This window comes from Mixophyes fleayi, chromosome 1 (assembly GCF_038048845.1).
Source record: "Mixophyes fleayi isolate aMixFle1 chromosome 1, aMixFle1.hap1, whole genome shotgun sequence".
Classification (NCBI taxonomy): Eukaryota; Metazoa; Chordata; class Amphibia; order Anura; family Limnodynastidae; genus Mixophyes; species Mixophyes fleayi.
This window is the reverse complement of record NC_134402.1, coordinates 432,117,295-432,261,473: the sequence shown is the minus strand read 5'-3', so window position 1 is coordinate 432,261,473 and position 144,179 is coordinate 432,117,295. Positions and strand designations below refer to the sequence as shown.

The 144,179-nt window shown below is 41.4% G+C and overlaps 1 protein-coding gene across 4 annotated transcripts; it reads left to right on the top strand.

Annotated features, from left to right (window-relative positions):
- Positions 1–26,785: 26,785 nt before the first annotated feature.
- On the top strand, positions 26,786–142,693 carry NIPBL (NIPBL cohesin loading factor). 4 transcript variants are annotated; one of them, XM_075184242.1, is made up of 48 exons: positions 26,786–26,909; positions 62,574–62,717; positions 66,919–67,084; positions 68,572–68,702; positions 69,643–69,742; positions 70,124–70,275; positions 70,411–70,571; positions 71,326–71,419; positions 71,608–72,225; positions 75,629–77,611; positions 92,583–92,765; positions 92,943–93,125; positions 94,580–94,651; positions 95,161–95,250; positions 95,542–95,645; positions 95,736–95,822; positions 96,778–97,009; positions 97,852–98,003; positions 100,887–100,967; positions 101,329–101,429; positions 102,208–102,340; positions 102,424–102,506; positions 102,585–102,717; positions 102,844–102,987; positions 104,099–104,188; positions 104,317–104,528; positions 104,613–104,715; positions 105,497–105,595; positions 105,684–105,830; positions 110,533–110,667; positions 111,755–111,853; positions 111,961–112,014; positions 112,112–112,220; positions 112,328–112,464; positions 122,059–122,199; positions 122,456–122,549; positions 125,255–125,421; positions 127,064–127,154; positions 129,192–129,365; positions 129,530–129,720; positions 137,108–137,215; positions 137,308–137,508; positions 138,147–138,293; positions 138,537–138,817; positions 139,068–139,242; positions 139,668–139,853; positions 141,249–141,309; positions 141,618–141,742. In XM_075184242.1, the coding sequence occupies exons 2-47, from the start codon at positions 62,654–62,656 to the stop codon at positions 141,288–141,290; spliced, it is 8,430 nt and encodes a 2,809-aa protein (XP_075040343.1). In that variant the 5' UTR covers positions 26,786–26,909; positions 62,574–62,653; the 3' UTR covers positions 141,291–141,309; positions 141,618–141,742. The 4 variants fall into 4 exon arrangements, with proteins under 4 accessions (XP_075040343.1, XP_075040342.1, XP_075040341.1 ...); XM_075184241.1 differs by lacking the exon at positions 141,249–141,309 and having other exon boundaries at positions 125,255–125,409; positions 141,618–142,693; XM_075184240.1 differs by lacking the exon at positions 141,249–141,309 and having other exon boundaries at positions 141,618–142,693.
- Positions 142,694–144,179: the final 1,486 nt, after the last annotated feature.

The following is a 144,179-nucleotide window of genomic DNA, read 5'->3' as shown; positions in this document are numbered from 1 at the left end:
TGACATTAACGAAAATGTAAATTTACGTTATGATTAGTGTGGGTGAATTACCCAATTACCTTCAAACGGTGTTTTCAAAAGCCAAGGTAGGTGATAGAAGTTTCTTTGGTGGTGATCGTCGTGTCTGTAAATTTCAATTTGCTGATGATCCAGTGGTCAAGGATTCCGTCACTTATTTCTCAATCTTCTTATGTCTCATGTGCGTACAGTTAACCATTTGGGAACCCACAGATGAGGGTATATAGTGATGTATATGCCCTCGCCAACTCCACTGCGCCCTACATCTCCACCCTCCTCTCTATTCATGCTCCATCCTGCCCTCTCCGTTCTGCCTCTGACCGTCGCCCCTCTTTTCTCCCCTTATAATCTCCTCCCATGCGCGTATCCAAGACTTCGCCCGCGCTGCCCCCTCCACTGGAACAAGCTCCCTCCCTCCATCAGAACTTCCCCATATCTGTCCAGTTTCAAACGGGCCCTAAAAACCTAACTTTTTCTTAAAGCATTTCTGTCTCCCACTTAACTTCCTACCTTATCTTCTGCCTCCGTCCCCCTACTCTCCCTCTCTCCCCTGCGTCTCTCTGTCTGTCCAACCCTCCCCTCCCCCCTTTAGATTGTACGCTCCTCTGAGCAGGGCTATCTCTCCTCCTGTTTCCACCACTTCTAACTCTGCTCTCCAGCTACTTAGCCCTCCTCCTTGAGGGTCCTCCACCCCACGTCCACTCTCGCTCCCTCCTCTCCCCTGGGGGTCTCCCTGTCTTCCGCGCTCTCCTTCTTGGGCCCCGTCGTTTGCGGATCCTCCCTCCCCCTTCCCCGCCCTCTCTAGCTGTGCATTGAGCTTACTGAGTTGCTGTGCTAACTGTTTACTGTACTGTGCTGTCTCCCATTGTATTGTAATTTGTTTGTCTCTGTACGGCGCTGCGGACGCCTTGTGGCGCCTTATAAATAAAAATTTATAATAATAATAATAATAAATGTATGTATAGATAACACACTTTCTTTCACATTTCAAGACTTCACTTACATGGTACCGGAAAATAACAGGTATGTCATAAGTATTGGTAAACTTTTATGTTCCAGTTCGTGTCTAGTGGTACAAAAGGGGATATTCGCCGTTTGGTTTTTCAGCAGTTGTTCTCATCCAACGTGTTTCGTCTTTCTTCCAGACTTTCTCAAGGATTATTGAGTGCTTTAAATGGGGGGAGATTTATACTAGTGCACTGATAATACTGAGTATTTGAAATGAGGGTAACCAAGTCCATCATTGCTTGCCACCTGCCCTAACCACGGCCGTGACGTTTTGGACCTTGTCACACCTCACTTGAGCGTGTAACTACGATATCTGGTAATTTAGAGAACACTAGTTTTTACAGTGACATACTTAACTACTAAGGAAAAATATGCTTGCATCCCATTTAGTAGAACAAAATAGTTTTAACAGGTGACATTGACTTATAAGACCACAAGGTGGCACACACTAGCAATAAGGGTCGTCAGAAGAAGCAGTAAAAATAGAAATGTTGTTTCTAAATTAAAAATGTTTAACCATGCAAAGTTTTTAATGAGATAAAAACAAAATAAAAAAAGTACAACAGAGCACAGAGCACGGATCATTTATTTCTCTACATCTATACTTTCAATATCCATTCAGGTCTTCAAATTATACATGTTTGTTTGCACATGATTTCCCCTTTTCTATCAACTTTACCCAGATTCAAAAGTCACTCTAAATCTACAAACAAAAATGTCCCCATCATTGGGTTTGTGTAGAGGAAAAGCTAAGAAAAGCCACTTACTATTTGGAACACAGGCATTCTGTGTTTTAAAATATCAAATATCTAAAAGGTGAATCACTGACTTTAAAATGTATATCCAACTTAAGCTAGGTACACACTACAGAGAAAATTACTGCAGATGTGATTTCTGCAATGATTTTTAAGTCCAGATCAGCATGCCGATTTATGTGGACACACCTACACAATTTACCTTTACATCTGAGATCTTCATCTCTCATAACCATCCTCTGAAATGATCTTGACTCTCTATAGAGATCTGCCTACACTGATGGTGGTTAGTGCGTACACACTTCCACATTTGCCCGACATCTTTCCATCTTTCTATCGTGATTTTTAGCCAGTTTATAAAATCAAATGAAATGATACAATGTGCTTTGGAACGATAAAACATGATCGTGAGAGCGTACACACTAATGCGATATCGGACCTAGCAGTCGTTCATCCTGTGATTGACACGAATATTGGTTAAAAAAACGTTTAGTGTGTACCCAGTTTTAGAATGCCGAGGTCCCTCGCCTTTTAGCCAAACGGATATCTGTGAACTGTGGAAAGAAACTGGAGCACCCGGAGAGAACAGGAAGCATGGGGAGATCATACTAAAATAGGCGTGGATGCTGTGTTGGAAATAAAAGATTACCTTTTGTACATCTGTATTTTGAGTTATACATATGAGCAACGTTAAATATCTGCACTGTGCAAAGGTGTAAGGCGCATACTTTGCACCAGTCTTGTGTAGGCGCGTAGTTTACTCTCTGTAAGTACAGTTTTTAGAGATACATGGAAACCAATATACAGACACATATCAAAGGGCATTGCTAAAGTACGTTTCCACACCCATATTCTACGCCATCTGCATGTGAACGTGCCTGATCCACCTCTCAAAGCACAAGTGGCCGCAAGTGTCAGATACCTGTAAGTAAAAATACTCACAAGTTTTGTGCATCCCCTGTCAGACAAATTTTGTGTAACATGCATAATTATGACATGCAGATGCACTTGCCTCAAACTCTAAATCAGCTTAATGCAGATAGCGGCATGGTCTGATTCAAAGCCAACCAATAAGTTATCACCATCCTGCTTTTGATGGATGGATGGACGATAGGGCCCATCATTCTGATTAGCCAGGGGCATACAGGGGGTCTTGTTTGGGAAATAAAAACACGAGGACATTCCTACTTATGTGCCCTTTCAGACACATATTCAGTGTTTGCCACTAGAGGGCAACAGTTGCAAAAAAAAAAATTGTGTCATCACATGATTTTGTTTGAAATAACAATTATTGCACTGGTGCAGCATGTGGTAGTGCACAAATATACACTCAGAAAAAAGTTTGGATAGTTAATTTTAATTTACAGAAACAAAGTCCCTCCTATACATCTCTTCTAATTGATGATATACTAGAACTGTGTTTTGCAGGGTTGATCAAACTAATCATTACTTGCCCACTCTCCCAAAATGTCTGTGAGACTCCCGAATTTTGAATAGAACTCCCAAGAGAGCAGGCGATTCTCCCACATCCTGAATACTTCCTGGTGTAGTGAGCAGAATTGGAGCCTCCATGAAGCGATTTGCGATGAAACGCGTCAATTTGGCCCGCAACAGTGTGTGTCTTACTCTAACAAGAAGCATAAATCTGCCAAAATGTGTGTTTGGCCTGAGATTGGATTTGACCTGTTTGTGAGCGCTACCATTGCTCAGTTGATGCTACCAAGGTGTAATGATTGTGCTCTGCCTGCCTGTGTATCAACCTTACCAAAGTACTGCCTTTTAAATACTGGTTTCACCCTAACTTTTTTTAACACCTATTTGAAATTAGAAGACAAAGAAGCTTTCTAATTCATGCCATATGAGTTTCAATTTTACAATTCTTACTACACCAAGCACTGAACATTGTGTCTGAGCCCCGAGGACACCAAGCTACACATTGCAAAAAATTAAACCACTTCCAATGATGGTAGTACCCAGACTGATTGCTGTATGAAAAAGCTTCTGAAACCTCCACAAATGAAGGACATAGAGGGCACAAGGATTGCCCAGTTGATTCTTGTTTTGCTCATTTAAATATCAGTCCCCGCCTGAGTAATGGAAAACTTTGCCTCCTCCAATCCTGTCAGTCACCTCTCCCACTATGATACAACGGTCAGGGAACATTGGCAGTGGACACTCGGAAGAGGGAGGAGGCCTTAGACAAAGTCGGCATGCAAGGGCTGCCAGTGGCACATCTTAGTCCTATGTAGTTAAAATGAATGATACATTATTAGATAAATTAGCTGATCTTGTAGTAGACAGTGACCTATTGTGTTATTATCTTAGCAAGGGCAGGACTACATGCTACAGGGGCAATGCCATGATGTGAGGAGGGGAATAAGTCAGGAAAAAGTCCTCAATCACAAAGACCTTACCATCTGCACCATTATTTTCTGCAAAGGCATCAGCAGTTTTTCACTGAAACACACTCACCCATTTCCTGTCCATGGTACTGAACAAGGCACAAACATACTGTAGCATTATTTCATCAGATGGAATAACTCATAACTCAACCAAGCAGCTTCTTCATCACCTATTTATGAACTATTCAAGGACTGCTGAACACATGGCATAAACTAACATACCGGGGACTGAATGCCACCTGCTTCAGCCTTTAATCTGTTAAGACATCCTACATTTACATACATGCCAACATTTGCAAAAAAAAAAACAATTCCAAGGACTGCTGGGTCGATCCACACAGTACATAAACTACGGGGTATTATAACAGTAAAATACTAAATACAGTTGATAAGTGGTTCTTTGGGGATGATATTAGTGGGACAAATTAAAAAAAACAAGGGTCTATCCCTGTACATTCATCATCATCATCATCATCATCAGTTATTTATATAGCACCACTAATTCCGCAGTGCTGTACAGAGAACTCACTCACATCAGTCCCTGCCCCATAGGAGCTTACAATCTAAATTCCCTAACATACACACACACACACACACACAGAGATTAGGGACAATTTGATAGCAGCCAATTAACCTACTAGTATGTTTTTGGAATGTGGGAGGAAACCGGGGCACCCGGAGGAAACCCACGCAAACACGGGGAGAACATACAAACTCCACACAGATATGGTCGGGAATCGAACTCATGACCCCAGTGCTGTAAGGCAGAAGTGCTAACCACTAAGCCACTGCGCTAGATGGTAACCATGAGAATGAGATACAGATATTACAGACAGTGTATTTATTTAAATGTCCCTAAACACAATTCCAAGTAGTCTATTTTCCCAATACGAGAGGGGTTTGTGTGTCTTGCTGTATACTTTGCTGGAAACTTGCTAATGTGCAGGTTATTTTGATCAATTAAAAAACAAGTTTATATTATCACAGTGATTCCCAACCAATGCTGGATTAGAAAACAGAATTTGGGGGGTTCAAGGGAAAAACTGTTAAAGTAAGTAAGGTTTTTGATAAAGTATGATATACCTTATGAACTGTGTATGCATTAAACCAGAAGTGCTCAAAGCCAGTTCTCATGAGCTACCAACAGGTCATGCTTTCAGGATTAACCTGTGCACGGTTAAAGAAATCTGGAAAACATGAACTGTTGGTAGCTCTTGAGGACTGAGTTTGGGCACCTCTGCATTAAACCACGCTATTCTTCTTCACCCATTAGAAAACATAAATATATGTGCCCACTATATGCAGCTACCTTATTATGGGTTTAATGTCGAAGTCTATATCACAGCTACCCTGCCTTACAAGCGCAGAGGAAACGTAGGAGGAAGCGATGCTCATGACTCAAGCATTGAAACCAACATGCCATGGCACACGTATGTGCTGGTATGTTATGCGCTATTCCAAGCGCAAGGAGGGGGGGCTCTTTTTCTAACACATACATACTACTTTCACATATTTGAGTATGTGCAATGAAGATTATGGGGTTTATTTATCAAGGCAGGGTGCAGATATCCTATAGTTACTTAACGCCTTACTTAAAAAATTAAAAAAACCACAGGGTAAAAATTGCTTTATTTAAATAGTAAAGCATCTTAGCCTGTGGGGGGTTTCTGCTATTAACATCCTGAGATGTTTTGCTGCTGCTCGAATGCTTACTCACATGACTGACTGCAATCCACAAATCTGCATGGGTGCACTTCAAAAAACAGCATGGGACGTGTACGTATATGCGTGATGGAAACATCAGTACATTTGCCCAAATTGGATAGCGTTCTCATTTTTCCTGGTTCATAAATTACTCTAATTGAGGACAACAGTGAGACCTCTTGATAAGCTGATCTAAACAATTTGAGTAAAACAGGTACAGACATATCCCAATACGCATACGGTTCTAGAACAAATATAGGGAAAACAGAATAAAACATATTAGGTATTAAATTAAGCATTCAGATTGTGACAGATGACAAACAATGACTCACCATGATCGCTTGGTGCCCTGGTTCCAGACATCATTTAAGATGTTCCTCGATTTCTGACTCAGGAAATGTTCAACTCAGAATATTTACTTAGAATTTAGAATTCTGTTGAACCTCAGGACTTATGAAAAAAAGATTCATAGAACTTTTCTTCCAGATTTGGCAACTAAAAAGAAGTAATAGAAATCAATTATTGACTGCTAAATATGTATGCAACACATGTCCTGATTTTCTCTTTTAAAAAAATGGAATTCCTAAAACTGAGCATCAAAACATCTAAAAATGTTGATTGAGTCTTAAATCTAGAATCACGCACCACAAAACAACAAAACATGGCAGAAAATTGTATTATAGCACAGTTTTATTCAAGAAATTTTGTAACAATAAGAATAGTAACTATTACTATTATTATTACAACATAAAATAAACAAACCATAAAGAAAGGAAGGTTTAGGCATGTGCAAACAACAATTTCCAAAAACAAATGGGAAAATAAAATCATTGACATTAATATTCACTAATTGTTAACATTCCGCCATGGAACACTTAGAATAGGTCACGTGACAAGTTGGCAGGCTTAAGGACAAATAGACATGATCTTGAGTGAGCATAAAAGCTTAACACCTAAAAATTCATTATAAAAAAATTTGATGGTAAAAAAAAATGTGCAAAGCCCTGTTAGCAATAGACACAAATCTGTACTTTAGTCATCTCCATACCAGTATTTCATATGTGACTACAATGCCTATACAACTTTATTCTTCATAATTTGTATTATGTCACAACACAGTTCTTAATGACTGCACAGTATATTATGTCTAGTCTCCGTGTGAAGCGCAAGTAATGTTTACAACATTACTGTAGCCTTGCTAATCATGATTGTGGTTATTACAGCAAGGACATTAATTGGTATACAAAGTACTTCAAGTTGAAGTCTTTACAATGTTGGAGTTCTAAGCCATTTAAAAATAAATGACACTGTTAACAAACGCAATTTACATGACAAATAAAAGTATATCTACAGTGGAGAAGAATCTTAGCCCACAATAAATGATCGGATCATTAATTTATAATGTGTGGTGTGCTCCCTTACATACATGTAACATTCACAAAAGATAAAAAGTGTATTCCTATTCCTTTATGTCGTACACAAGCATTCTACTTCTATTCTGAGTCCCCATTAAATAGACCAGTGAAATATTAGAAAACAAATTGTTTGCAATCTGTTAAATATGCCATTTCGCTATTATATTTAATGGTGGCTCATAAGATTGATTGTGTATGACCAATTTACTGAAAAATAATAATACTGTGACTGGATCAGTTATAAATAACTTATGGTATAAATTTATTGAAAGGAAATAGCGCAGGGCGCTTATTTATATAATTGCCAATGCATGTATTTTTGATATTGTGTATATTTTGATATAGGAAATCTTCAATTTCTGAGACCAGGGGGGGAGATTCGTTTTTTTCTGTTTTAACCTTTCTAGAGAAAATGCCTTATTTCTGATGTATATATCTGATACAATAAGCCTTTGTTTTGAAAGTCTTTTGTATATCTTGGTGTAAGGAAATGTCGTTTGGGGTTTACAACTTTTTCTGGGGATTTTATTTCTTTGGAGAAAATGTGTATTCTGCAGCTGTTGGAAGAAAGTACTCATGCTAATCTCATGCTAATTAGACCTTTTGATGTGTGAGGGTCATAGGAAGATGTAATTAGACTTGCTATTCACTGTAAGATGCAGGATATCACAGATAAGCGTAAATATTGTTAGCTTTGCAATGCATGTAAATCCATGTTTGTGTAAACACATTTGCATCCTGATTCTAAATATAGCCTGTGTCCAAATCAGTATAAAAAGCACTGTCTTGTAAAATGAAATGTATCATTCTGATGTTATATCTTACCTGACCACTGATACCATTAATCAGTGGAACTGTCCTTGTCAGGGCACCTGAGCAAAAAAAAATCACTCTTTGCTTCAAGACCCTGCTTGACAACTTCTTCAATATTGCTGTAGCCCTGTGACCTGCAGATTAGACCCTAAATCTAATCCGTTCTCCGGCTGTTTCTGAGGTTGGACCCAGCTCTCCAGTACCACCACTCTGCCGCTACCCAGCAGCTGGCCAGTGTGATAGGCCAGGGGGATCCATCCACAGCACCCTGATCTATAGTAAGCGGTCAGGGGTACCAGCCCAAGTGTACCAGCACGGGAGTACACTAGCAGTGACAATTACCCAGAAGGAACGTGGTTCTGAGCGCCATAAAGGAGCTCAGTGGTGGCAGCAGGCTCTTCCTACTGCGGCAGGATGGGCGTATTCGGAATAACGAAAAGAGACGGTGGCAAAGTAAGCCCAGCCGGTTCCCAGCAACAACAGACAGAGTGGCATAGGCGGTCCATCCTTTCACAAATACATATAGCATTTTTGTGATAGGTGGATAGGTGTGGAGTCTCAGTGCCTCCAATAATAATATCCTTTCTCCTGCTTTTGTGAATAAAGTTTGCTGTTTCATAAAAAACAGCGAAAAAAATGTTTTTTATTTACTCAGGATTATGAACAAAATCAGGATCAGTAACTATTTTTGTTTGTCTATTAACTTTGCTGCCTGTGTATATCTATCACTAAGTAATTGTGTGTATCATTGAATAGTTTAATGAAGCCAATAGGCTAATGCGGTGGGTTTTGTGCATTTTATAATAGATATATTTGGTCATCTTGAAAATAGAAGATAATGGTTCTGAATGTAGAACATACCCATTCAAAAACAGACCGATTACATTGAGTTAAAATGGACCTGTTATTAAACTTTCTTATTAAAGGATATGATAGTAGATTAAATATATTGACATGCAGAAAAGTTGAATTCAGTGGCGTGAATAAGCACCGTTACAAGGATACGAAACAAAACATACAGTGCACGTCAAATTTATATCCTAGGCTTCCAAAATCAATTAGTCACCATGCGATGTGAAGCTCGTCCCTCATCTGGAATAAGATATAAAATCATAACAAGAGGGAGGGGCCTGATATCCAAATCATTGTTGAAGTCCTAGAGGGAGATTCAATACAGTGCGATGTGTCTCTAGAACTTCCATGGAGACACATTGCGCCAAAGTTATGACAGGAATCGCCGCTCATTTATCCTCGCACCCCATAGAGGTGCGCAGAAAAATGAGCGGATATTCCTACTATAAGGGCTAGCAATGTGCGTAGCCAGATATGGCGCGGAGGTTCGTGTGGCACATCACCGTCAATTGAATCTTCCCCGAAAACTGGAGAACTGGGGCTCTATATACATATGTTCAACCGCCCCATCCCACCGGATATTATAGAAAGTAAAACAAAGGAAGTAACTTATATTTACCTGTTATATACTTATGGAACTGTCATGAGAGTTGACGCAACTAAAATTTGTCTGATCTGTTTTCTGTAATTAGCAAAAAATGGGAGATGTTATTGCCTGTAAAGCATATTTTAGCCAATGGTCATAGTTAGTATTTATTCCAGTTATTTGACCCAACCAAACCTGTGGCCAAATTGGAAACACACATGAAATACCTGCTTGTATAGCTCTGGTTCTTTGAGGATCATGCTACATACCATGAAATTGTGCTATTATATGTTCATTTTATAGCTATTTTAATAAAGGGCACAATATAGTTTCTAGAGCAATTACGAAAGACAAAAGACAAAAGTATTACTTTTATTGGCTAGCCAAAAAAAATTGATTATATTTGCTAGCTTTCAGAGCACAGAGGCCCCTTCATCAGGCAGTGTTTACAAATTAATGACTGAGGAAAAGGCACAACATTTAATAGCTGTTACATCAAGAAATTTGTACAGGGGGGAGACATCATTAAGATAAGCTAATGTAATAAAAGGAAGGTTTTCGTTACGGATGGAAGAGTAAAAGTCCTAAGAGTTCAGAGATCTGGAGTTGCTCTGCTGTGGGGTGTGAAGTGTGTCCATGTAGTGGGTCATAAATCCAGGTGTTAGATTGAACCCTTGAGATAATGACTGGAATGTTCTTATCAGTTTGAATTCGCACAGTTTGAAGCCACAAGAATCCCAAGGAGTAGCCTCCTGGATTACAAACAGAAGGAGGTTAACAGCAGGGTGCCCCTAGTGGTCTCATACAATCCCCACATGAACATATTGGGGGAAAATTGCTGCTGACCTTCAACTCATATTTCAGAAAGAAAATAGACTGAAGGAAATATTCACGGATTTAACTCTCCTTTCATACAAACAGCCTCCAAATTTAAGAAATCTCCTCGTTAGAAGTGCCCTCTCATCACCAAGACTGGCACCTTCCCTTGCAAAAACAAAAAATGCAAAACATGCACCCATGTCCTACCAACAAACACAGTCCACATACCCAACACACAATGGGACTATAAAATAACGAACACATTCTCATGGACATCCTCCAATGCAGTGTACATGATACAGTGTACAAGGTTCCCTGAGGGAATATACATTGGAGAGACCAAGCAGAAACTTAAATCCAGGATGAATCTACACAGACACACAATAAGGAAGTCTCTAGACACCCCTGTGGGTAAACACTTCTCTGGACCAGGACACAGTATGACAGATTTAAAAGTCTTAATACTAAAAGGTCTTTTTAAAAATGACAGGGAGAGAAAAATATGGGAATTCAAACTGATAAGAACATTCCAGTCATTAACTCAAGGGCTCAATCTAACACCCAGATTTATGACCCACTACATGGACACACTTCACACCCCACAGCAGAGCAACTCCAGGGGGTATATTTACTAAACTGGGGGTTTGAAAAAGTGAAGATGTTGCCTGTGGCAACCAGATTCTAGCTGTCATTTTGTAGAATGCACTAAATAAATGACAGCTAGAATCTGATTGGTTGCTATAGGCAACATCTCCACTTTTTCAAACCCGCAGTTTAGTAAATATACCACATTGTCTTGTCTTATTAAAAGCAATGGGCATCTTCTTTCCTTTATTGGTCCAATTGGAAATGACAAATAATTGGAATAGACGGACCTAACATGTCCTAATCTAGTCGCAATGCATGAATTGATCAGCTGAAGATGTCAATGCTCAAACAGCCAATCAGAAAGGGCTAAATAGTTCTGCAGGTGACATCATCATCATCATGTATCTTTACACTCGGACTCCAGCACCCTCCAAAGGTAAACCTCCTAAGAAGATTATCTGAGGATGTGTCCATGTCTAAATATCTCCAGGATAACTTTACTCAACTTACACACGTCCGCCGCCATTCTGCCTCTTCAGGCGTAAGGGGCGGAAATCAGATTCTAGCTATCATTTTGTAGAATGTACTAAATAAATGATAACTAGAATATGATTGGTTACTATAGGCAACATCTCTACTTTTTCAGACTCGCAGCTTAGTAAATATACCCCAACAAAAAAAATCACTAAAAAAATTGGCTGTTGTCGGCTTATTATGATAAGTTTTTTGTTCCTGGATCTCTCCCCTCTAGAAATCCTGTGTTTGCCCCTGGGCAGCAGTGGAGTCTGGACTGGTGGAGAAGATATTTCTTATTTTACAAATGTCAAGTGTGTGAGGGTCTGGGAAATGGTTATTTCTATTTCATAATCTGCATAATCAGTTATATCGAACTATGATGAAAGAAGATTACAGGTTGATGCGTTCAGTACCTCTGTGATAAAAAAAACAATACTTGTACCCATACTTACTTGGCCAGATACTTCAACCTGCATATGATATGTCATGCTGATGTTTTCATTTCAAATATAAGTACATTGTACCTAGTGAGACCTGCTCTTAAATCCACCAATATCCTCCATAGGAATGAATGTTACACAAAGATGAATATTATTTTCTGTCTTGAGGCATTTCAATAATTGTGAAGTGTCTGGTGACATACGAGTCTTTATATAAACTATATCACTGCATGGCACATTTAGATTAAGGTGTTTCGTGTTTAAGGGTTTTATTATTAGAGATAGCACTATACTCCAAATGTGTAACAATATTAGTTATGAAGGACTGGGTAATAGCTCAAGAGCATTCTGACAGTTATATGTTTATGTACACCTAGAAATGTAGAATTCATTCATTTTAACGGCACTTACTGGACTGTTTATTACACCCACAATGCAGGTTAGGGGAATAGACTCTGGCACACGTTTTCCCTGAAGCAGCGTATTGTGTATGCATTTGATGGCAGAAGGAGAATCAGAAGATGAAGTGGGAAACAGAAAAGAGGAAGCAATTACAAAATAAACGCATGCAACCTGTGCAAAAAATTGCTGAGGGGTCTTCAAAGCCATCCGTCCCCCACCTCAAGATAGAGTAGGTGGTCAATGACCCCCAGCGGCAAATGACTAAAATATAAAAATACATATATATAATTAGTAACAGGGTTTTTGTATACATTATTGTGCTACTAACACATTACATGCACATACTTAACCCCTTAGTTCTCACCATCTATGAGGCATCTTATCTGATCCGATACGGTTATACATACTTGCATATCCTACCGGAATGTCCGAGAGATTCATGAATTTCAGATAGGTCTCCTGGACCTCCGGGAGAGCGGGTCTTTCTCCCAAATTGCACCCACTTCCTACTAAAGGAAGGGCAGGATGCGGTCCTCAATATGCCCCCCCCCCCCCCAGCGCAGGGATATGCCATTTTTGAATTGCAGGGCTATGGCCAAATGAGGGTATTTGGTGCCTCACGCCCCCCCTTCCCCCCTCTTGCCACTTGACCTCTCCTCTGGGATCTCCTATACCAGAGTGATAATCAATCCTGTTCTGAAAATTACAACCAGATGACCACCCACATGCTGAACAACACTAATTCTGCAAAATTGCAATAAGCCATGCATGGTGACAGATCTGTCTATCTACTTATCTGTAGCCTAGAATCCACAGAAACAACAACTACAATAAACACAAACAAAAACACAGAAAAGTGCAGACTAGTTGGAGCTACAGGGTCTTTTCTGCTATAATTCTATTGTAAATATCTTAAAATACACTGTACTTAGAAGTATATTATATTGACAAAAATCTGTTTACTAGCATAACTAGAATAGTTGTTCTGTAAAATGGTGAAGAGCGATATTTGAGTAAAATGTGTAAGTGTAAAAACCAGTTCAATAACAATACCAGTGAGGCCTAAAATAGCACGTCTGGCAAGCTGTGGGGTTACCCAGACCCTCGTATTAACTGTGAACGGCAGTGTGATTTGTAGACTTTTCCAAGATGGGATTTAAATATAAATCAAACATTTTTTAAACAGTTAGCACCTTCTTAAAGGAGAAGGGATTCATATGTGTACAGCTAGTGTATTGTAACCAGCATTAGCCCACAGATCCAGAGGATGAAAAAATGAATCATATTTTACGTAAAATCTCCCTGTGCATGCTCAGATCCGGACCATATGCCAGTGATCGCAGCAACATTAAATTCATCTTCATCTTCTTCACAGGACCCTTAATAAGCCAACGATTTTGTGGGCGGAACGGGGAGGAAATTGGGCGTATGCACATATTCAATGTGCAGTAAGGGCGTGCCAAGCTCGAGTGCACCATGCTTGGCATGTTCAATTCAAGTTTTCGGGTGTCTCAAAGGTACATGTTTTTCTGTCGTATCACTTGCACCAGCTATAGCTACGATTACTGGTGATGCCGACTGTGTATGCATGCTACAACATGTGTTTGCAATCAGGAGAAACTGTACCTTCCAACTTTCTTGACTCGCGGGTTGTAAGGGGGCAGGGTCTAACACAAGCATGGGTGGGACTCTATACATTTGTGAGTATTTGTGGGTGTGGTTTGGTTAAAAAGGGGTGGGGCTTCTTTTGTCCCAATTTCATCATTCTAAATGTTGGGAGATCTATCTGTTTAGTTTTATGGCAGATTTTCCTCAGTAATAGCATGTGTGATAATAGGTATACACTGCATTTTTACTGTTACTCAGGCTGCAGTAATAATGTTAGATTTAACAGGGCTTTTAATATTACATCACCTGTAGTAGAGGGCCCTTTCACCATAACATATACCAGGGTAATTTACATGTCTGATAAATTCTTAAGAGCCACCACTTGAATTATTTTGTATGTTAAACACAAATTCAAACTTTTATACAACCTCATTGCTACTAATTATGTTCATCTAGGTGCATTAGAAATCAGAATTCTAAAAATAATAATATTGCAATTGCAAAACAAAGACCTGACTCCCCTATGAAAACTGGGCTATTTATCCCTATATCATTTTTAATTGTTATTTGCATTTCACGCGATTGGTAAATCATGTGGTTGAGCAATGCAACAGAGAGGTGCAGAATATTGCAATTGACGGGACCAAGACATTAGAAAGGAGAAAACACAGAGAAAAAAATGTATAGCAAATACTCTACAAAGTTGAACAAGTACAAAAAAGTGCGGACCCTGCCAGTGGCTGACTGCATTGTCATACATTGCTAGCTGGGGCTTTGATTGTTTTATAGTCTCATATAAATTATAATTGGGACTTTGACAATCGGGAAGGGTAAAAAAGTATTATGCAAAGCGAATTGTTGTATGGTGTTGAAAGAATTAGAAATCCATGAAATGACATCTTTAGATCTTCCCATGTTTATCAGAATGCAAGTTGTTACAGTATTTATATCCTAATCATACCATAAAACAATTCTAACTATATTAAGATTAGCCAATATTTTCCAGAGCATCCGAAAATATACGTAACAAGATGGGGTCATTCTCACATACCCTTTGAACAGGTGTTCCTTATTTTGCTATCCACATGGTCTGAACACATGAAATACAGAATAATTGTCCCATTGGAACAAATGATTGATACTAAGGGCTAGATTTACTAAACTGCTGGTTTGGAAAAGTGGAGATGTTGTCTATAGCAACCAATCAGATTCTAGCTTTCATTTATTTAGTACATTCCATAAAATGACAGCTAGAATCTGATTTGTTGCTATAGGCAACGTCTCCACTTTTACAAACCAGCAGTTTAGTAAATATACCCTAAATGTTCAATCTCTGGCAAAGGTCTTGTATTTGTCATTAAAGACCCTAGTACCCAAAGGTTCCTCCAATTACCTGGGGAAATGACCTATTAGAATTAAAATCGAGCAAACTTGGTTGTCTTTGTCTGAAAAGATGCGTATGGCACGCTACGGCGTGGAAGGGCATACGCAGCCGCAACACGTGGCAACAACAGTATTTACGCTTTTCCATACATTCGCACCAACACACACATTTGTAAAATAGTACACATTAATGGTAGTTGCAACACATAGTTATTTATGTCGAAATATAGTAGTGTTTATGTGTAATATTATAAGTTACATGCATATCAGTAAAACATATGGTACAGGTTGAATGAATCATGTCGCAGAGTGCATACGCAAGTTATTAATGTTAGGGAATTATGGACTAGTAAGACTATGAATCTTGGTGGGAAGATCGGAGCATATCCCCTGGAGAGATGACCCCCACCTTTGGATTCTTTAGGTTGAACTAGCCAATGATCGACAACCACCTGGGCCTTCCTGAAACCTGGACCAATAGAAGCAAGCTATACCATCTGCATTGTTTACTGTATCTCTGTGTGCATATAAGCAGCAGCTCCTCATCTAGTGTTCAGTCACCTTGACCACAGACCTGAATGACTGCACACTGGATCCAGAGCGCCTGCCATAAGTAACGGCTGTACTTATTATTATTTCGCTTGAATATGTTCTGCTACTTTTTGAGAATAAATCTTTGTGCGTTGGAAACACAAATTGAGATTCGACAATCGTTATTGGTTGGCGACAAAACGCTCATAACAGTCTCTATGTAAAATAACTCTGGACTGGGCTGCAGACCTCCCAACAATCACAAGGAAGAACATTTTACTAAAATGATCTTTATGAAATACAAGAGGCCTGATTCATGTTCGGACGCAGCCTGCACGCGAGCTGTGTTTTAAAAAAAAGATCACGGAACTTGAGCATAGTTCCGACCATATTCAAATCCAAGCTGATCTAAAGATACGTTTCAATTTCATTCTGGATGTAAGTACACTCGGCTTAAACATTACTTGCCGTGCATTAACAGACAGAACACAGTGCAGGATACCTACATGCATGTGTGCAATATAATGTTCACATGGGAAAAAAAATATCTACAAATTAAATGACCAAGTCATACTATAATCACGAATAAAAATGTTTTATTTTATTTTTTTACATTAAACACATAAATCAGGATGTTCTTAATGTGTACTGTACATACAATGTGTTTTTATATTCTGTTACTTGCATACAAATGTTCTTTGCTATCTAGTGGCGAGCATACATGTAGGCTTTAATATAAAGACGATGACATGACAGTTATCACTGTCAGTCGGCACTTACACCTGCCCTATAGCTGGTGCAAATGATTGGGCTAAAAATCAATTATTTTAAAGAAACCCAGGACTTGAATGGGTTGTATCTGTGTTGGAACGCCCCAGGCACGGACACTCTACATAGCCTACAGTCGTCTGCACCTTCCCAACCCTGCCTTTATTGGCATAAGGTCTGTTTCTGAGCATGAGCAGAGCTAATTAACACAAGATACGGCACGCCATCGGACTTCAATCTGAGCATGGATCTGGCCTAATATCCTTACAAATATTTATATGTGTGCTCAAAATGTGAACAATGAAAAGTGAAGTCTACAGAAGAATAAGTGTAAACTTTGGCATTAACATCATGGCGAAAGTGTACCAATCTGTGGATGGGCTTCTTCAGATAAATAATGCACAATGTTGTATTCTACACTGCTAGGATATTCTTAGAATGGTTGCAAGATCGCCATAGTGAATTCAGTTTAAAACAGTGGCCTCTCCAGCAGGCAGCAGATCTAGACTTATCCTTAGGGGGGGGTGTGCTCCCCCTTCACAGCTAGTAGGGACCGGCTACCTGCGGCTGCCCACTCTGTGCATGTCTATGATGGTCGAGAGGTAGACAGAGAATGCTGCCTGGCTGCTCCGATTGTATTTAAAACAGGATTCTCTGCCTGCCTCTCAGCCGTCAGACACGATGTTCATAGTGAGTCCACCTCTGCTATGGGAGGGAAGGAAGGGCCTTGAAAATAGTGGGGGCTGTAATCGGGGACTCAAACACTACTTTTATTGCATTACACATTACTGCTACCTCACAAGTGGCTGTAAACATCAGGTGCATCATCATCATCACCACCATTTATATAGCGCCACTGATTCCGCAGCACTGTACAGAGAACAGTGCCCAAATCTGAAATGTTACTGTGACAAGCCTGCATAGTGTGCGTAGCATAGCTTGCGTGAAATCAATCTCTGCATGAGCCAGAAAATGGACGCACACTTATGTGTCTATGCAGACTTGCGCGACTCTGGAACTTAACTCCGCCTACACCTGGAGAGACAGTGGAGGGGAGGGACGTTTTAAGGTTGGTCGAGAAGAGTGAAGGCATGTCTACAGAAATGCGGCTCACGCGGAACTCCTGAAACATACATATGACCATTATGCACTTGCTAGAGGGCAGGTTCTAATGCCAACTTATGATGATGACTTATTGTAAACCAGGCGCATGTGCTGCTGGTGCATTTTGAGATGTGTGCAGCTCTGCATATGGGAGGAATAACTCGTTTTTCGTGCTTTTTTTTTTTTTAAGAGTAATTTACTCCCATTTGCAGCCAACTCTGCATTAGGGCCACAGACAAGACAAGGAAGCAGAGAAAACAGTTAATACATTTGCACTAACTAAACAGGTAAGAAGACCTTTAGTCCTATTTTAGCTAATTGTACATTAAGTGTAGACATCCCCTACAAAACACGTCTTGCTTTTTTAATATCACTTGTATGAATTGTGACTCAAATACGTTTTTCTCTGCCATGTAATAATTTCTCTATTAGTGCTGATACACATAAAACGATGTGAGAGGTTGATGCCACAGAGTAAGTTGAGTGCAAATAGGATTTTCTCTAGATCTAGGATATTCCCTCTAGCAGCATAAGGAAACATGATATATAATTGAGCTTAGATGGATTAACACTGTGTGAATTAGAGAAGATTGAGCATTGTATTAGTGCTCTGTCTGCAGACTGTCCCACAGAAATATCTAATAAACTCAAATAAATGCAGCGTGGTTTAATTTCATCCACTTCTAATGAATACATACATTAAAGAAAATAGGAGACATCAAGGATGAGAGCTGTAGGGTTCCTCATAATTAAAACTGTTTTTGCTACTGTAATAATGCTACAAACTGGAACTGGCTTATTGGTCTTTTAGAAAGTTATGATTGTACTATTATATTAGAAAAAAATAAAGCAATCAGAATTTATTTAGTTTTTATGTTGTTTCTACTTAAAGCAGTGGTGTGCAAAAGGCGGTCTATCAGTGGCCTGCTGAGTCGTTCCTTGCTGCCCCCCAGCCTAATGCTCCTGATATCACTTATTCTCTGCAAGCATCATCATCAGTTATTTATATAGCGCCACTAATTATTAATTCCGCAGCGCTGTACAGAGAACTCACATCAGTCCCTGCCCCATTGGAGCTTACAGTCTAAATTCCCTAACATACACACACAGAAAAGCATAAGACTGAATGGGAGCAGACGGCTTCCTCGTCATGTGCCCTCCTCTGCACACTGCAGGAAGGCCACGCAGCCAATCAGAGGAGGAGTTAGTGCAGTGCATTCTGGACTACATCCTCTCTCGCCTTCCTCTGCGGGGCTCCAGTGGTGCAGGTAATTGTGGGGGGTGTGAGGGGAGGTCAGCAGGGAGACGTGCAGACGTCCGAGTGGCACGTGGGGACTATTTTAGAATACATGTGGGGGCATTTTGTGACAAGTGGGGGTCTCAGGGCATGTGGCGATAATTTTGGAGCAAGTGGCAGATCTGAGTGACATGAGAATTTTGAAGCATGTGGGGTAACATATCTCCCAACATTCAGAAACCCGAAATCTGGACAAAATAAGCCACTCACTTGTTACACCCAAACTCCGCCTACAAATGACAAAGCCTCAAATACTAACTTTTTACATCTCCCGGAGGGGAGGTGAAGTGTGAGGACGGGGCACGGCGAATCCGGTCACTTGGCCCGGCGCCGCAAAATTTTGTAGTAGGGGCGGAGCCAAAATGACGAGATTCACCGCAAATTGCGTCATGGAGGCTCCTAGTAATGTGAGCAGGATGACGGGGAATGGCCTGTTCTACTGGGTGTCTGGGAGACTTACCCGGAATTCAAGAGTCTCCCGGACATTCCGAGAGATTAGGCAAGAAATATATCAGGTTACCCCTCACTGACTTAAAGCATGCTTACTGCATTGTACCTGATGTTTTTTTTAAACTGAGATGGTGATAAACAATTTATATTTCCATTAAATGAATACCGTGATGTAGTTACTTACAGAAATGACACATACACAATAAATACATGTCACTTACATTTTAGTGTTTTACAAAGGCAGTAAAATACATTTCTTAAATGCATGTGCTCAGTACCTATTCACTTGTGTAACCTACTTCATTTTCAAAATGAGTTCAGTGCTAGAATGTACAGCTGTATAAGTGAGGGGGAAACACACCTAGCTGCTGCAAGTTAATCCCTTCCAACCTGCTCATTGATCTGAACGTAAACAAATGACCTTAGATATCGGTGAACTTGTAAGGAGTGGGCCAAAATTCCTCAGAACTCATGTAAGAGACTGACACAAACTTTTAAAGTTTAAAGCTGCTATAGCAAGTGCTAAAAGCTACTGAGTTATGTGGGGTACCTACTTTTTTCACACATGACTCATTCGTGTTGGCTTATTTTTGTTATAAAAACTAAAATCTGTTATCAAATGTTATATCTTGGTGTGGACTAGATGGCTACTAGTTATGTCCCCATATGTAAAAAAAAAAAATAGATTTGAAAGAGGGTGCACTTTACCTCTCATGAATATATATATACAGACACTGATGGCTACTTTGTCATGTTCCCTAACAGTCCCAATTTTTGCAGGACAGTAACGATTTGTGGTAGACAAACTGGAGTGGTGTATTGATTTGGTGGGGTTAACATGGACATGTACCAGCTAATTAGTAGCGTGGTTGATTTCTCCATGACCAATTTTGTCCCGATTTTTCCCTCTGGCATATATTAACATGTTATCAAAAGAAAACAGTCTCTCCTTAAAAAACATATTTCTCCATCATCCATTCTGGGGGACACTGCTACCTTGGGGTTGTCTGAGGGCTTGCTGCTGACTCCTCCCCTCTGCAACCCCGTCCACCTCAGTTATGTGTAAGTGCCCAAGGAGTTGGGCTGCGTTTGGTACTGCTTAGCAGTACCTGCTGGTTTAGTGTTAGATTTTAATATTTTTTTATTAATTTTCAAATGAGTGTAGGTGAGGTTTTAATGTTATTAACATTTTTTTCCTCACAGATATTTATAATGGAACAAAGTTCCGTTCCATTAAGAAGAAAGGTTTTTTTTTTAAAAAAAACCCAAAAAACTACACGATTTGTGTGGTATTTAGTGAGCGGTGACAGCACTAAGCGCCTGTCATCACTCTGTCCCCGCGGGTACGACACTGCCATAAGGCAGAGAGTGTTGCGCTCCGTCTGAGGACCGGACAGGTTGGGAGATACCAAGTCCCCCGCTGAGGCGGAGGGGGGGGGGGGGGGGCTTGGATCTCTATAGCCGCAGGAGGTGTAGTGGATGCGGAAGGAGTCCCGAGTGAGCGATAGGAGAGGCACAATATATGCTCACAGGACTGAACTGTCAGAGGTTTTATTTATGACAAAGACAACAGCCGGAGGTAGTTTAAGACTGCCGGCTGCTCAGTGGAAGATCCCGAGGAGGGAGATTTTCCCGCCCTTTTCTACCTGACAGGACTGGGCAGCGACTCGATCTCCCCTCAGGATCCTCTTCAGATTCCTCTGTTGTTAAAAACGCTAAGTACCTCATAGGGGATATATATATATATATTTATAAATATTTTTATATATAAAAGTTAACCCGTGCATGATACTCATGCATTCTAGTCAAATCAAGCTACTTAAGGTGTTAAAAAGGTTCTTGTCATGCATTTGGGCCATAGCTCAGGCCTCAACCACCAACCACTCCCCACTGTCACCCCCGGCAACCACCAACCACTCCCCACTGTCACCCCCGGCAACCACCAACCACTCCCAACTGTCACCCCCGGCAACCACCAACCACTCCCAACTGTCACTTCTCCTTCAAGAAATATATATATATTTTTTAAATCTTTATAAACACTTTTAACAATTAACAAATTAAATTAACAAATTAAAGACATCTTAGTATACCAAATTTCAGCCCTTTCTGAATTTTTTTTTCCACACTAAGAATTTAGTAGGTCAGTGTATAACTCCGCCCAGCAGGTGGCGCTGCAGCTTGGTTTTATTTTTTCCACACACACACAGACAGACTAACACACGTTACTAGACATTTATATATTAGATATATATATATATATATATATATATATATATATATATATATATATATATATATATATATATGTAGGTATAGTCTACATACATATATATGTATGTTTTCTGAGTTTACAACCTGTTCCCCTATTCCCCCCCTTACCCTATTGAAATAAGGGCTGGTAACCTATGTTTTTAGCGTGCACAAGTTAAATATATTTGCTAAAAGCTAATTTTTTTTCTAAAAAAAAAAAGAGCACGGGAAATTTATATTTAATTTGTGAGAGGAATTATATATATATAAAATGTCTGACAAAGGAAAGAGTGTCAGCGTTAAATATTTTTCTTGTTCTAAATGTTCTGCTAAACTACCAGTAGGACAAGTGGATAAAGGGGCTGTGTGTGCAAGGTGTGATTCTGGAGCACAGGGCAGGCAGACCCGGGGTGGCCCTTCCGCCGAGGTAGAGAAACCGGTATGGGTTTCCTCTTTGGTGAATTCTGTTTATATGCTCACCATCTTATCAATAGACAGGCAGAGACAAATTCCACTGTAATTGGAGTGGATTCTGGCTCTGCTTCTGCAAATTCTAGCGAAATAATTAAGACTGGGACCTCAGGCGGTTTGGTGCATGACTTGTCTCAGGTACAGCCCTCTACATCTCAATCTGAACCCGCATGGTCATCCGCCTTGGGGAAGCGTTTGGACCGATTGAATAGTTTCTTAGACTCTTCTACACGTTTAGCTCCTAGAGCAAAGCCCTCGCCATTCTCATCCTTTGTTACTTTCTGATTCTGACGGTTCATCTTGAGAGGAAGGCGAGGTAGGAGATTCTGTACAATTAGGTGACTGGGATGATAATTCCAGAAACCAGGGGATTCAGGATTTAGTGTTAGCGGCGCATCAGACCCTTAATCGCATGGAAGATGATTTAGTTCTTCCCGTTAAGGGTTTATTTAAGAGCAGTAAAAACTATTTGCTTTCCTACTTCCCCTGAACTTACTGAAATTGCTGAATCTGCCTGAAAACATCCAGATAAGAAGTGTTACCAGGAGAATCCAGGTAAAAAAGACATTAGAAAGTCCGGTTTGGAAGATGTACAGGGAGTAGACAAACTAACTCCTAGAGTGGCCTCCATATTACCGACTAGGAAGGCCCGTTTCCCATTCTCTTTGATCATATAGGCAAGAGATGACTGGAAGTCCAGTAATATAAACAAAGGGTCTGCTTGAAACTCCTCTCAAGTTCCTTGTGAGAAAGATGAAGACGGGCTCGCCCAATCTGCATTGGTTCATCTGGCGGTGGCACAGGGTTCTGCAGGAAAATTTTCAGCCACCACAGTAAAATGTCATCCATATACATAAGGTTGCAGCTTCTTTACTGCCGAAACAATTGGCAAACATTCTTTCTCAATTGTGGCCTATCCCACCACCCGGGTTTGCAGTTTCCTGCAGAAATAGGCCACAGGGTGCTCCTGCACATCTGGCCCCACCTGGCTATGTACTGCTCCCAATCCGTACTGCTACGCATCAGTCTGTTGTGGGACAATCCACCTGCAAGTGGCCGATTTTCCCACAGCCATAACACTTTCTCTCCAGCCAGGGCTCCAGTGGTTTCTGATAAGTTCCAGGGTGGAGCGAGGACTTGCTAGAAGCACCTGACTTTGTGTGTACTTGCTTGGGGGGTGATGAACAGAAGAGGGGGCGTTGCCCTGTTCGTACAGTCTTTTGGGGCTGGTTGCTAGACTGGCGCTTCTGCCAGTGTGGCCAAACCGCCAAATACTGATCCGCGAACTGGGCCGCTTTTTTCATAGTTGCTGGGCTACGGTCCAATACCCACTCCTTCACCTCCGGTAAGCACCGGCAGGGAAAATGCTCACTACAAATTTAGTCCACTAATTCTTCCCAGGACTTGGCGTCAGATCCATTAATCCATCTTATTGCCAACTGCCGTAACTGGTTGGCAAATTCCTCATGACTGCTGTGAGGGCTTTTAGTCAAGTCCCGAAACTTCTGCCAGTAGGTTTCCGGGGTAATAACACAGCGCTTAAGGAGGGCCCTTTTTACCACATCATGGTCTGCACAGTCCTCTGGAGCTGTGATAAGGAAGCAAAAGGCTTTCACTGCACGGTCTTCTAGCGTGGGAACCAAATACTTTACCCACTCCTTTTTTTGGCAAATCATGGAGCATATAGGACATTTCGAACACCTGCAAATGTCTATAAATATCTCCAACATTGTCATCAAATTTTTTAAAGTGGAGAGATCCTAATCTGGGAGTAGCAGATGACTGTTCACGGGACGCTATGGGAGGTGGTGCCCACCGATTGCCCCACAACTTGATAACAAGCAACCACTCCACCTCAGTTGTTCTATCTCGCAGGAACCCCAGCTGCTGCATTAGTACAGAAAAGTTACTCTCATCAGGATGTTGAACTTGCGCCACTGGATCACTCTGTGGGAGGGGACTGTCACTGGGAACAGGTGCTGTATTCTGGGACATTACTGTAGATACGTCTAGGTTTAATGTTGGCGTTCCTCCTGGTCACTGTCGCAGTCGGCTTCCTCATCCGCTAACCTGTGCTGCTCACTCCAGGCAGTCAGCGCCCTTTTCATTTCACTCCCTGATGCTGTATAAGGAATTTCTATGCTCTTTGCTAGGCACAGGATCTCAAGATCTGCCTTGGACATTGCACTGCATTTAGACATCATGTGTGTTCCCCTGTGCTGCAGGTGCTCCACTTGAGTAACTCGGTTTTCCGAAACTGGTCTCCAAACAACCACCTGAGATGATCCCGCTGCTTGCCACCAGTTATAAAATGTGACCGGATGGGCTTACTTCACACCTTGGTCTGTAGGGGGAAAGGAGGAACGGAGGGATGTTCTTTCTGTAGGGTTTATCTTGGTTTCCTTCTGACTGTCAGTAACCAATAACTGACAGAAGTGTTGGATGGTGATGACAGGACAAACATTTAGGCCAATGTTTCTCTGTGTATTTAGGCCAATGTTTCCAGCAGATCAATCTGTTTAAAAAGAAGGAAAATGCATATAAACTACTTTTCTGCTGGTACTTTGTTCCCACCAGGGTTGCATAAAATATACCCCACAGCCTCAGACAGATGTCTTTTCTGTATATTTAGTGAGAATGTCTTAAATGTGGAACAACATCAAATGACTTATTTTCATTATCTCCAAGGTAAACGTCCCAAAATCATTGGCGTTATTTTGACTGCCTCTGATTATAAATTCACTGCCTCTACCATTCACCAAACTGTTCTAATAAGTTTTCGTGAATTTACCAAATGGAGTAGTTCACCTGTTTTCTGAAAAATATAATCCATTCCTTTTTGAAAAAATAGAGGGAACCATGGGCTGAGTGCTTCAATTTTACACTGCCCTTGTACATGCAACAACTATTTTTTGTCTAACATGATCTGGTATACTAGGTGTCCTCCTGGATCTTTCACTTTTTTCATCCCCTCATTTCTCAACTTAAAACGAGTCCTACACCTCTTCACCCACTTTTAACTATAAAGTTGGTTAAGAGCAACCATACTGTTATGACTTAAACTCAGCATTGTGCTGGAAAAAACACCAAGTTGAATGATTGCCATTCTTCTATACTTTGCATGTACTTTTTCCGCTTTGTAACACTCTCAATAAACACAATTTAAACGAAAAAGATGTAAAATGTCATGAAGATACTTTAATTTATCAATTGTGCACCTTCTGTAACATCAGTGTTCAAGCAAATGGGAATAATATGAACATGCAAATACAACTTTCCTTCTCCGCTCAACGGGGGCAGATTCACTTAGCTGCCGGACATCACCTCGATGTCCAGCTGAATACCTTTCCAGCTAATATGGAACAGGAATCTCTGCTCAATCTCCCTCGCATCCCTCAATGGGATGAGAGGGAAAATAAGGTGAGATTTCTGTAAACACTCCGACGCAATGGGGGAGATTCAATTGTTGATGTTCCGAATGGACATCACCGCGATATCCGGCTGCGCACATTGCCAGCCACTAAGGGGCATATTCAATTGGTGCGTAGCTGTCAAAAGTAACTCAGCTTGCGCACTATTACCATTAAAGTGCACGTAATTACCGTTATTACAATACATATAACGCCGGCTTTCTGGTCGCAGCTGAAATCCAGGTTAGAATTACCGTAATAAGGGTAATACTTTTAACACTGCGTTACTTTTACAAGTAACGTGGCTAATTGAATATGCCCCTAAGAGTAGGAATCCCCAATCATTTTTCTGCACACTCCTACAGGGTGCAAGGAAAACTAAGTGGATATTCCTGCCATAACATTGTGTGAAGTGTCTCCGCAGACATCTCGCACCAAAATAAATCCCCACCCATGTGTCTCTGCTGACTGTTCCTGAGACATATTGCATCCCCGCGCGCCAAATTGAATCTGACTCTAAATGTACCTTTGTTCCCTAAAGCAGAGCAGGGAGCCATCACTTTCCTGTAATTTCTAGTTTTCTTTTGGCTAGTACCAATATAAGTGGTTCTAAAAATGCATTTCTTGTAGTTAAAAAAAATATAAACATGAAGTATTATAGCAAAACTGAAGTATTATAGCAAAGCTCTGTGTCCTCTTTTGCACCTATAAAGGAATATATAAAGGAGTTAGCTGTGAATCTGTTGTGCACCTGTATAGTTCTGTGGATTCTTATAAGGTACATTCATGTCTTCACAACCAAATATCTCATCCTACCTAATCTATTCATCCCTAAGACCTCAGAAGCTGCCTGTGGCTCTGTGTGCATGTGGTTACCTTATATGGCCTATGCCTGTGTGGTAATAACACCACACACTGGCTGGTGTGATACACACCGGAAGTCCTCCAGTGTACACACAGACATGACATCTCCCTGTGTGTCACACTCGCCGGAAGTGCCCTGGATCTAGCTGCTCGGCGGTTTGGCGCCGGTGGAGGGAGTCCTTCGTGCGGCTGCACTTCCGGTCTGTTATGTGAGGGAGAAGCGGATCCTGATCCCCGGAGCGCCGCGCACGACCGGACTCCTCCCCTCCCCCCCGGTCTTCTCTTCCTCCGGACCCAGCCTGCGCTCAGCCCGTGATCCCGGGGCGGGGGAAGCCGAAGGGATCGGCTCCTTCCCCGCTCCCCCCTCTCTCTACATGTACGGATTATCCTCTCCAGGCCGGAGTGAGTGAGGATCGGTTCCCGGATTGGGCGCCGCGGTCACCGCCTCTCAGGTAAGCACCAGCCGGGGCTGTGGGGGGGACGTAGCGCGGCCTCGTTGCTGGAGGTCGGCTGCGGGGGGAGGAGTAGGAGGAAGGTGGGGGGAGGTTGGTGATCTGTAACCCGGGCTGGCTGCGGTGCCGTACTGGCTGTATCACAGGCCGCGCTAGGCCGCTGCTCCGGCACGGAGTGCGGGGGCGGCCTCTGACAGGCCGCGGCCCTGGGGCTTCACACCCGGCGGTGTCGGTGCTAGCCCGGGGTAGAGGTCACCTCCAGCGCACCCCTGAGTGATTCTAGGGTCTAACTGGGGGAAGTTGTTGTGTAGTCAGTTCAGTCACTGTGTGCCCGTCTCTGTAAGTCACTATTATAAGTGACTATTATCCCGGGACGTGCAGGGTCCTGGTAATATAGTGTCTGCATCATCCCCTCTGTCCTAACCAGATGTGTGTAGTCAGTTCAGTCACAATGTGCCCGCCTCTAAGTCACTATTATCCCGGGACGTGCAGGGTCCTGGTCACATAGTGACTGCATCATCCCCTCTGTCCTAAACCACATGTGTGTCCAGGGATCTGCTTTATCCCTGTGTTCTAAACCAGATGTGTGTAGTCACTTCAGTCAGTGTGCCCGCCTTTAAGTCACTATTATCCCGGGACGTGCAGGGTCCTGGTCACATAGTGTCTGCATCATCCTCTGTCCTAAACCACATGTGTGTGTCCGGCGATCAGCTTTATCCCTGTGTCCTAAACCAGTTGTGTGTAGTCACTCCAGTCACAGTGTGCCCGCCTCTGTAAGTCACTATTATCCCGGGAAGTGCAGGGTCCTGGTCACATAGCAGTGTCTACATCAACCTCTGTCCTAAACCAGATGTGTGTCTCCAGGGATCTGATTTATCCCTGTGTCCTAAACCACATGTATGTGTGTGTCCAGGGATCTGATTTATCCCTGTGTCCTAAACCACATGTATGTGTGTGTCCAGGGATCTGCTTTATCCCTGTGTCCTAAACCACATGTATGTGTGTGTCCAGGGATCTGCTTTATCCCTGTGTCCTAAACCACATGTATGTGTGTGTCCAGGGATCTGCTTTATCCCTGTGTCCTAAACCACATGTATGTGTGTGTCCAGGGATCTGCTTTATCCCTGTGTCCTAAACCACATGTATGTGTGTGTCCAGGGATCTGCTTTATCCCTGTGTCCTAAACCACATGTATGTGTGTGTCCAGGGATCTGCTTTATCCCTGTGTCCTAAACCACATGTATGTGTGTGTCCAGGGATCTGCTTTATCCCTGTGTCCTAAACCACATGTATGTGTGTGTCCAGGGATCTGCTTTATCCCTGTGTCCTAAACCACATGTATGTGTGTGTCCAGGGATCTGCTTTATCCCTGTGTCCCAAACCACATGTGTGTGTCCAGAGAACAGCTTTAATCCATTGCCCTAAACCACATGTGTGTGTCCAGGGATCAGCTTTATTCCATTGCCCTAAACCAGATTTCTGATCCAGGGATCGGAGTTATTCTAGTTACTGTGATGTTGACACCAACTTTTCCGGGGTAATAGTGATGGGCAGTGTACCCTGGTTACATCCATGTACTATGCCCATTCATAGTATGGGGCTGCTGCTCATTTTCTTGTTTACAGTGCGCATTGTTAGGTTAGAAGATTATTTAATGTGTTGAAATTGAGCTAAAACAGAGGGTTTTAAATTCTCTATTTCCCAGTGCCCCCCATGGCACTATATAATACTGGTTCTACCTTGTACATGTTTCATACCGGTCAGGACGTTTATATTGTTAGAACAGGCTGTCGGGGGTACGTGTGCCACAAACTGAGGATTGAGATATGGGATGTGCTTTGTGTCAGTATCAATAGAAGATTGGCAGGGCATGCTGGGACTAGTAGTTCCACAAACAGCTAGTAGACTAAAGGTTGCTAATCCTGATTTTGTTGGTTGTAATCGTCAATTAAGTTTGTTACTACTTCTTGTGCCAATTATTGGGCTGTTTGAGGTTTGTTTTAGGATATGGTTCTATTGTCTCTCTGTATACCTTTTATGTACACACAATAAACAAAGCCCTTTGTGTTATATTTGTGTCGGAAAAGTTATTGTCAGTGACTGTCACTTGGTTGCAGTGTGATGTGTGTGACGCATCTGGACGCGGATGATACACCGCGTTCTATGTTCTGTCCATGGAACGCTCTGGGTGACGGGACGCTGCACTGTGGCGTTCAATAAACCCGCGTAATGTAGACAGGAGGCGTCACAGCATTGTTTCTGCAGGATTATGTGGGATCCATCGGGAGGCCAGGGGTTAATGCCATGCTCTGATCCCCACCGGCACGTTTGTCACAGTATATGGTGATTATAATAAGTCTTAGGAGTCTCCCTCCAGTATGTGTGTATATTAGTGTGTGCAGCGCACCTACTGCCATGAATCACCTTTATGTCCCTGCCTGGGGAGGTGGCCCCTGTGTTAGGGACACAATGTCTCTGGCAGGGAGGCCATGGAGAGTACTAGTGGGATAAATCATAGTAAGCGCACGGGACAGGGCTTGTCTGCCATCAGATGGGGCTTCTGCTCAGTGACTTGGAAGTAATCTCCGCCCACACAGTTTGTTTTCCTGGTAATGTCCTCAGCGCTATACAAAGCTCCACACACGTTCCAGCTAGTTTCTCTAGGTTTTGAAATGGTCACAGCCTAACCCCCCTCTCCGCCCCTGTAACCCGGCCTCCCTGTCTGGGTCTCCTCCTCTCTTCCCACTAATCTGCTCGTCTTTTGTGCTGCCTGTCCCAGCTGGGCTGGCAGAGGCCTGGGGCCTAAGTATGCACCTAACTACAACCAGAGAGAAGCAGCAGCTGCAGCTCGGCCCCTTTAACCCGTCCGCTGCCGGGAGGAGGAGAGAGCAGCAGCACGACCTGTCCTCCTGCTGGTAACTAAGGGGTTATAGCTCTCCACACCCATGTCCTTAGATCCTCCACTCCCACCCTCTCGTGCATTCCCAGATCAGGTCCTGGCCGGGCTCCAAGTTGACGAAAACAGAATTAAAAAAAAAAAAAAGGAAGCCCTGGGAACTAGTCCTCCCCTCCACTGGTGTCATCAGGCAGCGCCACTGGGCTGTGATGGGAGCTTCCCTGTGCCCCTTGTTGTTTGTCATCACGTGACCCTCGCATATGTGACTACACCCCCCCTCCTCCCCTTTGACGTATTTGTGCCCATTACACGGACGCAGAGTCTCTGTGCAGTTATGTCTGTGCTCCAACTTTTCTCCTGTGCTCACTTCCTCCGCTGTAACACTAGGTACTGTAGCACGCTTCCCTTCCCTTCATAGTGGTGCCCACTAGCAGGGCACTGGGGCACCTGGGCATGTTTAGGAGTTCTCATTTTCCAGACGATGCACTTTTTTAGTTATCTGCCAATTTCTGGTCCTGCTCAAAATGAAAATGTACTGATGTGGAAATCTGGTTTGTAGGCTTTAGATCTGTGTCATTTTGGAACGTGCAGAAGAGGTTGGGGGGAAAAATAGGTTGGTCAGAAATTGTCATCAAAGGACAACACCATCATCTTTATAACTACATACTAGTTACGGTCAAATATAACTAAGAGTTATAGTTATCAAATAGATAACTATAACTAAAGAGTGTATAGTTATCTATTTGAGAGAGAGCAATCTGCCGAAAAGTTTTTATTGTTGGAATAAATGTTCTTACAAACTAGAGCTGTTTTCCAGTTTGTCACTTTTCACTGTGTTTCAAGCAATATTTGGCTGTTATAACATAATTCCTTTCTGTGTTGCCTGTAGCTTGAGGTAGACTAATTGAGTGAATAGAGCATGATAAATCACTGAGGGAGACTGAGCTACTGTGCAAGGTTCTTGCAGAGAGACACAGGGTACTAGTTTGCCAGTGTTAAATTATATATATATATATATATATATATATATATATATATATATATTATTTATATGTTGTATGGGTTCTTAAAAACGAAATGCATAAAACACAAGTGGTACTTTGTATATTTTACCCTAATGGTTATTTTTGCTGATTTAAATGTCCTGCCTAGTTCATTTAATGGGACCTATAAACTCTTATGGCTGCCTTCTCATATACCCAATATAACTGGATTATATATATCCCAAGCTCGAAAATCTTTCTGAGGTGGGAATTGAAAATGGGGATGTTGCAGTGACAGTGGGTCAGCAATCAGTTTGCAATGCATTTGTTTGAAATGAGAAATGTATAAATATTGAGTAGAATATAGATGATGGAAATTAACCTGTAAAGCATTTAATTAGCAAGAAATGGTCATTAAGTGTCAAGTATGAAACTGAAACTCAATTCTGTATAGTATGTAGCCAAGCTAGATTTTAACGGTCTTTGACCTGTGGTATGTGTTTGCATTCACTATGCAGTGACTACAACTAGATTATAAAGATAACTGATCCCTATTGGCATAACATAATCTGTACACATTGACTTTTTTTTTTTTTCCGTGAGCCGACTGTACATCAATACGACTTCAGCGCTTGGGTGAAATGTCCGATATTAGCATTTTTACTGGTTAAGAGCCGCAGTCAAATTTATAATGTTGTTTACCCCAAGCCCATGTCAAGTAAAGTATGTTATAATGCCCATTCCTGGCATATATTATTGCAGCTTTAGTTATGAGCTGTGATATTTCTATACTCTCGTATAAAGCTGACTATATCGTTGAAAAATTCAGTTATGGTCTTTGCATTTTTAAAGGGGAAGTAACGCCATAGTACTATATATCTCAGGATTACTATATATCTCAGGATGTGTACTGCTGAATAAGAAGATATTGACCAATTATGTACATTATGCTCTTTCACTACTCTGCAGCTGGTTGGTTTGTCAAGAGTTAATTGCTTCTATATCTAAACAAGCAGGGACTGGCAGCCTTGTTTTGGTTGTGGCCAGTGATGTCACAGCAACTGTTTCAGCTTTTTGACCTGTATCAGATCCCAGTAAGACACTGTCCTAAAGATGCGGCTAATGCATTCCGTGTAATGTGAGGTTAACAAGGAACAATATATTTTAGCTTCTTATCTCAAAATTTCAGTTGAGGGATTTAATGGTCCTTTAAGCTGTTTTATGTGACCAGAGTTTTATTGTAACACTATTAAAAGCCCAGTATTTTATTTTGGGACTTTTTTTTTTTTTTCAATTTACGCCTTTTCAGGTTTTTTTCACATTTTCTTTTGGAGGACTTTTTCCATCCAATTCTTTCCACGCCTTCCTTGCCATTGAGGTGTGTGCATTTCAGTTATCTTTTTCATATTTATTGTAAAACATTAGTGTTTTTGTTGTTACGCCACTCAGTTAAGGTTAGGATAGTGTGCTTGGTCTTTCCAATGCAGGAAACCTTAATAATACGTAGCAACTTTCTTGCTATAAAATTGTTTATTTTCCGATGAAACCATTATCTGCCAATTTATCCTGAAATTTTTATTTGGCTGTCGCTGTGACCAAGTTTAATTGAATGTTTTGCAATTGATTTATTTAAATACATATAACGTCTTTGTAACAGTTGTCTTGGATTTATGGTTTTGTTTTATTATTAATTTCTTAAAATTGGGAGAACTTTGTCTTCATGCAGGATAATTAATCTAAAAAAGCTAAAAATATATTTGTTTTTCTGGCCAGGGGGACAAGATTGTATAAACTTGATCATCTGTTCTCTAATAAGATATCTCTGTAACAAATAAAAGTAAAAGTATGTTGCTGAAAATGAATTTGTCTTACAACTGTACTTTGAAAATCCGTTTTTCAGTTATTTACTTTCTTTGGAAACTGCAAACAGGTGTAGAACTGACTACAGCAATTTACAAGCACATTGTACGTTTTGTGAAATGATTAGCATCAAACTTAATTTTAACCAGATTGGGCTTCTGCTAGTTTAGCAGGTTTGTTTTCTGTATCTGTCTATACGGTTTTCTCTGTGGGTTTCCTTTCTTGTGTTTGCCAATGCATGACATGGAAGTAGGGACATGACATGGAAGTTGGTACTTGCTGCACCCACTCTGCAACTTTTAATTGTACATTTCAAATGAGTATAAACACAGTTCCCATAAAAATACAGCCTGCTCTGCAAGGAAACTCACCTCGCTCGGCTACTTGAGTGTTTTTGAATTGTCAGTTTTACTGATTAAAGGGATTCTTCAACTACTTTTTTTTAATTTCACTGTCTAAATTCTCTACCCAATAATCTAGGGTTCGCTGTCCTTGGGGTCAATCTACTAGTGTATATTTGTGTGTGTATAGATATATACATTTTTTTTTATTTTCTTTTTAGAAGTATGAGAGGGAACCAACATGAACATTTAACTCCACACAAGTACCCTGGTTGGAATAAAACTCATGGCCCCAGCACTTTGAGACAGCAATGCTAACCACTGAGCTGCTGGTGAGGTAGAGGACAAGTGTCTTCACCTTGGGAAAACGTTGAGAAGTTACTAAGGGCAGTAATGGCTACTATTACCAATCCAAGATCAGGGGGTAAATGTATGAATCTCCAGATTCTTCATCTCCGGCGTGTTCAGCCTCTTCAGCGCTTAAATTTAAAGCGGCGCTGCATTGTAAAGGGAAACTTCCCTTTACAATGCAGCGCCACTTTAAATTTAAGCGCTGAAGAGGCTGAACACGCCGGAGATGAAGAATCCGGAGATTCATACATTTACCCCCAGATGTTCAGTGACCAGGGAAAGGAGGCTATATCTGGTGTAAAGAAACAGCCACAATCTAGTTAATAATGTAGTAAAAAAAAAAATTCAAAAAGGAGAGACCCAGTGTTCCAGTGTTTTTGGTTTTTTTTTGTTTTCAGATCATGTGAAAATTTCAAGTCTCAAATTTATAACAGAGGTATCATTTATGTGATGTTAATGGTGGTGATGATGAATCATTTCAGTCCTCAAGAATGTTTCTTTGATCTTGGAGGGGGGGGGGGGGGGCAGCTTTATCCCTCTATTGGAAGATTTCCACACTTGTTTTTATTCTAGTGCCACAGAATACAAAAATAAAAAACATGTGCAATATTGTTCCAATTAAAAGGTGATCACTTTTGTTAAGTGCATCTAATCAAATAATAATCTCCTGCTATCTTCCATTAATATGTATAACTGTATTTAGTCCACTGTAGAAAGTGTACTCTTGTCAGCAATAAAACTTTCAAAAAGGGGAAATGATTAATTTATTGGCTCACGCTTTGATATGTCCTTTGAGGGTGAATACTTTTTTTCAGCGCAGTTACATGGTATACTGGAAGAGGTGACCAGAAAAGGCAGCTTCCCTACTGAGAAGTAACACTTCGAAGCAAAAATTAGAAATAATTGTTGTGTGACTTTTCCTGGACTCACTAGAACAGATGTCATTCCCTCATAGAACAGATTTCTTTGTTTCACTAGCAAGAAAACACTTCCATCAGGAAAGCAACAATAGTCCTGGAAATAATGATATGAATATTCAAGGGTGCTTCAGGAAGCAATCCTGGAAGTTTAATACAAGCAGAGTGACTCATAGGACTAGTTCGTGATTTTGTCTGGGTGGGTGAAAAGTTCACTACACTACAGGTCGGTAGTTAGAATTCCATAAATCGTTATAAGCCCAGTGTTCACTATAGATACCAGCAGCCAAGGGGGGGGGGGGGCGCGAGTGCACATCTGTAAAGAGTGATGTTTCAAGGAAAATGGGAGGAGAGCCAGAAGGATATCTTCAAACCGGGAGCTGTTATGCTGTATGAAAGACCTAAATGGTTTCAGGGGGATTGATCTGGTCCAAGAGCGTTGTCTTTCAGACAATTTGACAACAGCCCATGGGGACCGATGCGGGTACCGGAAACCCTCAGATAATGAGTCACTTCAAACAGAACATAATTTATGACCGTTGTGGATTTCCCGAGCAGACCCAGGAGAATGATGCCTGAACCGATGTGTTTGGGAAGTTGACGGATACTTTGGATGTACCAGACACAAACCCATTTTGCAATGAAGGGAAACCCAGAAAGTGGAGAGATTGTATTCACTGAATAACAAGGATGCCTAAGAAGCAGTAGACGCCCTGGCACAAATAACAGTCATGGAAGAAGTTTAATATGTCTGTCCTGGCTAACACCCTGAGAGGAAGGTAATGGAAGACAAAGCAAATGTTATCCTAATTACTTTCTATTGACCGAAGAGCACATATTGTGCTCTCATGTGGCATCTAGCAGAGTAGGGACATTAGATTCTCCCAGTCAATAAGAATGTTTTGTCGCATTGATCAGCAATGCATTCAGAGGTTGAAAGATTTCACCTAACAGAATGGATGTTGGATGGAGCTTTCTGGTTAGATAATTGATACATTTGTCAAGAGTAGGAAAGATTCAAGATTAACTTGAAAGTTTGGAGAACCGTTATGAAGGACCTCCTGGATAGTCTGTAATATTTACCTTATTGCAAGCACAAGGGACTGAAGCCTGCCACCTTGAAAGTACAAATACTAGCCCTTGTTCAGAGACTACCATCTGCTCGAGCTATGTGGCAGTATATGAAATAACTCCTTACAGATCTAAAGGTGTGTTCTACCAGAGCCGTATCAACGTCATGCTGGTCCATTGAAACAATTTGGTAGGGCAGTGACTTTTTATGGGGATTGCTTATCGGTGGTGCTGTCGTGATGACTAATTAGAAACACAATTACATTTTTTAATCTCTTCCATTTTCATAAAGGCAAACAGTGGTTTGTTTCTGCCATTAAAACAAACATGACTTCATGTAGAGAAGCTGCAATGGTTTCTGAATTAAACCAGCTTGGTAATTGGTCAGATCATTAATGATCTTAGCCAATGAAACTAGGAATTGTTGTGATATGAATGTGAAACAAAGCAACTATACTTTAGCAATATTTAAGCGTACTTGCTGCCTGCATTGTGTTGTGGGGTTGCTAGTGTGACAAATACATAGGACATGAATTCATAAAAAAATGGGATAATATGAGAGCTGTAATGTATTTAGTGCAATCTTCCCAACATGCCATCTGTCTGTGTGTAAAACCTCTCTATCATGCATTATTCTAGAAGAGAGGGGGGTTGTAGGGCTGTGTAGAAGCTTTAGGTCAGGATGACAGGCTTGTTTTATCCTTGGCAGCAGAATGCTCTGTACCATATATCTTTATTTTGATTGGACACAGAGACGTGGCCAGTGATGTCATAGCAAATTTGATACTGAATAAATGGCACTCACGTACTGCTTGGACCACATCAGGGACCTTTTGGCTATTCACTGTAAACTTACATTTAGCTGTTTGTAATGGAACAGAGAGGAAATACTCGATTTAAGTTTTCCAGGAAATGACAGAACCAATGTGTGTTTACTTCCCATCATTTTACGTCCATCAAAAAGATTCTGGACCAAGTATTTCAGGAGAGAATTAAGACCCCTTTTTGTGTGTTCAGCAAGTCTCAGTAATTCAGTGTGTAAGAGCAGTGTGGTGCGGTAACACAGTAATTGTGTTAGGCTCTGGGAATATTGGTCGTAATGTTTAACTGGACTCATTCTTTTCGTACATTTCCAGAGATATTGTGAAGATAGAGCGAGGGTCATCATGGTTTGAACTGTATTAGCAGGCTTCTGGTGAGTGTCTATGGAGATAGTAGGGGCTATATAGATTGTTTAAATTAAAAAAAGTAGCAATTTTAGGTTTTGGCATATTATGCCACTTATTATCTGAGGGGTCTTCAGTGCGACTTTAATCACAATTGGTTGTTATGGGTTTCCTTTTCCACATTCGGCTGTTTATTAATGTAGTGTCTTGTATGAGTAATTATGTTATGAGTGGTGACTACGGAAGTAGTGGTGTTATTTGGGATTCCGTTGTCATAATTATGCAGAAGCAAATTAAACCTGCAGTTTGTCCGCTGTTTTTTAGGATCCTTTTAGACTTTCTGTCCCCTTGGAGAAAATTTCCAGAGCCTTAGAAAAGGCTTTGTAACCCTTCCCAGACTGATGGATAACATTTTTTTTTCTTCAAGAATTACCTTTGATCATGGTGTAATAATAAAAACTGGCTCCCATGTTTTGTTATTGGGAGTGGGCACTATGATGGACGGCTACAGAATACTGCGGGCGGCCACGTGAGGTTTGACCACGTCTACAAGGACCCTCTCCATTGCCTCCCTTTTGTTTCGGTCTGCAGCAGTATTGTGCAGAGCTGCAAATATATTGATATCTGACTTTTTCGTAAACTCTGTACCTAAATAACCCTTTTAACTATTCATTTTTAGGTCACGAAGTTATTTTAATATGAGAGAAAAATTTCTGTCCTATTTAATTCTTTAATGTGAAGAACATTGACAATGGTTGAAATGAGAACCTAGTGAATCATGTTGTAGGTGTGGCAGGTTTCTTTGTTCTTTTGTTTCAATATCTGACATGTGATATCACTAATATGCAGCTATTCTACTTTATAGGCCTGAGTTCCTCAGTGCTTCTGTTCACATTGTTACAGGTTGCATGTATTGTGGCTGTTGTCGCTGCAGCACAGTTCTCCGTCTGACTGTACTCTGAATCATTGCAAAACCTATGGAGGGACATTTATGTACGCTGCTGTAAAGCATAGCAGCCAATCACACATTTCCTTTTATTAATTTCACAGTTTTAGCTCATGCACAGAGTTCGCTGCCAATATTTGGTCATAAGGGGTTAAGTATTTAGGTATGAAAAACTAAAGTTGATGAAAGGGCCAAGTAGTTAACAGGGTTGATAAACACAACTGTTGAGCAGAGTTTTGCATCATGTTGATCTGAACAGGAGACTGTAGTACAGATTTAGACAACCTGTGGGTCCCAGCTGTTGTGGAGCTATGTGTCCTAGTCTGCCCCTTTAGGTGGCAAAGACTTGTAGTTTAATAACAGTTGTAGAAACACAGGTTGTCTACTGCTGCTAAGATGACTGGCTGGCAAATTTAGTGGCTAGGGCACAGTTAGGATTTTGCACTCCCAAGATTATTGTCCAAACCTAATTTATTGTAAATATACAACACCCACCCCCCTAAAATCTGGATTTTCTCTAATACTAGAAAGAAATTTGAGTGACAAACATGTATTACTTTTTTTCCCCTACTTCTTTATTTCATGAATAAAGTTATCTATCACAAACTGGCACTGTGTAAAATACTAATTGCCCCCATAAGAGACTGCATCCAAATGCTTCCTATAATTCAATATCCATCTTTCACATCATTGTGGAGAAATTGTATCCCACTTTTCTTTGTAAAGCTGCTTTTCCAGCTTGAACTGCTTGTTTGAGGTCCTGTAACAGCACCTCTGTTGGGTTTAGGTTTGGACTTTGATTATTCCATCCCAGAAGTTTAATTATTGCTGCTTTTCAGCCGTTCTTATGTGGACTTGATTTTTTGTATTTGGGTCACTGTCTTGCTAAATGATGCAATAACTCTTCAACTCACGGACGGACGATAGGACAATTCTCACTTAGCATTATCTAATAGGATAATTCATGGTTACTTCCATTATGGCAAGTCATACAGAGCCTGAGAAAGCAACGTTCTGTCACACTGCCATCGCCATGTTTGACTGCTGGTATGACGTTCTTACTGTGGAATCCTGTGTTTGTTTTATGCCAAGAAGTTCCACTTCATCTATCCATGGTACATTCATCCAAAGATTATGGAGCATCCACATAATGCTTGGCTAATGAGAGCTGAGCATTTGTTCTTCTCAGTTACAGTGGCTTCCACCTTCTACCCTCTCGTGAAGCACACATGTGCCCAGTCTGTGTAGTCACTGTCCTTTCCACACTGATGGATAAAAACAACTTTTTTTTTTTCTTCAGGAATTTTTTTTCATCGTGGCATTGATAACGCACTCAAAAGCAGCATGTGTTGAAATGCAAAGTTCTTTTATTCTTCCATAATGCAATGCATTGAGTCTTGGTTCAATGATAGAGCAAGACTGAAGACTCTATTCAAAACATATAGATTATATACATAAAAGCCCACCCCTCTTAAAAGTTAAATTTGTACCATAATTTATTCTATGACAGGCATAATGTAAAATATTTTTTAACTGGCAACTTGACTGACAGTGAGCAGGGCTGGCTGTAATCAACAATGACTGTTGTCAGCTGACTCGAATTATCTCTTTAATTGGGCTGGTTTAACTAGGTGGCCATTGCTTTTTTTCACAGTGCCAGTTGATGTTGGGTAACTGTGTATTAAATAAATGACCCACTGATAGTGTGGTTGAACAGTTCTATAAACCCCTCTGTAAATCATTGGATAAGCTTAAGCTTACTATGCAATTATTTAAGTTGCAAAAGGGTGGCAAAAACCAAACATCGTACTCAACCGAATTCAGTGTGTGTGTGTATATGTATGTATGTGTAATATATATCTCTATCTACCTGTTGATGGAGCTTAACACTTTAAAACCTACTCCTCTGCAATAACTCCTCTATGCCAGGAACTCTTAATTTTTTATCTCCTAGGGTACTCTCCCCCCTACTCATAATTTTTCCCTTAGATTTGTCACTCTCCCTGCCTTGTCCCCCACCCCCACCCCCACCACATGTCCACTGTCAAATTTTCTAAGGATGCATAGGATGTTTTTACAAGGATATATTTTTTTTTAAAAACAATTTTATCTCCTGTCACAAATAGAATTTAAATAACAAATAACAATTTTTTTATTTCTTTATTTGACTCATTTTATTAAATATTGTCGAAAGTTCTGAAAACAAATCTGTTACAAATAGATAATATAGTAAATCAGGTAGGTGACGCAAATATGTTTTATTAATTAAATACGATACATTCAAAGAATAATTCAACTCAAAACTGATATTTCAGTGTTTTGATATAAACCCAGTCCCAAAAGATGACTTCACGAAGACCAGGCGTTCATGTGGTCCGGAGGGACATGTTGCACGCGCCTGCTGCTGACTTTTTGGGTGCACTTACCCTCCTGTAATTAATAGTTCATTTGTTCATAACAGTTCTGCTGGATTTGAGTCTAAAAATCAATACATGATTAGTTAAAATACTTATAAGGAGACCGTGAAGTATTAAAATAACTTATTGTGCTTTGTGTTAATGTGCTTATACAAAATCATAGCTTAAAACTAGCTAATACCACTTTAATTTTATAATACTTCTTGTCCAAATTTATTTGTGAGGTACTTAGAATGTGCCTGTCCTTTGTTGCCTTTAATAATTCATAATGTCCCCTTATTGATGGGGAGATTTGAATGCGTTTCAGTAGTTAATGTTAAATTCTTATTGTTTTTATTATTTGACACAAATGAATATTTGTATAATATTTGATTTACTCTTGAGGAACAATCTGAAGTTCTCTGGCTTTATGTTTGCAGTGATATAATTGGCTTGTTCACCTTGTTGTATTGGAAATAGTTATGATCACAAAGCTACTATGTTTCTTTCTTGGTAAATTGAATTGGAGAGTGGACAACTCAAATTATATTTTCTAATGGGGTAGTTTCTCTCTCTTATTGAGTTGTGGGATTCTCCTCACCCCTGCTGGTCTGTTTTAATAATAAAAATAATTAATGGAAAACACATTACTTAACATTTTGGGGAACAGACTCTGTTGCTTAAACACTGCGGTCCAGTTTTTAATCTTTATATTCCACCTGAAGCGGTACTTTGTTGTACTTGGAATTATTTTATTTTTTTTAAGGGCTCAGGTACAATGTGCACTTCAGTGAATTCAGTGGGGTTTTCATTGTCTCATTAGTATTTGGTCTTGTGTGTTTAAACTCTGCTCTATGTCTCTTCCTGCTTTCAGTAGAGTTGGCATTTTGTAATCGTGGCTGTAGTGTAGCATGAACTGGGAAACTATACTGAAATAAAAGAATATGTTTGTGCATGTATCTTAATCATACACTTGACAGATATTACCGTTTGGAGAATGCTCTTTTTCCATTTTAATCTTTTAACCCCTACAAAAGGTTCTTAAATTGCGCCTTTATATGATAAAATTGGTACCATGAGTCCTGGTTCCTCATTCCTCCTCAGATGGACTACTGTATTCAGAGGCCTGTATTAAATGTAACCTGCAGTTTACAGTAATAAGCAGTGTGACTTGTACAGTTTTATTTATAGATATGTATGATGGAGAAATATTCTTTGTAAGCTACGCGTATAATTAAAGGGAGACCTCATTTACATTTGTTTTAACAAACTTTTAGAAGTGTGTAGTTAATAGCTAGTTTGTGTGAGTAATAATGTGTACCAAAATATAAATATACAGCTTTTATTTATTTATTTCTGCTTCCGTCCGTCTCGCTAGGCTTTTACTTTTCACTATATTGCAAAAGATAGATGATTTATTCTTATTTAAAGCGGCTGTATCCTGAAATGTTCTTTGATTAATTCAGGCCAGTAGAGGGGAATGCATATATTAGTTAAATATAATTTTATTTTATTTTCTGTGAAGGCTATGAGCAAATTATGGGTTTTACTCTGGTACCTTTTTAATACCCTTCGGTTCTTGATCATTGAGGTAACATCTCCAAGTGTATCAAACCCTACTCTTAATAGGGTCACATACCCCTTTCTACACCCCCAAACTATTGTTTTGTGATGGGATTATAATTTAGATTAGAACTCAATAAAAATATTAAAAGAGGGATTGAGGCTGTAAAGGGTTTATGGGGTAGAAAGGCAAACAATAGAGATGGATTAGATGGAGATCTTTGGAAGCCGATCTGTTTGCAACGTTGTCAAACCGATGTTTTATAGCAAGACTTTGGGGGGGGCGAGTCAATCCTATAGAGATGCAGCGCACCAATATTTTGTCTGGAATCTCCGCTCCTTTGAAGTGCAAAGAAAAGTAGGCGGAGGTTCTTTACCGTAATGGCCGGAATTTAATTCCCCCCCCCCCCCCCCCCTATATATTCTATTTATACTGGATAAATGTGAACAGAAAATCTATCCATCTAAGTTTTGTGTCCCTTTAACTGATAGTTGTCTATAGGCCCAGCTACAAGACCTAGCTACTCTTGTCAAAACACAATTGCACTGGTGTGATGAGTTAATTAATGTAGGAGACGTAATGAATTATCAATAAAAACAATGTGTGGCATCAGAAATATGAGGTAGGCCAATTAGAGGGTCAGACTTTTGCAATTGTGTCCTACTGGCTAAATAGTGACTAATGCATTTTTATACTTTCATATCAAAAGGTGAATAATACAATCCTGTATGTACAGTACTCTGTGTCTGTGTTCAGGTCAACGGCTCCACTTTATTACTTAGAGAACAAACGTTCTTTCCATTTCCTAAGTGACAACTGTTTTCATTTTGAACCTGGACGGGACTAATTGTACACAAGCCCTGCGATCATTGTGATGGGAGAGGTGACCATGCAGTGATAGTGCCTGTTTATCTACCAGCGTCACCTGCCTGCTTATGTTGATAACCAGACAGATGCGCTAATGGTTCGCTTGCTCTCTGTAATTGTGTACTTTGCTCTACATTTGTAAAATCTCTTTGCTGGGAGGAATTCCTCCTGTAAAGATGCCAAGTATTGTGAAGAAATTACTTTCTCAAGGTCTGGTATATATCTTTTTCTTTTTTTTTTTTCTTTTTCCTTTCTGAGTATGACAAGTCGCATTAGGGCCAGACAAAGGCCACTTGCCATGGCAATTAATGTGAAGTTGTGACTAAATCTTACCCCCCCCCCCTCCACACCCATCTTTGAACCCCACTTTTTAAAATTTGTTTTTACTTTAGTGACAACCTTATAAACACATGGCCCAAAGCATTACATTTGCCAAGAACTGCTGTGTCTGGGTTACAGCTTGCTAGTACAATATCATGTTGAAGCATTACAGACAGAGCCACAAATCTATGGGCAGTACAGTGGCTCAATGGTTAGCACTTCTGCCTCCGTGCACTGGGGTCATGAGTTTGATTCCCGACCATGGCCTTATCTGTGTGGAGTTTGTATGTTCTCCCTCTGTTTGCCTTTTGTTTCCTCCGGGTGCTCCGGTTTCCTCCCACACTCCAAAAACATACTGGTAGGTTAATTGGCTGCTATCAAAAAAATTGACCTTAGTCTTTGTTTGTCTGTCTGTCTGTGTATATTAGGGAATTTAGACTGTAAGCTCCAATGGAGCAGGGACTGATGTGAATGAGTTTCCTGTACAGCGCTGTGGAATTAGCGGTGCTGATGATGATGATGATTCTCTATTTGCTGAGAAACCTGTGTGTGAAAGAGACTCTGCTGTAATTGCAGAGTGTTATAGTCTGTGCAGTTCTACTTGCTGGGAGCCCAATGTAATGGATTTGCAAACTCGGGAGGAGCTGGAGATTTGTGCAGGGCGCTGTGCATGGGGCAATAGGCTGGTGCAGGATGCTGTTATGTCTGTTTCTACACACCTAAAATAAAACAATTGGTAAATAAAAAAAATTACGTACTGGTTCCTGACCAAAGAACAGCTTTTTAGTATTTAATAAAATAACCTGCAAATACTGTTAACTTTTATCTGATAATATTGCCATGTAGTTGTTGTTTTGCATATGGTTTGTAAATAGTTAAAGCTTTGGCAGGTGAGGGTCAAAAACTTGTTCTCCACACAACACTGGACGCTTTAAAATTGTAACATTACACATAAGTTGACCGAAAACCCAGATTGACTGACCAGACGATGCATAGGCAGATTTTGGGTTTATTATTTATTTACATATGTCCTATGTTGTAGAACAACCTCTACTCCTAAAGTTGTTATGTTAAAGAGCTGCAAATATCAGAATAGAGAGTCTCTGGAACTGTTTCATTATTGGTGGTTTTAGTAATACATTCATCAGACTGGCTGCTAGTGACATTATTTAAATAAGTGATGCAGTTAATGTTTGGTTTTTTTTTTCCTACAGCAATACAACAGATTGTCTGGAGAATAGGAAAATAAAATTACTATTATAAGAAGCAGATTGAGCCAAGTTTGAAGTTGGGAAGACGACCATATTTTGGGGTTGTCAGAATGTCCGACCTGAATATGTATAAAGAAATCTTTTAGTGATTTACTATTTATCCTTTACTGATTTTTATAGTAACATATTAATTCTTTACTCTCTAGAATGTTGTAGCATCTGATCATGCCCACAAGAGTATTTAGTCTTTTATATGCAAAGGTAGATGTCGGAACATGTGGTAGAAACTAATGGGTTACTAAAGGTCCTTGTAACTTGTCCCCTTCCAAATTTTGTATAAGCTCCCTCCATGGTTCTGTGACCATATTAACAATATTTCAGGCAAAATACTTTAATGGACCCTCTAGATGACTACTCTTGTTATGTTGTCATCTAGCGAGCAGTTCCTGTTATCAATGCATGTTTGTGTTCTCTCTTCTGTACAATGTTCAGTATGAATTGAATGGTTTTTTTTTAACACAATCTTTGTAACCTGTAAAGAGCACATTGTATTAACTGTGATAAAATAAGAAATACCTAGTTACTTGATATAATGTAAATGTTTGGTAGGTGACACTTAAGGCTCCCAGCATGAAGTTTGAATGTAACCAGCAGTAGATATCTGTGACTGTGGAAGCACCTAGGTTAAGCAGCATCGACAATTTCTATCTGCAGCAGTTAATGTTCAGTCTCTGGTCTGTGAGACCTGAAGTATTATGGGACAGCATAGACAAGTTTCTCATGGACCCAGATATGGGACTCTGCGGATTTACTAATCCTGAGGTTCCTTATAAACATAATAGAAATGTATTTTTTTTTTTTTTTTTAACTCAAAATTTTATTGCATAAAAATAAAAAACATGAGTGACATAAATAAAAACAAAAAGTAACTTGAGTGAAGCAATCAAAATACAAGTATCCAGCAATGTCACTCTCGCAACAGAACTACTTATTACAGTATAACAAATTAGTGATGAGGGAGGGGATGGTGATAGACATGAAAGGGGTGTAGGGGAGGGGGAAAAGGATATGGTCGTCGAGTGAACTAAACTAAGAGAAGCGTGCTCTCATTCAAGAGGGGGCACTATCAGGTCTGTATGGTGGTGTTTTAGAGAAGCAATAGGCTCAATGTTATATGGGAGACCCTAGGCATAGAGCCAGGGAGCCCATACCTGATAGAATTTGTCTTCTTTGTCTCGTAGTAACGAGGTGATCTTTTCCATGTTAGCGATGTACCATATGTATGATCTTAGAGAAGAGATGCGAGGGGGCTCCGCCCGCTTCCATAATTCAGCTATCGGGCATCTGGCGGCCGCCAGCACGTGTGAAGCTAGTTTCGCGGAGTGGGTATCTAGGTCCTGTATAGGATAACAAAGCAGGAAGGACCACGGGTTCTTCCTAATAGGGCATTTGAGAAGGGAGGAAAGGAGTCCCGCAACCCTATCCCAGAAGGAGGAAATGACAGGGCACGACCACCAAATATGTACGAGGGTGCCTCGGTGACCACAATTTCTCCAACAATCGGGAGAAGCCGACTGATGCATCATAGCGAGCCTATCGGGTGTGAGATACCATCTATAATAAACTTTATACGCATTTTCCTTGATTAATGTGGAGATGGAGCTAGAGGCCACATTCAGTCTAATGGTCTCCCAGCAGTCGTCCTCCGGGGGTGGGCCCAGGTCCCTCTCCCACTCCCTCTCATGTGTATTCTTGGTCTTCACCAGCTTTTCCAGTAGGAGACTATACAGGGAGGAGATCATACCTCTCGCAGGGGGGAGGAGAGACAGAGGGATTCAAATTGGGATGGAGGGTGGAGCGAACTGTCCGACAGGAGTGATAGGAGGAAATGCCGAACCTGCAGATATTGGTAGAAAGGCGGATGAAAGTTAGGAACTCTAGAGCAGAGAACGTCATAGGGTATAGGCCTTCCTCGCTCAAGGAGGCTTCCTGCGAATCGGAATCCCGCCTTGGTCCACAACCGAGAAAAAGATCAGGACATAGAAATGTATTTTGATTATTAAACACTGTAAAATTAGCATAGGTGTGTGCTGAGACTGATGGCAAGTAGAAATGACTGGTTATCATTCCTGGTGCAAGTTAGATGAATAATCTCATTGATCTCTCTAGGTTACAAAGCATAATTATTATGCTTGCTGTTAACCCTTTGTAAGTCTGCTTAATTCCGAGACGTGGAATAAATGGATTGGTTCATTATTGTAACCGCATTTGCAGGCAGCGTCTTTACAAGTCCTCAGAATGCTTTATCCACAGGGAGGATAGATAAGTCAATTCATTTCTCAAGCAGCCCTAGGGTACTATATTGTGTATTCTTACTCTTCCCTTGATAATATATCAGTAACTGTTATGCTTGTGTACAATATTTTCATTGTAACGGCAAAGCTGCAGTTTGGGCCATTTCCTGTGTTTTAAGTACTTGTATTGGCTATTTTTAGCAATATTTGCAACTGTCTAAGGAAAACAGAAACTGTTATTGGGGTGGGAGGCAGGGGAGCACTTTCAGATTTATTTAGAAAATGTTAAAACTTTAATTTTAGGTTTAATAGTCTATAAATTTTAAACTTGCCTGGGCAGTCGTAAACTTCATAGAAACATGACAAAAGTGAAATGAAATTTCTCTTCAGATATCTGTTTAATGTGTGGGTGTGTGTTATGTGATAGGTACAGTTTCATACAAAACTACGCCTTCTACTTCTTACTGTAACATGGAGAGTGCCCAAACACACATCCCAAAATGAAATCTTAATTCAGTTCATCTGGTTTGAGGCTACACATACCAAGGAGAAGCTGTTTTGTTTTTTTGTTTTTTTCTGTTTTTGTTTTTTTTGAGACTTGTGTTCTGTAATTATTTTTTTTATTTATGAGATTGACAACAAAAAATAAGCACATTGGTTACAATGAGCACAATAAACATACAAAGTGTTTACATACATAAGAAAAAAAAATATGATAGTATGTATTGACCGATAACCCCTATGTTCCAAAGACTAGGGTTTTTGACTTGTTCTGTAATTCGTTTTTAATAGCTTTGTATGTATGTATGTATGTATGTATGTATGCGTGTATGTGTGTGTGTGTATATATGTGTGTGTGTGTGTGTGTGTGTGTGTGTGTGTGTGTGTGTGTGTGTGTATATATATATATATATATATTTATTTATAATCTAAAAATTGTATTTATTTTTTCAGGAATTGAAACAATCCATTTGAACATTTCAATAAATAACAATTTACTATGCTTTTCATGATTTTATCAGTTACTCTCTCAATCGGTGCTTATTGGCAGTCATTAAAATAATTATATACAGTAATTGGATGCAAGATGAACGGCTTTCAAACTGTATGGCATGAGTAGTGGAGACAGCAGATATATAGTTCAGTCCTGCCTTTTCAAACCCTGCTTCACTTGAAATGTATTGTTAGTAGTAATGTTTTGGTGTGAGTACTCCTGTTTTACGCAGTTACCTAACTTTTCATAACCAAAATCAGAATGTGGAAAAATGTTTTGCTTCCTCTAAGTTTTGATTGTCTGGCAATGATTATTTATGCTTGTGTGTAGTTATAGGCTATGTAATCTGTACAGAGAGAGCTGTGTGATATAGAAGGCGTAGAGCGAGCTTATTGCTCTTACAGTCCGACCCACCTTCAGAATGCACTATGTTCGCTCCCGGCTCTCTCCCTCAATATTCCTCCCACTATGTAGGCTGGAGGAAGCGGCCTGGGAGAAGAGCATCAATCGCGAAGCAGAATGTTCTCCCTGGCAAAGGCACTTCGTAATAAAGCAATAAAATATCATAAGACCTGAGGACAGGGTCCTTTTAGGAAGGGTGTATTTGTCAACCATTCTATTTGATAAGTCTGAAGCTGTTACAGTTTTGCCACTTGCACTTATGACTGTTACTTTCTCAATGTCTTATACTGTGCACTGGGTTATATTACCCAGAGCTGACACTGCTGCCTATATCGTACGTAACATGTCATTTCAATTCTCCAATTTGTGCAACTCAGGGTGTTCATAGATGCAAAAAGCTTTATGCACAATCCATATAATTGCACAGTTATTACGCGCACTCGTCTCACAAAATATTTTAAATAATAAGGTCTAATAGAAAAGATCTTTCAGAACTATGATTTGTCTGTGTTTGGTTACTTTAGACTGTGCTCTGAAACAGTTGAATCTCTTATGGGGAGATTCAGTTAGTAGTATGGAAAAAAATTTATACACTGTACAATGTTTGCCTGTACCTCTATGGGGTGCGAGCAAAAATCGGAAGATATTTAACTAAAAAAAAAAATCAAAGTTGGGGTCTCTGTTGCCGCTCCAAAGACACTTTGTGTGTATTTTTTTGCAATTTGAATCTCCCCCTCAATGTGGACTTATTGAACTGTCCTCATTAAGCAACCTCTTTTTTTAAAGACTTATCATGTTTATCATATTTATTTGCATACAAATCATTAAATGAAAATATTATTTTGGGATAAAAACTTTAATTAAAATACATGAAACTGTTGTATGTATGAGTGAGTGCCTTTTAGCTTTCCTCCAGACTGGTCAAATTGCACAGATCTGATTGTTCAAGTGATCACAATGGAAACCTGTATTTCCATATCTGTTCTGGTTGCCAGCAGGGGAGATTGGTGGATTTGGTTTAACCCTCCTACCAGCTCAAATCTAATCAGACTTCAATTTTCGTAAACAAATCTGCATGTGTTTTGCCAGCATAGTGAGCGCTAACCTTGAGCAGGTCTGATCATTTGGCTCCATCGCAATCAGATCTGTGGTCAGTTTGAAGATACATATGGACACCCTTGAAAGGTGAACAGCGATTTTGATAAACATGATTGGCCACAGATGAGATTGGCCACAGATGATTTGCATCTGTCTAAAGTTGTTTGTGATATAGAGTGAAGGCAGCCAGACCGTGACCATTCAGACTTGGTCACACGTGTATAGCCTCATCTGATGGAGATCACTCTGCTTTGTGTCACATGGAACGGTGTGTGTATGTATGTGTATATATATATATATATATATATATATATATATATATATATATATATATATATATATATATATATGTGTTGTATTTTTATTTACAAAGATTTAGTTTATTTTCTGGAAGCTGCAGTGTGAACTCTTGTAAGAGACATTAAGTGTTAACCGGCATCAGGATTTGTGCAAGGAATAAGACCACAGAAGAAATATCCACAGGCTTTTTTCAGAAATTAAATTTTGCACAATAGATTTGGCTTGTCTGAGTAAGAATAAAATATTCTAGCTCCTGCTACTTCGCAGAGCAAATCGCCCCCCCAAAAACACCTGTAATTCATTTTTAAAATGAGCTGTTTATGAAAAATGTTATTATAGTGAGCGGAGTTTTGTAGTTGTATCAATAAGAACTTATTAATGAAATCACATAAGCGGAGTGCTACTAGCTGGAAGGTGCACCACCCACACCTTAATGTCCTGTATTCTTGGGACTGCTCGCTGTTATGCTTAGTGAAACCTGTTTTTTTTTTTGTGAGACGTTTTCCAAAGCTATGAGAAAGATGTTTCAGTCTGTAGGATGTAGAACTCTGAGTCCAGCATCATCTGGAAGAGAGATGACCAAAATGTTCAAGACGGTGAAATATTTGCCAGCATTGTCCAGATGTGGTTTGGGTAAGACTTAAAGGCTAAATTCTGCCAGCAAAACATACATCAGGTGGCAAAATCAATTTCTCTCCAGGTTTATTCATAGTACGTAATGACAACATCAGAATTTCCTATCTCTGTAAACGTTTTCTGCCACAAAACTCTATGTGAAACATTTGCCTCAATCTTGCTTAGACCCGGGTCTTTTACAGGGTTATTCCCAGGTCCGACCCAGGTAGCCGCCAGTGTGAACGGCGAGACCTGATTTGAAAAACTCAGATCTCACCGAACACCATTGTAAAGTAAAAAAAAAAAAAAAAAAAGCATCACAAGAGGGGCCAATCAGAGCTTCTCTTGTGATGTTGCCATGGAGACCCTGGCAGACCCATGTTCAGTGTAAACATGGTCTACACGGGTATATGCCTGGGGGGTGTCCTGCACTGTCCCCCGGCAATATCCCGGGCTCACATACCTGGGATATTGCCGGGTGGCAATCTGAAAGTGGCATTAAGTGGCTCTTTATGATGCATTTAAAATCCATCTTCAGAAATAGAAACGTTTCTTGTATTCCCGCCACATTGCCTCCGACATGACACTTGTAGATGTACCTCTCCAGCAGGAAGGGCTCTCCTTGTATCTGATTGGTTTCTGGTCACCATGTGATACACCTGCATTGATGGCTGTTTTCAGAATAGAGGCCTTGGCCTGGTCAGATTAAGTTGTGTGATTTACACTCAGTCTTTGCAGTGTGAAAATTGGGATTAAAGTTGGCTTTTTAAACATTTTTTTTTGTCAGCAAAAATGCAAATTGTAACAAACATTGTGTTTCTATGAAAATGTAATATATTTTAATGTAGTCAATTTCTGGATTTGCTAAAAAATACAATAAAGCCAGTAGTTCAGGACCATGACTGGTATGTGCTATTTGTGGCTTAGACAGTGCTAGCTACTTGTCTAGCCTAAAGCAGCTACTAATGGGTCCTAAAATGTACTGCTGGTGCCTTATATTTGTCTGTGCATCCTAGAAGTATTTAAGGGTGCACATATATCCCCTGGTTTCTTAAAACATTCAGCTGGTCCAGAATTCAGTGTTACTTTGTCCCCTTCTATTGGTTTCTGATAATGTGCTGTAACTTGTAATAAATAATTCAGATCTATTGTCTGGATATGTTTTCAAACCAAACTGTAACTAGTTAATATTTGCACTATTTTGGCAGATTTTGGGGAGCAATGGTGTAAAACCTTTCACAGACATCCTCATATACCTATCCTTTGCAGTGCTAAATGTGCTTTAGAGACAGACGTTTAGTTTCTCCTGTTTTATGATTCATTTAAATGTCGGCTTTTAAATACTTGTACATAATTTAGACATATACTCCAATTTGGGTGCATGCCAGCAAGCACAAGTTTGATTTTGTTTAAGCTTGCTATTTAAAATGCATGATGTAGATTACAACTAAGCAGAGTAGAGAGATTGTGGTTAATTCATAAAGTGTTTGTGTGCACAAATGTGCTGTAACACATGACAACTAGTCACACTTTCATTAACTGCGCTGCAAAAATAACAGCTACAATTTAAGTTTTACGTGTTACAGCTCTTAAGCAACGTTGTATTTAAATAGGCTTCATTGAGTGTGTTTTTCCAGTCTTGCAGGCTGTGTGTATGTAGCAGAAGCTGCATTCCATATTTGAAAGCTGCATTACCCCTTAAGTGGCAGTGGGGGGGTGTGAGCGGGAGGACTAATCAGAAGCTGCCAGTGGTTATGTCTTCTGATTGTCCTTCTGATTTTGATACTTATGTAGTGGAGGGGAACATCTTGTATCAGACAAGTTTGGAGTGGCCAGAACTAACATTACTATGGCTTCAGGCAATATGTCATGATTTAAAGGCTTGGGTAATGCAGAATGTTAAACGGAGAGTACAATGTATATTTTTCTCTTTCGTATTCTAGGGCTACTCAAAGAGCTTTGCTTATCCATCAGTTTCCAACCACTTTTGCTCGTCCGTTTTATAACTAGCGATTTTAGCGGTTATATTACTGCACTGTTATGTAGCACAACATGTTTTTTGTATCCTTTGCTTAAACCTGCCTTAAGGTATTTGAATATTTTTTTTTTAATAGATTTGTGGAAGAATTAGTAAAATTATAGCATAACATGTTTAACAGGAAGCCTTTCAGCAATTAATAACTAAATCGAAGCTTGCTTATGTTTGTTTGCATACCTAATTAACAGATGGGTGACTTAGAACAAATGTTTGCTGTTTTTATTAACTGAGATTTGCACTTTTAGTATTGGTTATTACTCAAAGGAGTGATGAACTTGGTAACTTTCTGCGCCATAAACTGCTACATTGCTTCACTGGGTGCGTTGGCAATAATGATTAAGCGATCATATAATCTTCATTGCTTTGCATTACAATATTTTTGATATTGGTAAAGTGACTGTAAAGTTTGTTGGGGGAGGAGATGTTTTTGTACATTGCAAAGTGCTCAGAAATCTGAGCAGTGTGTGTGTAAAACTGAGCAGTACATGAGGTTTTCCTGCCTTCCTTGTTTAAAGCCTGTGGACTGTGAAGGTGCATAAAACAAATAATGCAAATCTAATTTCTCATGCTCCTCCTGGTCGCAGCTGAAACGCATTATAATGTACAAAGCCTTAAAAATGCAAATATAAAATCCTTTTATTAAAACTGGACTATCATCTACTGTAATATTAAGGGGTGGATTAAATTGTCCACCCCCTTAATATTTACATTGAACAACACTTCTTTTTTTTTTTTTACCGTTGGTACGGTAAAAAGTAACCACTTTTTGCTCGAACCTCTATAGGGCGCAAACAAAAACCAGCGTTGCTCTAATGTATATAAAAAAAAAAATTTGCCCGCGATGTCTCGCGGCTGTTACGTTGGCACCTTGCGCGGATATTTTGACATTTGAATTCCCACCTATGAGCTAAATATAAGATTGTTTTTCTTATAGGACTAGGTTTCTATGATTGTGGCAGAAAGTCTGCTTGCAAGGCTCACCATTTAATAGCAATGGTGTTTTGTCTTCTCTTCCCCATAATTAGGGGCAGGTCAGCCTTACTGAGCTAAAATCACCCACAATACAATCCGTTTGGGGAGCATTGCCTACTTGAAAAGGATAATGCAGGAGGAACTGAAAATATGAGAGAGAAGGCAAAGACAATACTCCTTGTGTTTGCTCATAGCCTGAATAGAGGTATTGCATGGAACAGTTTGGTTAATAATGCTTATCATAGGGTAATGTATGTGCACAAAGAACATTATCGAGGTAGCTGTCCCTTTAAGCATAAATCTGCTTCTGGTTACCATGTGGTATTCTACTTAGTTTATATATTTTGCAGATAAAGTATCCAGTTTGATGGAATATTGTGTTTCCAAATAAGATTTGATCAAGTTGTCTCTTGGTTTGATGAACTGAAAAATTGTATTCTGTGTGTTTTTGGATTTTGTCCTTGGTAGAAATGTAAAATGACATTTGAGTAAAAAGGCTGTACAAATAACCTGGCTGGTAAGACCTGGTGAAGAACTGTGAGTCTTCATATCAAATAGATCTGTCAGATCTACCACTAAAGCACACAAGTTATTAACCTGAAATGTATGTAGTGTGGTTTCTGAGTAGGTGGAATGTGTACCCCTGGGGGGAGATAAGTCTACCAGCTAATGTTTTCAGTTTAATTTAAATAATGAATACAATACAATTTGTAAACCAGATAGATGTTGTTTTATTTTTAAACATTTAAAGACAGATAGGGTTACTTAGGAAATATTATACACATGTTGGGGTACTTTACATAACTCTAGTACGATACATTGAAACACACTAGAGGGAATTTGGTAGACTTCTGTCATCATAAGTGGGTACATTATACAAGAAGAGTGAGATAAAAAGTATTTTCTGTAGAACAGGCTTCAGTATCGGCACCATGAGGGAGAGATTACTGCTCCAATGCAATAATATAGAATAATGGAGACTATAGTAGTCTTCAGCAGGTAACACAGTAAGCTGCAATAGACACTCAAGGCCTGACTCACCAAGGCACATATACTGATCATAACATGTGTTTGTTTTAAAACACACATAAATCAGCTCTGCACACTCCTGAAGATAACAAGGAACTGATGAATTCGGGTGTAGATATGCTGTTCTCTACTACACAAGACACTGCAGGATACATCCAATACCTTTGTGAAATATGCATTTTGTGAAAATGAACAGAAAAATAAATATTGAATTAATGTCACCTGTTAATAGTATAAGCATTAATGATGAAACGGTTAAAAAAAAAGTGTTAAATGAATTTCATCGGAATTTTTTTTTTTATTATTATGTAATTAATGTCTGACCATGAAATAAATTTTTATAGTTGCTCCTGATTGCAAACTCATGTTACAGCATGCATACGTGACTGTCATCACTAGTTCTCAGGACTTAGACTAGCCCTGTAGCTGGAGCAAGAGATACAACAGAAATACAAGTACCTTTGCCGTACCTAGAGCTTGATTCAGCCGTGACTGCGTGCACTTGTGCTTGGCACGCCCTTACTGTACATTGACTACAGACAAACGCCCCTTCCCTCCCAGAAATCGTAGGTTGTAGTGAGCGTTGTTTACGTACAAAGCCAGGGCTGCTTTTACTGGCGTATATTCCGATTCTGGGAATGCGCAGTGTGATAGTGCCTTGATGAATGAGGCCCCAGCAGTGACCACGTGTGTGGCCAGTAATAGAACGTTGGGTTACATCCAGGATTCTATTCTGAACATCTGCCGGATGGAATGTTCAGACCCGATCTAACACGTGACTTCTGCTATGCGAGGGTCGAATTTCTCCCCCTGTCACATAGAAGTGTGTGAAGCGTTAAAAGTATTTTCTATAGTAACTGTTGATGCGTGAACAGGATTGAAGCATCTCTGTTCTTGGCTCCGGTGTCCTCACACGACTTCAGACAAGTAGATACAATGCCGTCTAATTCCATGCTCTGTGAAATCACGTTTGTATTAGGTGTATTCCAATGCGGAACCCAGGCTGGTGTCTTGCAGTCCCAGAGTAGTGGGTCATTGTGATATCCAGCTTGTCCTCCCTGCAGATCGGGAATCTCGGTGACAGCAGGACGGTGTGTTCCTCCCCCTCCCGAGTTCAGTGTAAACTGGAAATCAAAGGCTTATTGTAGATGCTTTGTTCTCATTGGCCCTGCTGTATGTAATATGATCCTGCAGCTTGTATTACACCAGTGTCTTCCCTAACCTCATCCGCGTACAACATCAGCAGTACAAATATTCATGTCTAAGTGCAATCGTCTTATTTATGTGGATACCACAATGGTCACAAGGGGGAGGATCACGAGAGTCAAATAAAACTCTGGAATTATACTTCATAGGCTGAAGCTGCTTAAAATACCCCTACATGTAAACACACTGTCTTATAAAAGCTGCTAATAAAACATGTTGAGGTATAAAAAGAAAAGGTTCACAGCAGCACTTGAAAATTCAGCATTGTACTTACATTTGTCAGGCAGCTTAGTGCAAAGGTATTGTTCTTCAGCTATTTAAGACAAAGGCTGACTGTTAATGTTTGAGTTTAATTTAAATAATGAAGAAAATAAATTTTGTAAACCAAATAGATGTTGGATGTTTACCAATATGCGTTGTGTGTAGGAGCCTGTAACCTGCCTGGTCCAGCCTGATATTTGGCCACAGTTTCCTTTTAAATTGTATTAGTACTTTAATTTATCAGGGATTAAAAGCTCCTTTGTTCACAACTTTCAGATGCTCAAGTGAGGCGCAAGTGAACCTCTGTCTGCAATAGGAAAATCATTTTGTAAAATTATCAAACGTCTATGTAAAAGTTTATCTGCTATTTGTATGGTTTTTGTTCATTGTAGCTTAATGCATCCTGGTAGTGTTTGGCTGTCTTCAGTGCTCCTCACTGAACTTATAACAAGAGTTTTCACATTTAAACAGAGAACAGTCTTCATTTTTTCAATGTTATTTCTACCTATAAATAATAATAATAATAATATTATGTAAACAAATTGTGAGTACAAACCTATGCAATCTTCAGCTGTTATGATTTCACCAACGATTGATAGTCCAGGTGAGCATGCCAATAAATGAATTGGGGTGGATCAGTACACAGCTACACAATTTAACTTCAGAACCAGGATCTTCATCTCTCATAAACATCTGCTGAAAAGATTGTGACACTCTATGCACTCTACACATATCTGCCTACACTGCTGGTCGTGACTGCGTGCACACTTCCACATTAGCCCAACATCGTTCCATTGTTTATTGTGTTTTGTTTTGTTTGGAAGTTTATAAAGGCAAATCGACAGATGCGATGTGTTTTGATAAGATAAAACATGATCCTGGGAGCGTACACCCCCTTGCAATATCTGACCAAACGGTAGTGAATCGTGTGACCTGCACGATAATTGCATAGGTGTATATCTAGCTTAACTCTGTGGTTAAGGACGCAGATGATAAAACTAAACTGAGACACTTGACCTCAGTCTGAGTCCCAGTGTTGGCACTTTGTGAAGACTTTGCCTGAGTACAGTGCTGAGTGTAACTGTATGTGCTGATAGAATGCAGCCCTTATAGTCTTCTGGTTGTAAAGAGCTGAAGGTTTGTTTACCTGTAAAGAAGCCTTGGCAGATGGAACATGATTAATAGATCTGTGCTCAAGTATTGTATTTCTGTGAGCGCTGCCTCTGTATATACTAAACATATAAAGTTATGTCTACTCAACTGCTGTTCTCTTGTCAACACCATATTTTTTTATATTCCAATCTCACTAGAGACAGATATTTCTTTATTGGAGATGTGTTTAAAAGAAACTGTTAGCACATTGACTATTTGTTTTCCCATGGTTTCCCCTCTAGATTCACTTTATGCCTTTTTGCATTAGATGTATAGAAAATAAGTTTGGGGTTTTTCTACACTCCCATTGCCTGGGAGAGGGGACATAAACCAGAGCCTGCTGTTCCAATGCCCGGACTCTGCTTGAGAATCTGGCAGCATAAACTGTTCTGTTCGCTCCGGGGTTGCTTCCTTCACAAGCACTCACAAGGGAAGGGACTGTGATATAGGGGGGGGATTCAATTAACCACAAAGTGCCGCTAGAGCCTGGCATGATGTGCTGTAGTGTGGAAGTAGCCCAGGAGCGAGCATGAGGCTGTGTGCTGTTATGTAGTGTACATGGGACAATGGGCACAGAGCTGGAGACTGGATTCAGGTAAGCGACAGGCCTTTTTTTTTTTCTAAGCTGTTGTGTAAATGCTGTGCTGGACATAAATGAAGTGTCCCACAGGTACCTGTGTAGAAAAACATAGCGGCGGTAAACCCCATAGGTGGCTGCAGTTTATGTGCATACTTCTAAACATTTCTGAATAATGAAAGTAAAAAGTGAGTGACGTGCTTGGAACTATGTCATAGAAAATGTATTTATACAGAGGAAGCAAGAGAACAATGCATACAGTGCAGGAGTATGTAAATGCAGGGAGCTCGAATAACAGCAGCGGGTCCAGGGGCTCGATTTATATCATTTAGTTTTTGTTTGTTTTTTTCTTTCTTTTTACTACTGGTTCTGTACTGAATAGTATAGATAGATGTGATACTATATTACTACTTAAGCATATTATTTTACACACATTCTTTTGGAGTTTATGTTGTGGTGTCTCTGGGATACTTTTGGTCTTTAATTTTATTGCAGTCGTTAAACTTGCATAGAATTTATTCTGTTTGTGCAGCAACATAAATTTACCCAAAAATATCTAACCTATAATATGGAATAGAACCCACATAATCGTCCAGAATGCTGCTGTCAGCCAGTATAAAACACTAAATAAAACTGTTCTTCCTTGAACCACTTTTGGTAGGTACTAACCACTGTTTACGGGGAACACCCCACAAGACCTGCCGTTTTGGAGATGCTCTGACCCAGTCGTCTAGCCATCACAGTTTGGCCATTGTCAGAGTCGCTCAGATCCTTACACTTGTCCGTTTTTTTCCCTGCTTCCAGCACATCAACTTCAAGCACTGACTGTTCACTTGCTGCCTAGTATATCCCCCCAACCCTATACAGGTGCTATTGTAACAAGATAATCAATGTTATGCACTTAACTCGCCAGTGGTTTTAATGTTGTGATATGTATATGTTGTGGAGATAGATATATATATATATATATATATATATATATATATATATATATATTAGTGTGTGTTTTTCAGCTTAGGCTGTTGTATAATTATTTGTGGTGACAGAAGAGAATGATGAATAAATATCTGTGGGTTATATAGATTTATGTTGCACAGAGGCTGTGTATAACCGGCAATTTGTTTGGGCTGTATAAGAACAATGACCATAAATTGATTGTTGGAACACTAGGTATGATGCTGTCACATTCCAATGTGTATAACCCCCTCCTGAATTGTGTTTGTGTTCAGTGTATGCCGCAAATTAAAGGCTAATTCAACCCTAAACAAACATTATCGCCATTTGATTTTCATCACTTGATCTGAAATAAAATATTGCCAGTACAGCCGATCCCACAACGTTTGTAATGGTCCAAGCAGGATATCGCCCCTCTTTGTTCGGCGTTGCTGAAGTCCCTTTCCCAAAAATATGTTATTTTATTAATGAAAGCCTATCTGAGCAGCAGAGGTCTTCTCCTGCCTGATTGGGTGACCCACCAAAAACATTTTTAGTCCTATGTGATCTGGTCAGCCTCACGCACTGTGGAACTTGCATATATAATATTTACAAAAAGCTACTACTGTTATTGGGGGGGGGGAGCAATTTAAATATTAAAACAGTCGTACTGCTCGTAAACTCATTCTGTCATGCTGCGTACAATAATTCAGTCTTTGCTATTATTCTATGTCTTTCATTAGTCATATTTGTGGGACATATGCATTTGTCAGATTTGGTTTGACAAAGATGTGGATGGTCCTGGATAAAAACGGTTCATGAAGATGCCCTGTTCATAATGGGTGTATTTGTTAGGTGTGTTTTTACATCCTCCAGACCTTCCTCCCTACCCTGTTTCATATCGCTACCCGTGGTGAGCTAGGGTTATAGGTTTCATTATTTGTCTGAATTAGGTTCTGGCTTATCTGTGTGGAAAGGCAGTTAAAGATTTCATTTATTTTGGTTTTTTTTGGGAGGGATTAACCCCATCTAAAGTAGCAGAACATCATGGTTCAGTCTTTGGCAATAGTCTGTCCATCAACACCCTGTTGATGTTTTACTGAATACAGTACTTGGTGCATTGTTTTCATAAATAGAAGGTTAATTGGCTGCTATTAAATTGACCTTAGTCTCTCGGTCTCTGTGTGTATGTTCGGGAACTTAGACTCTAATACCATGAGGTACTCTTGAATGTGCGGTGCCAGTTTAAATGGTTTGATCAGCACGGGGGCGTAGTGGTTAACACTTATGCCTCACAGCATTGGGGTCATGAGTTCAATTCCAGATCAGGGCCTTAACTGTGAGGAGTTTGAATGTTTACGTGGGTTTTCTCAGGGTGCTCCGGTTTCCTCCCACATTTCAAAAACATACTAATTGGTTAATTGGCTGCTGATGAAATGAGCACTAGTCTGTGTGTGTGTGTTAGGGAATTTAGAATGTAAGTGCCAATGGGTCAGGGGCTGATGTGAGTGAGTTCTCTGTACAGCGCTGTAGAATTGGTGGTGCTATATAAATACATGGTAATAATGAAAATATGAACAAATGCCTTATGTTTTTGTTATTTCGCTAGATGCACACCACAGAACTGTGTCTTTGTTTCGTATGCAAAAAACCTGACTTAGCATAACATAATGCTGTATGCAGCCCAACTCTCAGGTACATGTCACAGCTCCCCTGCATTGCAAGGGCTAGATGATGGATCTGTGCAATAGAAGCTGCCCAGGAACATGTACAGCACTCTATGCTGTCACCTATGAACAGGGCCGGACTGGGACTAAAAATCAGCCCTGGCATTTCAAGCATACAGGCCCATCTCTGTTGATGAGCATGAAAAAAACTGGGTGCCGCTAAGGGCGTAGCCACATTATGTTGGGGGCGTGGTCAAGATGGGGCATTGATACATACATTATAATAAAACATTACATTTATCAGGCCCTCCCTATCATGCCACCCCTCCACCCCAGAAGCACATTACAACACCCCCAGTCCACTGTACTTATCTATGCTTCTGATGCTGCTGACATCCATCAGGATGGGAACTTCCTGTAGAGTGAGCAGGGAAACTCTTAGTCTCACAAGATTAATAAATCTCATGAGACTTAGAGCTCCTCGGCTTGCTCTGCAGGCTGTGTCCTATCCAGGGACTGGGAGTAGCTATCCGCTCCCTCCTGCTAACCAGAGCTGGACTTAGTCTCAGGGGGCCCTAAGGCACTTAAGACAGGGGACTCCTATGATGTAATATGGTTATTAGACACATTTTCAACAAATACATAGGCAATACTGTGAACACTACTATTAGGTGCACATAGTTCTGCCTTCACAAGCAGTACAATGTGAAGTAGGACATACCTCCCAACTGTCCTTGCAGTCAGACCAAATCCTGACTAAGCGGGACAGTCACCCACCAAATTCAGGACAGTTGGCAGACTGTCCTGGTCTCTCTTACCTCTCTTGTCATTGTCACCACTTGTGGCTGCTGGTGTCTTTAGATCAGTTGCTGCTTGTCTGGATCCTGGAATGTTGGGGGCCCTATTTGAAAAAAAAAAAAAAAAAAAAAATGGGTACATGAAAGTTAGAAAACTCCAAACAGCACCGATGTTAACTCAATATAGCACCCACGTTATAAAATTAGGCCTCACTCCAGTCCCAACATTAAAATAGTATTCCCATTTAATAAATAAATCTATTTCCCTCCCTCCAAACAACCTCAGCAAGAAATTAAATAGCATTTATGTTTAATAAAAATAACCCATTTCCCACAAACATCCCAGGCATTAAATAATTCATAATCAGATTTCATAATTAGACCTCATTTTCCCCAAACAGCCCCACATTCACTTAATAGCACACATTATAGTCATAAACGGTCCCCCACACACATTATAGTCCCCCCATGAGACATTTATTGTCCCCCTCCCCCCTGCACACATTTATTGCCCCACTCCCCCCCCTGCACACATTTATTGCCCCACTCCCCCCCCTGCACACATATTCCGTTTCTCTCCCCTCCCCCCTCCCTGCACACATATTCCGTTTGTCTCCCCCCCCCTCCCTGCACACATATTCCGTTTGTCCCCCCCCCTCCCTGCACACACATTCCGTTTCACTCCCCCCCCCTCCCTGCACACATATTCCTTTTCTCTCCCCCCCCTCCCTGCACACATATTCCGTTTCTCTCCCCCCCCTCCCTGCACACATATTCCGTTTCTCTCCCCCCCCCCCCTCCCTGCACACATATTCTGTTTGTCTCCCCCCTCCCTGCACACATATTCCGTTTCTCTTCCCCCCCCCTGCACACATATTCCGTTTCTCTTCCCCCCCCCCCTCCCTGCACACATATTCCGTTTGTCTCTCCCCCCCCCCCCCCGCACACACATTCCGTTTGTCTCCCCCCCCCCCCCCTGCACACACATTCCGTTTGTCTCCCCCCCTCCCTGCACACATATTCTCTACACTTACCTCAACACTGACAGCTGCCTCCACTGCAGCTCATCCTACGCGGGAGCTGGGCCGGCGCACAGTGACGTCATGACGGCTACACACACAAAAAAAAAATTAATCGGGGTATCACAGGGTGCCGGACCGGCCCATACTGCCATCGGTCCTTCTGGCATTTGCCAGAAGTGCCAGATGGCCAGTCCGGCCCTGCCTATCAAGCAAAATCAGGGCATTTGTACACAGCTTACTGACTTTCTGTGCTCACTCCCAGACAGATCCAACATAGAAAACTCAATCTTTCTATTTGTACATATCGCATTCTCCTTTTGTTTAGTAGACTGCATATAGGCATCAGTGATTTTATTTCAGCCCACAATTTTACTTATGGTCTTACTTAGATTACAAGCCCAAATAGATTCTAGCGTGAGCTCCCGCATTGTAAGTGCACACTAGCTTATGATCTACTTGTTCTGTGGTCTGAGGCCCATGCACACCAAGGTAAATTACAGCATGTGCATCATCCCTACATCTCTCCTCCGTCCCTCCCTGATTAGTGGATGACAAATGGAGCATTGGAAGGATTCAAGCTGCCCATTTGCACTAGCACTTAGCCAGCCCAGTACATTGCCTCTGACTAAACACAGGATGTGGATGTATAAGCCAGGCGGGCTTCCCACTGGCATTGGGACAATGCCAGTGACCCCACATGGCAAACGTGGCATGGGGCGGCAAACAGCACTTACTGTCAGTGTGGTGTCTTTTGTATTGATGGATTACGTTCCCATATCCGTTTATATGATGTTACTAGTGTTAGACTATGAAAGTATAACTTGTTAGCCGTGTTTGATAGGGTAAACATTCTCTGGAATATCACACAGGTAATTGTGTGTGACCAGGTTATATAGGGAGTTATACATATCATTTTATGCTGCTGGAAGTGGATCATAACGTGGATTTAACCTGGTTCTACACAGAGAAGGGGTATTAATATGCCAGAGCTCATACTGGGTCCATGATTGGGCTCTGATGGTTGCAAACTCGTCATTCACCTGTTGTTTCTTTACATATCTGCTCTGCATATTAAAGCCACCAATTGTTTTAGAGTAAACATCATTCTCTTGTGCATACATTCACACCCCTACACAAATTAGCACGTGTCCCATGTAAATCTTTCACTTCTGCTTTGAGATGGAGGGGGGCTGATGCTGGACCTAGGTGGTGACATTAGCAGGCACAAGACTTAGATGATCAGTACATTGATGTGCTCCTTAGCAGCAGGTGGATGGAAAGTTCAAGAGTATTTAGTCATTTTTATTAAAACTGTTGATGGGGCCTCTTCATTGTCATTACATTGCTGAAGATGTTTGTCAAATATTTGTGTTTACGATCGTTGTCTTACGGTTTTGTTTTTCTTTTCCCCTCCCAGTGTGTAGGAGATGGGAAGTAATGACAGCTGGCACCTCCATTAAAATACCTGCATAGATTGCACCATCCTCCAGCTTCAGGATGAATGGGGATATGCCTCATGTTCCCATTACGACTCTAGCGGGAATTGCTAGTCTCACAGACTGTAAGTATTTGTGCGATTTACCACTTTTCCAATGCTATCCGGGAATGTAAATGCTTTATATCTGATATTGAGGGGAACGTGTCCAGCTCTGATCTAGATAGATATTAAAGTGACACTATCAACAATATATTAATATCTATATATAATATAGTGTTTACATGTAATATAAATAATTTTCTTGACCATAAATGTTTAGCCCATATGCCTAATGTTATCTCCTGCTTCTTCAGTTCTCTCTCTGTTGGGAAACGCAGCTTTCATTAAATATCCCAGCTCTAATGTTGTAGATCCAATTCCTTTATTTTGCTTCCGTTCATTGGTTTCTCCAGAACACTCACATTTAAGTGTTTATACTGGATGGGAGGAGACTGTTTTATACATTTGAATAATATATTCGCGGTTCTGAGACACGTGTGTGTGTGTTTGTGTTAAATGTACTGATTCCTTTTCCACAAATTAGTTGCTTGGCAACCTCTGTGTACAATGTGACTTAAGCAGTTTGATAAAATACTACACACCTAAACAAATTGCTAAATTTGCCTCAACTGGTACATAATGGTGGTCACTTTGACATCCCTTCGGTGTTCCGCTGCTGCTGTTCTCCGGGTCTCTTACATTTAAACGTTCAAAGGACTTAATGTCTCACCAAATGTATTGTGAACCCAAAATAGTGATTTCCTGTACAAGTGTGTAATGTTTATATTTTTCCCTGAGTACAGTATTGTTTTGTGAGTGATGCTTTCTTTTCTTCATCCCTGTACATGCTAGTGCGCTCTTCTTGTGCTTCCTGTTTGCTCCAGGGATGCACTGGGCTTACATTATTATTATCTATAAAGCACACCTAGAATCTGCAGCACAGTACAGCAGGATAGGAGAATTAACTGGGGGGAGGTGAATATTAATTTTCACTTAGGGAGGATTATAGTTTGGTTTCCCAAAGCAAACTCTATATTTTACACTAACATAACTGAGAGGCCACTCAGGACAAATGGAAACATTACTTGATTTTAAACAGAGTATAAAGGGGGAGAGCACGTACTCGTGTCTGAGCAGAGGGTAAATACAAGCATGTGTTTTCTGCCCACTTACGTTATATCATGTGGTCTGAGGACATTGATCTGTACATGGTCAATTGTTTCATCTCTGCAAAGCAAGCAATATTGCAAAACCTACTTATTAATGGCACTCCCACTCTATTTTTGTAGTATTTTCTTATCTGTGTAATTGGAATATTAAGAGTAATTAAGGTCCAGTAGTTTTCTGCCATCTATAGAGGTGTTATGTTCGCTTGCCTTATGTGTATTTTACATTATTGCCTTTTCCCTTAGTCATGTGACGTAATTTCTCACAATTAACGACTGGGATCTGAAAGTGACAGAGCAGGTAACAGGTTAGACAATGGACTAGTATGTGCGTTCCTAGTAAGCATATCTTGTTTGAGGTTAGTGTCTCATTTAAATATGAGGTAGAATGTCGTCCTCTATTCAGGGAACTGAATGCTTTTATAATAAAGTGAAATTACAATTTATTTATTTTTTCTTTCCTGTTTTTGCCATTTTGTAGCGCTTAATGGTTTCTGTGTAAGACGGATGAGGAAACCTTTTAATGAGTTTCCAGGAGCGCTGTGTTTCAGTGCTTAGAGATTGGTGATGTGAAACATGCAGTTTTCCCATAGGAAAAGAGGTCCTATTTGGCTATTTTACGATTGCTTGCTAGTGCTCACTGTAAGTTCCTGAAGACCATGATCACAGTACAGCTATGGAGCTTTGTCATTTATACGGCCTCGTGATGAGTATTCTCAAAATAAAAAATCACTTAATTAATGAGTTAGTTTGCAAGGCAGAAATGTTTTATCATCAATTTCTCTATATTTCAGGACTTTAAGAACAGGCCAGAAGTAATTTGTGATATAATTTTTTTCTCGTGTTCAGATGTTTTAAATATTTTTATTTTTTAAATTGACCCCCGGGACATTTTTGTGACAATAAGAAGGTTCAGAAGTGTTTAGTTCTTTAGTTTTATTTCTGACATCCATGGTAGAAAAGGACATATATAAATATATATCCAATAAAGTGTGATGGTTCTCTGTGTCTTTACACCATTTTGCTTTCTATTTCATGTTCTCCAATGTATTGCAACTCGTTTGAAAAAAAAATAAATAATGTTATAGAGTTGTTTTTGGTTAATTTTACAGTAAATACATTAAATGTAGGAAGGATACATGTATAAATGGAGACTTGCTCTGCTGTAAGGCAGACACACATGTAACGCTTCAGAGTTCACGGATTGCACATGGGACAAAGAAGGGTCTAATCGTCAATCTCTAATGCTCTTTTGTCTTCAGAGGCAATGTAGGAAGCTGTGGTACCTCTACCCTAGCAGCCTCCCTAAATTTACATGACCTCTCACAGTTGAGAGAGTTTGTGGTAAACTTCTATTTGTTTTGTACGCAAGATATTCAGTGTTTGCATTGGGGCAATGCTCCAAATGTATTACTGATACATGATCTTATCATTCAGCAGAGTGTTAGGTTTCCCCCTATGATACGACCAACTGTTTGAAGCTACAGTACCAGCTGGTAAAGATTTTACAGAGCTGCTGCCGCCTTCATTCAGGGTCCTGGAGACTGCACCAGTTTACTGTGACCAATATCACAATTGAGAGAGTTGTGAGAATTCTGAAGAAACGTCTCTTTGGTGTAAACCAGTCATTGGACAGTACCGTGAGATGTATCCACAGATGGTGGGTTATGTTTACCGCTAAGGTATAGACCGCTGTTTGTAGCCGCACTACCACAGAGTGAAAGATTTTATCAAGGTGCCATCACTCTGACAGCCGCAGCTGAAAACTGCAAATTAAGAGACACGTGGAAACGGGAATTAACTTCTTTTCCTCTCAACTGATTTCACTCCTTGTGTCCTAACCATATAAATTTCAAGGAGGCAGCACTTCACGCCTAACATGCGGTACATGGCCTGTGGATCTGTCTGTGCATGACTCTCGGACACTGTCCTGTATGAGGGCCATAAGAAGGCATTCCGTGCTCTCATGCTGGATCGGGCTGCTATAATCATCATCATCTATTTATATAGTGACACTAATTCCGCAGCGCTGTACAGAGAACTCGCTCGCATCAGCCCTGCCCCATTGGAGCTTACAGTCTAAATTATCTAATACAGACAGAGAGAGACTAGGGTCAATTTGATAGCAGCCAATTCACCTACTAGTATGTTTTTTAGATTGTGGGAGGAAACCGGAGCACCCAGAGGAAACCCACGCAAACACGGGGAGAACATACAAACTCCCCACAGATAAGGCCATGGTCGGGAATCGAACTCATGACCCCAGTGCTGTAAGGCAGAAGTGCTAACTACTAAGCCACCATGCCTATAGTGTGGTGAGGGTACCGGTTCTTTTGGGCTGGCAGCACACTTGACCCTACCGGTTGGTCTTTCTTGGGTGGTACGTAAAGAGGGATCCCCAACCCAGGTTCGTTGAGCGCCTCCCGGTTGTCCACGCATACCTTTTGGTAGTGAAGGTCCTAACTCTCCTGAGGATGGTTTTGGGACATCTCACCGTCTGTGTCTCCATATTAATGGAGGGAATTTTGTACTTACTGTTAGATCTCCTCCTTCTCTGAGGATGTAGGGGGGATACCGCCGACCCATCAGGAATGCGCGTCTCCTTTTTACTCTTGTTTGCTTGTATCTCTGCTGAGCAATTTGTAGGGAGGAGGAGCAGGAGCCTTGTTATTCCTGGAACCCTGCCCCTTATTGGTAAACCTAAAGGATACTGTAGTGGGGCACAGATTGGTGCAGGAAGGGACGTAACAGTATGTACAAGAATCCTACTTTTAGTTTTGGGAAGTAGGGCAGCGCCATCCAATCAGTAATATGTCTTATAGACAAAATCTTGTGTTTCAATAACTTTTTGCATATCTCAGGTAAGGTCCCTAATCTGGATTGCTGTGTTGGACCAATTTTGTTAATTGTGTAGACATTATGTCCATTTGTAGAGATGACACAAGGAACCTATTGTAATATGGACTATAAACCTAGCCGTGTGTGTGTGTGTGTGTGTGTGTGTGTACCGGACGCTTTTTGTATATTACAGAACACGTCGATTTTTTTCCCATAGTAGCTATAGCCTGTGTTTCTTATGCTGGCTGACGTTTAACCATTTATTAATTTATTTTGCACAGTATTGAACCAGCTGCCTCTTCCATCCCCTTTACCTGCTACAACTACAAAGAGCCTCCTCTTTAATGGACGGATAGCAGAAGAGGTGAACTGCCTTCTGGCATGCAGGGATGAACCTCTGGTGTCACAGCTTGTCCATAGCCTCAATCAAGTGTCAACAGATCACATGTATGTATATGAATGCCATAACTATTCCGCTCCTTAAGCAACGCTGAAATGTCTGTTTTTTTGGGATTTGTAGTCCCTTTTGGTAAAAGTTATTTGAATAAATATCCTGCTATGTTGGACTGCATAAGGTGCAAGCACTAATAACCCTGGAGCCTGCCTGTGGGGGGTGGGGGGGTGTTAACATTTTCTGAGTAGTTTCTTACTGTTCTCTCCACCTTTTCATTATTGAAGGTGTTCTCAAGCTTACACTATGAAGGTGTATTGGTTATCTTTGTTCCACCGTTGTGCACACAATTGATTTTACAAGTAGCCACTCGGTCAAGAAGCCACAAAAAAATGTGTATTTTGCTGGACTGAAGCGCTTGATGCTAGTGCCTCTTTCTAATGAGGATATGAGCACATAGTGAAGCTACATTAACTTTCCTGCTTTAGGACTAGTTGTGTAGATATCACTACTGGCTGCTACTTGATATAGATATATGGCCAAGACTTAGAACACTGTAACAATTTATCTTTATTACAAAACTGTAAGGATTGTCAACATAAACGTTTATGTTGTGCTCCTAACACGCATCGCCACTCATCTTGCGAGGCCTCTTCCTTACAGCAGACAGTCAAGTGGGACTGAGATGGCAAAGTTAATTTAAAGCACTGTCATTAAATGTTCTAATCATATCTTCACTAAAAGGAATACACACAAAAAAACCCAAACTAAAAACATTTGTTTTATAAATAAACCTTATTCTTTCTGCTATGTCAGAAATATGCCTCTGAAAGGGACATTTCTTACATGTAAAAAGACATATTACACAGTAATAAGATCTCCATTCATACACGTTTCTGTGATGTGCATTTTCTACCGATTATTCATTTTACTTCTGCTGGCTGCAAGTTGCCACAATTGTATATTAGCCAGCACTGTGCTGGATATATGAAGATGAAAGTGTTTACCTGCCGTGCATATGAAGTGTAAGCCCGTAATGCAAGTTAAAATAGACTGTTTACGGCACTCGTTGGCAGTAAGGCAGTTTATTGGCCAGTCTGTGACTAATGCCTGCGTGACATGGTTGTTGCTAACCTAGACTAATTAGGAGTTACATTCACAGACCTCACTCTGGTGGTGTGTAGTATCTAGCAATCATGGTCTCTGATGCTGAGCCTATTATCCCTGAAAGTCCCTTTTGGTGGGGGCCCTCAGTCTGGGCAGAGAGTGCAGAATTATAACAGATACCCACCATCCTGTTGAACTCGCACACAGAACATGTGAGTAGATATGTATTTAATTGCTTTGGAGACAGTTTTTTGATTGTAGGTTTTCGTTTTTTTTTTTTCTTTTATACAACTTGGTTCTTTGTTGAACTAGTCTGAACAATTGAATCAACTTTGGAGCTATGTATTCAGCAAGCACTGTACAGATATATTTCTATTTATTTTGATGACGTAAAGTGTTTTGTAAATGACTGTTATATTCCCTTACCCACTACCAGAGAACTGAAGGATAACCTGGGAAGCGATGATCCTGAAGGAGACATACCAGTCCTGCTGCAGGCCACACTGGCCAGGAATCCCAACGTTTTCAGGGAAAAGAGTATGCAGAACAGATACGCGGTGCAGAGTGGTAAGAAGCGCAGGGATTTGGATGAGTCTTATCTGATTTGTATCCAGGACTTGCTGGGATCATTATCAGATTAAGCTTTCTGGTATTTTAAGATCTGTACTTCTGCTAACCTGATGAATTGTACATATGTGGTTACCTTTTATTTTGGGTATTTAAACTTTCACTCGGGATAGTTTCTGCCCATTCAGTGACTTGTAAATTGTTTGCTCCCATGTATAACTGGCCTTTATCCTCATCTGTATTTCTATAGTATTGTATCTGATTGAGAAAAGAAGATATTTGAATTTGACTATTAAAACTAATTTTTTAAGAATGGACATTCTTATTGTGTCCAACCATCACATTCAGGTGGACTTACAAGTACAAATTGTCATCTAAGTCAATAACAAAGAGGAGAAAGCAGATATGTTAGTTGTGCTGGAACCGTGAATCTATCCGCAACCTGCAGGCCTTACCTGCAAGTCTATGTAAACTGATTCTTCTGGCTGCTAAATGATTATTTCATCACAGATTGCACCTTCACTTGCACAGGAAGTTTAAAATAACAATAATAATAAAAAAAAAAGTGCCATCATTTATTATAAGGTGTCCCTAAGATAACTAAATATAACCTGGGTGGGTGATACTTGGTCTTATCAAGATGCACAACAGAGAAGAAGATAAAATCTATTTAAATAGGTTGGGGGGGGGTTGTGTATGTGTGTATGTGTGTGTGTGTGTGTGTGTGTGTGTGTGTGTGTGTGTATATGTAATATATATATATATATATATATATATATATATAATGAGACACACACAATATTTTCTTTTGCAGCTTAACTAATGTTCCATTTCTTTATCATTCCTATGTGCTTGGATCAGTTATTTTTAGATGCCGGTTTTCAACCTTATAGGATTACATTTGAACTCCTTGTAATCTTCTGTTATGTTTTCTCCTCAGGGATGATGATGCCTCAGTATAAGCTTCCCCAGAATTCCATGCATGGCAGCCCAGCATCTTCCAATTACCAACCAACCACTATCTCTCATAGCCCTTCCAGGTAACGCACGGCTGGGTACTTCTATTTATGGCTTCATAAGATGGTGCCGCTCGGATGACCGGTAGAGAAGCGGTGCTGGCTTTATAGTAAGATTAGAGAGCCCGTCATAGTGTTCTATAGTTATTTCCAGAATAGAGTTGAACTTAGTGAAATGAAGCAGTTATGGTTGAGATAAACATTAAATCCTAGAAGTGTCTAGAGGAACACATGGTCCAGTGATCTTTCTATGGGGTCCACTGAAGAGGGACAAAGGAGTCTCCGTTTGGGGGGGTGTTGGGTTAAGGGAGAGCGAGTTTTCCATGAAATAATAAATGTGCTTTGAATACATACAATGATGATGGGGTTTGAGCCCATGTTTAACCATCTTTATTTTTCTTTCAGTCGATTTGTGCCACCTCAGACCAGTTCAACAAATCGGTTTATTGGCCAGCAAAACAGTCCCGTTCCCAGTCCCTATGCTCCTCAAAGCCCTGTAGGATATATGCCATACCCCCACCCCGGAAGCTACTCGCAACGTCAACCATTGCAACAAAGTAATTGAGAGAATAGCATGGAGTGATTCTGCCTGTGATCAGAGATTTTGATTGATTTGTATTTGACAAACGTTGTACCTATAAGCTAGGTTTAGGTATCAGTCTTTGTACCTGATCTATTATGTCCTTTTACAGCTTCTGTTTCCAGTCCGATTTTGGCAGGTGGTCTGAGGAACCTGCATGAAAACAAAGTCTCCAGTCAGCTGTCGGGCAACTCTGCCAATCATCACACAGACAATTCCAGACACAGCACCAGTGAGGACTATCTGCAGATGGTACATAGGCTGGGCAGTGAGGTATGACCACGACTAACTAATGTGGGAAGATCTGCTTTATATGGTATACTACCACTGCTCAATTACCCCAAATATAATCTTTAGTATCCTCCGATATTATGTTGGGTAGCTAAGTAAAAGCCATAAGCACTCTAAGGGGTAAATGTATCAAGCTTAGAGTTTCTGGCGAGTCTGAAAAGTGGAGATGTTGCCTATAGCAACCAATCAGATTCTAATTATCATTTTATAGAATGTACTAAATAAATAACTAGAATCTGGTTGTTATAGGGAACATCTTCACTTTTCAAACTTGATGGAAACTGTTCACTGCTGCTAATGGTAAACTGTCTATTATACCAAACATTGGTCTGTCTGCAAATATTTTGTATCATGTTAATTTAAAGGGACCGGTCACACTTTTTTTCCCCCTTAAATTCTATAAATATTCCTGCTCCTGCCAACCTAGACTACTCCCACTGGGCCCCAACTTTCAAATTCTATCTAGTGCTAGTTTAAACCTCTTCACCTAAACACGAGTGACGAGTTTCCTACAGCACCCATCTTGTTGGTTAGAGCAGTCTTAATTAAACAGTTTCCTATTGCACGGGAAAGGTAGAGATCACATTAGGGCACCAAAGGTCTGCTGGTTGTAAGGTGCTGTGTAAATATGGAAGGAAATTGTTTCACTGTGCAGCATATTTTTGGCTTTTACATTTGTGGTTTTCAGAGATTATTATTTATTTTTAAAGAGAATTGTTTTTTGGTTTGTTTATAGGACAGCGATTCTTCAATAAGGAATGCCGCCTCTTTCTCCCTACAATCCCCTCAGTCAGTGTGTTCTCCTGCGGGAAGCGACGGGACCCCAAAAGGTAAACGTGTGCTGGATCTGTCAAGTTTCCGGGTACACAGAAGATATGTAGGACATTTTTTTAAAGCTACATACACAATCTATTGTTCAATTGGTCTAGTCACGGTTATCAATGTGTTTTACATAACCATATGACGATACGTCAGAAATGATTTCAGTTCTGATATATTTTCTTTTTCTTGTCCGTAGTCTCAAGACAGTTAATGCTTCAGTCGCAGCCTCCTCCTTACGCCTCCCCGCGGGATGGTCCTCCGGATATTCTGCTGGACTCGCCTGACCGAAAGCTCAAAAGACAAAAAAAGTTAAAGCTGAGCAAAGACGAGAAGGAGGCGAGCGAGAAATCGGCTATGTATGACATCATCAGCTCCCCTTCTAAGGACTCTACCAAACTCACATTAAGACTGTCGCGCGTGAGATCGTCTGAAATGGACCAGCAAGGAGACATCCTTTCCAGCATGGAGAACAGCAACGTCTCAGAAGGGGACTCCTCTTTTAACGTGCAGTACTCTGGGCAAACGTCAAAACCGCCAGTCACTCCGCAGGACCTAAATCGCCCTTTGAATTCCGCTGCTTGTTTCCAAGAGCAGACTGAATTCCTGCAAGTACAACAAGTGCCCGTCCTACAGCCCAACACGTCTGCAACCGCTAAACCGTCTCAACCTCCCGTGGCTCCGTCACAAACCCAACAAACAGGAAACATAACGCCATATGACGAAGTGGAACTGGACGCTCTGGCAGAGATAGAGCGGATAGAACGCGAGTCTGCCATCGAGAGGGAGCGGTTTTCTAAAGAAGTTCAGGATAAAGGTAACCTTTAATTCATTATTTTTCCCGATCACTTATTGGTTATCGCAAAGATGAAATGCACGTGTGTGTGGATCACACTAGACAGTTGGTTGACGCGTATACAGGTCTGGATTTGGTATAACGTCTTAAAGCTACAATCCCACTGGCATGAAAATTATTTAGTTAACTTGTTAAGCAGATGTAAGATTTGAAATAAAAAAAAATTATTCTCCCAAATGACTTTATATATATATATATATATATATATATATATATATATATATATATATATATATATATATATATATATATATATATATATATATATATATATATATACATTTTTAAGTGATTTTAACTGGTGTTGCGTTTATTTTAGCTAAGTTTTTTTTTTTTTTTTGACGCAGTTTGAGTTCAACACAGTTGAAAACTTCTGTTCCGCTCATGGGAGGGCATTGTTAGCACATTGACATGTGGTTAAGAAGAGTCTGTTTATGCCTTTGGCCTGTACAAGATAACGGCTTCCTGTTTTGTTACAGGCAAACGTTTAAAACACACAGGCTGGACGCACTTTTGTAAACGCGTTCATAAGCGCAGTGCAGCTTTGCTTGCATTTTAACATGCGTTATAAATGTATTGCAAATGCCAGTGTCTACGTACTCTATATTAGTTTTCTTTGTGAGGGTATAAGGACAATTCACGCGATCTAGTAAAATGTATTTATTGGTAGAGTAATGGCGGTTTTCTGTAGATATAGATATGTTCTGTAAAGCTTCATATTTCATATCCACTGGTGTTTTCGTGTGTGTGTGTGTGTGTGTGTGAATTTTTTATTTTTTTTCAAACCCATCCCCCCCTACAAAAAAAACCAAAACTGGAGTGTAAGCATGACCTGCTTATATGCCTTGTACTAGATGTAAAAATGCCTGAAATTAATGCCGTTGTGAGTTTGGGGTAAATACATAGTTCTGCCTTCCTTCTGTGCCGTTAATCTAAATTAATAACGTCAGTTTTGGCTTTTGCTTTTTTTTTTTTTTTTTTTGCAGTCTTGTCATATGAAACAATTTAATATCGTAGGGCAACAAAATCCCAGAAAAGGCAGGGCGTTAGTAAAAGTCACAGCAGGGTATGTGCACACCAATACGTTTAGTGTGAAGGTGGAAAACCTCACTATGTTTGTATTGGGAATTGTGACAGATTAGCGACCGTTAATATTTAAACATTCTCTTCTAATATCTTTTGCACATTAAGCGTATGACTCCTACTGCGCAGTGTCAATGGTACAGACTTATGGCAGTAAATGTTTTCTGGTGGCTCAAGTTTGTACATTAATAACTGACATTGTGTACATTAGCTTAGGTTTGGACAACATTTCTTAAACATCAGTCAATTTTGTAGTAAAAATATGTGCAAGCTGAGGAAAACCCAGCAAAACAATTAGGGATAGGGCTCTACACTGTAACACGTGTTACTTAACAATTGTCATCATATAATACCCTAAAATTACATAATATACAGCCAAAATGACCAATAAGGTCATACTAGCAGTGTGCCCTAACAACCGCAGGGAGGGTGTACAGAAGAGGATATATTTTACTGTTTTTTAACTTGGTGAAAGTGAAATCCTCTCAGAAATTACATAAAGTTATCATTTATAATTATCTAATATATATAAGCCTAACGGCGTGTGTTAGTGTGTGGAAAAAACTATTTTCTCAGAAAGGGCTCATCCAATTGACCTGAAATTTGGTATACTGACATTATTTGACGAAAAAATTATAATAGTCAAGTCAGTTAACTTCCATCATCCCCCCTTCCCCCGTGGGAGGGGGATAGTAAAGGCTAAATTTACCAGTTGAGGGCTCAAACTCTTGACCGTGTGGGCATTTATTTACCAGAGCCTGTGTTTGGTCATGGACAATTGTATGTCGCATTTTCACGAGTATGGAGAAGCAGTGATGTGAAAGTGCAGGTTATGAATACTGCCCTCCAAGGAAGACTGATTGAGCACAGCGATAAGGTGTTTAGCAGAAACGTTGTGTATCGAGAGGTTTTAGAACAGTAAGACGATGGAGATTAAGTATGTGGCGATGAAGATGAAGGATGAGGTGATTGAGAAGAATGATGAGGTGGTGACATGTGGACAAAACCACGTTAAAAAAGGGCGCTTGCGTCGGGAAGTAACGCTCTTCCCCTGAGGAGGCCTGGCCTAGCCCTAAATGCATGACAAGAACCTTTTTAACACCTTAAGTAGCTTGATTTGACTAGAATGCATGAGTATCATGCACGGGTTAACTTGTTTACAAATATGATTCCAGTAGCTGCCTAGCCGAGCACTGCATTGTGTGTACTATATATCAACAACTTTAGCAAAGTCTGGTTTATCTGATTATTTTATCTCTAATATTAACAATAGCCAGATAAAGATATCTTCACTTTGCTGTAACTTTCTCAGTTTCACGTTGGTTTCCTTTTAATCACCCGTACTGATGATAATGACAGGTGTTACCAGCAGAGGATACCAAGTGCCTCTTAGTATGTCTGCAGTTGTCCGTACAGTGTGACTGACTGAGCCATTAGATGCCGCTGGGCGTATTAATATATTGATCTAGTTTTGGACTGTTAATAAAGCTGAAGTCAATAGGGAACTGTGCTCCTGCCACTTGCTGACATATATTGTCCCAATCAGACAGTCTTATTTTGTATAGATCTCTTTCAAGGCATAAATGATTCCTATGCTAAATTTCACCAAACGTTTGTGAAAATGAGCCTTCTCACTTAACAATAACCCAGTCCATGAACTCTAAATTAAATAAATGTTCTCCTATGAATAAATGTTTATTGCTGGCCTTTGGTACAATCGGGTACACTTGTTCATGGCAGTTTAAAAATGTTAATTGGCAGTATTGAGTTTTGAAGGAATCCTGTTGCTCTATTAGAGTGTGTTCCACCTTCTGGTAACCTTAACTTACGCCCTTGTAAAAGTTTAAGTATATTGCCTTTTCTACCTAGTTTACTTCCTGGGTTTTCAGTCATTTCTTTATCAGAGATGTGTATTTATTTTCCCTTTTAGTGCAGTATAGTTATACTCCATACATACATACATATAAACAGTTACCGGATGACTGTACAAAACAAAACAGAAAGTGATATGAAAGTGAAACTCCCTTTAAATAGTATATAGAATATAATAGCCTTGTGACCCTTCTAGGTATAGGTGAGTCTGGAAATCTCTAAAGTTCTTGTTAATTAACAATGTTATACACACAGTGCTTAATTACCAATAACACTGAACAAGTGACCTTTAACCTAATGCCTAGATTTCACATCCATATTGAGGATCCAGTAATCTGCTGCGATCACTTAGCTGTTTCCACATGAACTTGAAACTGAATACTAATATCCTGTTTCTATCCATTCCTAGATAAGCCCTTAAAGAAGCGGAAGCAAGATTCCTACCCGTTAGAAGCTGGAGGTGCTACTGGAGGAAACAGACCAGCTTCCCAGGAGTCGGGCGCTGCCGGTAATGGATCTCGGCCAGCAGCATTAATGGTTAGCATTGATCTTCAGCGTGCCGGCAGAGGGGACTCTCAGGCATCTGTAACTCAGGACTCGGACGTAGTAAGGAAACCCGAAGAGGCAAAACATTGTAATGATGGATTTGTTTCTGCAACTCCAGAGGACCCTATTGGTGGTGTTAAAAATGTCCCTGAAAATCATCCAGGGACACCGAGGAAGAAGTCCGAGTCGGAAGCTGAGAACCTGGAGAACTCCATCAAGAGCGCGCCTGCTAACAAGCCGTCTGAAAGCACGCAGGAGTCGCCGCTGAAAGAAAGCAAGCCGTGTGACATAAAGGCCGAGCCTCCCGAGAACATCGAGGAGGCTATGGTTTGTGGAGACAGCAAAAGCGAGGCAAAGCCTGAAATATGTGAGCAGAGCTGCGAGGACAACAAGACGGAGAGTAAAACGGGAGTATTTTTAACGGAGGAGGTAAAGACCGAGGCGCACCTTGGCGATGCCGCAAAAGATTCCAAACCCTGCGACAACCAAGAGGAGGTTAAACTAAATGAAACCGTCAACGACTCTAATAAAGAGGAAAATAAACAGGAGCAGAAACAGAGGCCTAGTACCCCAAAGCAGCGTAGTGAAGGAAAGTCGGACACTCCTAAACAAAAACCAGAGGGAAGGACAGAGACCCCGAAACAAAAGAGCGATGGTAAACCAGATCTGGTTAGACAAAAAAGTGAGGGCAAATCTGAACAACCTAAACAGATAGGAGATGGAAGGCCTGATACAACTAAGCAGCGGACTGATGGCCGTACTGATAATCCTAAACAAAAAACTGATGGGCGCCCAGAGACACCCAAGCATAAAAACGAAGGTAGGCCAGAAACACCTAAGCAAAAGAACGATGGCCGGCCTGAAACACCAAGGCAAAAAAGTGAGGGTCGACCAGAAGGTCCCAGACAGAAGAGTAGTGATGACCGACCTGTAATGACTAGGCAAAAAAGCGATGGGCGACCAGAAACCCCAAAACACAGACATGATAACCGAAGAGACTCCATCAGACTCTCGTCTGACAAGAGACCGGATTCCTCCAAACATAAAACGGATTCTAGGTGCGAGTCCCCTAGAGCCAAGTCTGAAAGTCGATCAGATGGGACAAAGCAGAGAGTAGATGGAAGGCCAGGTCATGAGTCTTCACGACGAGATCCTGAGAATCCAAAACACAAGCCAGAGGACAAGGGTGATGCTGAGCGACACAAGGGAGATACGACACGGGTTAGGAGGCCAGAATCTTTGAGGTCTTTTAACAAGAACGACTCTGATTCAAAACCTGGAAATAAATCGGATCCTTCTAAAATGGATAAATCTGAACGAAAGCATCGGCATGATTCCGATGACTCAAGGGACAAGCTTTCTTCTGGAGAACAGAAATTAAGGCCCGGAAGCCCTCGGATTAAATCTGACAGTAAACCGGACCCCAGTAAATCTAAAACGGAAAAACCTACATTAAAATCACCCACTGGTAAAGATGAAAAAAGGACTGACGGTAACAAGAGTAAGGTGGATGGGAATAAGGCACATGGTGACAACAAGGCAGGATTCCCCAGTTATTTGTTGGGAGGCAGTCAGGGTGCTTTCAAAAACTTTGTCATTCCAAAGCTCAAGCGGGATAAGGATGGCAACGTCACCCAGGAGCCTAAACGTTTGGAATTAAAAGGGGAGCAGAGAGACCAGGCTGATAAAGTGGGTTTTGTGGAAGATCTAAATAAAGGTGCTAAGCCTGTAGTGGTTCTTCAAAAGCTGTCTTTGGATGAAGTACAAAAATTGATTAAGGAGAGAGAGGACAAATCCAAGGGGTCCTTGAAGTCTAATAAAAACAAGCCATCTAAATCCAGCAAAGGTATTGTATTATATTTACCATTCTATTTTCAGTTTGTTGGCCTCATTGTAATTGTTTCATGTGAAGTGCGCTTCTGTCTTGAACTTTTAGCTTTTAATACGTTTGTGGGGCCTACTGAGAAAAATGTAAGTTGAATTCACTGATGAGTTGCTTCTTCAAGACCCCCTGTTACACCCCTAATGATATAGGTGGGATTCTGCAACTTAAACCGTCAAAGTTGGATTGTGCTTTCAGAGCTGGGAACACTGTGTGTTTAAGAAAGAATCTGATTGGTAGCAAGAGCTTTTTTTTTTTCCCACCCGTTACATGTATGAATTTAGTTTTATTGGTTCCTGTTCATGGATTTTCCTGTCCAAAATTGAACATCTTATTGTGTGATCACTTATGACATAAATAAATGGTGATGATAATGATGATGATTAAGGGACAGATTCAATTCCCCGAGGGATTTGTAAGAGAGTCAGCGGAGAAATTACCGTAGTAACGGTGATGATGTACAATCTCGTGTTCTTTACAACAACACAGGGGACTGGATCTGCCCCTTAGTCTTTCTATGTAGGATTTATGGGGGGAGATTCAGTTCCCCATGTTGTTCTTTAGAACTCTAGTGTTGTCTTTGCCGTAGCATCAATATGTGAGGCCATGAGGCTTCTTATTTAAGTAATTTTGTATTGAAGTTGGTTTTGTACTGTGTTGTGTTTATAACCTTTTGAGCGTTGCGTCGGTTAGAAATGAAAGTAGTGTGAACTGTCCCTTGTGTGTCACCAACAACCAGCAAACGTCAAATATTATATTACAGACTGATGGAAACCCAGAGCAATTAATTAAAGATTTGATTTCTCTTTCTTAACTGTACCAGAAAATTGACATAATCCAGCAGGTTGAAACCACTATTCCTTTTGTACTAGTTTTCATAAATGTTGCCCCCTGTCCTGAAAATGAAATGTGTGGTTTATTAATGGTTTGGTTTATTCATTGTCTGCTGTGCCACAAAGTGTGCTAGGTGTAAATGATTTTCTCTAGGCTTGTGATCTGTAGATTTTTTTTTTTTAACGTGTGTATGACTAGGTTGAGCACATTTTATTATGGTTCCTCATCTCCTGTTTGTACTTGTGTACTTTCATTGACATCGGCAGGGACAGGGTTGTTTGAATGTTAACAAGAGCACTGACTGTTTCAGGAGATGTGGGCTGAGACCTGTCCATTCCGTGCGATTGTTTTAGTGAGGAGAGGGCTGTGTGTGACAGGTGCCCGTCATGTGAGGAGCGGAGCTGGAGGCCGGACTGAGGGTTAGAGAGTGGATGGAGCAGGTTACAGATGCGGGAAGATTGGAGTCTCACGTGCACCTCTGTGTAAAACACATGAGACATGGACTGTGAGAAGCTTGTCTTGTACATCACTAGATAAGAACTGTACTTTGCCTTTTGCATTTTATATAACTGTAATTTGCAACCAGTAAAAAAAAACTAAATGAAAGTAACACAGGAAAATGACGGCACTGGTGATTACATCATTACACACACCTGGGTTCAAGAGTATTTAGAAAGAACTTCCGTGTATTTATACCTACAGCGTGTTAAGACATAACGTGTGCCCTACTAACAATTAAATGTAAATGAGAAACTACATCCATGTATTTGTTATTTCTCCGTAGGGATGTGCCAGAAAAGCAATTAAACAGCACAGTGCTTTTAATTGCCCTTTTACTAGAGATGAATGTAGTGTCCGTACTAGAATTTTATTGTGCAAACGCCAGCGAGGAGACGACATTTACGTCTTCTGTCAATGTTGAAGCGATTCCGAGCTGCTTGTGAAACAGAAAGAGGAAAGGTCCTTTATATGTGTGGTTGTCCACGGCAACCAATCAGATTCTGTTCTTTTTTTTTTTTTTTTTTTTTTTTTTGTAGTTTAGGAAATGAATGCAGACGATTTTGTCTTTTTGCATCAATTTTCATAAGTCCTGGCAATAATTTGAATTTAAAACTGCCCTCATGTTGGTATATTGTGGTTTGTATCGGCCAATTCAGTGTTGCAGTTTGCATGGGCCTAAAAAACGCAGACACCTAGTTCATATAATCAACATCTCAGGATTGTTATCAGGCATGAAGGAAAATTTGGTCAATAGGTGACCGCTATCGATCTGTGTGCATGACCATTATCTTTCCAACGCACTGCTCCATTGACGCATTGATGCTTTATAGAAATTGACAGCAAATAAGAACCGCTTGGCACATCTAGTCTGCCCATTTCTTAAACTATGGTAAACTCTAACCCTATTTAATCCTTATATTCTTTGTAAGATTATTCTTATGTCTATTCCAAGCATGTTTAAACTGCTCTACTGTATTAGCCTCTATCACCTCTGATGGGAGGCTATTCCACTTATCCACTACCCTTTCTGTGAAGTAGTTATTCCTCAAATCTCCTCTGAACCCACTTCCCCCCAGTGTCAGTGCATGTTCTCATGTTCTAATACTTCTCTTCCTCTGTAGAATGTTTCCCTCCTGCACCTTGTTTATAACCCTTGATTTATTTGAAAGTTTCTATCATGTCCCCCGTTCCCTTCTCTGCTCCAATCTATATATATTAAGATCTTTTAGTCTTTCCGGGTAAGTTTTGTACTATAGACCAAGCACCATTTTAGTTGCCCATCTTTGTACAGTCTCTAATGTCTTTATATCCTTCTGGAGATATGGTCTCCAGAACTGAACACAATATTCTAGATGAGGCTGTACTAATGCCCTATACAGTGGTATTATTACTTCTTTCTTTCTGCTACTGATTCCTCTCTCTATGTAACCAAGCATCTGACTTACCTTCCTCATTGCTATGTTACATTACTTACTTGCCTTTAAGTCACCTGAAATAGTGACTCCTAGATCCCTTCTCTCCTCAGTAGTTTCCATTATAGTGTCGTTAATACTATATTTAGCCTTTGAGTTTTTGAGATCCATTCCTCTATTCTACCTAGATTATCAAGCATTTGTTTTACCCTCCCTGGTGTGTCTACCCTGTTACATATCTGTGTGTCATTAGCAAAAGTCTTACTTTCCCTTCAATACCATTTGCAATGTCACCAATAGATATTAAAGCACTGGTCCAAGTACATATCCTTGGGGTACAACACTGGTAACCTTCCCCTTCTGTGAATGTACTCCACTTACTATAACTCTGTTTTCTATCCTGCAACCAAGATCTTATCCATTCAACCACCTTAGAATCCAAACCCCAGTTTTCGGGTCTGTTTAACAGTCTGCGGTGTGGGACAGTGATAAGTCTTCCTAAAATCTAAATAAGCTACATCTATGACCCCCCCCCCCCCCTCCCCCCCTTGATTTATTACTGTAGTCACCCAGTCAAAATAGTCATTAATATTTGTTTGACACGATCTGCCCAGCTACTTGGCTCGTGCATCAGACGGGCAACAGCTTGTCTGATGTGGCTGCCCCGTGTGTGTGGCAAAATTGAGATTCCCTATCACTAAGCCGGTGTGTCCCTGCATTAAGGTACCAGCGCACACAGTTCGGTTTAATTTTAATTGAAAGACCTTTTAACAAATTACTTCTTTTTTTTTTTTATACGCACAAAGCTATCTGAATATGCTGATCATGAAGAGAGAGCCATTACTTGTGATCATTCTGTCTACACACACAGATTATTTTTACTTATGGGGCTATGGAGACACTTGTAAGATCTCTACGACTACAATAGCACCAAGAGAAAAGATCGCTGTACAGTAGGAGCACCTGTAGTAAATGCTTTTAGAGCTACTGTTCAGTTGTTTGTTTACATTTCTTTAGATTTGATACTATGGGGGGTAATTAATTCCCCTCTTTGTGCCTCTGAAATACTCAGTGGTGATATGATATTGAGGTGCAGGGAGATCCGTGGTGTTGGAGTATCATAGTACCAGATAGTGAGCACAGCCAGAGGTGATGTCCGGGGACTCTTGTCAGTGTATTGGATTCCCTCCCCTATATATGTCTGAATTTATATTATAGGGTATATTTTTCTTTGCCATTTCTTGCATTGTTTAACCCAAGTATATAGAAATGCCTGCAATAAAATTGTAGCGTGTCAGTTACGATACAGTGTAAACACAATACAGTCATCTTGCAATGTAAACATATGCTCATTATAAATATAATCTGTCTACACTTGTAAATCTCCAGAACTGATTTTGAGGTTAGGAACCTGGTGGTACTGAAAGATACCTCTGCATCGCTGTGTACAGCACCATGGGGAGGGGGGAGGGGGGGGGGCATTATCAGGAAGTACATTCCCCAGTGGGGTATTTTGTGTTGGTTTGGACTGTATCTGTCTATGTAAATGCTGAAAAACAGACATCTACAGAAAAAATATATGAAATAGTTTATTTATGTCAACCGTAGTCATTTCCAACATAAATGACTAGGTGTTGATTGACAAAGGTCTATTGGGTGTTGGTGACCGTAAACCTGTGTTGTGGAACCATATAGATGTCCTAGCTGTGGTTTCTTTTCAGCTCTTTTAAGGTTTTGTGTAATGTGACACAATGGAATGGACACAATGGCCAGTGAGTCCCGTTATTACAGAACCTGCAGTGATATCGTGGCTTCCTGCTTCATACTGGTGCCAAATATGTGTTATAAGAACTTTCTCTCATGAGATTTGGTTCACTATATTTGGTTTATTGTGGTGGATCTCAGTTGTGTTGTTCAGAGTTCTAGAGCGATGGGGGATTTGCAGAGACTTTGCATTAGGTCTGTGTACAACAGTGTATAGTGAGGGGTCCTGTATGTATGGCTGTTTGCCGGCGGGAGCCATCTGAAAGACTTGGTGCAGATACTATATTTATACACTGAAGAAGGTGATATGAAAAGATGATTAAAAGTGGCGTTAAACTGAGGTCATCAAAGGTCATTTGGGAGAATGAGCCCATATTGCGTACAGTCAGCAACACCTCGGTGGCGGCTTATAGGGGTCATATCAGGGAAAGTTGTATTACTGTCCCAGCCACGTGATATCGGCATACAGCTCACTATCTTTTCCTGTTCTTTCTGATGTTCGGTGTATGTGGACTGTTTATTAAGCACAGGGATTGAGAATACGTCCGGCTCTGGACAATATGTCAACATGTATAAACTGCGACACTCAGGACAGGATGTCCTTGTTCAAGGTGCAGGAAATGTCTGTAAATAATCTATATATCACTATTACAGGCAATGTGACGATTGTGCGGTAGTCATCTTTATGTTGTACTTTGGCTGTATGTTGTGTTTGGTCAAACAGTCCTTTAAAGGTACTGGTAGCGGTAATTTTCTGGGGACCTCTTATAATGGTGCACTTCTTCCGTGTTGTCCTAGGTACTGATAATCTTAATTTTCAGTGTGTTTTGGGGTGCAGTAGGGGGCAGGGGTGCTTGTGTGACTAAACCACCTGAAAAGCAGAAAATAACTAACCACATGTAGATTTATTTATTAACATTGATTTATGTAGTACCTGCATAGCATCTGTACAGACACAGTAGTTATTCAAGACTAGGGGTAATATTGGCGGACAGGTAAGAGTACCTTGCTTGCAGGCTTACAATCTATAGGACAATGGGAGTCTGAGGGTAAGTGCTACATATTGCACATTGGTCCAGCCAGATTGCAATGTGTGCTTAGTGAGCTGTATGATTCAGTCACACAGCAATGTTGGTTAGGTATAGAAAGAACTTGTGAATCTTGTGTGAGCTTTGTAGAGGGATGGTAATAGGGTAGCCTAGGGAGGCTAACAGAGTGGTTCAGGAATTTAATAAGATTGCCTGAGGCGGGTTTTCTGGTAACACTTTGTAGCAGGCCTGGCCAACCTGTTGCTCTCAAAATGTTTTGAAACTGCAAGCCCCAGCATGCTTTGCCAGTAGATAGCCAGCCAATAGCTGGCAGGGCATGCTGGGACTTGTAGTTTCACAAGACCAGGAGAGCCACAGGTTGGTCTGATTTGTAGGCTAGATTAAAGTCCTGTGCGAGGCAGGGCTTCCCAGAGAGAAAATGGTCCTGATAATCTGAGAGGGGAGCAGGTAATGAGTGAGGAGCAGATTTTGTACAAAGCGGAGTCAGCCACTTGGGATATGTTTTGACACAAGTAAAGAGATGGTGCAGTTTTGTTGATGGCCTTGTATGTTCAAATAAGAATTTTATATTGTATTTGGTAAAATACAGGCAACCAATGTAGCGCCAGACAATGGGAGCAGCAGTACAGGGCTTATGAATTTTTATTTATGAAGTATTTTTTATTTTGTCTACCTTCTTGCAAATCACCATAAAAATGAATAATTAACTTACATTTGTTTCAAACTGTGCCAAAGACTTGTTAATCCCAAAAAATGAATAGAGTTTTTGCTGTAATCAAAACGTTAGCACATTTAAAAAAAAAAAAAAAAATGTTGAATCGTTTTAGTCATCAAAGAGTTAAGCAAAACCAAAACTAATTTTTCTCCGAACGTTGTTTTGATTTGAACAGCGGCCACAAGGTGGCAGCAGAGTCGAAACTCTGGCAGCACGTGGTGAGAATGTCTGGTACTTTTCATTGATAAAAATAAAAACATAACCAGTTTATCCACAAATCGTATAAGCAGAGCTTAAAATAGTACAGCTAGCCCTATGTACAATCAGTTTCAGCACTTAATGATAAGCAAATTCGATCTCCATAATAAGTTGTGCAAGTCCTGTCCTGCAGCTGTAGTATTTGTCTCTGATACGCAATTTAGAATTAACCCTTTCCAAGCTTAGTAAGAAACTTGCAAAATCCGCTGTTATTTTTTGTATTGCCATAAACTTAAATGGGGAAATTTATGATTTCTAATCACTCAAGTATAAATCTGTATTTTCAAACAAAAAAGAGCTTTTTATTCTCTATTATACTCTAACATGCATACTTTTTAGATGTTCCTGGAGAGCGTTACCGCATGATAAAATGCATTAAATTTAATTTATTACACATTTTCCATATTCATATGGAGGATTATATGATTATTTAATATATTTTGCCCCCTGTACACTTTTATTTTTTATACGTGCACATTGTATAAACCGGTCTTGACTTGTACTTACTTTGTTAGGTATGTAATATTCATATTGAATAGTATTTTTGTGCTAGTCTACAGAATCTGGTATTGTATCTATTTATTTTTGCATTTTCCCACCTTTTATTATTTTGTCGTTCACCCTGTTCATTTTATCTTAAAGCTGACCTAATAATTTAAAGTGCTGCTTCGGTGGGTGATACGCTGCCATGACCCAGGTCTCGGGCAAACACCTATTAGCGATATTATTGTATTAATTTCGTCTTCTGACTATTAAGATGCATCAAAGTTACAATTGTTAAAATCAATGATTTAGAGCATAGGAGCACCTTTCTCAGTTTCCTTTCGTCTCTTGTTCAATGTGGTGGAAAAAAGAGGTTGTTTTAAATGTAATCCCAAGCAGGAGTGTATAACAATATATATGGATGAAAGCTCCATCACCTGTAAGTGTTTTATCAATCAGCCCTGTAACTATCCCAGTCTCCTGCTTGTGGTCTGGTAGCTGAAGCCAGTCACATGCGGATCAGTGGAGGAGAGACACCAAAGGTTGACTTGCAGCTTCCGGGTTTGTGATTTATTATCTAGACACAGGTAGGGGCCAGTTGCTAACTGGTTATAATGGAAGTTCCTTAATTAATCTGCTCCACAGGTGCAGTGCTCTGCATCAACGCCTTGTATTTAATTTATATTCCTGTAAGGTATGGATTATTGAGACCTACCATACTGCTTCCCTGGCACAAGGTAAATAGCCAGAGACTCCCACGGAGGCACTATTGCTGCTTTAGGTATCCGCACATAAGAAGTTACTGAAACCATCTCTCGCCCTTGCATGTTTGTTTTCTTGGTAATATTGTATCTATATTATTTTCTCATTTACAAAAATATACTTGTGTAGCCAGGTCCAAATAGTGCCTTCATAGACTGGTGTCAGAGTTGGGGAGGGGGGGTCCCATATAAAATACTGCATGGCCACTGATATAATACACCCAGTGTCCTTTAACTGTTGGGGACAAATGTTTCTATTTAACGTGTTTTTCTTTCTTTGGTGTTTTTGAAACATCGTCATGCAATCATTTTCTTCATTTACTCTGGTTAGTCCCTTTTGGGCAGTGTCACCAATGTAAAGTGAATACATTCATGTTTTTGTCAGATTATCCTGTACTACATTGTGGAGCTGCCAGTATAAAGCAGAGATGAACATTTTGGCTTTAAGTATCCGCTACAACCTTCCAGCTGAATGATTTTACCATCGCTGCCCCAGCTGTATTCATTCACTATTTAGCCCTACCTATCCTTTTACATGTCTACCTTGTATGTCCCTGGTTTTATGTATGCTCAGACTTTGTTTATTATTGATTCATAAGGCACCACAATGTCCCACAGCACTGAACACAAAGTCAGTAAAATGCAGTTACTCCCTATATTCGGACATTTGCATTCTCCTGACTTTTATAGTCTTAGTATTATTATTGATGAATGACAAGTAAAAACGATATTCTATTGGAACTTTGCACCTCTGTGAAATCTGATTTGCTGGACTTTTTGCTCTTGTAGTATAAAGATTGCAGTTTGGGTCCCTGCATTGATTTGTTCCCTTGTGTTTGGCCCATAGTCTGTGTGAAGGTTTCCCTATCGGCTTTTCTTTGAAGGCAGTTGCTTGAATGACAGGTTTGTAGTTTAGATCCCCTCCAGTACTGTAATTTTATATGGGTAAAATAAAAACAAATAACACATATTATGACCTTTATGTTTCATGATGCACTGCTCAGTCTAGTAAATAACTTCACCTTTTACATGGTAATTTAATATTAAATATTTTCATTCTGCATCATCTTATGCATCTGATAAATCTGGCAAAAATAAGTGGGGTTTGATTTGAAAATTAACTTCTGTCTTGTGAACTTTTAATAACTTGCTGTATTGACCACAGTATATGGAACAAGGACAGAGATGACCATCAACGTGGTTTTGTTTGGTTTTTGTCCCAACCCATGATCAGGAAATTGGATGGAGTTTTTAGTAATGCTGAGGATGTTACCTAATGGTATTACTCCATTGTTATGTATATGTTTATACTAAGGAAAGCGTCTGTTCCTATGATCTGTGTATTAGCTGCATCTCTCGGGGAACAGCAAGTATAGAAGACCTAATCTAGGCATCTCTCACACCTGCCCAGCACTAGTAAATGACAAAGTGCTTGTACACCAGTTTAGTAACTTAAAACAAGCAATGATATCATTTACAGCAGGAACATCCAACCTAGAGGACGTAAAGGTTGCAGTGAATCACTTTATTCTGGCCGCTAATGACTCTCTTGCACCTAAAAAGTTTATAATTATCTGCACTCCCTTTTGACAATGTGTAAGTAAAAGCCGCCAACTGGAGCGGAGGACGGACAACTCCCTATTCCTCTAATATATTGAAAACAAATTATAAATGTAAACTCCTAGTGCCTAGGAGTTTATAGTTATAATTTGTTTTCAATGACTTTTGCATCATTGTGCTGCAGGGGCCAAAATGACACTATTCGCAGTGCCCTACCCCCTCCATCCTCACACCCCAGTGCCCTTCCGGGATCTCTGTGAAAAGGCAGCATGTATAACTCCTACTTACCAAGCGTAACTTCTGGCCGCATTCAGATGTGAATGAGCTGAAGTTGTTGTCTTATCGGTCTACATCCTTTTTTTCCAGTTGTATTTTAGATTAAGAGGTTCTTAAATAACATTAGCTTATAGACGTTACTAATAACATTGACAAATATACATTATATGAAAATGTGATGTGACATCCCCTACATACTAATCACCAGTTTGTTCTGCTTACTGTCTCAGGTACAAGGCAAGCAATGGAATATTATGGGTCATGCCCCATTTAGGCTTCATGCACACAGGTGGTTTCAATCCAACCATTGCACTCGTTTTACTTTCAGTAGACAACAGATGTCTGCACACTGGTGACTACTGATCCCAATGAATAGAAGATTAAGCCACTAGCATGGGCTTCTGTACATAATTCAAGACCTACATGGGTGTAAAAAGTTGTCTTTCCCCACTTACATTGTGTGACTTGACGAAATCTTGTGCATGGGCTAAACCAGGCCTGTCCAACCTGCGGCCCTCCAGAAGTTTGTGAAACTACAAGTCCCAGCATGCCCTTCCAGCTATCAACAGGTTGTCTACTGGCAAAGCATGCTGGGGCTTGTAGTTTCACAAACACCTGGAGGGCCGCAGGTTGGACAGGCCTGGGCTAAACCTTTATCCTCATAGAGATCAGTGATCCTTAATGTGCTTGTCTTTTTCTGTCCTGCGTCGACAGCAAAAGAAATAGAAGTCTGTTTGTGTGTGTCTTTCTGTCCTACATCCACAGCAAGAGAAATAGAAGTCTGTGTGTGTTTTTATTTGACAAATAATGCTGCTTTCTGTGGGAATCGGCGAGTGCCATATATTACTGCAGTGACACCAATGCTATCGTTGGAGCTATATAGTTGTTAACACTCTAGAAACCTTGAAAATGTTCTATACTTAATGTCACACGCACATTTTTCTTATAATTCACAGGAAAGTGAAGGCTAGCTAATGTGTACAACTCCTATTTCCTTATAGATTGAAAGCTTGCGGGCAGGACCCTTTTACTGCTTTAATTCCTAGTCTGGTTTGTGCTTGTCCCCAATTGTAAAGCTCTATAGAGTGTGCTGGCTCTATATATAGAAATATTAATAATTATTTAAATGGATTTTCTGCTCAACTCTAAACTGCACTGGTTTACACAGCTGTACAATAAGCTGGAGGAGAGATGATGAGGGTTTTATTGGCGATCAGTGTTATTATTTGTGTCCTAAGACTGCTCAGTGACTATAGATGTAGGCATTAAAGCGTATGGCAAATGTATAATTTTACTTCCAACAAAACCAGTCCCAATGGTAAACACGAATCTGCTGAGGACGTTTATCTTATCTGTTTTATTGAATACTTAACCTTTTTTTGATGCTTACTTTTGAACTTCCATGTAAGAGTCTCCTATGCATTCATATGGGAGCAATACACTTTCTATTTAGATTACTGGAAGCTGCCATAACCTATGCCATGTCTTTTGTTTCTGAGGATCAGGAGATCTGATCTGAAAGTGTTAATTTGGCAGATTTAGAATTAGGAACAAAGAAAATGCAGCAAATTTGCTCCTGGAGAAGTGTTGAAGAATTTTGTTTGCCTGGTCCCACCTCTATAACTGTCTGCACATTTTTATTTTGCCCCTCTGCAACACTGTTTTTGCCCCTAGTTATAAATGAGGCCACACACATACAAGTATCTTACTAGTAAAACACCACTTTCCACAGAAGTCAGACTGACAAGTGCACAAAGCCTGCAAGTCCTGTAGGTCAGGAAATGCCCTGTCCACAGATGTTTCTTCTAGCAGGAAAGTCTCTACATTCATTCAGTTCAACACATTAATCAATGTTCTGGACACATTACACAGAGCAAAGGGTCAGTGTCTTCAATTTCTACAGCCAATCAGACCCCCGTCTTTCTGTCATTTGACAGGACGGTGGTTACTGGCAATAGGTCTCTAGGGGTGGACGTATTTTAAAAATCTGATTTTTATTATTGTATGGACTAATTTAAGCGTGGTAATTGGTTGAGATGTTATGGTTTCTGCACCAAATGCTGGATAGCGATCACTAACTAATATACTTATGGTTCTGTGAGTTCCTATTACTGTTCTATAGCGAGCCCCAGTCTAATGTGGCTGGATGTTCTCACCTTTACCAAAGCTTATATCCAGAACATTGGTACCTGATCTTATAGTGTCATATCAGTCTACTGGGTACATCTTACGCTTCTCCCTATCCAAGCCAGAGGCCATGGGCTGCTTCCCACAACCCTGGCACAGAACAGATGAGGGGACCTGGAGGACCATTTACATGCCACATCCAAGAGATTGTGACTTGTGTTTAGTCCACACATCTCTCTGCCACCGTTTTAAATTGATAAACTAAATTGACTTGTCAGCTCTGTATTCCTGAACCAGCAGAGCATCATGAAATACATTGTAAATGTGGGGCTTCGGCTAGGGAAAATCTTGGTAAAATTAATACAGTAGGTGGTCGTGCAGCTTTAATTGTACAAATCCACTAATGTCATTAATGAGTGATTAGCATCTTTATCAGTTTGTAAAACAGGGGGGTGACTATTAATATTACTGTTCTTACAGCTATGCTTTCAATTAACTTACCAGAATAGATGTGTAGATGCACTTGGACAAGAGAAGTGAAGGAGCCTTAAAGTCACAGGGCTGCAAACAGGATCCTGTTGTACCTTGGATTACCTCTGAAATAGAGACAAGTAGCTGATTAAATGTGGGCTGCCTTCTGCTTGCACCAGCTTCTTAAAAGTTACACTGGTCAGAATGGTGATAAGTTTGGAGCATTCCTCTGTTTTTAACAATGGGTTTTTTTTTTTTTATGCTGTAAACTGAAATAAAATATTTGGATGTTACCTACACAAAGGCGATCTAAAGTTTTTAATTGGGCGAACTGTAAAAAGTTAATTATATAAAGTGATCTGGTTGCTGAGATGTAAAACCCCTCTGTGGGTGAGGGGAGACCCCCGGCACGTGGAGGGAGAGGGGAGACACCCCCCCCCCCCCCCCCGTGGAGGAGGAGGGTGAGGGGAGACACACCCCCAACCCCCCCCTCCACATGTGCTTTTGGGTGTACGGGGAAAATAGCGTTGCATCCTACCTGTCCTCTCCCCCGGACTCTCGGGTGACTGCAGAGTCCCGGATAGGTCCCTCGGACGTCCGGGACAACAGCCCCCCCCCCCCCGCCCCAGGAGCCTCTTTGGCCCCACCCCCGCGGTAAAATGACACATGCGGGGGCGGGGCTTCCATGGCGCGATTCTCCGCGTCCTTCCCGCTTCCCCCATCACCTCCCCTTCTGGGATCTCGGTGAAAGAATAACGTTGGTAACTTACATCTTTATGTTACAATGTTCCTGTGCTGGTCCAGCTGTGTAAGTTCCCAGCAGCGTCTGTAGCTTCCTGCACGGTGATAGCTGGACAAGCTGCAGTGCTGCCTTTATATAGAGAGCACCGATTAATGCAATGGTGTAGTGGTACTGATGGTGTAGTGGTACTTTATTATCCTGCACGGTGATAGCTGGACAAGCTGCAGTGCTGCCTTTATATAGAGAGCACCGATTAATGCAATGGTGTAGTGGTACTGATGGTGTAGTGGTACTGATGGTGTAGTGGTACTTTATTATCCTGCAAGGTGATAGCTAAACAAGCAGGTGCTGCAGTGCTGTCTTTATATAGAGAGCACCGATTAATGCAATGCTGTAGTGGTACTGATGGTGTAGTGGTACTGATGGTGTAGTGGTACCTTATTATCCTGCACGGTGATAGCTGGACAAGCTGCAGTGCTGCCTGTATATAGAGAGCACCGATTAATGCAATGGTGTAGTGGTACTGATGGTGTAGTGGTACCTTATTATCCTGCACGGTGATAGCTGGACAAGCAGATACTGCAAGCTGCAGTGCTGTCTTTATGTAGAGAGCATCGATTAATGCAATAGTGAGATGGTACTTTATTTTCCTGCATAAAGATAACCTTAAATCGCAATGCATTCTTGTTTCTGTGTAAATGTTGGTTTTAATAAATAAAAAAAAAGTGTACTCTGTTCATTTTATTAAGCCCTCTTAGTCTCCATTTCCTCCTAGCATCTGCTAAGCAGAGATACTACAACTACTGATTATTGCCCCACTCATAGTAACCCCACATGCACTCTGCTACCACTTATATGAACATTGTTCATCAAACTCGTGTTAATTGGTGTTTAAACATAGCTTCTGGGCAGATATAAGTATATTTTGTATTTTAACATTTCTATTGTTGGAATAAATGTCTGTATAGAGATGGATGTGAGCATAGGTTTGCTGTGTCTTTTGTTTTTTCTATCGGGTACAAAACGGTAAATTGATTATCATTAATTAGCTAGCAGTATAACAGTGTCTGCTGGCTGGATGAAGGGATGGAGAGATCAGATTAATGACTGTACCTATTCCACCTGGCTCTTGGGAAGCAGGTCCTGAGGATTGATATGAAGCACATGTACACAGTAGAAGTAGACTGAGCGGGACTGAGGGATTCAATAGTTATGAGATCTGACTGCTGTGGAAAAACTCTGGTAGAGATGCAGCGATCCTGTGCAAATCTATAATCTCAGAGAATAACATTTTAATGATCTTTATATTTCATTACCAGACACCAACCCTGTATTTAAAAAGTAAAGAAATCCTCAGTGTACATTGGTAAAAACACTTTTATTTTCCGATCGTACAAAGGCAGATTTTCAGAAAACTTAACGCAGAGTTTAAAGTATATTAAAAGTTCACAAATCAACATGACGAATGTTTCTTTAACGTTACAAAACATTAGATTACCTTTTTATTTGATTTCTGTAAATATGACTAACATTTACAACATAGATTAACGGAGTCCTGAAAATATTGCACCCATGTTCTCCAAAACTTTTTTGTTCTGTTGCCTGGTTCTATTTTATTTGTGTCTGCATTGTCCAGCCCACCCAGCCGGAGAGCGATGAGGTATAGAGGAAACTGGGCAGTGGTGCAAGCTCTACTCAGAAGGCGACATAGGCTGTCAGCCTGCACCATGTTCTCTTCTGGACCGCTTCCTCTATCATTTCTTTCCTCCTTTTTGGTGTATGCAAATATTCTATTTCTATGGTTGCTGAATTTATTGCAGTCACTCTAAGAAGAGTCCGTACTGAGCATTAGTGTGTTCTTTGGACAGTACAATGGTTAGTTGCTTTCCAGGAATGTTACCGACTCCTTATGTAGAAGTTCTACGTAATGATATGAAGGTTCCGTGGTTGTATTCTTACGTCTTATTCCTGTAACTGTACAGGAGGCATCGATCAGTCTGTTCTGAAGGAGCTTCCCCCTGAGCTGGTGGCCGAAATCGAGTCATCCATGCCACTCTGTGAGCGCGTGAAGATGAACAAACGCAAGCGCAGCACTGTGAACGAGAAGCCTAAATACACAGAGGTTAGCTCGGATGATGACCACGAAAGCGAAGAAGACTTTGAGCGTGAGTATCCCCCCCTGCTGTCTATACCTACCTCAGTAAGTCATCATTTTACTGGTAAAACTAGTGTCGTTGTGAGTTGTACTCCAGGTAATGTCTGGCATACTTTGTGGATGATTGGCAGCCGGCGGCATTTGTTACCCGCACAAAACACATTTCTCTGTTTCGTTTTGGTTTCAGCTTCCAAAAAAAGGCACAAAAAAAATCGGGCCGACGACGAGTGGAAATGTGAAGAGCGCGAGAGACGCAGTTCTGGGGATCACAGGCGCAGTGGAAATGACACTAGGCGGAGTGGTCGCTACAGAGACCGCAGCCCGGAAGACTCGGACATGGATGAATCTCCGCCACCAAGCCTCAGCGAAGGCAAGATTATACCATTGTACCCATCCATGCCCACAAGGTCGCACATCCCTTGCGGGGCTTTGAGAATGTGGTTTCCAACTTTGCCATTCACTAAATATGCATAGTCTGTCTGTACATACTTCACAAAAACTACATATAGTAACTACATACATCCTGCACTGGACAAGTCTGTAAACCACAGCACCCTGTATAACTGAGCCAGCTTAAGTGATTGTGCAGTGCTCGACATGGCCATAAAACTGCTTTTGTTTTATTACAAACTAGAGACGGTCATTGCAGATAACTAATTCCAGATGACTGCACTTGTGATTTAGGACATGCTCATGAATTATTATTATATTGAGCAAGTTATCACTTTTCAATAACTTTGACAAGAGATTATCCGGAGGAGATAAAATTATGGGAAAATAAGACTAACTACATTAGTGAATGCAGAGTCTTGCAAGCAGTATTTCTAGAACCATAATAGAAGCTAGATAATGTCCTATAAAAAGAATATTTTTATATATTCATCGCCTAATGTCTACAGATGATATAATATAGATACAAGAGTGTCGCGCTTGAGAGTCGTATGTAAAAGGACAGGTATTCGACTGGCGTTGCCTTAACAGACACTTTGGTACTAGTACTTGGAGATCACTCGAGGCTTCTATTAAACATATGTGGATAGATGCGCTGTGAAACCCAGAACACGAAGGGCATACTAAGGCAATACTAGGTAATACTACAAACAGTGGTTAAATGCGCTAGTTAAACGCACATAATTATGACCGGTGGGAACAAGAGCTTAATATTATTAAATTAAGCAAGTTAAAGCACACTGGGTTCAGTTTAAGTCCTTACGGGTGCACATGTGATCACTCCCAATACCTGCATGATTCATTGGGTAATAGGGCTTACTTACACAGATTCCACACAACTCCGTATGCGCAGTCATATAGAGATAGGACGTTAGAGCTCCTTACTAGATAAACATTTATTATTTTTATTTCTTGTGTCCGCTGTGACTTGGGGGAAATCTATGACAAGTAGAATATAGTGACCCATAACATTTCCCCATGGAGAACATGTGCAGTTTATACAAGATGGAACTGCCATGCAAGATGCATGATTGCTGGATAGTTCTACAAGTCTTTAAAGGTTTTAGAAATATATACTGTTCTTTCTTTTGCCCACTTTCTTTTCTTTGTACTGATACCCGTGAACAGTTTTTAAGTGTCCCCCACTGAGGTCTGTTAGAAATAGAAGGTGCGTTGGCTCTCTGTATTTTTGGCCAGACTTACTACCTGCAGTAAGTGCTTCCTGGAACCCATTGCTGCAAGTATAATCAATGTATTTAGAGGTATTCAGATATTGTTAAATCTGTATTAGGAATGCCATTGCATGTCTCCCTTATTTCAGTTTTATTTGCTGCATCCATTAGTCTGCAACATTATTTCATGTTTTCCCCTCAGTGGCTCGGAAAATGAAAAAGAAGGAGAAGCAGAAGAAGAGGAAAGCTTACGAGCCCAAACTAACACCTGAAGGTAAACATTCAGACCCGGCAGTCTTGTGAGTTATGTCACTGACCTAGTGTAATATAATGGGAAATACTTGCTAAATGTAATGACTTTTTAGTGGTATGTCTGAATTGCAAGCATATTGTCCCAGGTAGAGAGAGACCTTGATTCAAGGCTTCTGGTTGATATTTATGGTTTATCACATTTATGATATACCAAAGTTGTCTTTACTTATAGGTGCCCACTGTTGTATAGTCTGTGTCATGTGATTTTCATTGGGAAGAGTTTATAGACTGAATCCAGTTGTCTGCCCACTTTAGTGGGAACAGATCTCCTAGATCCAGCATTAACGGTGCTTTAGAACACTGCCCCTTTTTAAATAAGTTTTTTAATCAAATGAACTTCTGACACAACATTTGTACTCGCGTTGCCCTGAAAATAGGACAAGCAGACGCCCTTTATGTTAGGATTGGGTGAATCTCATACCGCGTACCAATGGATTCACCAATTGTCTTTGTTTTGTTTTTTCCTTACAGAAATGATGGATTCCTCAACATTTAAGAGATTTTCTTCAGCTGTAGAAAATATTTTGGAGAACTTGGAAGACATGGACTTCACAACATTCGGTAAGATGGGATGATTACTTGGACATGCACTTGGGGGGGGGGGGGGGGGTCTATGAACCAGTTCCTATAAAATGCATGTCCATGGAATACTCTGGTGCTGCAAATTATTTGCAGGTTTTCTTGTACATAAAACTAATTGCAAGTACATGATCAGACATTTCATATTGCTTCCGGTATATATGGTACTCACAGTTTGGTTCCGGTTATTATGATTGCTATGCACTAATTTGCATATTGTACCAAGCACAGGTATTGTGCTCTTAGGTATCACTTTTCTCTTGTCTGTTTCAGGTGATGATGAGGAGATTCCGCAAGACCTTCTGCTGGGGAAACATCAGTTGACGGAACTGGGTAGTGAGTCTGCTAAAATTAAAGCTATGGGTATTATGAATAAAGTAAGAACGAGCTCTCTCCTCTGTCTATTATACACACCTTCCATACTAGTCCTGTTTTACTACAGCTGTGTCTTTTTCTCAATGACTCAGATCTCGTCTGAAAAAATGGTCAAGTTACTTGGGATTCTGGAGAAGAACATCCAAGATGGCTCCAAGCTTTCCACCCTACTGAACCACGTGAGTAGCCTTCTGTGCTGCCTTGAAAATGATACAACCAAGCAAACCCACACAGCAGTGGGCATCGATGTACATATAATATCTCCTCTGTACTTTGGTCTTCCTAAGCTGGCACTTATTCAGTTGTCATTCCCCTCTGTCAGAAACAGAACTTTTCTTCTAAGCGGAAGTAATTGAAAGTAACGTTTGTTTAAGTTGCTTTTGGTCAGGAAGACGGTATTAATAAAAGTCTTGACTTGTATCATAATACAATTCTGACCACCACTTCAGAATATCCAGCAAAGTGTAGGGACCTCACTGCAGTAACAGTAGTTAGGACCCCCTCACCAAACAAAGTAGTTACATTTGTACCAAACCACAATATAGGGAATATTCAGTTCGCTCTGTGGTCCACGATTACCGCAACATCGCAGATTTCCATGGGCAGCCCATAGGGTTGCGAAGGGAAATCCGCAATGTTGCGGTACGGTTTTATCACTTTACATGCGCCGCTAATTGAATTCAATTCCCCCCATAGGGGCATTATCCTTAATACCGCATAAACCTTAATATCGTTATTACGGTAAATTTAACCCGGCTCGTGCACAGTCAGCGTTGAATCTAGCGTATTTACAGTAATAAGGTTAACGCTGCGCTACCTCGGGGGGAATTGAATAGTAATAGTGCGCAGGCAGCGTTACTTTTTACAGCAACGCGACAAATTGAATTTCCCCCTATATGTTCATTATGTATGTTTTGTTTTGTTGGTTTTGGTTTTTCTTTTGGCTGAATATTTCCCCCTAGTGGTAAAATATAAAATTACCCAAACTGTGTTTTGGAGGGAATTTTTTTTTTTTTTTTTTGTTGTTGAAAGAAATAAACACTTTTTGCTATCTTTAGTCATCTCTGGGGAAATAGATATCACCTGGTTTTTGCTATTTTTCTTTTAATGCTATATATAATTTTGTGTTTGTAGAACAATGACACAGAAAATGAGGAAAAGCTGTGGCGGGATCTGATTATGGACCGAGTCACGAGGTCTGCCGATGCCTGCTTGACGGCTATCAACATTATGACATCACCGAGCATGCCGAAGGCGGTCTATATCGAGGATGTGATAGAGCGTGTTCTTCAATACACTAAGTTTCATTTACAAAACACACTTTATCCACAGTATGATCCTGTCTATAGGGTGGATCCACACGGAGGTGAGTCCGTGTTATTTTTGCACTGAATAATGTGTGCGCGGCAGTGTTAACCCACGTTCGTGTTAAATTTATTGATGGGCTATTTTTGGTGTCGTGACCCTTTCTACACAACTTGTTTTAAAACTTATTTTTGAAAAAATGAAAGAGCAATGGAAGTGTACAGGCTTCTGGTACGCGCTGCTCCCGAGTTATATAAAGAACACTGTATAATATCAGCTGTATAAGTACATAAAGACTTTACTAGAGGGTTTACTTATATTGGACGAATAGCTGACTCTGGCTAGACAGTCTGTAAACCCTTCGGTAGCTCTGCAGATACTTGTTGCGTGACTGCAATCTATTTACAAGTTGGCAGGGAAAGAAGTGTGCAGGTTGTACACAATTTTTTTTGATCACTGCTGTTTTTCTCTTAAATTAGTTTTCACCAGTTGGTTAGTCATTTGTGTTCTCCCCTGTAATTATTCAAATTGAAGATTCAGATGCCAACCATGCCATATTTATGCTTGTAACCACACCCACCAATGAGAAAAGTCTATTTTTGGAAGTAGTGTTGTCCTTCTACACATAAGCAGTTACATTTAGGGGCATATTTAATTGTCCGTGTTACTCGCAAAAGTAATGCAGCGTTAAGAGTATTGCGTTAATGCTAAGCCGGATTTCAGGTACCGTAATAACGGTAATTGCGCGCACTAATACCGTAATAACGGTAATAGTGCGCAAGCCACGTTACTTATGCGAGTAACGCGAACAGTTGAATATGCCCCTTAATGGCTAACCCAACGTTTGTTTTGTAGTAGTGCTCTGTCGGCTACCTTTAGTGATTGTGGCCTGTTTCTGTTTAGGGGGACTAATGAGTTCAAAGGCGAAACGCGCCAAGTGTTCTACCCATAAGCAGAGGGTCATTGTGATGCTGTACAACAAAGTGTGCGACATTGTGGCAAGTTTGTCAGAGCTACTAGAAATTCAGCTGCTTACCGACACAACCATATTGCAGGTAAAGTGTAGTATTTTATCTATCTGGTTTAAGGATGTTTTATTTCTCATTCATCCAATTGGGGGACACTGGTATTGTGGCGATAGAGCCTCTTTCAGGACATCAACATTTGAAATTAAAACAAACTTCTGAAGCTCCTACCTCTTCTGTATTCCTCATCATGCAGGAAGCTCTGTTGTTTGAATGCCCAAAAGGACAGGGTGATTTTTCTATGTTTGAATTTTCCACCGCGTTTGTTTGAATTTGCCGCTCTGGCTGTCTGTGTACCGCGTAGGCGACGCTCCCGAAATGTGTATGTCCTTTAGAAGCGACCCCTGCACTACTGGTGCAGGTAGTGATCAGGGGCACATACGCCTGTACCCTGCCATTGAGAAATCGTGAAGCAGCCAGGTAAGTGACTCCCCAATGCCTGTGAGAGGGAGGTAGTCTTATCCACAGTCAGCCTCCTAAGAATGAAGCCTGAACCAGATCAGAGATGGCGGCCTAGTTAAAGGGCAGGTTTGGGACAGCTGAGATATCGACAGTCCACAATAAGCACAATTAATCGGGAACGAGGCTGTTCCTTGTAGGATGGTGTGTTGGGCACATGGGGGGAAAGGCCAGCATAATGTCTTCTCCTTGGTGGGCTTTGGTTCTTTGAAGCCGCTAAAGCAGACACATTGGATCCGTTTAAGGTTTCCTTCTTGCTTGAGGTCCTAAAAGTGTCAGAGTTCTGCGTCTGATTCACAGTATTCCTCCTGGGAGGGCGGCAAAGTAGCGGAGGAGTGAGACATTGAGGATTCCTTGTACTTTGCAAAGGAGTCTGTGAGAAAGTATTGAGTGGATGACTTTGTGTGAGCTGTGCGACAGGCACTTCACATCCAGGACAACAGAGAATCATCTGAGCCAGAGAACACGCGGTTTATGAGGATGAACAAACAGTTGGTTTCCTTTGTCCCAACAGTTGAATTTTTTTTTCTATTTGAGGCATGGATCAAATCTGAAAGGAAGTTTCAGGTTTCCCGCAGACTTCTGTCCGTGTATCCTCTGCTTAAGGTTTGTACAGTTAACTGGGAGCATCCACCAATGGTGGATGCCCCTATGGCACAATCGTCTAAAGTTACCACTATTCCAATCTCGAATGCTGCAGCCCTTAAGTATGGCTCACATAGAAAATTAGAGACCATTCTTACATTTATGGGGTGCTTCCCTGAAACCTTTGGTAAACTTGGCAATAGAAAAGTAGTCTGAGCAACTCTTGCAAGTTGCAGTCTGCAAGACCAAGGTCTTAATGTTGCTCATCGAACACATCTGATAGACCTCTGAATATTTGGGGCATGCAGCTCTAGATGTCTATATTATTGGGGCTAGAATTACGGCCTGTTTCGACAAAGAATTATGAATGAGTCTGAAAGCCCTTTGTTTTTTGTTTCTTGGTGTGAGAACAGAAAATGTTTCAACGTCAATTTTAAAGTTGACCCAACTCCAACTGTCCCTACAGGATGGCCTGGATAATGGTTTGAAACAATGTGCGTTCAAGGCTCCGATCTCTGCACTCTGTTTTCTTCCAGAGGACTCTAGAGTTGTTCCCGGAGAGTCAAACTATTTTACAAGGGGTGACACGTTTGAGACCACCATTCCCCTTTAGACCCATGGGACTGGAATTTAGTTTTAAAGCTGTTACAACAATCTCATTTCGGTGGATCCTGAATTCCTCACGTGGGGTCACTGTTTTCCTTCTACCCATTCCCACGTCCTGAATGCATGTTGAAATTGGGGGCTCTGTCTTTTAGATCTTCCTATATGGTTTTTCATGTTTATAGGGTTTCTCAGCCTGCGGGGGGATTTCTAAATTCCACTTAAATCAGGACATTGAGATTCTGGGCTTTGAGTGTAGGAAGACGGATAATCCTTCTGGTCCTCTACTGTGCTTCTAAAAGAGGTTCACTGTAGTCTGCTTACACGCAGGTCAGATGGATCCCTTTGATCTGTCGGGCTTACTTTGGTGTGGGAAGCCTGTTCCTTCTCGTTTATGGCCTGCACGGCACAGAACATCGGCTAAGTAGCTGTGTGGTGCTCAGTACATATTCTTTCAAAGCTTTTTGTGTTTCAATGAACAACTGTTTTGGTCTGGAAGTGCTGAGCATACCCACAAAATTGTGAAGCTTTGGGATGTCATGGTACCAGTGACCCCAACAATTGGGTGAATAAGAGAACTGTATTTTTATTGTTAAGTGAAATCAATTTTTCTGATTCCATTACGGTACAATGTGATCACCATTTTTATCGCTTTATTTCTTCTGTTGAAAGTTTGATTATTTTTTTTTCAGGAGTGCTCTCGTTCGTTTGTTTGTTTGTTCGTTCGTTCTTGTGTGAATTTCTTAGAAAGATAACGGAGTTCCTTGCAGGATTGGGATACTGAGGTGGAAGAAGTGTTAAAAGTTTGATTTTATTTAAACTACCAATGTCTTGAAGCAGGCTCTGTATCCCCATGGTACCTGTGTTCCCCAATGGATTCAGAGACAAAGATTTAATGTAAAGTGTAAAAGTCCTGTTATAAAAGCCCATTTTTTTTATTTTTTTTAAAGCCTACACTAGCTTTAAAGCTGATCTCTCAAACATTTCTGTAAATTATGTAAGTGAATGGACCTGTACACACACACTTCGGTTCCACTCTTTGCTTTGTGTCAGTTCCAACATTGTGTTCAGCTTTGTATACTATAACGGCATTCTATGGAAATGCTCGTTAAGTACTATAAGTCGTACACTGCAAGGAGACTTTAAGAACTCTCTTATCACTTTGTTAAAAGGGAGGACAGGTTGCAAAACTTTGCTTTTAACATGCGTTCTTTTTAAACAATTGCAGAGCACTTTAAATGTTTTAACGACTTATTGTATTTGCAGGTTTCTTCAATGGGAATTACACCGTTCTTTGTGGAAAGTGTCAGTGAGTTGCAGCTGTGCGCCATCAAGCTGGTAACTGCGGTATGGACTGCATGCATTTGTTTTTCTTATACAGTTTTGACTACAGTCAAATTATATTTTAATTTCTAATGAGCTCTGTCACTATTTCCTCTAAGGTTCACAAATTTCTCATTTCCACACTGACTTTTTTCATCATGTCATCGCTATTCTCAACAGCACCTGTGGCATCACCATCACTTTACAACCTGGCTGATCCCTCCCCACTATCGTCCAGAATAACTCTGTTCTCATTTCTCTTAAACACCAAGACTGACGAATGACAAACATCAGTCCAGACCTTGTTCTTTTATTTATTGGAGCTGAAGTTACTGTGTTTGCTGTGAGAGTTCTGTAGCTTTCTTACACTGCTCCTTTCTCACAGGTATTTTCCAGGTACGAAAAACACAGACAGTTGATTTTGGAAGAGCTCTTCACCTCACTTGCAAGACTGCCAACAAGTAAAAGAAGCCTGCGGAATTTTAGGTATTGCAATGAATCTTGTTTTGGTAGAAGTAAAAGTGATCTACTGATTTACTGGAATAAAGTCTTTTTAGCATACTTCTCTGCGTCCTATAATCTGACCACATACCTGGCACAAACCATCACCCTGTTGGGACCGATCTGGACTGCGGGGCAGGAATCGAGTTACTGAAAGTGTTGTTATTGCATAGTTGTCCATGGACAATACCAGACACTTTAATATTTGTCCCCTAAAATGTATATATATTTTCAGTATGGACCACTGCATAATAGAATCCCTCTTAGTCTGTAAATAGGTTGCAACTCTTACTTTCTCTTTTTATTCGGGGGGCATTATAATTAGTGAAATGGTGTATTTGAATTTGTGAACCCAACCACACTTGCAGAGTTTAGATGCTCCAGTTTAGCATTAAATTGTCCCCAGAAATTGTTTTAGAATGTTGGCAACTATGCTTTTGCTTCCGCAAATAACCATGTGTACTACTTGGATCACTCACAAATCTCCCCTTGGGTGTAATTGCTCCATTGCTTTCAATCCTAGGAGATTAACCCCCCTCCTCCTCCCCCCCACGATTGTGTGAACTGGTTCCGTTGGGAAGTATGCCATTGCTATCTGGACCACATCTTGTGTTCTGAGCTTGAACTACAGTACTATAACTACAGAGTTCTGTATTCATTTGAATATTTTATACCAGACATAATCTTATCTGGAGTGAACCCTTATTTGTGCCAGTGTATATCTTTTCTGCCTGTATTTATGGCTGCATGCATGCCCCACCAGGTTAAACAGCAGTGACGATGATGGGGAAGCCATGTACATCCAAATGGTAACTGCGCTGGTCTTACAACTAATACAGTGTGTAGTGCACCTACCATCTGATAGAGATAACCCAGAAGAGGAGTCCAACAAGAAAGTAAGTACCACCAGATTTTCCCGGAGTTTATGTAGATTTAAGATGCTTTCGCCATGCTTAGCAATCTCTCCTTCCACTTACAGATCGATCAGGATGTTTTCATTACAAACTCGTATGAAACGGCCATGAGGACCGCGCAGAATTTTCTGTCCATTTTTCTCAAAAAGTAAGTAGAGACCCTTCATTTTATTCAGTATCCATTAGCGTTGTGTCTATTTCACGCGTTGTATGCTTGTTGTCTCAGGTGTGGGAGCAAGCAGGGGGAGGAGGACTACAGGCCACTGTTTGAGAACTTTGTCCAGGATCTTCTGTCTACTGTGAACAAGCCCGAGTGGCCGGCAGCCGAGCTCTTGCTGAGTTTGTTGGGGCGACTCTTGGTAAGTTGTTTTAGTTTCTAAAGAGATTTCCGTATGTTAAGTGTCAGTAATGCTAGTGATGGCCTGTGCACTGCAGTCCATACGCCTTTTATTAACCATGTAGATTTCTGTTCCTTGTGTTTTTAGGTTCATCAGTTCAGTAACAAGTCCACAGAGATGGCGCTACGTGTGGCTTCGTTGGATTACTTGGGAACGGTGGCTGCCCGGCTCAGGAAGGACGCTGTTACCAGCAAGATGGACCAAGGATCAATAAACAGAATCCTAAAACAGGTAAGGTGATCTAATGGGCAAAAACTGTAAGTGGTTCTGGGATGTATAGTAAACAGTCCGTCCTTCTGTTTCTTCAAAACATGTCTCTTTCTATGGGAACGGCAGCCTTATGACCTGTCTATTGCTGCTTTGTACTCCTACAGGCAAAGTGTTCTGAGATTATGGTGCATTGCGTTGTAATCTCCGCAGGAACCCTCTCACAGCACACTTTGTGTTTACGTATTTATACTTTGATATTACATTTGTTAATATTTGCTGTCAAATGCATTCAAATAATTTATGACAATAAAAATGTTAAACACACACACAACCATTATCTAGATAGACCTAATAAAGTACCCAGATCCATATAAACATGCGACCTTGCAGAGGGAAATTAGTTGAATCGATTGAATGAAAGTAGCTAAAGGATGAATCTTCAAAGTCTGCTTTTCCGTATATAAGTCATAAATTAAAGATGCTCATTCAGCTGTGGTATCAGAGTAAGCCGTGACTGTAACCAAAAATAGGTGTCAATTATGCATGATTAAGTAACTATCAGAGGAACCGATATAAACACGTGGAAGATGGTGTGACCACATGAATGGCTCCTCACCATCTCGCATATGGCAGTGAAGCGGTTACTTGTTAGTTATACACATTTGTTGCCCATCTATCTTATCAGCTGGTGAGACTTGTTAGAATTAATGTCTACCACTTTTTTAATTCTTTGAATCCGTATTTGGTTCGTAACGTTTTTTCGAAATTTTAACAAACCGTAATGGCTGATGTGTCATGTTTGTTCAAACGTTGCTTTTTAATAGGATATTGGTTTAGTGGTTACTGATGTGAGTGAGTTCTTTGTACAGCGCTGCGAATTAGTGCCGCTATGTAAATAACTGGTTATGATGATATTGGGTATAATAATCTGACATGGACTGGTCTGTGCAGGTGTATGGGTGCTATATTATGTATGTTTGCTATATTACCTTAGTTGTCCATTTTTCTTCTGTTTTCCTTGAAGGGGCAGGTTTCACAATACATATGTTCTCTAGAGACGGTATAATTAGATTTATATGATGGTCTGTGCGGGATTTGTAGTGTGATTATTATCAATCTCTCATCACTGCAGTCCGCTGAAGGTGAAGACGAGATTCAGCAACTCCAGAAGGCTCTATTGGATTATCTGGAGGAGAACACAGAGACTGACCCATCTTTAGTGGTAAGCTTTATTGCGTGATCAGTTCTGCACCTATAACAGGGACATCTCTGGCCTTTAGATAAAGCCGTAACAATGGAATAAATCAGTTTCATGCCTTAAAACATCACCTGCTGTCTCCTGTCCTTCAGTTTTCTCGGAAGTTTTATATTGCCCAGTGGTTCCGCGACACTACAATGGAGACGGAGAAAGCCATGAAATCCCAGAAGGATGAAGACTCTGAAGGAACGCACCACGCGAAAGAGATCGAGTCCACGGGAGATATCATGCGGCGAGCAGAAAAGCGCAAGAAGTTCCTCCGTGGCATCATTAGAGCAGCACCGTCACAGTTTAGCACTTTGAAGTAAGGCTCTGACGTAGTTTTTATTTCACTGCTTTCGGTTTGTTACGGTAGTGTAACCATCTTGTCTTCAATCTTTTATCGTAGGTCAAGTTCTGACACAGTCGACTACGATGACGCTTGTTTGATTGTGCGATACTTAGCCTCCATGAGGCCGTTTGCCCAGAGCTTTGATATTTATTTGACCCAGGTAAATGAGGTCAAAGTTCTATAGTACTGTATGTAAGGATTTATTTGCAAATCTGGTGGGGGTTTTTATTGGGAAGTTCCTTCTGTAATTATCACGAGTATTTCTGTTCTGATCGGAACACTCAAGGAAGGAAACCAAAGAGGAAATTTTGCAAGGAGAGGAGTTTGCAGATTTTCCACTTTATTATATTTTTGCCCAAACTCCTATGTTCATAGTGCATTGATATGGAAATTAAATATATATATTGTAATGCAAGGAAACAATAGCAACATCGATGTATGTGTTATATAGAGGGAGTGTGTAACCTTCTCACTTTAGTTTGACAGGAGCTTCACATCACTTTACTTGCAGTTGGTGAACCCTTCTGCCTTTAGTAGTTAAATCAGTTTGTGGCTTCCCACTGGCGTCCATTCCACTCTCCACACCTTCACGTGGCCCATTCACATTCAGCTCTATCCTCACTAACATACAAGTGGGCAGGGCACTGCCTTCTGCAAGATCAGCACAGTCCTCTCATATATATTTACTGCTGCTGTGAGCATTCTGATTATTTGGCTGTGGGTTCAAGCATCACCCACTTGAGAACTGCTACACACAGACATGCAGGAGAATGAATGCAAAAGGTGGTCTGACACTTGTCAAATGTGCACCTAAGTGGAAATACCTAAAATACTAAGTAGTAACTAGTAGGATATGGTAAAGAATCAGCCCTCTTTAAAGTTTTTCTATGGTCTTTGAGACTTTCCACAGCCTTGATCATATCAATGTATTTGTGTTCCAGATTCTTCGGGTACTTGGGGAGAATGCAATTGCAGTCCGAACGAAAGCCATGAAGTGTTTGTCCGAAGTGGTAGCTGTAGATCCAAGCATTCTTGCCAGGGTATGTTCTGGAAGTGTGTTACTGAGAACTTGTCGTCTGTCGTCGTCTTATTACTGTGTGTAATTCCTGTGATCCCTGCTCCCTACAGCTGGATATGCAGAGAGGCGTTCATGGGAGGCTGATGGACAATTCAACTAGTGTGCGAGAAGCGGCTGTGGAGTTGTTGGGACGGTTTGTGCTCTGTCGACCTCAGCTTGCTGAGCAGTATTATGAAATGCTTGTTGAGAGGATTCTGGTGAGTTGCCTCAAATTATGATGCATATGTTTGTCTTTGTTCTTCATTTAGCTTTTCATTTTCCATATTCAACCCAACAGTTGAATTTCTAGAGGGAGATGTGTGTCCTCTGTGCTACTGGGGACTATACATTATATTGGGGGTATATACTGTTTGGGGCACACTGCTGTCTTAGGGTGTAGATGGTGATACAGGAAACAGGGCACTTACAACATTTATACTGAACAAAATTAGAAGCTCCTCCTCTCGCCAACGTACCTTCACTAAGTGCACTGGGAGACCGGCGCTTCCAGCTGCCATAGGCAGCTACTTTAATATAATTTGCTTTCTTTTATTCAAAGATTTTTGCACTGCTACTGCAGCGTACTCTGTTCTTCCATGCAGGAGTGATGTACTTCCATGCAGGAGTGATGTTCTTCCATGCAGGAGTGATGTTCAGTCGTCAGGAGGAGGTGGAGCAGAGTCCGGCGTTTCACCTCTCCCTTCCCCTGTTGTCATTGTGGAGGGTTCAGAGGGCATTCTTCTTCACTGTAGATAAGTGACGGTGGCTTCAGACTACCTTCTACCAGCACTGAGTGACGCCGATATCAAGATGACATATACCTGGTGTGCAGTCTCTCCCTGTATATGATGAGGAAGGGGATACTTTAGCTGTGACCCCGGCTCCCTAACTGAGGTAACCGGGGCTGGTCCGTGGAAATTCCTTTAAAAAGGATGTCCTCAATATGGACAGTGTCATATTATTCGGTAGCTATCCTAAGTACAGGGGGCCACTCTGGACTGAGGGTGGGAGCATACCCAAACTTGTGGCACCTCTTCCTTGGTGAGCTCTGTTTCAGTGAGCAACGCTTGCCAGAATTTTTCAAGGTTGCAGAAGGCTTACAATCTGGTAAGCCTAGGTCTTGGTAAGTTGCCCTTAATTTACCATATTGCAGAAGCTTTAGTGTACCTGGTTAATCCAGAATTTTGACTTTAGCAATCTCTGCTAAATGGACTATTTTGCTTAGATCCTGGAGAGCTGTTGAGGTTTTCAAAACTACTCTGGAGTCCTTAGCCTTTTGAAGGACAGGTATTTTTTGACCCAGAATTAGACAAAATTATCAGCCAGGCCAGGTAAGAGCTCTTTCCTAATGGCGAACAATCCCAAGCCAAGAGATCCATGATTTTGTTCCTTTCATCCTTCCAATAGGCTGAGGGTGTTCCATTTCTCAGAGGTCAAGGTTTCATTCAGCGGGGTAAAAATCAGAAGGGAAAAACGGACATGGTCAGGCAAACGATCGTTACCTAAGACCTTGGATAGATAGGCAGCAGGACGGGTTACTTGCACACCCAGCAAGAGCTGTTTTGGGGCCTCACTACCTACTTTTTTTTATAGAACTGGCGACTAATCTTCTCTTTGGACATGTGGGTGAGAGGAATGGTAGAAAGAGTTTACATCTTGGATCTAAAGAGCCACCACCCAGCAGTTTTTGTTTGTTTGTTTTGTTTTTTACTGATCTCCCAAAAGAAAATCAAAAAGATTGGCTCTTTCAGGATCCGAAGGAGCAGAAAACTCAGGGTTTTTATTCAAATCTCTCTCGTTCAGCAGCTGGATTATATATTCTGAAACCTTCTGAAATCCCTAAACAAGCCTCTTTGCGTGGACAGGTTCAAAATGGAGTCTGTATGGTTGGTAATAAAAGGCATGAAGCAGGACGAATTTCTTGCTTCCGTGGACCTAAAGGATACGTACCCTCACATTCCGATCGGAGTCTCCTCAAATTTGCAGTGAAAGATTTCCAATTCAGAGCCCTTTCCTGCGGTCTCAAAACCATTCCCAGAGTATTTATGAAAACATGGCGGTGAAGGATTATCTTTTAAGGGAGTTATGCTCGTCCTCGATATAGATGACCTCGTTTTAAAAGCCAGGACCTTCAAAGGATAATCGCCAACACTCTGGAGTACCATGGATGGATGGGCTCATAAATTATAAAATGTCAAATTCGGTTCCATCCCAACCATGATATTTTGTTGATTTCTCTTTGCCCCAGACTGCTGAGAATTATCTTGCTGAAAGAAAAGAAGCTGGTGAGTTCTCTCTTAAGCTGCATATAGATATTTATTCTTCTATGCATGAAGCTGTTGGGGAAAATGGTGTCCATTTTCGTAGCGGTGCAGTTTGCACGATACCTTTTCCGGGGGTTTCAGAAATCCTTGCATATATCCCAGATCATTCTATGATTAGCCTCTTAGCTGATCAAGCTGTCACCTCAGACACGCTAGTTTATCTTGTGGTGGCTGAAGGTGGACAATCTTAACAGGGCTGGGGTCTGTCGTCATTATGGTGCAGTCCCAGAAGGTGAACAGACACCAGCTTTCAGGAGGGAGCTACCAATCTGGTCCTACAGTTGGAGGATTTTTTTTGTCCCGTCAGCAAGCAAAGCTTCCCATCAACGTGCTGTAACTTAGAGCGTTGAAGCACTCTGATAAGGGCAGACATTCCTAAAAGGCTGAACGATTTGAGTTCAGTCTTTTAGGAACGCTATGGCTGTAGTTTGCACAAATCATCGGGGGGGCACCTTTTGGCTCCCTAGTAGTGAAGGAATCTTCCAGGATTATGAGATTGTTGGAATGGTATGTCCCGGCTACATCCGCAGTATTCGTTCCTGGAGTGGAGAATTGTAAGGCGGACTTCCTCAAAAAGCATGCCATTCATCCCGGGGAATGGGCTTCCGTCGGATCGCGAAAGATGGGTTAAGATGGGGTCAATATGATTGCCTCTCGCCTAAACCACAAAGTAGACTGGTTCTGCAAGAGAGCAAGGGACCAGCAAGTGTTCTTGGAGGGTGCCATGACTATTCACTGATTCTACCTATAGCCACGCTTCGACTACTGAAAAAGGCCAAAGAAAAGATCTCAAGTAAATCTGGATGGCCGAAAGATTAAGGGCATGGTTGTTGAAGCAATGTTACTTAGTGCTAAAGGTCTTTCTGAAAAGGTCATCCAAACCATGCGTATTGGAAGGAGTTAGTTTCTGTGAAAAAATAACATAGGGTATGGAAGACTTATTTTGCGAAAAGAGGTCTTTCAAATTAGTGCATATTTTGTCTATTTTGGCCCCAATTCCAGATTTTCAGACTTTCCTTCAGGGAGTCCTCCATGTTCAGTCGCTATTCGGACTTCCAACTGCACCTTGGGCATTCAATTAGGTCCTATCAGGCTTGCAACTCTCACTATTCGAGCTATTGGTTGTCTGTCAGTTTATGTGGAAAACTGATCCTTCTGCCCATTTCCTTGGCAAAAAGAGGTTCTGAGTTGAGAGTTCTGTCCTGCAGATCGCTGTTTCTAGTAATCCATGATGACAGGGCTATCTTGTGCACTGGATTGTCTTTTCAGCCCATGGTTGTGTGTAGGTTCCATTTGATATCCTGCCGTGTTAAAAGCTATTCAATTGTTTATTAATGCTGCGCGTTAAACAGGCCAATAGGCTCTTTTATCTTGCACCTCTTTGGGCTGTGCTAAAAATAAAAAACGTAATAAAACTATTTATCATTTTCTTTCCAATATTACAAAATTTCAAACTATGTTTATCAGTAATGCCTAACATGTAAAGGTTGGTTTTCTTGTGAAAAAATAATGAAAAAAAAAAAACCCCATAAAAATCGATAATTAAATATATTTGTTTTTGGTAGATATATGTATGTACTAATGTGTTTTGACATGGTATAGATGATTCTATAGTAAAAAATAGTTAAATAAAAAAATATGCTAAAGAAAGTACTGTAATGTAGATATTATCAACTAGAATGGTTGTGTAATGCAATAAAATGTATGGCAATCCTTTTTTTATGTTAGGCATGACCGCGTTAAACACTCCCCTTCACTCCTCTAAAGACTCGCAAACACCAATGATTAACGCGTGAGGGCAGCGTTTCCTCTTTTTCAATTGAATTACATGAGTTTTAACGCTGCGTTAGCTAAAAAAACCGGTCGCTCGGTTCATACATAATTCTACTGGTACATTCATCATGATTGCTTTCTCAAATTTTAACACAGAGTTCTAAAACCGCACAGCACAACCCATGTCTTTATTTGGTGAAGCATTGCTACCAGTGCTATAGATTATATTTTTTAAAAATGAGACACATGGAAAACATGTTATAAATGGATTACTAAAGCATGTTTTTTTGTCCATTTTGTCAGCACATATATGTGATGGAGCCCTTATGTGTGTGTATAGTAATATTAGAGTTATGGCATGTGACATTTAATTTCTTCTATTCCATGTACTCGTTCTCACTATATACAGAGTGTAAAAGATTAAATATGGATTAAATAATATTTACCTAGTTATACATATGCCATCTGTCGTGGAAACTGATACACAGCCCAATGTATTTAAAATTGTGTGAACTCTGCATTCTTCCAAGAACAAAAGCCACTTGGTATATGTAAACTTGTATGTACTGTTTGTACCCATTATTGATCGCTCCAGATCACTTATATACACATCCCCCAAATGTTTACAATTATTCACTCTTAATCCAGTGCATTTATTGAGGGGGGGGGGGGGGGATATTTTGGAGGGAAAAAAATGGCTTGCATGGAAGTCCCTATTGTATGGTTTATTTGTTTTAAATGTATTTTGTCTTGAGGGCAAAACACAAATTAGGACGTTCACAATAGGTGCTTGATATGCTTTGCCTTTTTTTTTTTTATACAGGACACTGGCATAAGTGTAAGGAAGAGAGTAATAAAGATCTTGCGCGATATCTGCTTGGAGCAACCAACCTTTCCGAAAATCACAGAGATGTGTGTGAAGATGATCCGAAGGGTCAATGATGAAGAGGGCATTAAGGTAGGAGGATCATGATCTTGGCTGACCCGCGAATCTTTTATTATGTCCACAGCGGCCTAAACTGTATTGGCCAGTGAAGAGTATGGGTGGCTGTCTTTTTGATAAAGTGCATTCTTAGAAGTCTCTTTCCATAAGCCCCAAGCTTCCTTGAACTCGATAAAAACGCAATACCTTACATATTTCCTATTTATATTTAATCCCAATGTTGATTCCTCATAAACTGTTGCCCCTTACCTCCTGACAAACATTTGTGACCTCACTGGGCAACCCAGGTTTAAAGGGTCTCCAAGTATTAGATCCAGGTTACACTGAAACTGAATGCTCATGCTATCTCTCCCCATCAATATTACAAGGTGGGGAGATATAACATTTAAATATAGTAAAAACGCTGCTAAAAACTTTGGAAGATGATGAATCCATCAGCGGTCTAAGGAACACAGACGTTACTAATATAGATTAAGTACCATACATATTTCCTCTACTTCTACTTCTTAACCCATCTTACCACCAAGCAGGGTGTTGGTGTTTTTATTTCTTACCAGAAGGACTCATGTCTTTTGTGTCTGATATATTGTGGCTTTTAAAGTTTTGATTAAAAGAAAAGCTTTTTGTGAGCAATTGTTTTCCTTGCTAGAATACATCCCAAGATTTTAAAATGTCTGCCAGGCAATGACTTTGAAGTGTTTTTAAAAAAAAGATTGCACCTGCAGTTTAATTACACTTAGGGGTCTAAATTCACCTACATTTCCAGGGACTTTCATGTATCGCTCAATATTTCCTTATTGCTGATGTATTCTCTGCCTCCCACTTATTTACTTGGTTGTCTTTGGTTATTTCCGGTGCTTTTTAGCCATAGAAAATAACAGTTTGTTTCTTACTTTATAATCAATGTAATTGCTGAGCTATTGCCACACGAGCAATCACCTAAGTGCTTAAATACATTATTGCATGGGGTACCTGACCTAACACACAAATGTTGATAATTGAGCTATAATTGGCTCCCTAGTCACAGGGGACTGAGAAGTACTCATTGCTGTGCAACTTGAGAATTATTTCACAATGTCAAATTTATATTTTTTATTTTTAGAAACTAGTGAATGAAACATTCCAGAAACTCTGGTTCTCTCCAACCCCCCAAAATGATAAAGCTGCGATTACCAGGAAGATCGTGAACATAACAGATGTGGTGAGTGAGTTATGAAGTTGTTGTCAGAAAAGCACATTGTATAGATCAGCAGATCAATACATGTATAATTTGGTGATTAAAGAGACGTTTGTTTGTGCTTTCTGTAGGTGGCAGCCTGCAGGGACACGGGCTATGACTGGTTCGAACAACTTCTTCAGAATGTGAGTACTAGAGAGTTCCGTTCAGGAAAGGATTACTCTAAACATCGCCTGCTTTTATCACCAAACAATCATGTTGTCGTCTTGTTTTAATCCTCAGCTTTTAAAATCTGAAGAAGATGCCTCCTATAAGCCTGTGAAAAAAGCCTGTACTCAGCTGGTTGACAACTTGGTAGAACACATACTCAAGTATGAGGAGTCTATGGATGGTGTGTAGACTTGCTTTGTATACCAGTTATTTAATCTGTAGTGTTTAATGTGAGGATTAACTGTTAAAACCCCTTTTAATCCATTAAAAATGTTAATTCATTTGCAGAAACGGACAACAAAGGTGTGAATTCGGGCCGGTTGGTTTCTTGCATTACCACTCTGTTCTTATTCAGCAAAATCAGGCCTCAGCTGATGGTAAAACACGCTATGACCATGCAACCGTACCTTACCACTAAATGTAGTGTAAGTATATCTTGCGTTATGGAAGTGATGGGTTTGTTTTGTTTTTTTCTTTCCCCTCTTTGACCTTAGCGCATGTTGTGTTCTTGCTAGATAGGAGAAATGTAAGGACAATATAAACTTGTTTCCAGTAGGCAATGGGGTCAAAGGTGCCAGAATGTATTATGTACAGTGTGAATATATTCTCGTTGCTGCAGTCTCTCTGCTCTGTCACCAAGCAGCCAGATTAAGCAGTGAATCTGAGCTCTACACGGCCTTCAGCTGGCGGCTTCAAAGAATGAACATGTTTGCTGATAAAATCTGCTTTTGTGTAGCCACAACTCCCAACTTAGTCTTTTGATGTTGGGCATTGTCTGGGCGCACGCTTGTCTGTTGTCTGTCGCCAAAATGAAAAAATGACCCCCCCGTACACCATCAAATAAATATATATATATTTTTTTCTTCTTTTTTGGGAGACACGACTACTTTGGGGTATAGGGGTCTGGTTCAGCAGTAGGGCTTTTATTTGAAACTCAAATTCTTCTCCCCTTCTCTCCAATGGAAAACTCCATTTTAAAATAAGTGCCCATGTACTAGGGTGATTGTACAGGAGTGGTGCCGAACAGAGCGTGAATGTTTTTTTTTTTTGTTTTTTTTTTTGTTTTTTGTTTTTTTTTTTTTACACATTTCACTGTGACATCGCTGAGCAGTGGGATGACAGGCGCCATTACTGCCGCCCACCGTGGCATGACTCCCGGAGACCCGTTGTGTTGCATTTCTTTCACCTGATCTTGGATCAGCGGCTTGAGGAGTCAAAAGCCTCCTGTTTTCCTTGGCGGGGAGTACGCTCTTTTCCCATCAGATTGCCCTCTACAGCAGTTGTACATTTCCTGTCTGTATTGGATAACTTTATTAGGCTGTGCCCTACAGCTGTTCCTCAGTTTTTGTCACCATACTGTAATGGCAGATAAGGGCAACAGTTCGAAAGCTAATCCTGAACAGGAAAAAGTAATGTATTTTACTTGTTCCAAATGTCAGATCAAGCTGCCCAATGGACAACCTGAACCAGATGCCTTGTGTGCAGCTTTTGAGGCTGGGAAATGTGCACCGCGCTCGTCTGATATGATAGAATCCACCCTGGCACAATCCATTGCAGCTTACACGGCTCGTTATGCGTTCTAAGGAGGTAAGTGAGATACAAACTTCTCCCCCAGCTGATAACTTAGGGGGTACATTGGTCCCTCCAAATTTATCAAGCAGTATTTTTCAGGGCCTATGACAAAGTGGCGTTGTCTTGGGCTAGAAACTTGGAAACATCTGTGTAGGGTTTGGCATGGGCATTCTTCTTTGAAGAGGTTAATGGAATTCTCTTCGGCCAACATGCCTTGTAAACCCTTTAGCTCTGCTCAGTTATAATAGTCCTGGGTAGATTCGGAGTCTGAGTTTTCCTCTCGGGAGGAAGGAGAGCTGCTTGGTGATTCAGAATTTAAGGATTCCACAGGATTCGAGGAGGATCCTTTAAGAAGATAGGGTGTTGATGACTTAGTCATAGCTGTGCAGCAGGAGAAACCTAAGGTGCCTGACAGTTCTCAGGAAACAAACTATTTTCCTTCATCTTCCAACTGGTGGAGTTTAGCAAAGCCTGAACCCTGCCTTACCGAAGATATCAGATTCTATGCAGGCTAAATATTATTTCTCTTTCATCCTATCTGGGGACACTGCTACCATGGGGCTGTGTGAGGGGAGGGGAGTTTGACATTTAACTAGTTAACTGGTGAATATATCATGCTGACAGACCCCTCCCCTCTGCAACCCCCCTGTAGCCTCTTCAGTTTTAGTTCAGTGTCCAAGGGAGTTGGGCTTATGCGAAGTGGTTATTTCTTATAGATATAACTATTTTAATGAACTAATTTTTATTTATTCCTATACAGGAGTGTGCTCTGTTCTATACACTAGTTCAGTGAAAGGGGACAGCTATCACAGTCAGAGCCGGATGTGTCTCACTGACAGAAGAATTTTCGTTTATCTCCCCTTTCTCAGTGTGGCAGGTGGCTTATAAGCTGCTGTCACACTGATCTTTACCCGATTACTGGCGCTACCAGTGGTAGAGAGCGCCGGTAATCGGCGTCCGAGGCTGCCATTAAGGATGATACCAAGTCATTACAGCAGCTACTACAGTCGGCCGAGGAATAAGGATTTAGCGATTACTGCAAGAGAGAACTAAGTAATAGAGCTCCCCCGTCTGCAGCGACACTTTTTGGACTCTCCTAAGGGCGCCAAAAGCAACTGCCTGGCTGTTGCAGACATCTTGGCCTTATGGAAGGCACTTAAATCTTTTTCTATACCCAGTATAATACCCGCTATAATTAGATAGGGGTGTATTGGAAAAACTTGTTTCATGCAAATAGATTAATAGATAGAATACTACTTGCATAGATATTCTTTTGTTTAACACATAGCCTTAACAAGGATACTATCTTTTGACTTCTGTCATAGATTAGTTAGTATCTTCTGTCTATTTCTTGTCTAATTGCCTGTATTACATTTTATTGCTGTGATACTGTTCCTTAAAATGTCTGACAAGGGTAAAGCACCTCGTGAAAGTATTATACTTGCTTCAAGTGTAAAGTTAAATTACCTGTTGAACAACAGGACCCGGGGGCGCTATGTACTGACTGCGGTGGGGTTCCCATAGTTGCGCAGTCACAGACTAACGCACCACCAATAACTATCTGGTCGGGGATAGTCTGGACCTGTGTGTCTATCTGGCAACAGAGGACACTTGCACAGAGGTAGGTCTTTATCCTCCTCCACGAACCGTCCTCCTTCCAAGCTCCCGGATAAACCGACAGCTTCCGGTCATTCTCCCCTTCTCGAGGGAGTGGAGGGACGTCTACTTCTGTTCAAAGATCGGTAGGCAGAGTCCTTAGAGGACAGTTGTATTCGTGCGATTATGACAAGAGGTCACATAATAGACCTATCGGGTCCAGCCCCTCGTCGATTTTTCTAAACCAGCTTACCCCGCGACCCACAAAGACGACAGTCATGCTCCTCTGTGTTGCCTCTCTTCTTTCCGCAGGAGCCATCTAGAAAGCTCCGGAACATCAAGAGAGACAGAGTTTCTACTCCAACCTCTTTTTGGTCCGGAGCGGGATGGCCGCTTCCACATTATACTGAACCTACACCTGCAAGTGGACAAATGTCGGATGGAATTCCTCAGGTCGGTTATCAATGGACTGGAAGCAAACCAGTTCATGGCATCAATAGACATCAAAGACTCCGATCTCCACGTTCTTAACTGGAAGGAACATCAGGCTCTTCTCATATTCACAGTGGGACCTTCTCATTACCAGTTCAGAGCTCTCCCATTCGGCCTTTCAACAGCACCAAGGGTGTTTACAAAAATTATGGCAGTGATAGCTGCTTATCTTCATTCCAGAGGTGTGCAATTAGTGTGCCCTAACTGGACGATTTACTAATCAAGGCTGCTCGACCAGCATCTACAGCTCACCATCAGAATCCTGGAGATGCATGGGTGACTCGGTCCAAATCCCAGAAAAATCACGATCCTTGCAGGACACTAAAACTCGAGTTTTGACCTGTCGCAGGTTGTCCTTCCTCTTATGCATGCATGTACTAGGAAAGATGGTGTCGACCTTCGAGACTTAAAGAATTGGTCAGGATCCCATCAAAAGTTAGAACGCCAATTGATATGCTTGTCACCACAGGCAAGACAATCCCTCAGATGGTGGATCGCCAATTGATATGCTTGTCACCACAGGCAAGACAATCCCTCAGATGGTGGATAGACCAAAACAATTTGCTAGTCGGCAGGTCCTTTGCCCCATGGTCTTGGATCTTAGTATCCACAGAGGTTGGAAGGCTGTGGCCCTTCATTAGAGACTTCAGGGACTCTGGTCCGCTAAGGAGGCCTCTCTCACCATCAATATACTGGAACTGAAAGCCATGTTTAAGGCCGTCTGCAGTCCGAAAACGCCACGGCGGTGTCTTACGTCAACAAACGGGAGCACCAGGAGTGCAAGAGCAATGGAGGTGGCGGCTCAGATCTTGAACTGGGCCGAAAACTACGTTCCCTCCATCTCCGCAGTCTTTATTCCAGGCATCCAGAACTGGGATGCAGACTATCTAAGCCGGCATGCAATTCTGCCGGAGGAATGTTCTCTGCATCCTGAGATCTTCCAGTCTCTAATATTACAATGGGGGACCCTGGACGGAGACCTAATGCCATCTCGTCACATCCGAAAAGTCCAACACTTTTGTTCAAGAGTATGGGACCCTCTGGCGGTGGCCGTCAATGTAATGACAATGCCCTGGGACTCCCATTTCCATGATTCCCAGCGTCCCTCGAAGAGTCAAGCAGGTTGGACTCCCAGTGATACTGGTGGCTCCAGCTTGGCTGCGACGAGTTTGGTATGCAGAAATTCTGTTGATGGCAGTAGGGTCAGATCTATGGTTACCTATTTGAGAAGACCTTCTACAAGGACCATTCCATCATCAGGACTTGCCTCGGCTGAATTTAACAGCATGGCTGTTGAGGCCAACCTTTGGAGGTCCAGAGGGTTCTTTCCACGTGTAGTGGACATCTTCCTTTGTGCTAGAAAGCCAGTCTCTGCTCGCATTTACCACCACATCTGGCGTACCTACATTAAATGGTGTGCGAGCCGAACCTGCCACACAGCTTCCTTCCGCCTCTCAAGGCTACTTGCTTTTTTCCAGGATAGTCTGGATGGGGTCCTTAAAAGTGCAAATGTCTGCCCTTTCGGTGTGTTTTCACCTTCGTCTGGCAGACATACCGGAATTCAGGACCTTCCTACAGGGATCCTGCATATCCAGCCTTCATATGTTCCGCCCACCGCACCCTGGGATCTTAATCTGGTCCTTTGTAACGGTTCAAAGGGAGGTCCTTGAAGCAAATAGACTGTGGAGTTGCGGTTCTTAACATGGAAGGTTGCGCGTCAGCTAGTAGAGTTTCCGAACTGGGTGCTCTCATGTCGCAAACCGTATCTTGTGTTTAACGATGATAGGGCGGTTCTCAGAACAGTTCCTACCTTTCTGCCAAAAGTGCTTTCCGGTTTTCATGTTAATCATAAAATTGTGGTTCCGGTGTTCTGAGGAACCACAAGCGTCTGGAACAGGCTCTATGGAATTTCTGGATGTAGTCAGAGCTCTCCGAATCTATGTCCATAGGACATCAAAGATTCGCCGCACGGTTACTTTATTTAATTTAACTTCTCAAAGTAAGAATGGCCGGCCTCCAAGCAATGAATTGCTAGATGGCTTACGTCGACTATTAAGCAGGCTTATATCAATGATAACCGATCTGTACCAGATCGCATTGTTGCCTGTTCAGTGGGGGCGTCTTGGGCTACGCGAAATGGGGCCTCAGCGGACCAGTTATGCAGACCAGCCACTTGGTCCTCGGTACATACCTTTTACAAAATTTTATCAATTTAATGTATTTCTGTCAGCAGACGCTAGTTTTGGCCATAGTGCTCCATGTGCCGGGCTGTCAGAGCGGTCCCTCCATTAAGCGGGCTGCATTAGAATTTCCCCATGGTAGCAGTGTCCCCCAGATAGGATGAAAGAGAATAGAGGATTTTTATACTCGCGATAAATTCGCATTTCTGATTCCATCTAGGTACACTGCGTTCACTCCCTTCTGCTGTTTGGTCTCTGATTGGTTGGCTCCCCTTCCTTGGGGCTTTATACTTAAACTGAAGAGGCTACCAGGGGGGGTGCAGAGGGCAGGGGTTTGTCAGCATGATAGGCTATCTAGTTAAGTGCCAAACTCCACTCCCCTCACACAACCCGATGTAATCAGTGAAACGGATTTATCATGAGTATAAAAATCCTCTTTTATCCTCTGCCCAGTGAGGATACTTTTAAGTGGAAATTCTACAATCATCCCAATTCCAAAATGCTCTCTCAGGGACAGCACAGACAGAAAATGAAGTGCTTTTTAAAGTCTATTTAGATGGCAGCAGGGGCTGCTTTAAGGCTTGTTTTGGCATCTGCCTGGGTGAATAAGGCAGTTGAGAAATGGTCCAAACAAATTTCTGAGAGTTTAAAGTCTGGTAAACCAACGTCTGCGTTGTTATCCTTGTTGGACATATCCAAGAAGCATGTTTTGGCCTTGGTGGTCGCAGTGATGCAAACTCCTGGCTGCGAGTTTGGGATGCGGACACAAAGTCCAAGAGGACTCTTGAGTCTCTGCTTTTTGAAGGTAATGTTCTCTGTAGGCTGCAATTGGACAAGATCAAGTGGTATATTTACCAAGTGGCGGTTCCATGTCTTTTTTTTATATATATTTTTTTATTTATTTTTTAAACAGCAATTTTAATAAAGACAACTGGATGGGCTTTATCTTTAAAGTTGCAGTTTTATAAAAAAAAAATACGACAACGGCCACATGGTAAATATACCCCCAGATGACAGGAGGTAAGAGTCCTTTCCTGCCCGTTAGTGCCCCCAAACACAGGGGTTCAAAGATTTGTTCCTTTCGGTTTCCAAGCAAATCAAAGGGACCTAGTTATAGGGGGCAGTCCTTCAATCCGTTGGGAGGCCAACAAAAAGGCAAACACTTGTCTATTAAGCAACCAGCCCTTAAGCCTACCTATAAGCCGTGTGACAGGGTTTCTGATCACCCAGCTCAGACTGTGGTGGAGTCTGCCGCCTCCTCTTCCAGGACCAGTGGTTCGGTTCTGCTTCAGACACATGGGTGGAAGGAATCCTAGAAAAAGGCTACATAATAAACCTCCTGAGGTCCCCACTCAGGCATTTGTCCACTAGTCTTTCAAGAGACAGAATAAAGAGATTTGCTCTAAAAGGAAAGGCAACCATTCTTTGCTTTCCATAGGAGTAATTGTTCCAGTTTCCTAGTGCAAACAACAGATTTGACCTTTTGACCCATCTTTATCCAAAACTCCCTAAACACCATTCTGCAGGTACAGGTTCAAGATGGGATATTTAAGGTCCGGCATAAATGGTGTGCATCACAATTAATTTTCAGCCTCCATGGACATTAAAGGCGCTTACCTACATGTTCTGATCTGCAGTGGACATCAGCCTCAGGTTTACAATCAGAAATATAAATTTTCAGTTTCAAGCTCTACCCTTCAGGCTGGCAATAGCACAGATGGTGTTTTCCAAAATCATAGCGGTTTTGGCCACTTTTATCAGTCAACAAATGTTATTTTTGCTACTTCTCTTTGATACCAGAATACAGAGATTGTAATTACTGAAAGAAAAGATCCTTGTAATACATGAGCTAGTACTACCTTTTTAGCTCTCAAGCAGGCATCAATACTATTCTGGTCCAGTTGGGATGCTTCCACTCAAGGTCATTCTAAATTTAAAATTCTAATAAAGAAGTCCAATTCCAACCTCCCCACTCAGTTCATCATTCTTTCACTTCAGACTCGTCAATCACTACTTTGTCTGAAAGTGGACAATCTCAACAGGGGTCATCCTTTCTCCCTTTAGGAACTGGACTATTACGAGGTCTGCCAATCTACAGGGATGGTGTGCTGTCAGTCTACACCTTCATCTGCAGCAACTTTTGTCCCGTGATAAGACAAAGCATCAACATTCTAGAGTGCAGAGCGGTATTCAACATTCTAATATATGCATATAAGAGAGAGAGCTGTACAAATTGCCAATGTCATGGCTCTGGCATACATAAATCATCATGAAGGCACCACAAGCTCCCTGGTGATGAGACCGCAAAAATATTGCATCTCGGGTGGGAAACGGATATGCCATCCATCCTGGGGAATGGTCTCGTCACCCAGAAGTTTTTCTTCAGATTGTGGGATTCCCACAAAGTAGATTGGTTTTGTTAAAGAACCAGGGATCCCAAGCCGTTCCTGGTAGATGCAATGACAGTTCCATGGAATGATCCATAAATATATCTGTTCTTAATAACCATTCTAACTCTGGTCCTAGGAAAAAAAAAAAAAGGTACAAATAGAGAGGGCTGCTGTAATTTTAGTAGCATCGGACTGGCCAAGAAGATCCTGGTACATTGGCATTCTAAGTAAGGCACGGCAGGGCCATCAGGTAGACATCTACAGCGGGATCTATTAAGCCAAGGATCTTTACTGTATCACCATTTATATAGGTTGGCTTTGATGGCATGGCTGTTGAGGTCATCTTTCTTAAAGGTCTATCTGCGGATATCATCCAAACCATGCTTTAAGGCTAGAAATCCTGTTTCTGCAAAAAAAAAAAAAAATTGTCTTGTAGTGTGGAAAACTTCTGTTTCTGGGTGTAAGAGAAAGAGTTCTTATATCTCTTCCTTTAAATTCGCCCATCTTTTGTCCTTTATAAAAAAAAGTCTTGATAGTGACCTGAAAGTTTAGCTCCTTAAAGTTCAGATCTCTGCTCGGTTTGTCTATTTTCAGTAGAAAACTTTTTTTTTATTTCGGAGGTCTAGACGTTCGTGCAGAATACTTCATGTACAGCCCCATCTGCTACCTCAGTAGCTTCTTGGGACTTAAGGTTGGTACTCACAGCTTTGCAACATTCGTCATTTCAACCATTGGAGTCTGGAGTTTAGATTCCTTATGTGAAAGACCATTTTCCTTCTAGCTAATTCCTCATTAAGATGAATTTGAGTAGGTGCTCTGTCACGCAGATCTCCTCATTATATTTCATGAGAACAGGTCTATCCTGCATGCCATCCTTCTTTTCAGCCCAAGGTGATTTCATAATTTCCTCTAAATCAAGGAATGTTTATTCTAACTATAGGACAGAATGGCTCTTCTGATGAGTCCCTTTGTTGATTAGATGTGGTCAGGAACCTGAAGGTCTATCTGGATAGAACGTCAACAGTGCGCAGGACTGATGACCTATTGGTCCTCTACAATGTGCAAATGAGGGGTTGGTAGACTACTAGGGAAACCATTGGCAGATGGCGTTATTGTTATTTGCACCGGCAAACCAGTTCCAGAAAATACCATGGCCACTCTACCAGGTCTGTGAGTACCTCCTTGGCGGCACAGCTTGGACTTTCGGCAGATCAGCAGGTTATGGGCAGTGTCCTGATCTTCAGTCAACACCTTCACGAAATGTTGCAGTTTCATTGTGTTTAAGTCCAAGGATGCTAGCTTTGGACAGAAGGTCTTACACACAGCTATGTCTGAGCTTCCCTTTCCATGGTTGGAAGGTAGCAGTGTCCCCATAATTGGAAGAAAAAACCTTTAAGTACTCTAAATCCATTTTGATGGTTCCTTTTTAGGACACTGCGTTCTCACCCTTCACGCCCTTATTTATTCTATTTATGGTTTATGTGAGTGTTTGCTAAAGTGAATTGTTATACTTGTTTGGTTTGATCTTCTTTATCCAATGAAGAGGGGATATAGAAGGGGGAGATGTTTTCCTAATTTGTGCATATTTATAGACCAGCCCTCAATAAACTAAGGTAGCAGTGTCGTTCCCACCACCCCCCAGTGCCTGGTCACAAAGCTGCAAAGTCACTAAGGGGTTATGGGTCTACTAACCTGTTTATATATTACGTTAGAGCAGAGTGATTAGGCTCTACTTGGATTTGGTTCACAGTCTAATAACACATGTTTTGATTTCATTTATTTTCATCAGAGTCAGAATGATTTCATGGTAATATGCAATGTTGCCAAGATCCTGGAGCTTGTTGTGCCGTTAATGGAGCACCCTAGCGAGACATTCCTTGCCACTATTGAGGAGGATCTCATGAAGCTCATCATAAAATATGGCATGACGGTAAGGCACTGTTCCTGCGCACATTTCCTTTTTGTTTTCCCCACATTTTTAATACACACACAGTTTCTATGTGTATTAACATAAACAAACAAGATGTAATTCTTGAATTGTTACAATATACTAAGCATTGGTGTCTGGCTCACAAAAAGCACTAGAATGTTCTCTCTTTAAACTTTGATTACAAAGTGCAGAGTATAACTTGTCTCAAAGCTTGCAGTGATCATGTTTTGAAAATCATCATCTTTTGTCTTTTCAGGTGGTGCAGCATTGTGTGAGCTGTCTAGGGGCCGTTGTAAACAAAGTAACACAAAATTATAAGTTTGTGTGGGCCTGTTTTAATAGATATTATGGTAAGATTAATTTATATTCATTAGTTCTCTTTCTACGTGCTTTTGGTCAGGACAGCTCTTTTGAAGTGTCCTTAAGTTAAACTTGCTTCACCTGTTCATTTTAAAATCGATCTGTTAAGGAATGAGTAACAGTGAGGGCAAAGCACAACTTCATTTGAGAAATACATGTATAAAGAGGGGTAATCTGAACCAAATTGTGGTATTAATGGTCTTTATATAGTCAATAGTTATGTGTAAAATAGATTTTATTAGGCTTTTGTATGTGTGGGTAAGTTGAGACATTTACATCTTTCAGTATATTCACATTAATTTGTGGACCACGCGTACAATTGGATGTGGTCCTATTATAAATGGAGACCAATGTTTTCATGATTGCCTAATATAATCCACCATTCCCTGGGAAGTGGAGTACTTTTTGGGATGAAGCCAGATTTCTTCTTTGAAAAAAGTGACACAAACTCACCATGGTGTTGCGTACCATACACTTGAGGCAGGGTACTTGGCAAAGAAGGAGAGCTTCCGGTGACCAGGGATGGACGAGAGCTGCCTTGTTTTAGGGATTTACATCTCCAGCCCCGACCATTGACTGCCTTTTTGTCCTAGTGTTTAGCGTCATGTGTCCTAAAGGTCCCGTTTCAAGACTTAGTGGAACATCCACAAGTTAAGTATCTGGGACTGTCCTCTACTGGTTATCACCACACCCCATCAATCCTAGCTCATCCTCCAGAATATACCTGTGCAGCTCTAGAACACCGGCTGACGGTCAGTGCAGTATTTGGCACTGAACAAGCTTTTCATGACCATTAGACCAGTATTTTTTCTCTCTTCTTCGGGTGAGCGTTAAAGGGACCACTAAAAAGTTCTGTGGATTACGTTATTTCACTACCGAGTTGACAACGGACCAGTGTCTCTTACTTTATACAAGCAATAGGCATATAAATAAGTATTTTAGATTTCAGACTTTTATTGGCGTGTTTTCAGGGGTTGGGTGGTTCTTATTTTTGACTGCTTAGTTTTTGTTTGTGGAAATGGGTACATTTCTCAGTCTATCATGTAGGACTGGCAACCCTTTGTACCTAAACAGTAGTGACCAGGTCAGATAAAGCATCATGCACTCTGATACTATAGAAAACGCTTGTAGTCACGTCCTGCACCCCAGCAAGCCCACCCTTCCTTCAGGCATCCTCCTACTGAATGATATGTTCACTACCGCTCATAAAGCCTTACGTCCCTCCGTTGTAAATACCTGGGTAGCAAAAGCCTTAGAAAGTTTGGTGCTGCTCCCCTGACCCTCTGATAGCATTGAGGCGATATCGTCATATCTGAGTGACATGACACGCGATACAGTGGCCACACATCTGGTTAGCCGACCCGGATTAAAAAAAAAAATATCTCTTGTTTACCCCTCATTTATAGGAAGATCTCTTTATGGTCCTCAGAAAGTCATTTCTCAGGGGACTGTTGGTGAAGGCACCTTACTGCCTCCAAACTGAGCTCTGATGAACACTACTTGCAAACCCAGCCTTTTTCGGGCTCTTCTCAAATACTTCCACCAAGGGTAATCTTGGATCCTGCAGCATTAATTCATGGTAAAGCAAATAAAAACATTTATGTGAACTAAACGAGTGGTCTCCAAGCCTGCTGAGTCATCAGTCTTTTGGAGTTTGGTAATCTTTTCAACAGATTGTCTCCTCCAGTTCTCTTTTACCGCTTTGATTTTTGCTTCTTCATTTCTGACACCCAAGAACGCTGGCTGGCAATACTGCAGGCTTGTGTGTTACACTGTGTGTGTGACTTATTTTCAATGGTTGCATAGATCACCATTTTGCTCACAACAGTTTCCACTTACTCCGCCTCATTGCCTCTCTCCAAGGCTGCATTTACTGGGGACTGGCTCATAGCTTTCTGAAAACTACAGGTTTCAGCATGATTGGTGCTTTTCCAAATGTCACTGGAAGCCAGGACTTTCCACGGGAGTGGTTCATGTCTGCTGGAGGTACCTGCATCCCTGTTTCATGGTGGGTCCTCATTTTGGTCGTTTCCACTCTTGACGAATGCATTCAAGTACTTAACAAAGGTTGCTGTAAATGAACTCTCCTTAAAGGTTGCGTTCCTCCTGGCCATATGCTTCCCCGTTAGGGTCTCGATATTGATGGCGCGATCTTTGATGCCACTGTTCATTTTCCATGAACCTAATGACCAAAGCCCTTTTTCTTGTTGAAGGTTATCTCACACTGCCACATGAATCCGGGAGTTTGTTCTTGACCTTTTCTGCATTAACTGCTTAGCATCTACCTTTCCACCCTGGCATGATGATCCTTTTACACCAAATGTTGGTCTTTTTTAAGTGGTTTTTGGTTTTTTTTTTGCTTTTAATCCTCTCCTATTTCTTGTTGCTACAACAAAGCCGAGCTCCTAGGCTGTAGCTCGGGGTAAAATAAGAATTAGAGGGGCCTCTCTTTTTTTCCAAGTTCCCTGTCTCCTGTGATTTTGACCCCATTGCTAGTCTGCATCCTCCACATGACCTTGGAGACATTAGTTCATGGGTAAGTTTAGAAAAACAATGCTGTTATCTGATTGCTGCATATAATTTGTCAGCCACATTGTGTCACAAGACGTCATTTATGGTAATCACATTCTTTCTGTTAGAGAAATTCAGATTATTAACAAGTACGTTTTATTGGGGTATCTTTTTGTTTTTCTAGGTGCCCTTATAAAGTTAAAAACGGAGCATCATGATGACCCGAACAGCACGGTCCTGACCACAAACAAACCAGCTCTCCTACGATCGCTTTTTACCGTTGGAGCACTTTGTCGCCATTTTGATTTTGATCAGGAAGACTTCAAGGGTAGCAGCAAAGTAAATATAGCAGTTCGTATTCTCAACTTTTTATTTTATTTTTTATGTTTGTTTTTGTCTTCCGATTAATTCGTTAGAGTTGCTGGATGTTTTGTTTGTTTTTTGTTTAAATGATTTAGTTTTGAGACTGACTGTGCGTGTCTCTGTTTGTTGGGGGTTTGTGTGTGTGTATAGATGTGTGGGTAGATGGGGAAGATGTGAGTTGTACATTGGGGGGGTGTATGCAAAATGATGGCACCCCTGATCCGGTGGCATGTTTCAGTGAATCTCAACGTGAAAAGAAGTTAACACAGCCTCTGTACAATGCAAATGTAAACATATAGACATATTATTGAACAATTACGATCTATTTGCCCGAATTAACAGACTGGTAAAAACAATAAAACAGTGAATGTGGTTTATGTGAACATTGGGCCTCCTGTCAGTCAGTATTTGCTAACACTTCCTTTAACAGGAATCGCAGCTTCCAGATGTTCCTCAGACAGCTAAGAATCTTTCTATTCCTGCTTTGGGATTCCCCCCCAGTATTCTTTGCAAAACATTTCTAGCTTAGAAATGTTCTTAGATCTTCTTACCTGCACTGAATCTCCACAGGATTCCAGTAATAGTTAAATCTCGTCTCTGTGAAGGACATTCCATTATCTATAGTCTTGTTTTCCTGTAAATACAATTTGGTTGAATTTGAAGTGGTGTTGATTGATTGTCTTGCCTCCAACCTTCTTCTGACTCTGTGACTTTAGCTTCTAGGATTTGTTAAATCCACTCTAATATCACATGGGCATTAAAGCATAAAAGGTCCATCCCTGTGGTTTATGGTTGGCGAGATGACCTTTTCTTCCAATACTTCACCTGTATTTCTGCCCAAAAGTAAATTTTTTGTTTCCTCAGTCCTCATCACTTTGTACTGTTTTGCCTATTTCAGACACTTGTGTGATGAGTATACAGGATAGGTTTACTTCCAAAGGCTCTGCACTGTGTCCGATAAACCTTCTTGCAGACCCTTTTCCGTCTGATGTGAATTCGGCTTTGCATATCTGGCCAGTTTACTAGCAGTTCTGTCAGCGATTGTTCTGTCTCTTTATATTTCCTTCTCCATATTTTACCTTGATTTCTTAATGTTTCCATCAATGGAGTTTCCAAGCTGAAACTGTTTAGAAGCATGTTTCATTAGCCTTCCCCTACTTTGTAACAGTGACCTAAGTAAAATGCTTATAGAAGCCCATTGACGTTGAGAACAGGTGCAACTATCTTGACAGATTATAAGGGTCAGATTATATCTGTGGAATTGTCTTCACCTGGGTTAATTTAAGACCTAGCGAGTCAGTTTTGAAGCCTTAAAAAGGAAAACTACTAAATGACGGGGTGTAAAGACTTTTATATATGCCACATTCACTTTTATTTTTCTACATATTTATTCGGCAAGTAAATAATAATTGTGCATTATAATGTGTTGTGTTTTTATGTTAAGTTTTGACCTGGCAGAGATTGTGTTATCTTTTTACTTAGCTGTTCGGTGAAGCGCGCAATTTTACTAGGGTTGCCCAAACTGTTGCATGCACATACGGATCTGCTAATATAGATATATGCACATATTTATTTTAGCATTGTTTTTATGGAGCTTACTTTTCTAATGGGGTTTGTATGTTTTTGGTAGGTTAACATTAAAGACAAAGTTTTGGAGCTGCTGTTGTATTTTACCAAGCATTCGGAGGAGGATGTGCAGACAAAAGCCATTATTGGTCTTGGTAAGATGAACATTTTATTTGACCATATATTTTGCAGTAGGGTGAGCCTACGTATGGCCATTATTATTCCGTCCGCTTCAATTTAAAGGCACTGTAGTTTATGATCTCTTCCTGTGCTGATGAATTTGTTTCTGTGTTTTTGCTACCTCGTTGCATGTTCTGTCAGATCTCACTAGTCACACCCCCAGTGTCGCACACACAAGTAGACCACACACCCAAGCTTTTTGTATTGTAGTAGGAGTATTATTCCACCTCTATAACGTGGACAGGAGAGCCCAGGGCAGGTGCAGAGGGATTATGAAAATGAAAAGCTATGTAATCACTGCTGAATGGTGATCTCTGACGCCAGACTTACCTAGTTTCTATAATGATACTTGTAACGTTTTAAGGGGGCATATTTCATTAGCCACGGGGTGTCTCTGGAATTCCGTGAAGGCACTCTGCTGCAGTGTACCAGCCGTAGTGGTGCCTCCGGGACGACCGTGAAGGCACTCTGCTGCAGTGTACCAGCCGTAGTGGTGCCTCCGGGACGACCGTGAAGGCACTCTGCTGCAGTGTACCAGCCGTAGTGGTGCCTCCGGGACGACCGTGAAGGCACTCTGCTGCAGTGTACCAGCCGTAGTGGTGCCTCCGGGACGACCGTGAAGGCACTCTGCTGTAGTGTACCAGCCGTAGTGGTGCCTCCGGGACGACCGTGAAGGCACTCTGCTGCAGTGTACCAGCCGTAGAGGTACCTCCGGGACGACCGTGAAGGCACTCTGCTGCAGTGTACCAGCCGTAGTGGTGCCTCCGGGACGACCGTGAAGGCACTCTGCTGCAGTGTACCAGCCGTAGTGGTGCCTCCGGGACGACCGTGAAGGCACTCTGCTGCAGTGTACCAGCCTCAGTGGTCCCTCCGGGACGACCGTGAAGGCACTCTGCTGCAGTGTACCAGCCGTAGGGGTGCCTCCGGGACGACCGTGAAGGCACTCTGCTGCAGTGTACCAGCCGTAGTGGTGCCTCCGGGACGACCGTGAAGGCACTCTGCTGCAGTGTACCAGCCGTAGTGGTGCCTCCGGGACGACCGTGAAGGCACTCTGCTGCAGTGTACCAGCCGTAGTGGTGCCTCCGGGACGACCGTGAAGGCACTCTGCTGCAGTGTACCAGCCGTAGTGGTGCCTCCGGGACGACCGTGAAGGCACTCTGCGGCAGTGTACCAGCCCCAGTGGTCCCTCCGGAACGGCCATGAAGGCACTCTGTGGCAGTGTACCAGCCATAGGAGTGCCTTCCAGAACGACCGTGAAGGCACTCTGCTGCAGTGTACCAGCCGTAGTGGTGCCTACGGGACGACCGTGAAGGCACTCTGCTGCAGTGTACCAGCCGTAGTGGTGCCTCCGGGACGACCGTGAAGGCACTCTGCTGCAGTGTACCAGCCGTAGAGGTGCCTCCGGGATGACCGTGAAGGCACTCTGCTGCAGTGTACCAGCCGTAGTGGTGCCTCCGGGACGACCGTGAAGGCACTCTGCTGCAGTGTACCAGCCCCAGTGGTCCCTCCGGAACGGGCGTGAAGGCACTCTGCGGCAGTGTACGAGCCGTTGTGGTGCCTCCGGAACGGGCGTGAAGGCACTCTGTGGCAATGTACCAGCCATAGTGGTGCCAGGAGAAATTCACAATGTGCAGGGCCACGATGTTCGAAGGAGCATCACATCTAATTGGATATGCCCCGAGAATGTTTTCATGCATTCATTAGTTAATACAAAGAGAAAATATAGTGCAAGTCCCATTTAAGACAACAGGAGTAGAGTGTAGTGTAAGGTTTGCATAGGTGCACAAAGTATGATTGTTCTCAGTGGAGAGATGCAGTGAATATGAGAAAACAGAGTTACCTGCTTCCCTAACATACCTGGTCAGACGTATATAATGAAATAATACAAATGGTGTTACTTCCTGAGTACAATTAGATCATGTTGTATGTTATCATTGCATTTGTGTTTACTAGTAATCAAACTAATAATGTGCTCTATCAGAATTCACTCTTTACATGTTTTTATTTTTTAGGGTTTTCATTCATTCAACATCCAATTCTCATGTTTGAAGTGGAGGTGAAAAATTTGTATAATAACATCCTCTCTGACAAGAACAGCTCAGTGAACCTGAAAATCCAAGTTCTGAAGAACCTGCAGACCTACTTACAAGAGGAGGACACTCGGATGCAGCAAGCCGACAGAGACTGTGAGTGAACTGTGGCCAATCGGTGTAATTACCCCCGCAGACTTCTGTTCCACGGGTTGCATGGTTTACGCCAACTTTGTTACATGCAAAGGATGTGGGAATATATTGGTCAGATGGTTTTTAATAGCTCATTTTCTAATAGTGTAAAACTTTCTGACTTGCAGGGAAAAAAGTTTCAAAGCAGGAAGATCTGAAAGAGATGGGAGATATTTCCTCAGGGATGAGCAGCTCCATTATGCAGCTTTACCTCAAACAGGTCCTGGAGTCGTTCTTCAGCAAGCAATCCAGTGTGCGGCACTTTGCTCTCAACGTCATCGCGTTAACGCTGAACCAGGGTCTCATCCATCCTGTTCAGGTGCGTTATATGCTGTTCACGGTCTAAAATGCGTGATGCACAGAAATATTTTGAAGCCTTGAATTGCTTATGTTCTTCTTAGTACTGCAAAATATTTTGCCTGCACAATGGTCTTTACCTAGAGATTATTTATGGACAGTGCTATGACCGTTCTTTCCAGCAACCAAACTGGACCATAACTTTTTCTCTTTCATCCAGTCTGGAGGACACTGATTACCATGGGTTGTGGAGGGGAGCACGGAAGTTGGCACCTAGCTAGTTAAGTTTAGCACTGCTGACAGACCCCTCCCCTCTACAATCCCCCTGCCCCTTCCTGTTATGTTTTTTTTAGGTGCCCATGCAGTTGGGCTGTGTTTTAGTACTGCTAGTGTTTTTTTATTTTATTTTCACTTAATTTTATTTTATTAGATTCCTTTTTTAATAGGAAGCTCTTCTTTTGGTGGCAGACCTGGGAGTGTGTTCTACTATATCGAACACTAGACCCAGGAAGCGTATGCGCTTCCTGGGTCTAGTGTTCGGCACGGTGGCTCAGAGAGTCTTCCTACCACAGGCCAAAGTCAGCGCCCTCCAGCGCAGGATCAGTACTTTGTTGGCCGACCACAGGTTTCCATGCTCAGCTGCATGAAGCTGCTGGGGACCATGGTATCAGTTTACGAGGCAGTGTCGTTCGCTCAGTTCCATTCTCGCCCTCTCCAACTAGAGATACTCCGAAAGTGGTCAGGATCTCGGGAACGCCTGGACAGGCAAATCATTTCCCTGTCGAAACCAACACGCTCATCCCTGGCGTGGTGGTTGACCACGCAGTATATAGTCAAGGGTCAGACCCTTCAGACCGGCCTCTGGACCTTAGTTACCACAGACTCAAGTCTGTCAGACTGGGAAGGGGTCACGGGGTCCCTCAGGTTTCAGGGACTCTGGTCCCCCCAAGAGACTACTCTTTCTATCAATGTCCTAGAGCTCAGGGCAGTTCACAGGACCCTGACAAGGGCGCAAAGGTTTCTAGCAGGGAAAACTCTCCAAATTCAATCACACAATGCCGCGGCCGTGGCATACCTAAATCACCAGGGGGGAACTCGCAGCGCAGGGGCCATGCGAGAGACAGCCAGAATCATGCTATGGGCGGAGCGCCATGTGCCGCAGATTTCAGCCATCTATATCCCAGGCGTGGAAAATTGGGAAGCCGACTTCCTGAGCAGGCAGAAGGTCCACCCAAGCGAATGGTCCTTATGCAAGGAGGTCTTTGCCCTCCTAACACAGCGCTGGAGCATGCCAGAGATCGACCTCATGGCCTCCAGACTGAATCGTCAGGTCCCCCGGTACTGCTCCAAGTCCCGGGATCCTCTAGCACACGCAACGGACGCCATGGCAACTCCATGGCAGTTCCGACTAGTGTACCTGTTTCCCCCCATACCCATGCTCTCGCGGGTACTAAAGAAACTAAAAAGAGAGCGGGTCCCCGCAATCATAGTAGTCCCTCACTGGCCGCGCAGGGCATGGTTCTCAGACATTCTAAAAATGTCAACAGGCCCTCCGTTTCGCCTGCCAATGCGACCAGACCTCCTCGTTCAGGGCCCCCTTCTCTGCCACGATTTGGATCGGCTGGCTTTGACGGCATGGTTATTGAGACCTTAATACTCAAAGCCAAGGGCTTCTCACCGCGGGTCATTGACACTATGATCAAGGCCAGAAAGTCATACACCTCGGCCATATATCACAGAGTCTGGAAAACATACATCCTGTGGTGCGAGTCGCGGGATGCCCACACTTCCAGGTTTAGCCTACCTAGGCTACTGGCCTTCCTGCAGGAAGGTCTAGATAAGGGACTCCGGCTGGGGTCACTTAAGGTCCAGGTCTCGACGCCGTCTGTATATTTCCAGCGGAAAATTGCGGTTCTCAGCGAGGTCCAGACTGTCCTACAGGGGGTGCTTCACACACAGCCCCCTTTTACTCACCCGGTAGAGCCCTGGGACCTCAATCTGGTGCTCAAGGTGCTCAGCCAGCCGCCTTTTGAGCCCCTTCAAACGGCGGAATTACACCATCTCACTTGGAAGACTGTGTTTCTCCTAGCTATCTCTTCAGCCCGGAGAGTGTCTGAGTTGGCAGCGCTCTGCTGCACCTCACCCTTTCTTGTGTTTCATGAAGATAGAGCGGTCCTTCGTACCAAACCCTCCTTTGTCCCAAAGGTTGTCTCCAGGTTCCACCTGAACCAGGAGATCGTTGTCCCGGCGTTCCGCCCTGTTCCGCCCTCCACGGCGGACAACGACTTGCTATCGCTAGACGTAGTTGGGGCCCTCCGGTGCTATGTCGACCGCACAGCCACAGTGCGCAAAACCAAGGATCTCTTTGTCCTGTACAATGCGCAGAAGCGTGGCTGGCCGGCATCCAAACAGGCTATTGCTCGGTGGATTACCTCCACCATCAGCCTTGCCTATGTCCGAGCTTCTCTCCCTGTCCCGAAGTCGCTTAGGGCTCACTCTACCAGGGCGGTTGGTGCGTCATGGGCGGCGCGCCATGGTGCTTCGGCGGAGCAGCTATGCAAGGCGGCCACATGTTCATCTGTTCATACATTCGCTAAGTTTTACAGGTTGCAGGCCTTCGCATCCTCAGATGCGAGCTTTGGCCGCAGGGTATTGCGCGCAGCCATTCCAGAGCCCTTAGGGGCAGCTTTGGTATGTCCCCATTGTATCGCAGTGTCCCCCAATGGCAGGAAAGAGAAAAGAAGAATTTTCTTACTCACCATAAAATCTATTTCTCTTACTCCATTGGGGGTCACTGCGCACCCTCCCTTGCTCTGTAAATAATCTGTTATGTGAATCTTTATGCTTCTATTGTCTGCCCTTCTGGGCGCCCCCTTCTCATACACTTGGTTAGTCAAAACTGAGTTACCCACAGCAGAGGAGGGGCATAGTAGAAGAGGGGAGTAGAGATCAAAGAAGTTAAGTGCCTAAACTCCACACCCGCTACTATACCCCCATTGTATCGCAGTGTCCCCCAATGGAGTAAGAGAAATTGATTTTACGGTGAGTAAAAATCTTCTTTTATAAATGATTTGGTTTTAGCGGTGAGACAGGCTTTGGACCTCCCAGAACCGGAGGATCCTACTCCTAGAGACAGAAGTCTGTTTAAGAAGCCCAAGAGGAAGGCTATCAGTTTCCCCCCTTCTGTAGAACTCAGAGATATTGCAGAGGGAGCCTGGAAACAGCCTGATAAAAGGTTCTCTGTTCCCAGGAGATTCTCTTTCCTGTATCCATTGCAGGAGGAAGACGTGGCTCGCTGGGAGAGTATTCCTAAGGTAGATATTCCAGTAGCCCGTTTGGCCAGACACACTTTACTACCAGTCCCAGGTTCAGCAACTCTGCAAGATGCCACTGATCGCAGAGTGAAATCACAGCTGAAATCTATATTTGTGGCAGCGGGTTCTTCCTTTAGGCCCACATTTGCTTCAGCTTGAGTTGCTAAAGCCATGGAAACATAGGCAGACCAACTGGCAGAGGCCTTACAGGACTCTGATTTACTTCCCCTGGCTTTACATTTGAAAGAGACATCGGGGTACCTTTATGAGGCGGCCCAGAACTCAGCGTCTGTGTCCTCCTCTATTCAGGCTGCATCTATTTCAGCTAGAAGAACGTTATGGCTGAAATCCTGGGAAGGAGATTCGGAATCAAAAAAGTCCGTTGAAACCATTCCTTTTTCAGCAGCAGGTTTGTTCGGCCCGGAATTGGATACTATGATCTCACAGCCAAACAGGGGGCAAAAGCACTTCCTTGCCGGTATTCTCTAGTAGGGGCAGGAACCCACGGGTCAGCTCCTTTTGTCAGCCCTTTCGGGGGACCTCCTTGCCTAGAGGACAGTCATTTAGAGGTAGACAACCAAATGCTCGAGGCTCCTCTGTCAGGGGAAGATCCTCGTTTGCAGCTAGGCGCCAGGCCTCCAAGACCCAGGAGAAGCCTGCGTCCTGATGACCACTCTATTCTGCCGAAGGTGGTGCCAGTGGGGGGACGTCTCTCTTTGTTCCAGGAACAGTGGGCAGCGTCCTCCCAAGACCCTTGGATTCGGGGCATTATATCAAGGGGGTACATGATAGACCTGCTGGGTCCGGTACCACATCGTTTCTTCATAACCCCGCTACCCCGAGATCCAACAAGAAGACAGGCAACACAGGCCTTTGTCGCCTCTCTTCTTTCGCAAACAGTCACCTGCAGGGTCCCAGATGACCAGAAGGGACAGGGGTTTTATTCAAATCTGTTCCTGGTCAAGAAGCCGGACGGGTCCTTTCGACCCATCTTAAACCTAAAGAACCTCAATGTGCACTTACGGGTGGACAGATTTCAGATGGAATCCCTGAGATCGGTAATAAACGGCTTAGAGAAGGATCAGTTTATGGCTTCCATAGACATAAAAGAGGCATACCTCCAGGTTTGAAGCGACCATCAGTCTCTCCTAAGATTCACAGTGGGGTCTTCCCACTATCCGTTTCGGGCTCTTCCCTTCGGCCTCTCCACAGCGCCAAGGGTTTTCACGAAGATCATGTCAGTGATGGCAGCGTGTCTTCACCTAAAGGGAGTTCAGGTCGTGCCTTATTTGGACGATCTGCTCATCAAATCCTCCTCAGAGATTTGCTTACGTCAGCACTTATCCCTCACCTTGGCGGTTCTCGAGGGCCATGGATGGCTGGTAAACTTAAAGAAATCCCAGGTGGTTCCGTGTCAGCGCAGGGTATTCCTAGGGCTCATCATGGACACCAGCCAGCAAAAGGTGTTCCTGCCGGACGAAAAGATCGGTTCAATTCGGAGTATAACATCTCAGGTCTTGTCTTCTCCCAGCCCCTCAATACACTTGTGCATGCGGCTGCTGGGAAAGATGGTGGCCTCCTTCGAGACCAGCCCCTTCGGTCGAGCTCATTCTCGATGCTTCCAGTGGGATCTGTTGACAAAATGGTCAGGATCCCACCTACGCTTGGATCTCCAGAGGATCTCGCTGTCTCCGAGGGCGAGAGAATCACTCCAGTGGTGGCTGATTCAAGATCACATGGCGGTGGGCAGGTCCTTTGCTCCATGGTCATGGATAATAGCCACAACAGACGCCAGCCTGAGAGGTTGGGGGCGGTAATCCTGCACCTCAGGCTCCAGGGGCTCTGGTCCGTTCAGGAATCGGCCTTATCAATCAACACGTTGGAATTGAAGGCAATTCTTTTAGCTCTTCGGGGGGCCCAGACTCTCCTTCAGGGCCACCCAGTCAGAGTTCAGTCCGACAATGCCACGGCTGTGGCATATGTCAACAGACAGGGAGAAACCAGGAGTTCAGCTGCAATGCGAGTTGCAGCTCAGATATTCCTTTGGGCAGAACAGTATGTTCCAGCAATATCGGCTGTGCTCATTCCAGGAATACAAAATTGGGAGGCCGATTACCTCAGTCGCAATGCGATGATGCCAGGGGAGTGGTCCCTCCACCCGGAAGTTTTTCAGTGTCTAGTTCAGAGGTGGGGTCTTGCGGATGTAGATCTCATGGCCTCCAGACACAACAGGAAAGTTCACAGGTTTTGCGCAAGGGCAAGAGATCCCTTAGCAATAGCAGTGGATGTGATGTCCATGTCATTAAAATTCAGGTTGGGTTCTCTGTTTCCCCCGATTCCCATGCTTCCCAGAGTACTCAGACGAGTGAGGCAAGGCCCTCGGCCGGTGATTCTAATAGCTCCCTCATGGCCGCGTCGAGTGTGGTACGCAGACATAATATCCATGGCTGTAGGGCAAGGATATCGTCTTCCGGCACGAGACGACCTTCTTCTCCAAGGTACCTTTAAATTTATCTCAGCTCAGTTTAACGGCATGGCTGTTGAAGCCAGCCTCTGGAGAGCTAGGGGTTTTTCCCCCAGTGTAGTGAACACTATGCTGCGAGCTAGAAAACCGGTTTCGGCTCGCATCTATCATCGCATCTGGCGAGCATATATTAGATGGTGTGAAAATAAGTCCTGTCACACATCTTCCTTTCGTCTCCCCCGCTTGTTGGCTTTTCTTCAGGATGGGCTGGAAGCTGGCCTCTGTGTTCATTAAGAGTTCAGGTTTCAGCACTTTTTTCACCTGAAATTAGCGGACTTGCCAGACATCAGGACTTTTCTTCAGGGAGTCTTACATATTCAGCCTCCTTACGTTCCGCCTAGAGCACCATGGGATCTTAACCTGGTACTGGATATGCTTATAGGGCCTCCCTTTGAGCCATTACCTACGGCAGATTTTAGGTGTCTTACCTGGAAGGTCGTCTTTCTTTTAGCTATTGCATCTGCACATAGGGTTTCAGAATTAGGAGCTCTGTCTTGCCGGGAACCGTATCTGGTTTTCCACGAGGACAGAGCGGTGTTGAGAACCCTCCCTTCCTTCGTTCCAAAAGTAGTTTCGGCTTTCCATCTGAACCAGGAAATTGTAGTTCCGGTCTTTTCATCTACTTCCCATTCTGATCAACAGTCTATGGAAAGTTAGATGTGGTCAGGGCTCTCCGCATTTATGTCAAAAGAACTTCTCAGATTAGACATACAGATTCTCTGTTTGTTCTTTGATTCTAGTAAAAGAGGCTGGCCAGCCTCAAAACAGTCCATTGCAAGATGGATTACGGAAACCATTAGGCAAGCTTACATAAAGGCTAACCGTCCTGTGCCAGAGAGACTTACGGCCCATTCCACCAGATCAGTAGGGGCGTCATGGGCAGCGAGAAATGGGGCTTCTGCAGACCAGCTTTGCAGGACAATCACCTGGTCCTCTGTCCACACCTTTACAAAAATGTATCAGTTTAATGTATTTGCATCTGCGGATGCAAATTTTGCTCGTAGTGCTCTACAAGCGGGGCTTTCAGAGTGGTCCCACCCTTAAGGGGCTGCTTTAGAACGTCCCCATGGTAAGCAGTGTCCCACAGACTGGATGAAAGAGAAAAGAGGATTTATGTACTTACGTTAAATCCGTTTCTCTGATTCCGTCTGGGGGACACTGCAATCCCTCCCTTCTGCTTTTCTTCTATGTGTTCTTGTTTGATTGGCCTTTTCTCCTTGGGCTTTTTAATTAACTGAATAGGAAGGGGCAGGGGGATTGTAGAGGGAGGGGGTCTGTCAGCAGTGCTAAAGTTAACTAGCTAGGTGCCAACTTCTGTGTCCCCCAGACGGAATCAGAGAAACGGATTTAACGTAAGTACATAAATCCTCTTTTCTCATATATATTAAAGAGCACTTTCCACTTATGTGTGGAATCTTAGTCGTTTAGCACGTTTTGACTATCAAGTATGTGGTCTGCCCCCAAGTGGGTTTTTTTTGTTTGTTTTGGTTTTTTGGGGTTTTTTTTGGGGGGGGGGTTTGTTGTTTTTTTTTCGTTTGGCACCATTAACTTTCCATTTGTTATCATTTCAGTGTGTGCCGTATCTGATTGCTATGGGGACAGACCCTGAGCCATCCATGCGGAATAAATCAGATCAACAGCTGGTGGAAATAGACAAGAAATACACTGGATTCATCCATGTGAGTCCGTCTCTCTTCGATATAGTCCTTACATTCCGCACCTCCAGTTATTTAGTAGCAGATTATGAAGTCCTTTTTCCTTTTTGTTTCAGATGAAAGCGGTGGCTGGTATCAAGATGTCCTACCAGGTACAGCAAGCAATCATTTCCGACTCAAAGCGCATAGTGCGTGGGTTCCGGCAGGACGAATCCATCACTGCTCTATGCTGCCATCTTTATTCTATGATCCGAGGGAACCGCCAGCACAGACGAGCTTTCCTGATCTCATTACTCAACCTGTTTGATGATGCCGCGGTATGCATTGATAAACACACATCCTGTATGTCCATTGTTTGCTCTTCCAAGAATCAGTGTCCAAGATCGACTTTTCAGATTTTATTTTTTTTTGTATTTATTTGGTTAACCCAATGAATTTGCGTAGCTTTAAAATTTATAATTACAGCGCCATCTTGTGTCCTTTCTGAAATTGATCTGTGTTATTCATATTAAGCTCGTTGGGATGCACTTTGCACTCATCTGCTTTTAAGGGGAGAGAAGTTTCACCGCCAGCTGTGGTATATATCTCCTTGTATGCACCTAAAGGGCTATCTCTAGCTTTTAGTATATAGGACCGAGCAGCTGGATGTAATAACTCCTACGTATCTCAGAAGGTGCTTCTGCAGTTGTACAAGAAAGTCAATGAACACGGCCAATTCATTGTAAAGGCCTTCAAATTGGGCACTTCACTTCCCTCTAGTGTTCATTTTGAAAATTACATTGCAGTATAGAAAATAAATAAACGTCCTCTCTCTTCGTTGAATTATACTGTAATTATTATGTCTCAACACTGATTTTTCTTTTAATAGCCATATAACTTTTGTATTGAAATGTTTTTTACTTCGGTCAAAACTGACATGTAATAGGAAACATGTTTTTATTTTTGTCTCTTTCAGAAAACGGAAGTAAATATGCTTTTGTATATAGCGGACAATCTAGCCGGTTTTCCATATCAAAGTCAGGAGGAGCCTCTGTTTATTATGCATCATATAGACATTACATTATCTGTTTCCGGTAGTAATCTCCTGCAATCGTTTAGAGAGGTAAGAATTACCCACCTGTCATATGTTTTGGTTTTGCGGATAATGCTGTTTCTACTTTGCAAATTTCAATATGGCTGCTACAACATTGCTTCTGCTGGGGAGGTGGGGTTGGTTCGTGTATAAATCACCTTTAATTAGAAGCCAGGGTGAAACTCTTATTGGAGCCTGTGCCAACGAACTGTAGAACTAATGTCATACAGCACAGTGTATGCAAAGCTGAACAAATTCTTGTTCCTTCTTCAGTCTATGGTGCAGGCTGGGAAGCCTAAGAAAAAACCCAAGCAGAAATCGTCGTCAGAAGAAAGTGGCAGTGAAAGCGAGGAAGAGGTAGTCCGGCCGAGGAGAACAAGGCGGCGAGTAACCTCTGAATCAGATTCTGACAACGAGGATGACGTAGATCACGTCCTGAACTGTCTGCCCAGCGATGCTGCTCCTCTAATAGAGTTTGCAAATGCTTCACAAGGAATTCTTTTGCTTTTGATGCTGAAGCAACATTTAAAAAACCTCTGCGGCTTCTCAGATAGGTAAATGCTACAATGAAGAACATGTTTTATATCTGAATTGATTTTCACCCTTGATCCTTGTCTTCCTGACTTTTTTTTTAATATTTTCACTTTTGCAATTTTTACTAAATTAACATTTCCTTATGATGAGATTTTCTGCCTTGTGGTTTGCGAAGGCTGCGTTTTCTTCCTTTTAAGTTAGACGTACATAAAACACAGCTCTTAAATGTGCAGGATTTAAGCAATAACAAACAAACTATTTTCTTTCTAGTAAAATTCAAAAGTATTCCCCAACGGAATCGGCGAAAGTGTATGACAAGGCTATAAACCGAAAAACGGGAGTTCATTTTCACCCTAAGCAGACCCTGGAGTTTCTCAAGAGGGATGTGACCTGTACAAAGATTAATGATGACATCAAAAGGACTATCGCAAAACAATATTTGGATGTAAGTGTTCTGTAGCTATACGGGTGTCCCTCATTATAATTCCCTTCTCGGACTATATAATCCTCAGTATGCACTCCCAATAAATGGCCTTCTAACTGGCACAAATGCCAATAGATGTCACTCCAGCAGTGTAACACAAAATAACGCCATCCTGCCACATAACGTGTTAGTGCATTCCTCTACGGAGTCGGATCAATGGTTTGCTAGCAAGCATAGCCTTTATAAGCGTGCTGCTCTATTGCGAATACCTGTCCTTATGTGAACTATTGAGATGTAGGTGTCCAAATGACCTTTTAATGTAGGCACTGTAGTGTCTGTTGATTGTATCAGCATAGACGTGCTATAAGATTGCATAGTATACCCATATCTCTTCCAATCTAGTTCCTGCAGGTTCATGCTTTGTCTTCTCTTCTAAACTTTTCTAGTTCAAGTTGTTAATGGAACATTTAGACCCCGATGAGGAGGAAGAGGAAGGCGAGGTATCGGCTAGCACAGACGCTCGAAATAAAGCCATTACCAATTTGCTTGGAGGTAACAGCCCTAAAAATAATGTGGCCGAGACAGAGGAAGAAGAAAGTGATGGGGAGGAAAAGGCTGGGGCCACGTCGGGGGTAAGTAGCTATGTACTAACTTGTCTGAATGCTCCTGTATTGTAGATTAGTGATGCTAAAGAAGAAAGCAGCTTCTTTGCGTGGGCTGAGCCAATATTGATGATGTCTATAACTGGTGACTTGGAGGGTCACTAGTTGCTAGACTTCCATAGCCTCGCTACTTCCTACTGAATGAAGAGGCTGAATATTGGTTCAGCCCACAGCATTGCTGTCACCACAGTGTGCAGATGACAGGTACACAGTAATACTGCTCCATGTGCATGTAGAACACTAAATGTACTGAATATGTCACAATATACTTGTTATGTAATAATGTTTTGGGGGTGGGTTATTTGCATGTGGAAATATTAATATATTTGGGATGCCTCGCTGCTCTGTTTCCTGAGTGTATGAGTCTTGGTCTTTAAAATGAACCCCCTGCTCTTTCCGCTTTGTCCTTCACACCTTGGTCTGTTGCTAGCTTCTTACCTCCTAAGCTCCAAGCTTCCTTTGCTCCTTTGCCAGCAACTGCTTGAAAATTCCTTTTGTGTTTTGTTTTTTTGTTTTCCTACTAATTCCTGTTGTATGCATGGTCAGTGGACAAGACTTGTATTTACTTCCAAATTACCTCTTACCTGGGTCTCTGTGATCAGTTTTAAACCTTTGTTGTTAGACAGATCAGTAAGACGCAAACCATGCGGCGTCGAGCTGCCTCGTCTAACAACAGAGGCAGTTGTGTTTAAACCTTGACGTGCCACAGCACTGATCAGAATCCAGATTGGGGACATAATCCCATTGTTTTTTGGGGGGTTTTAATAGCTGGTCTGTGACAGGCTTTTCCCTTTCTTTAAGCTTACGTAACTATATTGATCTTAAATAAAGAGAACAGCCTGTTCCATGCCACCACGTTAGATTGAAGAGTATTGTGCAATGGTTGTTGGAGTGTACGAGAGCTTTGATTGGTATTAGATCATAAACTACATCAGCTGCCATTGTGCAGACAGGAATAAGCATAACTCCTCAGCTTATCTTAAAGCTCCCATTAGTTTCACATTCTGTGCTGTAGGAATGTACTTCACACACATACGTGCGGTACTTTCCTGCAGCTCTGTCATTTTATTGAATGCATCAGGTGTCATGTAATGTCGAAATGAAAACTATTGATTCTTGTATTCTGGGAATTTTTGTGTCATATTTTGTATTAGCCTTAAACTTAAAAACCTGATGTCTGTTTGTGCTTGTGTTTTATAAAGGATGAGATGTGACTGGTCCCTGTGCTGTGGTCATTTTTTTTATTATTATTTTAATTTTTTATTTTTTTTTTACAAGTCAGGACTTTTTCATAAGTAATTTTGCTGTGGGGGTAAGAAGCTATTTTGTAGCTAGACTTAACCTTTTATACATCTTTTTTTGTAGAAAGGGTTTAGCGGAAAAGGCAAAAAAAAACGTAGAAATTGAGATTTATCCAAAGTAAAAGGTAATTTTAATTTAGATTTCCTCTTCTATTCTGTCCCTATTTTCTTGCTATTATTTTTTTTGTAACACTTTTATAGATTTTTTAATTTTGAATGCGGTAGCAGTAAAGTCGGTGGTACACATTAAAGACCTGACGCTCCCTAGGCACTGATGGTTAAAATGCATCCCACAAACTGATTTGCGTGTGTGCTGGCAAACTTACCACGGTGCCTGGGGTCTTAGAATTCTTTGTTATGTTGGTGACTCTGACTTTCCGGTTAAGCTTGTCTTCCTCTCTCTCTCTTCCTTCACCTCTCCCCACCCGTGTAGTTAAGAAAATCAAAAAGATTATCAGACTCGTCAGACATGGCAGCGCAGATGAATGAAACAGTTGATGCCCAGGATGTCATTGCCATTTGTTGTCCAAAGTACAAGGACCGGCCACAGATAGCAAAAGTAATTCAGAAAACCAGCCACGGGTACCGTATTCAGTGGATGGCGGGTTCCTACAGTGGCACTTGGATGGAGGCCAAACGCCGCGATGGACGAAAGCTTGTGCCTTGGGTCGATACAATTAAAGAGTCGGACATCATTTACAAAAAAATTGCTCTATCGAGCGCAAATAAGCTGACTAATAAAGTTGCTCAGACTTTACGATCGCTGTATGCAGCCAAGGACGGGACTTCCAGCTAATAATACATTTGTATATTTGCAGCCAAATTTACAGGAACCGAGAACAGTCAAACTTGAAATCTCAGCATTCTGGCAAAAAAAAAAATGAAAAAAAAAAAGTTTAAAAGATCTGTTTTATGAAGCGTAAGAATGGAACTTGGCGGCCTGAAGGAAATGTTTGGAAAACATTGTTGTGGGAGCTTCCTTCGCTGTTGTACAGCAGAAACTTCTCTCAGTTCATTTTTACTCCCACTGTATTATAGTTTAACAAAAATTTGTTTATATCTTGAAGAATACTTTCTGTTTAAAAAAAAAAACAAACAAAAAAAATTACAAAAATAAACAAGTGAATGTTGAAAATTAGTCTGTTAATGTTCTTAATAAAGTGTTCTTGGAGTTTAACCTAGCAGCGGATGGCTTTCTTTAGCTTAGCCCGGTTTCCAGGGAAGCAACAACTTTTTTATTTTATTTTTTTTTTATTTTATTTTTATTTTTTTCCAGGCTGTAAAATGGCAGAATGTTCTGGACATATATAATTTATTCTGTTGGGGAGGGATTGGGAAAGCATGCAGTATCTATGACCTATCTGCAGGAGGAGATTATTTTTTTTCCCCTCTTTTTGTTTGTAAATGTAGATTTTGATGTACTAAGTCACCCTGAAATTATACGAGAAGGGGATCCCGAGAATACCTGCTGGAGAAAATACTGCAATAAATTTTTTTACTTCTTTGTTACTTGTGTGTTTCCATTTGAATTTCTTAATGTAAAGCTGTTTTAAATCCAATTATATTATTTTGCAGTCTTTTATGTAAAAGTTACATTTTTTGACACAAGGCATAAAATATTGTTTATACAGTTTGTATAGGCTAAAATAACCGGTATCTTTATTTTAATCCTATTTTTTAAAAGGTTATAGACACGATTTTAACTCCCGATTTTATTGTATCTTGAAATATTTAGTGTTAACTATATGATTTAGCACTGTGCCAAACACATTTTCAAGAATGTTTGATATAAAAAGAAACTAGTGTATTTTCCTTGTATGTTTCAATTTCTTTTTTTTATTTCACAGAATGGTATTAATGAGCAATTTTTTAAGTGAAATAAAGTTTGTTGCGGGTGGTGGTGGAATATAAAAACAATTGGATGCAGAAAGCGACAATTGCACCATTTAAAATTAGGAAATGGTTTAATTAGAGTAACACTTTTCACAATATATAACAAATGACGACACTTATTATTATTATTAGGTGATATTTGTGTGTGTTTTGACTGTTGAAATTCATGGATCACCATCTTAAAGTGAGTGGTGTATTGCAAGTGGCCTATTTGGGTACATATGTACAGACAGTCTGATCAGGCTAACAGAACAGTACTTTCCTTCTTAAGAAAAACGCTCATGAATAGGACAAGTTACTACATCCGTTTAGGATGAGCTGACACCCAACCCCCATATATGACATTGTGCTGCTGTACACTCTGCAAATACAGGGCCTGTAAAAATGTTGAACCTCCCAATGACAGGCCAATGAGTCTGTTTCAGGAAACTAAGACAAATAAATATATACTATACTATTTGTAGCTTGAAAGTTAAGCTGTAAAAAGTCTCCAAATATTAATATATAGTGGACTGGAAATGTTGTATTTGCAGGCCCAGTAATAGTAGATAATTTAGCCTAGTCTTTAAATTTCTATCCCAAAGAAAATTTAGAGTAATGTACAAGGTCAGCGCTCTGTTTCCTGTATGCAATATTTTTTCAGTGTTACATCACTAATTTCATAGCCTTTTAAAAAGAGACTAAAAGTGACACACATGCTACTTACCCTATTACAATAACCATGTATCTGGCATCTGGGCTCCGTTTCTTTACCACTAGGAGGCAGGGTTTTTATCTATAAAACAAAAACAAACTATTGTGCATGTATAGTCATGTTTAACTTGTGATCCCTGTTTTTCACTCACTGGCGATATTTAAGTTGCAGTGTAACTAAATCACCAGGAACATGCGATGTACAATTCAGGGTTTTTAAAATTGTGGCTCAAACTACAGTTCAGCTACAACTCATAGGAGCTGTGTTCCTGAGTGCACAGTGTCTCCCAGGTATGGATAACATTAATCTGGGGTTATGCGAACCAGAGACATGTAATCTCTCTAATATAACTGTAATGTCCAAGAAATATTCAGGAAAACAAGTGGAACTGAGCCCAAAAGTTAACCA

Excerpts from the sequence above, each read along its gene's own strand:
- NIPBL (XM_075184240.1), top strand. The coding sequence starts at position 62,654 with ATGAATGGGGATATGCCTCATGTTCCCATTACGACTCTAGCGGGAATT. Across the intron at positions 129,366-129,529 it reads GCAGCAAGCCGACAGAGACT|GGAAAAAAGTTTCAAAGCAG; the intron begins GTGAGTGAACTG and ends TCTGACTTGCAG. Across the intron at positions 137,216-137,307 it reads AATACACTGGATTCATCCAT|ATGAAAGCGGTGGCTGGTAT; the intron begins GTGAGTCCGTCT and ends TTTTTGTTTCAG.